Here is a 144,179-nt window from a genome sequence, read left to right as displayed (position 1 = left end):
GGTATGATGTTGAAACGACCTCCTAAATAGTGATAATAAAAAAGTAAGTGATACTTATACGAGCCACAAAATTTTGTTGAAAATTTGACTAATCTCATTTTCTTAAATGCTTGCCACATAGAAATTTGTTTGAAGTCATTAACAATTAAAATTGCAATTCATCGATTAGTTTCTCTAAGAGAGAGAGAGAGATAGAAAGAAAGAAAGAGTGAGAGAGTGAGTGTATGTAAAGAAAGCGACCAACGTGATTTCATCCTTCCTTCATTCCATCCTTCCATCGACACACACAGAGCACACTTCTGTGAAGAGACATAGGGACACGTTGAAGTGTTTTGTGATTGGCTGCTTTTCATCACGTGTCATCTCCTGTTGACTCTATACATACAACGCCGATATATACAGCTGCTCCTTGGCAAAATATTCTCATAATCATCATCACCATCATCCTCGTCGTCGTCATCATCGTCATCACCACCACCATTATTATCATTCTCATCATCATAATCATGATTCCCATTATTAGAAGTAGAAGTCTGTTGTGATCACAAGCATCTTTTTGATCTTGTTAATGAATGGATGCATGATGTCCATGCATCCATTCATTTATCCATTCATCCATCTATCCATCCATTTATCCATCTATCCATCCATCTATCCATCCATTTATCCATTCATCTATCTATCATCCATCCATCCATCCATCCATCCATCCATCCATCCATCCATCCATCCATCCATCCATTCATCCATCCATCCACCCATCCATCCATCCAGGCCATAAAAATTATTTCCACCTTTACAATGAAAATGAGATTGTTACGACATTACAAGAAGTCATCATGTTATCGTCGTCATGTTCTTCATCACACGCATAGCATACAATATCTTCGTTGCAGTCTTTAAACTAACCTTTATTACGACAATATAACTTCAGCGTCATATTTACAGGTTTTATAATACTACCATGTAATTATCATCATCATCGTCATCACCACCACCACCACCATCAACATCATTTTCACTCTCACGTGATTATCATCATCATCATCATTTTCACCATCATCAGTCTTTTCACTTCTTGCAGTCTCCAGTAAATGATGCATGCAACAACGTGGGTGGTCTCATAATGAAGTGTTTGCAATCTCAATAAGACACACTCCACCTCATCATCTCATCATCCACTCTCTCTCCTCTCTTTACTCATTTCATCATTTCATCACGGCATCATCACACTCACACACACACTCACAAACACAAACAAACAAACTAAAACACATGCACATTAGAACTTGAGTTATGCATTCACATACATTAAAACATGCATGTCGTACATGGTGTACAGTTGTACACACATGCATGTACGTACACAATGTGAACAGTACAAATACATGCACTCGAAACAAAACGCACTATTTGCTTCTCGAAATTAAATTAAAATTAATGATACTCACGCACATTTACACGAACACATTTTACACACGCACTTATCACACACAAAATTACACACAGAAATGTTAGCCGATTTCCACGTCACATAGCACATGCTTGGAGAAAGACATATACTCGTATGAGTTCCAGCGCATGTGCACTGCGCATATCACGTACGCACGCACGAACCACAACACACAACATCACAAGCACAGTTTTACAGACATTTACTGGCAGCAAATTGAACAAAATGAATGAAAAAGAGATGTGCAGGTTTGCCGACATGTGTAAGGAAATGTGAAATATTCGATTGCATTGTCATGCAACTTTCTTGAATAAATAGTGAACATCGGGACAAACAGACACAGACAAACACACACACACATGTACGCACACACACATACATGTATTATATATAAATGTTTCAAGTAAACACATAAACTAACAAAGCATTTCTTCTTATAACGAACGCACGCACACACACAGGCATACAGACAAGAAAACAAAATGGAGTCAAATTAAATTCCAGCAAAATAGCACGCATGGAGATGTTTAGCAGTTGACCTTTTAACCTTCCTGTCCACCAATCAGGGAAATGAAATTTGAAACTCCGAAGAACAACTGTTTGTTCTTTCGCCTGTTTATATCCGATGTTTATATTTGATATTTACCCACCACTGCGAACGTCTGATGTTCGTCCGATGTTCATGCCAGTTGTTCACACCGTGTCCATTTTTTTTATGTCTACGCAAGTCTAACGGCGACGGCTCTAACGAACGTTTATATCTGCAACACAATTACAAACAGTCGACTGATAATCTACATGCCTATGTTCTTAAAAGCGCTGCAAATAATTAAAGTACGAGTTTTTAGTTGAAATGTGGAAATATCCAGCATACACCGTAAATAATGTATCAAGTAACAAGATGGCGTTATGTTAGTAAGTCGTTCAAAGGAGGAATCGAATGTATCGATAATGAGACGTTGTAGCCAGCAAATGTTAATTTCAACTTCAAACAAGCGACCAATCGATCGGAAAATAAATTATAAAATGCCTAAAGCTTGTTGCTGCTCAGCCAACATTCAAACCACTGAAGATTTCATGGACCTCTCACTCACTCACTCTTTCATTCATTCATTTATTCACTTATTCACTCCTTTGTTCATTCATTCATTTATTTACTCATTCATTCGTTCACTTATTTCTTAAAACATGCACTGTACACATTCATTGCTTGTTTCGTTAATAACATTACTTGGAATTCCATAGTCAATAAATTTTATTCTATTAAAAACGGAACCAAAATAATGATACATTAAAAGACATTATGCGAATGTTATGAACAACATTTAAAACCAGCTAAAAAAATCCCCCAAAAAATCAAACATACGTACGCATTGAACGTGCAGTACTTTGCGTGGACAGCAAATAAACGCTGTAATTGAAAGCAATCTTAATATTATCTCCCTCCACTAAGTTAGGTACCCAGCAGATGAATGCCGCTTATAATTGTTCGTTAAATGTGGCTGGCTGTGTGTTGTGTGGTACATTAATATACATAGTAAATGGTCGTTAGGTAAAACACGCTGCTTTTGCAACAAAAAATACTAACGTTATAAATAAATAAACAATATATATATATATATTATTTAAATATATATATAAAATGGGCAATTTGACGAAGTGCATGTTTAACGTGATCAATGCAAAGTAACCGGGTTCGAAAACACGCCGAGCACAAAAGTTAAACGCCATTATAAACTTGATGCAAGATAATACGTTGGTTTATGCTTGAATAGAAATACGAGTGAACGTGGGGTTGAGAGATTGAGGAGGCGGCTTGGTCGTGTAGGAAGTGGCTGCTGATTGATTTGTAAAGGAGGCGAAGAAGATTGTCAAAAATTTGAGTGAATATGCATAATGATTCAAGTTCAATGTGACGATGCGACAACAATGTAGAAACAAGAGAACGAAACTTCAAAAGTGACATACAAATCTTTTGATTTTGGATATTGTTAAGTCTATTGCTCTATGTACAAGTTATATGTTAGAAAATATATGTAACGAATTATACGAAACAAAAAAAGACCGAAATAAAAAAAAATTATTTAAAAAAAAAAAAAAAACTAAATCTCATCAAACCGAGATAAAAATACATTTAATTACAATCACAATAATGATGATGACAAATTTTAAGAAGCGAATGAACGGGTGAATGAATGAATGAACGAGTAGACAATATTGATTAACAAATATCTCTCTCTCTCCCTTATATGATGATAAAAAATGATTAGTGACCAAATTAATAGAATATAATTGTGTACATACATACAGACATGAAAACCAACGCATAGTATAAACATTTTAAGATATGGAGACAAAATGAACACGAGTAACAACACATTATTTCAGTGACTTAAATAACCTAATGATATCAAATTTAAACATTGTTAAATAATAATTGATGAAATTTCACGTTAGCATAAATGACAAGATAAACAAAATTTTCGATTTTTGACGTGCATAATTTATATACTTACATACATACATACATACATACATTCCATTCAATTGATTCCTTTTATTTGTCATACATACATACATGCATGTATGTATATACATACATAATAAATGTATATACATGCATACATACATACATACATACATACATACATACATACATACATACATACATACATACATGCGAGCGCAATTTATTTTTTATTCCGACCACAAAGTTGGTGACGGGTTCGCGCAACTTTGCGGTTCTTGGCCCGACTGTTTGGAATGGTTTACCTCCATACTTACGTGACCCTAGCCTATCATATTTACAATTTCGAAGTCAACTTAAAACTTATTTATTTGCACAATGAATGTCCGTCTTATTTGTCTATGATTTAGTAGCGCTTTTGAGATTCAACAATAAAAAAGCGCTGTATATAAATTTCCGCAATAATAATAATAATAATAATAATACATACATACATACATGCATACATACATGCATACATACATATATGTTTATTCTTTCATTTTTATATTAATGAAAAGCTGCAATTTATTCACGTCATAATCATTTTTTGTCTTTTACTGTGCCTACAAACACCGAGATGCCTGCCTACATTGCAATGCAGTCAGCAAAATTTTTACAATCATTCAATGAAATCTCCAAATCTCTCGTTACGCGAAAGTTGCCTGCTCATAAGCAAGATACACCTACACACAAGCCTCCTACAGTCTGCGTCATCTTAAACTTTTTCGTTCCATCTGCACATTGCGCTATATAAAAACAAGTCCGAAAAAGGAGGACCAGTCAGTCAGTCAGTCAGTCACTAATTTCAACTCCTCACGTTCAGTCCCACCCGCCAGAAAACGCCAACAAATAAGATTCCTACTACCTAGCAATGTTCTAAATTTAATAGAGTAGATAAAAATAGTGTCAAAAATAGCACGAGGTGGCAAGAAACTGGTAACATGCCTAAGGACGATTGCCTGTGCGAATATTCTCAGTTGAAATCAATGTTGGCTGTGTGAATTCTTTTCACCGAAGACTCTGCATCCCGAGATGTTGACGTCTGCGCATGCCAACTTCAATGCCCACATACGAATACAAATCATCTCTTACAAATACATTTATATGATACAAACCCCAGACGGACAAGTGATTAAAGTAACAAGCATATAAAAGGATAAAAGACTGAAGAATGAATGCACAGTATAGTATGTGTGAATGTTAATAAACTGGACAACCCAGATGTTCGTATACATTGTTGGATTACTCTCGTTGTTGTAATATAACGGAGAATAAACCAGATAATAAAAAAAAAACATGAAAGCAAATATATTTTTCATTCTTGTAAAATGTGTTTGGCATGGTAGTTTCTTGGTGTACGATGAAGTAGTTTGACTTGAAACGACACTGTGATAGAAGCTAAATTAAAAAACTGGCATGTCTTGTAAATAACTGTTTTTGAGAAAACAAGAAATATACATATCTATGAAAAAAATGGTTATAATTGTATGGAAATGCACGGATGATCCAATAGGAATCAACAAAGGCATGCATGCATGCACGCGTACGTCACATGCATTAATATTAAACATGCATTAGTATCCAAGCATAACAGCATGCACACTAACAATATGTCAGTACGTTGTTGTATATATAACAATGATTATTATAACGTTGTAGGTCAAAGTGATGCAAACGTGTAAATGGATAAACCTGAAAAATGCTTTCTCAGCATAGTTTACATGCGATTATTAAAACGAATAATTCCTGGTGTGGCGATGAGCTTCTATAATAGCATATATCATCTGACGATAAATGTTGGTAATATATACAATAATTTAATTATTAATTGCTTAAAATCATTTTTTAATCATCTTAATCCGTCAGCAATGACAATTATGTCAGCGTTATATGGTGTCCAGTGAGAACCTTGTTGTTTGAGCAGGCTATGACGCAAATTAGGAAATAATGAGAAAGGACATTATGCACGAAGTTCTTCTAAGTAAATCTGGCATTCTAAACATCCAACAGAACTTTAACGTCAACAACACTGAATCAATAACAATTATTAAATTAAGGGAAAAAAATCAACATCTGTTTGGTTGTCAAATTCATTTTAAATTATAAAATAAACCCAATTTTAATTATAGTTGAATATATAATTAAAAATTTTAAATAAAATTTTTAAAAATGAAAAAAATCTAATCATATTTACAATTGAATGGGAATGTAGAGGGAGAGTGAATGAGTGGGAGGATGCTGACAGAAAAACGTGATGGAGTGTGTATTAACATGACGATGCGACTGGGATGGGCGCCAACACGATTCATCTGATGAAATTAAAAAAAAAATTTCGACCAGCCGCTAAAACTAAAAACAATATATACAACGGCGGCAACGAACAATGCATGAAAACATGATGATAGTGATTAATTAAATTATATTAAATTATACAAATATTATTATGACAAAGTATCGGTTTAAACGCAAATGTATAAAAACCATCAAAATAATATGTTAATAATAATTTAAAATGTTTATATAAAACACATTGAAAGACAGCAACCAATAACTAATAGCAAGTGATAAACTAATCCTTGTCATCATCATCATCATCATCATCTATTATTATCATAATCATCATCAACGCTTCATCACCAACTTCGTAACAAATTAATAATCAATGATCAATTTAATAAAAAAAATAGAAACAAATGATGATCAGTGAAATGACTGGATCGAAAGATTACAATGGAATAACGTTAGAACATTCAAATGGAATATTTATATTTAATTATAAAATCAAATTAATAAAAATGAATGAAAGAATTAACAAAAATAAATGAATAAATAAATAAACAACAACAAAAAATAAATAAAATATATAAACAATCGACCTAATGAAGCAAGCCACACTGCGCATAAGTGTTCGCTGCAACTCGCTACACGTATAACATCACATGCAACACTAGGTATAACGCGAGTGCGCGTGCGTGTGTGTACGTTAATGTGTGTACTTGTGTGTAAGTAACAATAATGTTTCCTTATAAATGGAATATATGAAAAGTAATAAACAAACAATGCAGTGAATGGTTCAAGATGTCTGTATAGAGTTTCGTTATCCCTATTATATTGGTATTTTTTATTTTATTACCCATTGCCGCTTGTGAGAAAGAAGGCAATATAACCTACTTAATTATAAAAACAATGATTGCAAGTTGAGTGCTGCTAACGCAATTAATTTCGACGTCTTCTTCGAGGTATCAGTTTTCTTGCGGAACATATCAAAATTGCTTCTGAAAATATCAAATTTTTGTGGAGGATATTACAATTGTTACAGAGGATATCATCGTTATTGTCGTTGCAGCTATTATAGGGTAGTTGGAATTTGTTCTGAATCGTTGTTAGATGTTGTAGTGATTTGCAGGACTTTTAATATCTTGTTGATCTGAAATTGAATGAATCTCGATGAAACGTCTGATGAAAATAAAAAGTTGCACGAGCACGATAAACATGAACAGAGCACTGAATGTTACAACAACCTGGGTCAGTAGGTGGTAGTGCATCGTCGACAGCTCCCTGATGACTGCCATGCTACTTCTGCAACAGAATAGAAACATTGAAAATACATCGTCATCGTTGTTATCACTCACCATTATTGGATGGAACTCATACAAAACCTAAATTAAGCAAGCACACTCTAAAATGCACAATGCAGATGACAAGACAATCGCCAAAATCCCCCCAAAAACTAACTCTCTTTGTTTACAGTTGTCATCAACGGCCAAGCCATCCGCCTCTCCCTCCTCCACGCCTTCGTCCCCACCGTCTCCGTTGAAGTTCCTACGTTGCTGGTAGAGCAGCTGATGATGTTGGTTGTTCTCGTCAACGATGTTGTGGAACATGGTCTCCAAGTTTGAGAGTTGACTGGATAACATGCAAGCTGATATCAAAAGGACGAAGGTTCTGTTGTGAGAAGTTGTTGACAATCATCGTTATAGTCGTCATCATTATCATTGCCCTATCTTCCACTTCATCATCATCATAATCACCACCAATGTTATGTTGAAAGTCTTCATCATTACACTGGTCATAAGAGAAAAAAGATCTAAGGTTTTTTAGCTAATTATAGTCAATTCGCAAATGCTGACTCCGAAAATCATATTTTTTATAACAAAATGTTGGAAAAATGTTTATTTGTTACTGTATTGTGCGAAATTTGGCATGATCACGTACTACTGCCTTTGGTTTTGTTATATATGTATAATTACAATTATTTGATAGGTAATATTATAATGTTTGTATTATTACAATAATGAAATATTGTCATAACTGTTGCTATATGAACATATTTTGATTTGTATTGATTTGAAAAAGGTCAACTTTTTATTAGGACAGCAATCAGGGTTCACTAAATTCCCATGTTTCTTATGCATGTGGAATAGTAAAGACACTGCAGAACATTATATAAAGAATGACTGGCCTGTGTGGGAGGAATTCGTGCCCTATAAAGCGACGAACATCCAGAAACCAGGAGTGCAACATGAGTATAAAATGGCAGTACTTACACTTATATATGGATCGGTTTCCGGAGAACCTCGGCTCGATGAGCCAACGAACAGGGAGAGGTTCCAGAAGGGCATGCCGGAAATTGAAATCTTAGGTATCAGGCAAGATGGAATTCAGTGATTATAGCAAATTAATGTTGGACTCTAGAGAGAGGTGTCCTTGATGTACATACTACTAGAGTTTTTGGGAAGTTTTCGCCATGAAAAGAACATGTGAAACCTTAAAACTTATGTTCTATTTTTATATATCTATATAAATTAATCAACATTTGTTACATGTAGTCAATATATCGTTTTGCAAAATAATTTTATTTTCGTAGAAATATTTTTTGATGGGAATTATTGTGAAAAATCAGCAGATAAACGTTGCAAAAATGCGTTGGTTTTACAAAAATCAAACAGTCTTTATTTGAAATCAAGTTTATGTAAAAATTGATCCAATCTAGAGAAACTATCATCATATTCGAACTTAGTGACGTCAAATTATCTATCCTAAATTAGTTGAGATAATCCAGACTTTTTTCCGGAAATTCATTTCATTTCCCTTCATTAGATGAATCCAATCATGGACAGATTTTAAATCTTTTCAACAGGATGAAGTTTAAAATATGCACAAGTTATAAAATTAACAACATCGCACAACATTTCAAAAACGCCTCTACATACATACACAACTATGCAAGCCGATACACCCACCAAGACACAAACAAACACAAGAAATTCACACACACAACACGTAAGTGTATGAATTAATAAAATAGAATAATGAAATAATAAAAGACATGAACTCACAAAATGCTGGCAATTACGAGGAAAAGACAGGTTCGTGGTAGGCTGCGGAATGAACGAAAAATTAATGTCAACAAATAAAAATGTTATTAATATATATTTCTATATATATGTATATAATATACGCCATGTTATTAATATGTTAACATATGTACTAGTAGTACATATATCCTAAATAAGTACAGTACTACTATTAATATATATATATATATATATATGTGCTTGTGTGTGTGTTATATGTTATATATCAAAAGTTTTTAATTTAAAACGTCATCAGCAACAACATATAAAATTAATAAAAATTTAAAATATGAATAATGTTATGAAATGTACATGATTCTGAAGAGTATGTCGTCATCTTCAAATTCGTCACCAACAATAACACCATCAGAATATTATAATTACCAACATGAACATCGTCATCATTATCACTCTCATTACCATCACAATCATCCTCACCACCATCATTATCATAATCATCATCTCCAACATCATAATTACCAACACGAACTTCATTATCATCACCATCATCACCACCACCACCACCATCATCATCATCATCACCACCTGGTAAGCTTCAAGAGTAACGTAAACATGTTGAATGGATGCTGCTGTTCGTTGATTGGTTTATCTGAAAATATTAAAAATCAAACATAAACATCGCTTTAAAACTTAATATAAACAACCATTACACTACTGTTGTTGTCATCGTCATTAACGCCACAGTCACCAAGATGGTCATTCAAAAAATGTTGAATAAATGAATACTTGACAATTCGATTTTTATGCTAATTTTTAAAATTGTGAAAAGTTTGTTGATTACAGAAACAGTAGAGATATAGTAAATGAAGATATCATGCTCATAAAAGAGGAATATAATACAAAACTAATCCTAGTAATCCTTACATCGTTCTCCCTTCCTATCCCTGCTCTTCCTTCTTAGATAGGCTGATTGACTTTTAATGTTGTTGTACGACTTGCTGCCGACAATGCTGTTGCTGCTGCTACTGTGAAGTCTGCTGTTGCTGCGCTTTACCAACATGTTGCAAGTTTCAACATTGTCGACCATATCCTCTTCTTCTCCCTCGACGGCGTTGACGTCAGCATTAGAGAAGGATTCTTCGTAGCTCGTCGAATCAGAGTGGTGGTGGTTGTTGCTGTTGTTGGCGGTGTTGTTGTTGTTGTTGTTGTTACTATCCAGAGACACCAATTCGTCGTTTGTTTCCGAATAAACCATTTCTTTTGGAGCAGAATCCAGATTTTTCAACTAAAATATATTAACAAGAAACTTAAAAATGATAAGTTTTTCAACATAAAAAACTTAAAAATGATAAGTTTTTCAACATAAAAAACGAATGACAATTTACTTTTATACAAAAAATTATGAGATGATATGCTAATTTTTTTTATCAATAAAGCTATTTTGCTAGCGTAAAAGACCTCTAAAAAAATCAACAATTGATCGACTGACCGACCAACTAACCAATAACCAACCGTAAAACCAACCGACCAACCAACCCTCATCAATCAATCATTCGATAATTCCCATTAACCTTAGACTTAAAAATGATAAGTTTTTCAACATAAAAAACTTAAAAATGATAAGTTTTTCAACATAAAAAACGAATGACAATTTACTTTTATACAAAAAATTATGAGATGATATGCTAATTTTTTTTATCAATAAAGCTATTTTGCTAGCGTAAAAGACCTCTAAAAAAATCAACAATTGATCGACTGACCGACCAACTAACCAATAACCAACCGTAAAACCAACCGACCAACCAACCCTCATCAATCAATCATTCGATAATTCCCATTAACCTTAACGGATTTCTGAATCCGACAGTGCCAAACTTTGTTTGCCGTTTTCCGAAATTTCAATCTATGCATGATCTGAGCTTCTTTAAACAACAATCCCTTACACATAAAAGATCATGTTGTTCTCTGTGCTCTCTTTGTTTCTCATTTTTTAGTTGCTGTTTCTATATCTTTCTTTGAAGCCTAAGTTTTTCATTCAGCGGTTGATTTTCTTCTCTTCTAATTTTATTTGAGCGTATCATTCTTGTATTTATTTTTCACTAACAAGAAGACCATAGATGGATTTAACTGGAAGAAATTTCCTAGAGCCATTCAAACCAGTTGACTGCCACAGTAACCACGTGTACAGCACAGAACTACTTGCTAGAGCAGGCAGTTAAAATACAAACTATGCTAAAGAGGACCTATCTCTACTTGTCACAAACTACGCTAGCAAATTATTTCAAATATGTTGGAAGTTTATGATTCAGTAACGAATGATTTATCGCATCAATGTATTTAATCACCACAGCGTTTCGCGATATACCACATTGCAAATGTTGGCAACAAATTGCTCCGTTTTTTACACCTATACTTTGTAGATTTAACGCTTTTTAGATTTAATATTGAAAATTTCCAATTTTGCCTATTTGTTATAAAAACATGATTTAAATAAATAAGAATTTCAAGGAATGATACCTTTTGAAAGTTGTGCCAAGTGTTCACCATGACTCGAAAAGTGTTGTCACGAGACAGCAACGATCCAAATAAATACTGCAAGAATGATGCGATCAAATAATGACTCGGATGATAACGATAAATTCGAAATTTTCAAATGTTTGCTAGGTTAAGCAGAAAATTTTCATTGTCAACATACAAACCACCTAATAATTCAATCAGATATCATACCTTATCGGTCTAAAAGTGAGTAACAATGAGCAAGCAGGTTGGCAGAAGGAAAAGTTCGAGGACGACAAAGTTTTAACATAGCATAAGAATTGGAGAAATTCTTATAAATATTTTAGATAAAAACATTTCCATATTAAAAAAAGTTGGTTTCAATAAAATAAGCACATTTTATTCAACCATAAAAAATACAGAAATACAGAAAATGAAGTGGAGTGATTGCAAGGAATTAACATATGACTTATACTCATCTAGCACTACAGTCCAAGAGAACCTCAATCAGCTCTATAATATGTATACAAAAAACATTTATTCGTAGATGATTGAAATCCGATCAATATTATCAAACATTTGTCAAAAATGTTTAAACAGATTTTATCAACATTAACAAATTTAACAAGAGCTTTAAAATCGATAAAATAAACAAAGTTTAATTAGATGAGTCTCACAATATATTAGAAACATGAACAGAAACATAATTAATTATTATGATTAGAGTGATTAAACGATGAATGTGTGAAGAAGAAACAGGTCGTACTTCTTTGTTGAGTGTCGTCACACCAACGGCATTTGGGATGAACTTTGCGGTCTTCTTCTTTGATACATCGAGTACCAAGGAAAGCGGTATTTTTATCTTTAATAAATATTCATTATTATTATTATTATTATTATTATTATTATCATCATAAATACTGTAATGATATGGTATTAAGTTTGTAATAGCGTAACACAAAATGTAAATAAATAAATGTATACATACATACATGAATGAAATGAATACTAAATGAAAAATACGTTTCATCAAAAAATTTAAGCAAAAAATTTCAACCTATTTGCATCGAAACGTTCGGACCAACAAATAAGCACACATCATTATTTATTAAAAAATTAATAAGAAAAATAGTTAATATAACGGGTGACCCTAATGAAGGTAATTATTTAAAACAAACACTTTCACTTTTATTACAAAAATTTAATTCCTTTTGCATTCTGGATGGAGCTGCTAGATACCTGACTGTGCGGGAACAGGGATATAGATAAAAGTTAAACTCTGTAACGATTGCATGCTTAACTATGGCTTGTTCATCAAAACGGGTTCACACATACATACATACATACATACAAACATACATACATACATACATACATACATACATACATACATACACACATACACACACACACACATACATACATACATACATACATACATACATACATACATACATACATACATACATACATACATACATACAAACATACACACATACATACATACGTTATACGTGGAGGCACAACACAGCATTGAAAGCACCAGTGAAACTCGTTTCCAATATTTGTGACAAGGTAAATTCAAGGCCACCGGGTAAACAATGAAAAATCCATTTCCTAAGAGGGGGTAAATTGGATCAAACCACGAGAAATGAAGTATGCAACGGAAGAAGTATTTTTGATAACGGCAGAAATTGGAAGGTCATGGCAGATATGGATGGCATGAGAAACTACCAATCGTTCATAAAGGATACAGGAGCGAGAACCGACGCGGTGGTGCAGTCGGTGTCGGCAGGCACTGTTGTTCTGGTCGAAGTGACTGTACCGTATGAGGCTAATATACATAGTAGCAAGCCACGCTATAAAAACAGCCAAGTATGAAGAGCTTGTTAGTGAGATAAAACAACGTGGGTTAAGGTGTTTGTTGTACGCAGTTGAGGTTGGTGCAAGAGGTGTTGTTGGTTGTTCAGTGTACAGCTTTTTGAAGGATGTGGGTTTGGCGGGTAGAAGACGATCGAATTGTTTGAAAAACCTAGGACTCACAGCCGAACAAGCGTCTTGCTGGAAATGGTTATGTAGGAAGAAAAATGAATGCGAGTTTAATTAGTTAACAGACGAGCTTGTTTGCGCGTAAAGCTTACGATTATTCAACAATGTGGTGGTGCATCCTCGATTTAACTCACATTGTGATATGTTGATATGTGAACTTTCTGGAATATAAAACATTTGTTAATGATGCTAAGATAAAGGAATCTGCGGATAAGGAGGGTTTTTTATACAGAGTAAGAGGTACGGTAGGAAAATGGAGAATAATAAAATTCCCCAAACGATTGGTGCAATAAATAGTTTTTGTGAATTAAATATGAATAAGATTGATTTAACAGGCAGTCATATAAAGAAAGATGTTAATATTATTTGGGTTTATTAAATATAAGATAAATTGTTTCAAAGTCTGATGTTGTTTACCAATTTATTCAAGAGGGATTGGACATTTTTGTTTTGGTTGAAACCTGGCACGGTTCATCAGATAATTTTTCAGTGAAGTTATCAATGCCACCAGGCTATAGATACGTAGATTACGTAGATACGTAGATTTCCTTAGAGTAGATGATCCATTCCACGGAGGACTAATTATATTTTTTAGAATGCAATTTAAATACAAAACTATTGATCTTCCTAAATTTACTACGTTTGAAACTGTTGCTGTTAATTTTATAATAAATGGAATAAATTTTATTTTGTTGGCTTTTTATAGGCCAGGTTCAGCAAATGCGAACTCATTGCTTTTTGAAGAACTTTTTTGTTTGCTGGAAAATATAACTGTTTTAAATTCAAATATCCTGTTAGCAGGTGATTTTAACGTTCATGTGGAAAGACCAGATGATCGTCATGCCATCAATTTGATAGAAATTTTCGAAGCGTTTAATTTGAAGAACTTTGTAAATGAGCCAACTCATAGTCTTGGTGGCATACTTAATTTAATAGTTTGTTCACAGGATTTCCTTGTCACAAACATTAGAATTTTTCCCACTGACATTCATTCTGACCACAGTTTGATACATGCCGGACTACCACTGATGCGCAGATGTCCTAAAAAGGCTCGTAAATTGGTTAGATCTTGGAGACGTATAAATGAAGATGATCTGTTTATGTATGTCAAAAACTCGTTGTTATCGAAACCTTGCCAAAGTAATGATATTGATATTGAATTTGATAATTTAAACGAAGAACTTAAAAGGCTTGCAGACAAAATTGCACCTCTTCATATCGTTGAATATAGATGTGATGTTACTGCTCCATGGTATGATGAAGAATGCAAAATAGCTAAAAGGTATTGTCGCAAAATGGAACGAAAATATAGGCGTTGTATGCTATCTGTGTATCGAAATGAATGGACTACTGCTCTAAAGAATAAATTCAAGATTTTTTCTCAAAAAAGAAAAGCTTATTGGAAAAATTTAGTTATGGTGAATCGCAGTGCTCCTAAAAATTTATGGGATATTATAAATAAACTTTTTTGTAAACAAAGCAATAATGATATGTCTTACGATAATGTTTCCATAGATTCTTCTCAGTTCATGAAGTTTTTTGATGATAAAATTGAAAAAATCAGGCAAACTACTAATGTTGGTAATAGGCCAGTTTTTGATCAAATCAAGCTAGATAATGATTGTTTGTTGTCTGATTTTTTGATACTAACAGAAACTGATGTGAAAAAAATTATACTTGGTCTGCCATCAAAAACTTGTATATCAGATGCTTTTCCAACACATATTTTCAAGAAATATGTGGACCTGTTTATTGTTTTTCTTACAAGTTTTGTGAACTTAAGCCTAACGAGTGGCATTTTTCCTCGACTTTGTAAGCATGCGGTTGTTCTACCAGTCTTGAAAAAACCGCATTTAGATAAAAATGATATGGCAAATTATAGACCAATTTCGAACATCTGTTTCATGTCTAAGATTATTGAACGGATTGTGGCTACAGAACTTCTAACCCACTTGAATAAACGTAAATTGATGCCTGTATATCAATCTGGGTACCGACGTCACCACTCAACAGAAACTGCTTTGATGTATGTATTATCGGAATTGTTTGCTGCAATTGACAAACAGCATGTTGCTCTGGTAACGTTTTTAGATATGAGTGCAGCATTCGACTGTGTTGACCACCAGATACTTTTAGACAGACTGGTTTATGATTTCGGAATTTCTGGTACTGTGTTTAGATGGCTACGATCATATCTGATGGGAAGAACTCAACAAGCTCTTTTTAATGGTGTATTGTCTGATGTGGGCACAATGTCTTCTGGGGTACCGCAAGGCTCGGTTCTGGGGCCGTTACTTTTTGTGCTATACACTGCAGAGCTTTTCGAAAATATTGATATTTTTGGTTTTAAGTACCATGCTTACGCAGATGATATTCAAATAGTAATTAGTGGTAATCCGGATACATTTCAGAGAGAGATAGACAAACTTGTTGAATGTCTGACCAGAGTCGATGAATGGATGTCAAACAACTGTCTCAAACTGAATCAACATAAATCGCAATTCCTTCCCATTGGCACTTGGCAACAAATGTCAAAACTCAGTATTGATTCAGTCATGATACAGAATGAGAGTATTACGTTTTGCAACAAGGCAGCAAATTTGGGTTGCATTCTTGATTCAGGTTTGATGATGAGTGATCATGTAAAGATGCTGACAAAATCGTGTTCCATACAGCTGCAGAGATTGAAAAAAATACGTAAATCACTGGATCAGTCGACAACACAGGCTTTAATACTTGCATTTGTGCATTCAAGACTGGATTACTGCAATGGTTTATTTTATGGATTGTCAAAAAAGTCTATTGCTTCACTTCAGTCTATTCAGAATAGAGCAGCCAAACTTGTTGTAGGTAGTTCAAAATATGATCATGTTACGCCAATTTTAAATGACCTCCATTGGCTTACAGTCAGGAAAAGAATTGTATATAAACAGTGTGTTCTAATGTACAAAGCTATTCACGGTTTGCTCCCAAAAAATTTAGTGAAAAAAATTAAAATTAAACCAGTAATGTCGAGTGGTATGAACCTGAGATCAGACAATGGCATTATATTGGTTGTTCCTGATACTCAGTTACAGAAAGCATCAAGAGACATTGCAGTTTCAGGACCGGTTGCATGGAACAGTCTTCCGAGATCGTTGAGAGCACTGGGGATGAAATTTGAAGCTTTTAAGAAGAATTTGAAAACTCATTTATTTTTGTTATAATTATTTCTGTTACATTTTTTAATGTTTGCATTGCCGACTCACTTATATTTCATTTGTTTTTTATTGATATTAGATAGCGCTTTTGAGAATTTTAACTTTTAATTGGCGCTTTATAAATTTTTCTTTAATAATAATAATAATAATAATACATACATACATACATACATACATACATACATACATACATATATTAGTGGGCTACCTAATCCACTATGAAAGATTCCAATTGTAAAGAACTTAAGTTAGAATTTTTAACAAATGAATCCTTGAAAGAAATAAGGGATTATTTATTCAAGTTGTCAACCAACGTTTGTTGAGTGATTGATTGTTTAAATGATTACTGAGTACATACGCATGACTAATACATACATTAGTCAGCTACCTAATCCACCGCGCATCACTGACGACAATGAATCAACCTCATTTAAAATAATCATGAACGTCGATATTGAAGATAAATTCTGTAACCCTGAGATCTGGCCAGAAGGTACGCTGATAACCAGATGGAAGTTTCCTAGCCAGCAAAAAAACACAAAATGGCAAAATAAACACTGACGGTATCAGCGGAATCCATCCTCAAAAAAATAGTACGAATTCGACCGTCATAAACAACACAGACGTTATCAGCAGCATCAGTCCTCAACGTGAAAGTATGCTTTTGGTTAGTGAGAATAGCACCGGCGCCACCGACAGTACCTACATGGTCAATGAATCTGTCGACATGACTACGAACGACTACGACGCGATTAATCAACGCAAATCTCACAATGAATAGTAATACCTCCTCAACATTCCAAAGCAACATGGTTGACCACACTTTCAACAACGCAATCTCTTCAACACAAGACTGTACTAAATTTAATACTAACATTGATCCCGATTTTAACTTTTTACTTTTTTAATTCGTTTCAACGCCTCTTTTCTTATTACTCTGTCGATAACTTAGTAATGGTAACTGTCGATAACCATTCTTGTGTTCCCAACCGTAATCACTTTTCAATATTACATATTAACTCTAGAAGTCTGTTTAATAAAGTTTCTGATTTATAATTGTTAAATAACTCTTTACATAATTTTTTTCTGTTATTGTCATTTCTGAGACTTGGCTGAATGAATTATTTATTAAATTATGATTTTGTTTTTAAAAACAGGTCGAACAGGTTGGGAGGTGGGTGTCGGGATATTCATATCTAGCTTCCTTGATTATCACATTATCACCCATTTTTGACAGACGTTAATGTTACTGTGGAATTTGTTATTTAATATATATATATATATATATATATATATATATATATATAGTGATATTACTATATTATTTTTGAACTTAACGTTTGATAATGCAAAAATTCAGTTGCTTAGTATTTATCATCCTCCAAACTTCTCACATGATTATTTAACACATAATCTTGATCTTATTTTATCTTCCATAAACTTGAATAACATTACTTACATAGTCGGAGACTTCAACATCGATCTTAATAAAATAAACTCTGATTCATCTGTTGAAACCTTCTATAATCTATTAACATCCTATAATTTTTTTCCACTTATATCTTCGTCAACCCGTGTTACATCCACAACCTTTTCACTCATAGATAATATTTTTACCAACAACTTAATTGCTCACTTTTCAGATATAATCCTTCACGATATATCAGACCAGTTCCCAATTTTCTCTGCTATCTCGAAACCATCTAAATCTGTTAAAACTTTCCAGGTGAAGCCATTTAGAAATATAAATTTTGATACAATCAGTTATATAATTATGTTTTAACACCATCTAAAAAAAAAACAAATTATATATCCGAAGTCTAAAAAACCATACACCCCAAAATATACTATCATATAAAAAATATCGCAATTATTTTACGATGGTTAAAAGAAAAGCTGAACGTGATTACTATATTAAAAAATTCAATACTCCCGGAGATATCAGCAACAAATGGATTTTCATTAAAGAAGCATTAAATAAAAGAGCTTCTGGATCTTCAATCTCAAAACTTAAAATTAACAATCAAGTAACAGACAACAAAGTAGATATATGTGATATCCTGAATAATCATTTTGTCAACTCAGCCAATGAAACTTCTAACTCAACAGTAACTAAAACTAATCCAACATCTTTTATGCCACCACTTAACATCAACACCATCTCCTTATAGTCTGTTAGTAGGCACGAATTGGTTTCAACCGTTAGTAAAATGAAAAGAAAGAAAAGTTACGCGGACGACGGCCTTAGTACGTTTCTTGTTAAAAATAATTAATAGTTTAATAGAACCATTACTACATATTTTTAATTTGTCACTAGAAACTGTTATATTTCCTGAACATTTCAAGACTTTAAAAATTATTCCTGTCTGTAAAAAAGGCAATAAAGAGGATGTAAATAATTACAGACCAATATCTCTCCTATCACCAATATCTTATTACTGTTATTGTTCATATTTAATGGCATTTATGCTCCCAAAGTGGTGCAATTGTTTGCCAAATTAAGAAAAAATTATTTTCTTTTTCTATGTGGAAAAATAGAAGTCCAGATAATATGAAAAATGTTTATTGCACTGAACGCGGGGAAAAAGAAATACTATGGGAAAAATATTTAAATCATATCGTAGTAGTTACAATCCTTCAGAAATTGTATTACATTGATAATATTATTGTTATTCTTAAAATTCTCTGAAAGCTCTTTATATATTAATTGTGTAATTGGGTTCTCGCAAGTTATAATATGTTGGATTGTTAATTTGTGTCCGCAATATTGACATAATGTTTGATCTGACTTATTTAATATATATCAATGTGTTAATTTTGTGTGGCCAATCATTAGTCTGTTTATTTTAGAGGATACCAATCGGGTGTTAAATATTCTGCATCTCTTTTGTTCGATCAATGGCTTTATTTGCCTAATTGTGTTATGCAATCATCCATTCATTTTGCCATAATGTGTATATAAACTTCTTGAAAAATTATGTTCAACAGGCTATTTTCTTTTTTTAATCTTCACAATACTATCAGTGATAATCAGTACGGTTTTCGCCCAAAGTTCTCTACTGAGCTGGCTGTTCTGGATTTATCTCAATATATCTTAAACCATTTAAATGACAAATGACTCTCGATAGGTATATCCCTTGATCTTTCCAAAGCTTTCGATACGATTGATCATAATATATTATTAAAAAAACTTAATCATTGCTGTGACAGAGAAACCGCTCTTGACTGGATCATTAGTTATTTTAATTCTCGTCATCAATATAATTATATTAAAAATTTTTGTTCTTTCAAAATTTTAATAACAAAGGGGGTACCTCAAGGTTTAGTTCTAGGACCTTTATTATTTCTTGTTTATATAAATGACATTGGCAACGTTTCTCCTACTACCAAATGCATACTGTACGCGGATGACACGAATCTAATTTTTACTCCGGAAAATATTTCCATTCCTCCGATGCAATAAATCTTGAGCTTACAAAATATTCTGACTGGTTCTTATCCAACAGATTAAAATTAAACGAGACAAAATCTCTGTATATGATATTTGGACCTAAAATTCTTACAAACATTACTCATGGCCTAAACCTCAAAATAAACAATATTCCAATAACAAGAAATTTTAGGAATCACAATTATCGAAAATCTTTCTTAGAATCTTCATATACTAAATATAACTGACAAAATAATTAAACTGTGTGGCCTTTTCTACTAAATTAAATATAAGCTAAACCAATCGTCCATGATCACATTATACTATGCTTTCATTTACACTTTTCTGACCTACTGCATTCTTTTATGGGAAAATAGGTCTAAATTTGTTTCCTTACAAATATCTAATTTAAATAATCTGTATTTATTTAAGAAAAAATTTAGTAATTTACTTTTCAAGTTGGATCCCGACACCACCTTCTAGGTTTCAGTTTTTGTGATGATCAAATTTGTATTTATGTTTGCCCAGAATAATTACTGCTTATGTTAAATAATTTAATTTTATGTAGCCTACCTATCTGCCTTCTTTTTCATGTACCTTGTGATTTTAGTTAAGGGTGGCCTATCCACAAGTTAAATTTCTAACTTATTTGGCTTTCTATTAAATAAATGAAATGAAAAAAATGAAATACATATATACATACATACATACATACATACATACATACATACATACATACATACATACATACATACACACATACATACACACATACAAACATACAGCTGAATGCCGACATGTGCTATTAACGACAAATCAAAGTGTTAATCCATTTGTTACTTGATGTTTGACGTTCAGTGTCACTCATCATGTTTTGGTTTTAACATACATACATACATACATACATACATACATACATACATACATACATACATACATACATACATACATACATACATACATGCATACATACATACTTAAATACATATATGCACAAATACATACATAAATAAATACATACATACAATGAAAAACTTGCAAAATACGCATTAATAGACAAATTAAAAATTTTGAATAAATCAAATTAATGGCGTTTTTAAAAGCAAATAAAATGTGCATTACTATTCTTATCATAATCACGCAAAGAGTGAGTGAATTATGAATGAATAATAAATAATCATGTGACAACAGTACAATGTGTAACAAAATGGCTCTCTAGGTTAGATATATATTCAAGTCATGATTCGTGAGTTTTCTCAAACAGTAAGAGTTTTGAGCAGTGACTTGGTTCAAAGAGAAGGAATCTAATGATCTCTTGATCACACAAACATGACTTTGGCAACCACTACCTCCAACAGAAAACTTCAAAAGCAATTACAACATAAACAAACGTCATGCTTGAAAAGATAAATAAAAAGTATTATTTCATTAACGTTTCAGAAACATTGAAAAAGTAAAATGAACATTAATGAATCTAATTAACATCCATTCTTAAACTGAAAATAAATACATTTAATAAAAAGTTATTGAACCATATAAACAAATTGGGTTATTAAATAACAACTCAGAACACGAGTAAATTTGGACAATATGGTGCAAAAAATTATAGTAAAAAACAGTTTGATTGAAATAACCGTACAGCACCTGTGCTATCTAGCTGCAAGTTGAATGCTATCTCAAGTGGGGACCAACAGTTGATTCAACACAGGTGGCAATATATAAGAAAACATTCAATGAAAACTAATCTAATACAATGGTCATTTTTGATTAAAAACAAAAAATACGTATATGTTTGCACAGCAAATAATTTATAATTTATTAAAAAAAATTATAATTTGTTTTTTGCTGCGTGAAGTGTGAGTTACAGATGTAATATAATCAAATTAAAACACCAACGTATAAGTACTTAGATTTAAACTATGTACCGACAATGGTGTGCTGGTTCACCACATATTTAAATTGCTTTCATTTCTATACACTAGTAACGATCAGTCACACAGTGTTAAAATTTTGAATATTTCATAATTTCATTATTGGTGAAATTTTGGGTAGCCAACGTATTTTAATTATAACCAAAACAAGACGCTAATGGGAAGCCTTAGACATCAATAACGTAGAAATTTTGAAGCAGTCGAGGTACTTTCATAAAAACTAATTTACATAGCAGCTGCCAATGAAACAAATATTTTTCACTCTGTAGTAATGCAAGCCTCTACTTTTGATTCAGTTTACAAATGTAACATGAATCACGCAAACAACAGAAGATGAAAGCAAAGATGGATGAGCGGACCTTTAATGATCGGTTGATTCCGGGACGAGTCTAGTGACATTGATAAACAGTACACAAACCAAAACAATTCAACAAATAAAAGAGCAACTTCAACAAAAGAAAAAGCGTACAGATAGTTTTATAAATGTTTATGTTTATAGATGTTTATAAATTTAACCCTTACGTTCCCGTAAACCCGACAACGTGCCCTATTTCAGAGCTAGCTAAAATCTTTGCCAGTATTTTATACTTCTTTTATTTACTGGATATGACGGTTATAAAAAACTCCAATTGAAACGACTTGCCAGGTTGAATCCGGACTTTCTATATAATATTTTTTGTATAAAATAAATGCATTAAAAATATTTGTAGTTTACAATACTCTATTTAAAAAGTAAACAAAAGTTTATATTTCGAATTCAACTGATAAATTTTACTTTGTCTAACTAATGCAATGTTATTTAAATAATATAATTCAGAATCTCTGTTTCTTTTCATTCATTCTGAATAAAAAAAGTTTCTTTTTATTCTTAGATTTATTTTCTTTAGATTCATTTCAATAATTGCTGAAATTGTTCAATCTTCAGTGAAATTAAAATGCATTAAAGCTCAATAACGTTGAGAAAACAAGGATTTCCATGTGACAGGAAGTTTGATTTGAATAACACTACAACATTTAATTTATTCATTTACAAGCAGGAAAAAATAAAAGAAAAATTAAAAAAAAACGTGATAATAGATAAAGATCATCATCATAGATAAAGATTGTGGCAGATCCCACAAAAGTGCCTCTTCCTGTAACAAGGAATGCATAGATACATGAAATGTTTGTTGACCTTGACAATCACAACACCGAGGTCTCCAACGGTAAAAGGACAAAGATAAAACTAAATTCTGATTTTAAAATTAGAGTATTGAGCATTATTTTTTCAAGTTGTGAAGCCTTATGAAATGATCTCATTGACAAGTTTGTACAAGAATGACTTCGTCGCATCAACGCATAAAACAAAAAGCCCAAAACACAGCAAATCAAAAAACTAAAAAATTCAGAGGAAAATTACGCAACCACAACTCTTGACAAAAACAACTTTTAAAAGAACAGCTGCTAATGCAATAGTTAGCACCAATGCTGCACTTTACAACCTTGAATATAAAAAAGTATAGAAACGATGATAAAGACAATTGGTATGCGACAGCTCAACAACACAGATTTTTGCGCTGGATTTCATTTGCGTTTTAAAGAAATTAAAATAGGCTGCAGTGCTTTCACTGTAGAAAAAGGGGATCAAACTAAAATGGTGCTTCTGCATATGGCTTGGCACAGCGCCATCACCAGTATCTTGAAGTAATCAATTACCCCGCAATGAAGAAAAGTGGGATGTATCGGTCTCTTGGTGCCCTTACAAAAGTTCTGAAATTATTAAAAACTGCTACTGGATACAAAAGCAACTACCAAAAATACATATATTGTGTTTTTAGTTGGTTGTGTTTCAATTTACTCTGTGTGGTTTTCATAATTTAAATTTGAAAGTTTTAATTATATTTGGACACGTCTAATAGAAAAATAAATGTTAATGGATACGTTGATATAAATTTTTTTCCTTAATTAATAGCAGTTATTTTTTGTTTTAATTTATAAAACTTTACTTAATTTAAATTTGTTGATTGATGAAGTAAAAAGTTGTTGTTGTAAGAGTTATAGGATTGTTTTAACACCTGTACTGTCTGTATTGTGAGTTGTATTAGTTCTGCTTTGATTTTAAGTTTTTACAGAATGCCAAACATTATAACAGACTTACAAACTGTTTACGTTGATTCTGTTGGTGATCCTGAGTGTAGCGGACAAAATGGTGTTGATGGATACCGTTTTGCGAATGCTGGTAGGAGTAAAAAGGTTAAAATTCGTCTTTTAAATATACGGTCCCTAGTGTCAAAGGTTGATGCGGTACATGATTTACTGTGTGATGGTCTCGATAAGTTTGTGCTTGTAGAAAAATGGCATGGATCAACAGATGATGTTTGCCTTAAACTGGCTAAACCTCAAAGTTTTAGTTATATTGATTAAATATGACTCAATGATCCCTACCATGGTGGATTGGTAGTGTTTTATAAAAACAACATCAAATGCGTTAGAATAAAGTTACCGTTTTTTAAAACATTTGAGACTCTCATGCCGCATTTCAATCTAATGTTCAACGATAGTTTTTCTTTTTATATACAGGCCAGGTTCCTTTTATTACAAGACGATTTTTTGAGAAGTTGATGATTTTATTTAAACAGATCACCATGGTACATTATAACATTGTCGTCGCAGGTGATTTCAATTATTACATTGAAAGAGGTTCAGGCACACTTGAACTGCTGGGAATTTTTGACGTTTTCTTGATGATGAATTGAGTTACTGGTCCAAGGCATAATGGAGGAGGAACATTGGATTTAATTTGTACAACATTCCAATAAATAACATTGTAATACAACAGTCGGGAATTTATTTTGACCACTGGTTGATCATTGGACAGTTGACGATGAGCATTCCTCATATCATCCGTAAAGGCTCTATCATTAGATCATGATCTAATAAGGTGGACAAAAAGTTTATGATTTCCTAAAGCTATTTCAAGTGATGACGTTCAAATAAATGCAGCTTTGTTTCATAATGAACTTCTTAAAATAGCTGACAGAGTTGCCCCCTTCCATTCTGTGCAATGGAGGCATGTCGGGTCAGCCCCGTGGTTCAATAATAAATGTGTTAACGCCAAACGTATCTTCGTAGACTGGAAAGGAGATACAGAAACAGTAGAAACGCAATAAATAGGAAAGCTTAGATTGAGGCAATGCATGAAAAAAATCGATTTTTAAAATACAGTGAAGAAAAAATATTGGAAAAATTTTGGAGTTATGTGGTAAATGTTCGAAAAAGTTATGACAAACTATAAACGGTCTACTGTGTTGAAATAATGAAGTGATTGATCCTAGTGTCAACCAAACTGTATATTCAAATGATTTTATGCACTTTTCCTTGGAAAAGACAAAAGTAATTGAAAGATCAGCTGTACATTTTAACTTTCCTCGGTTTCCTCTGTTTCGTGATTAAAATGTGGCTTTTCTAATTTCATTCCCGGTGGTGTCTGAGGATTTTGTTAAAAAAAGTTGTTATTTCGTCACCAACCAAAACATGTTCACTGGATCCTGTGCCGACCAAAATTTTTCATTTTTCACGTGTGATTTGAAATAGATTGTAAATATGTTTTGTTGTTTTTAAATACAGGCATTGTTTTTTCTAAATTATTTTTGAGATTGTATTTGTTAATTAAGATTTTTAAATAAATAATAAATTTAAATTATTCAAGTTATTCAATATAAAAAAATACCACTAATACTCTCGTATAACAAATAAACTATTTTTATTAATTTTTCTAAATAAAATGTAAATTTTCACTTAAAAGATGCTGAAATAAGTGAAATTCTGAAAGATTGGAAGTTCACAAAGTTTAAAGTTTTATTCATTTAAATTAACAGGATGACGTGACGGAATAGACGAGGTCATACAGAGCGAAAATATAAGCTCGTCATGTCATTTGGAAGCGCATAGTTATTTCCTTTTTAAATAGAAAACTGGTAAAATAATGTAATTAATTTTTAAAATATTACAAAGATTCCCAATAGATATTCCAAATATACTATCTTTCATTATATCCTATTGTCTCATCTTTAAATTTATGGGTTTATTTGAAGTTGTGTGATAAAATAGGATATCCTCAAGTGTCTTTGCTGATTATGATTGATTGGTGATAAAGATGAGTTGTTTGTTACTTATTTATTATTATTTGTAACAGGCTTCACTAGCTACTAAACAAACGTTATTATGAATATATTTTATTCTCATATATTTACAAAACACAAATTCAACTTCATATAAACATTATGCGTAAATTTAAACGTGTAAGAAAAGGACAAAATCATTGGACTATTTCGATTATGTTTAAAATGTTATAAATTATAAAAATTTAATTTTTTAAAGTTATTAGATTTTCAACAATTAAAAGGGTTAAAAATAACAATTTTGAAAAAAAACCAAAATGACAAACCAGTTTCTTTTTGCCAAAGAGTTTGGAATAGAAGCAAAACCACCGAGCAGTGATATACAAGTAACCCTGAAGTAATATGTCAGTCACCAGAGCACAATGGTATGCTGCATGATGCAAACGTATTAGTTACACTTCAAGCGTCCAAATAACAAAAAAAAATACACAAAAAATTTTATTAGCTAAGTTGACGTATCACAGATTTATACATAAAGGTGCCTATAACATGAAACAATTTTTACAATCAATTAAAACAATATTCCCAAAACAAAATTCAGAAACACGTCGAAGCTGTTGAGTGAATTAATTGAGAAATGATGTACCAAGAAAAACATCACTAACTTTTAATGATCATCTCATCTGAGCAAGCAACATCAGGAAAGTTTTTGTGGAAACGTTCCTTGTGGGAGCGACTGGATCGTGGAACATCACTGGACTGTAATGCTTGTGAGTTATTTTGAAACTTCTCCGAACTGGAATCACTTAAGGGTCATTTTAAAATTATTTAACATTTCACTAACGTTGACAGTAATAAAAAATAGAAATAGAAATTGAAATACCAACATGGATAACAAACAATATCATAGTAAGAAGGATTGCTTTTTCATTTAAAAGCCTTTCAAAATCAGCAGTTTTATTTGTAAATAAATTTGTATACTTGTATTGAAATACCAACATGGATAACAAACAATATCATAGTAAGAAGGATTGCTTTCTCATTTAAAAGCCTTTCAAAATCAGCAGTTTTATTTTTAAATAAATTTGTAACACACCATAATATTCTTAGTATAAAAATTCAAATGAATTTTTACGATGTGGTAAAAAAATAATTTGAAAAGCATAAAAATGTATGATTTCTTAAATAGTAGAAAACAATTTAATGAAAATGTTTTGTGAAAATAAATGGTGACATAATATCATTTTATATCATTTTAACATAATACAAGTTTATATAATATAATACAATTTTATAGCGGAGGGATGTTGCAGAAAAATTCAGAATGGCCCCTCTATGGTACTTAGACTTGGAACGCTCAATGTTAGATCACTAACTGGCCGCAGCATGGAAATCGCAGAAATGTCGAGCGTAGAAGGATTGACATCTGCTGCCTTCAAGAAACCCGATGGAAATCGAATGGTGTCTGTCATGTCAACTCAGACAAAGAAAAATGTAAACTATTCTGAAATGATCAAAAGACGGCCAAAAATGGTGTTGGAATTTTTGTTTACTGAACACATATTTTAGAAAGAGGTTGGAACATCTCATAACATACAAAAGTGGACCATCGGCCACGCAAATTGATTTCTTCGCTGTCAAGCAACAACACCGAAGGCTATTCAAAACTGTCAAAGTTATACCTGGCGAATCATGTGTCGCCCAACATAGACTCCTTGTGGCAGACCTGGTTGTCGAACTGTCAAAATATAAGTCTAAACAAATGCCTCGGAAAATCAAAACGTGGAAGCTGAAAAGCAATATTCATCGAGAAAAATTTCAACAGATTGTCGCCACACAGTTAGACCACCAATCGCAAGCCAGTACAGATTGGAGTACATACAAAACCGTTTTGATAAACGCTGCAACTACAAAACGTCAGCATGAACGGGACACTTGGTGGTGGAATGACAGTGTACAAAATGCAATAGCTGAAAAGAAAGCTGCATACAAGCAATGGCAAAAATCAAAGTCTGTTGATGACCATAAAATTTTCCGTGAGAAGAACAACTATGCAAGAGGTCAAGTTGCACTGGCTCCGACAGATCAGTGCAGAGAGTGGCTCACTAAAAGCAAAGGTGAACAAATGAAATCTCTGTATCGTATAGCAAAACAAGCAAAGCGTACGAAAAAAGACATAGTTGGTGCCTCATGTATCAAAAACGACAAAAATGAGATGGTTCTTGACGGAACAAGATGAGATCAAGCTACAGTGGAGAGAATACTTCAACCGTCTGTTAAATGAAACAAATCCCATCAATGTCAACTTTGACGCTCCACCCATCGAAGGTCCGATTCCAGACATCACTGTAGAGGAGCTTACAGAAGCTTTGAAAGCTATGAAGGATGGAAAGGCAGCAGGGTTTTCTGGACTCATAAATGACATTATCAAAGCATCTGGTACTGCAGGTATCCAAACGTTACTACAACTTTGCCGTGAAGTGTGTAGAAATTGCTCAATGCCGACTGAATGGAACTATAGCATGACAGTTCCGCTATACAAAGGCAAAGGTGATCCATTGAACTGTTCATCATATTGGGGTATACGTCTGTTAGAACACTCCCTGAAAATTGTCGAGAAAATCATTGAGAGAAGATTAACGTCGTGCATCACAATCGGAAATTATCAATTTGGTTTCCTAGCGGGGAAATCAACAATTGATGCAATTCACATCCTTCGGCAACTGCAAGAGAAGTACCTCGCAAAGCATTAACAACTATCACACATTTTTGTAGACCTTGAAAAAGCCTTTGATCGAGTTCCCCGTGAAGCAATCAGGTGGAGTCTACGTCGACAACTCATTCCAGAATATCTTGTTCGACTTGTGATGGAAATGTATACGAATACTAAGACTCTTGTCGGCACAACGGTTGGAAACACAGATGCATTTGACATCGGCGTTGGAGTTCACCAAGGCTCGATTCTCAGTCCTTTGTTATTTATAACTGTGATGGAAGAAATCACAAAACCGATACGCACTGGTGACATTTGGAATCTAATATATGCTGATGATATCGTTTCAACAGCCACGTCTGAGCAGAAAGCAGCACAGATGTTTGAAGATTGGAACACCAGACTCGCCGATCATGGATTCAAAGTCAACATCAGCAAAACCAAAGCAATGAACATTGGTGAACCCATCCAATCCACAGCTACTGGACGATGGCCCTGTTCAGTTTGTAAAGCTGGTGTAGGTAACCATTCAATCAAGTGTCAGCAGTGTAACCAGTGGTGTCACAAACGTTGTTCAAAAATAATTGGTACTTTATCTAAAGTGTCCAATTTTGTTTGTCCTGCTTGCATCAATCCTCAACAACAAATTCGAAATAGCACTGTTTTCGAAGCCATTAAGGTAGAGAAAGACACATCGTTTCAATATCTAGGAGATGTTCTGGATTGTACTGGAACAGCTGAAGCTGCCGTTCGAGCACGCATACGTGCAGCCTGGAATAAATGGCATCTCCTTGCCTCTTTATTGATGCGGCGTGACATCCCACTACCACTACGATCAAGACTTTATAAATCTGTGATACGTCCGGTGTTGTTATATGGTGCAGAAACATGGCCAATGACAACCAAACTGGAACAACAACTTCAACGAACCGACATGAAAATGCTCCGATGGATGCAACGAATTAGTCTGAAGGACCACATCAAATCTACCGAAATCCTGCGTCGTGCTGGTTTAGATGATATAAAGGACGAATGCCGGCAACACCGTCTGCGGTGGTTTGGTCATGTCAAACGAAGTGGAAACAGTGCCATAACTTCTCTTGCAGATATTGAAGTACCTGGCACACGTTCCAAAGAAGTCCTGGTCGCAAACAATCGAGCAAGACATGAAAGCTCTAAATTTAAATGAAATGGATAAAACTTCTAATTTGGCGCAAAAAGTTGATGGCAAAGAAAACAACGTCCTACCTCGGGGAACCGGGTCTCTGGACGCAAAACAAAGATTGATTGATTTTATAAAAAATTGAATAATGGACTCAAATCCTATATAGAAATCCTGTATTGACGAATAACAAAAAAAATGAAAAAAGAATAATAATTCCCATGTTGTGATCATCTTCATTAGCTACATATTTATCAAGTTGAAATGCGCTCTCAAAATTTAATTCCAATAACAAGACGCCATCTTCTTCCTTCCCAGATGATCGACGGCATCACATCATTTGAAGTAATTGCTGACTGCTGCTGTTGGATGAACAATTTCTCAGTTTGACTGACATATCAAGGGCCATGGCAACCACATCTATGGCAACCACACTTCATTATCTGTTATCTACCTTTCTGAAAGCTGGATAGAACCATAGCAACATCGATTGGTCCGGGACATCCAATAACGTCAGTAGCCATGCCTTCTGTCACATTGCTGACATAAAAGACTTTTTAACAAGAAAAATTTTTGCTTTGGTTAATTTTAAAGTTTCTTGTTGAATCATTGATAACTTTCGATGCCTTTCCATATGTTCTTAGTTACAGTTATAAAATTCATGATTAAACGTTTATGAAGCTAATAAAGTCGAATAAATTAATGTTCTTAACCTCATTATCAACATCATTACAATCACACTGCTGCTCCAGACTTGAATTAACTTCTCTTTGTTTGGAGCTTGAATTAACTGTTTGCACTCAATAACATTAATGAGACCGTTAATGGTTTTTTAAAATATTCATGATGGAGACAATGTAGGTAATGGAGGCCATCTAGTTCTAATTGAAATCTCTTCACTATATAATTTTATATACGACTTAATAAAAAATAATGTTAAGAAATTGTATTGAATTTTCCAGAAGATTAATTTTGTTACCTTTAACCTCTAAACGAATTTAAAATATGAACAACAAATCAAAAATATAATGAAAAAAGAGCAATGTTCATGAGACATCCCTGTTTAGTTTCTATATCATCTATGTTGTCTTGCCATCATGTCAATCGACGTTTATATAACTGATGAATCATTTTAAAAAATACTAGTAAAAAAATAAAACAACAAAACAAAACAACTTACTTGTTTGAATTTTTTAAAAAAGATTTGTTTTTAGGAGCTGATGTTGACGGAGAAGAGGAGGTTGGTGGTGGAGTGACAAGAGTAGAAGGAGGTGTGGATGGATTGGTCGGTAGAATTGTTGGTGGTGATGTTGATGCAGATGCCAGCATTATGCCCTCATCAGCGCTCTTCGAATTCAACGGAAGAACATCAAACAAGTTATCATCCATGACACATTTTTTAGAACTTTTTTTTTTGCAGTTCCTGTTGTTGTTGTTCTGTTTTCGTTTGATGTTGTTTCCGTCGAGTTCCTTTTTGAAACCATTCATGCACAGGCACAAGGAGAACATGTTAGAGATAATAATTAAAATATAAATAAATATGAATATCCATGAAGCTTTAATTTAATTTCACGCTAGCAGCTGATTTGCTTAAAACAAAAAAAATAATTACAAATATTTTCTAGTGACAGAATTTTTATTTATAATAAAAATAGTAACTAATAATTATCACATGTGTTTCACAAGAAAAATTTTTAAAACCAACGAAATTTGAGATCAATGCTTTATGTTTATGGCATCATTAAGCAACAGATTCACGTGCTTTACCTAATCATAATCATCCATCTATCTATCTGTATATTTATCTATCTATCTATCTGTATATCTATCTATCTATCTATCTATCTATTTATATATATATATATATATAGATAAATATATATATATATATATATTTATTTTGACTCACAAATACATAATCATAAATGAGATATATTGAATTCATGCATTAATAATTTTCACCAAATAAAGTATGATAAACAAGATCATGTATTTACGCATATATAAATAAATAAAAGAAATAACGTATTTACACACACACACACACACATATATATATATATATATATATATATATATGTCAGGATTTAAATATATACCACACGTATGTGTACCTGCTTGTGGGTCATATATGTGTCAAAATGTGTGTGTTATATAAGGTGAATGAAGGCTTGCTAATAAAACGTGTATATAGAGAATGATGTAAAAAAATGCATGCTTGTATATAAATTGCATTTGTCTTTCCTTAACTTTCTACTGCTCTTAATAACTCTGCTTCTAAGACATTGTTGGATGTTCAGCATATCAACACATACACTTGCACATTTTATTAATTTCCACGCACGATCCACTTCCTTTTATAATTTGTAATTTTTTTGTAAAATTAAGTATGCAATCCTACGCATTTAGGTAACCCTCTCAAGTGTTCTAATCCGATTTCAACAAATATTTCATTTAGCAAATAATGATAGGCTAAACAAGTAGTTCACAAACAAACTTTAAACATGTTTATGTCTCTACATGCAAGTAGAGACATAAAACAAAATTAAAATTGAAAATAAAACAACAGTAGGATAAAATAGTTTAAGATAAACAAAAAAAATTAATCTCAAATATTATAATAAATTCTGAATGACCTAGGCAAACAAAAGAGAGTGACACTACGCAAGTGAGTGAATGTCATTGAAGATAAAATTTTTTCTTCTTGATAAACACCAATCAAAATGTGGCAAACGAGAGCACAGAGTCGGGGTTAGAGGAAGGGTTTATAACTGCAAATGTTAATATGTTTGTAGTTCGTTTTTTCGATGTTTCTCACTAAATTTTTTTGGAGAAAGTTTAGTTTATTAAAATTCAAAATAAACTTATGAGTTGCAAGTTGCACTGATGATGATTCATTCGGGATCGAAATATGGCCGTATTTGTGCCTGGGGATTTGTGAAAATGTTTATTTTGTGAATTAAAAAAAACTTAAGCGTTCTCCAAAACTTCTAGTGAGAAAAATCAAAAAAACTAACTACAAACAGAATAACGCCAAACATTCGGTAGGATTTAGAAAATATTGTAAAAATTATGCTCTATTACCAACAATTGCAAATGTGTATATAGGTTTACAATACGTGATTGTAATTCCTATACTAACTCAAAGTAACAGGATGTCCATTTTGCCATATGAAATAATTTAAGTCCATATTTTGTGACAGAAAAAAGTACCCAACAAAATTATTGTAGACACGTAATTAAGTACCGGTTTTGGTTTTACAATTAATAACTACTTTGGAGGCATGTTCATGTTGGTCATGATTGTGTCTGCTGAATGTGCCCCTGTGTGAATACTTGGGCATATTGACAATTAGCTATTATAATAATTGAGAGTATGAATTTTTTTCACTAAATATCACCTTTGATCTTGCAAGAGAAGTTTATATGGTAGCTTTTATGCTTGATCTGAATGAAATTATATTAATATATATATATATATATATATATATATATATATATATATATATATATATATATACACACACACACACACAATATTCTATAAATTCTACTGAATGTTTGGCATTAATATGTAGTTTTTAGTTCGTTTTATCGATTTTTCTCACTAAAGTTTTATGGTTTATAATAAAATAAGTTTATTTTGAATTTTAATAAACTAAACGTTCACCGAAAAACTTTAGTGAGAAAAATCGAAAAAACGAACTACAAACATATTAACGCCAAACATTCGGTAGAATTTATAGAATATTGCAAAAATTATGGTCTATTATATATATATAATATATATATATATATATATATATATACAATTTTCATTAAATTCTATTGCTTTTGTATTAATTATCAGTTTATATTTCAATTTTTTATTTTTCTTATAGAAAAATCAATGTATAAATTAATAAATAATACAATAGAAAGTAGCGATAGAATTTAATGAAAGTGTATATATAATGGTCGTATACCTAATATAAATATATATATATATATATATATATGTGTGTGTGTGTGTGTGTGTGTATATCATTCCTCGTTTATAGTATATATATATATATATATATATATATATATATAAATGATGTAGTATGGAGACTACGACGGACGTGATACAATTACTTATTTCCTAAAATCTCAAATGCCAGAAAAACTTTAGACTGGGTGTAGTCTAAAATTATAAAGATGATAAACACACATAAACATCTACTTTTTTTATGTAATATAGAAATAATTTTAAAAAACATGCATACACACACACTCACACTGGCGCACGCACGCACATATACATTCCATATACCAGACTTTTTGTTACATGATTTTTTTTTTGAACGTTATATTTTATTTCTCTATTAACAATACTCTATACAATATACTCTCTCTATATATAGAGAGAGGGGGGCTCTCTCTATATATAGAGAGGGGGGGGGGGGAGAAAGAGAAATATATATATAGCTTTGATGGGTAGAGTTCTATGCATGTTATTATTATTATTATTCAAAACAGCACGGGCAGAACCCCTTGCCAAACAAAAATATAGAAATTCGAAAATATAAACCATAAATAAATAAATCAGGTAATGTACATAATAAACTTATCTTATATATATAAATAAGATATGTTGGCTCTTGATTAATAACATAAGAAGAAAAAAAGAGAGTGAAAGAGAGAAAAAGAAGCATTGAATTTGTAAAACCGATGTTTATTATGATAAGACAATGACAACACTCGTATGATCGAACATACACTGACACATCTACACACCCACACACACACACATATATATATATATATAAATATATATATGTATATATATATATATATATATATATATATACACTTCTATTGCCGGTTTAACGTGTTCAGGTAATGAAGGACAAACAGGATGAGTAAGTAGGCTAATTACATTTCAAATTAATGGAAGAAAACAAAGATGAACCACAATTTCTTAGAAATAATTTTTTTCTACGAATCATTAACAACAAATTAATAATGAAAATAATTAAAACCATAACAACAACATTGATAATAATAAAGAAAACATTTTATTACTAGAAACTTCAAATCAGGTGGGAAAATAAGAAAAAAAGAATATTTAAAAGAGTTTAAATAATTAGAAATAAAAATGCTAAAAAGGTAATGTAATGTGGTTGTGGATAAATAGGTATCAAATGTGTGCCGACACAGGTGTAAATGAATGAGAAGGTGAGTGCGGCAGGCAGCCATCATCAATTTTCGCTAATCAGTTTCTTGTGTTTACAATTTTACCTTTACTCTTAAATTAATTGGGTAAAAAATTTAAAATAATATTCGACAGTTTTTCGCGAGAAAAATATATTTTATTTAAAAAAAGAAGAAAACAGCCAATGAAGACTCAATTATTAGTGTCATCATGACCAGCTTCGTTACCAACGTTATTTGATTCGTTAGGTCTATAGAAAATTATGAAATGAAAGTAAAGTTTAGCATACTTAATAACGAAAATAAGCAAAAACGTTGGTGGTAGAAATGATAAGTGAAGCGTCAAATGAGAAACAAGTTGAGTTTAATATCAGTTTTTATGGCTTCAATAAAAAGGCGCCAAAACAACTACTGAATTTCTGGCATAAATTAGGTTTAACGGAGATCATAAGCTAGATATTTTATTATGGCAGTCAAGGAGACAATAAGTATCAGGCAGAATAGAATTTATTAGCATAGCTACATTGTTTTCGTACTAAACGTATTTACATTTACGTCTCTCTCTCTCTCTCTCTCTCTCTCTCTCTCTCTCTCTCTCTCTCTCTCTATATATATATATATATATATATATATATATATATATAAGTAAGTATATATTTTATTTTTTTATTTAAAAGAAAGTTAAAATAAGTTAACAATATAACTTGTGGATGACCATCTACGACATAAAGTACGCAAATAAAAAAAAAAAAAAAACAGAAAATATCAAGTCGGTACTTTGACGAAACGTACAATTTATTAAAACAAAATAAAGACAGTATGAAAATCAGGCTTAGAAAGTAGTATAGGGCTCTAAAGTGAAAAGCAAATTTGCGAATTTTTTCAAAATAAATACAGATTAGTCAAATTTGATACATCCATGGAGACAAATTTAAACCATATTGAAGTTCCTGTATATTTTAAACTGGATGAAATTAATTTGAGTCGCATTTGACACCATTCAAAACAGAACACTATATATATATATATATATGTATATATATGTGTATATATGTATATATATATATATATATGTATATATATATATATGTATATATATATATATGTATATATATAATTGTTGGTAATAGACCATAATTTTTACAATATTCTATAAATTCTACCGAATGTTTGGCGTTAATATGTTTGTAGTTCGTTTTTTCGATTTTTTTCACACTAAAGTTTTTTGGTGAACGTTTAGTTTATTAAAATTCAAAATAAACTTATTTTTCGAATTCATGCTGCAAATACGGCCATATTTCGATTCCGAATGAATCACTGATTCGGTAGAATTTATAGAATATATATATAAAGAAATCTTTTTTGAAAATTATTAACCATCATTATTCTAGCATTTATTTCCTAACATATTCTGTGTCTGTGTAGTTTAAACTGGAGAATTGCAACAAAATGAAATTTCCACTTTATCATCTCATCATGAATGATAAAAACTGCTATTAATATCAATGAGTTATCAGTTGTAGTAGTAGTCAGCCTTATCAACCTTCTACTGCGTTGTGAGTATAACGTGAAACTAGGACACGATAAATTTCCTACATATAATCATGTCATGTACTGATTACCAATTCAGGTATTAAAAGCCAAAGCTGATTGGTTAACAAACATCAGAACATATATTGATCCACCAATAAGAGCATTGCTTCACAATGAAATGATACTCTGCTTAACAACACAATTTCTGTTGAGACATTGCAAATAATGTAAAAATGATTATTATCAGGTTTTTAATCAATTTTACAAAAACCGAAATAGTGAATATCATTTTGCAAACTATCCCAACTTAATTTTATTCTTAATTAATATTATAAAAAAAAGTATGTTAACATGTCTCAATGATAATATAAAATATTTGTGTGCAAAATAAAAAATGCAACGAAGCAACTTTTAAATGCAAGATAAAATTTTAGCAGGCAACAACATAATGAAAGCTATTGTATTCATAATCCAAATGAAAATATGTAAAATATACATAATGTGCTATGTATATTTATATGTTCAGATAGAGAGAGAGAGAGAGAGAGAGAGAGAGAGAGAGAGAGAGAGAGAGAGAGAGAGAGAGAGATCAAAGTATTTGCATGGTAGATATTGCTTAGAAGCATACTAATGTATGTGAGTAAGATAAAAAGATAAAAGTGACAGATGAATGAAACATAATTCAGGGAGAGGCAGAAAATGTCACAACAGTTTTAAGAGAAAGTACAACATCAATAATAACAAAAATAATTGAATAATGAAACTGAAGTGTGGTTCAATAATCACGCAACCAAATAACTGAAATGCTATGTGACTAATGGTTAAAAATAATTGCATTGTTTATTAATAAACAATGTAATTATTCAATCATGTGACTTCTTAAAGTACCAAACAAAAATTCTTCAGCTTTAACATTTCTGCATTAACACAAACAAACTTGGGGATGACACTTGGACAAATAAAACTTTAAAAATTAAAACAGCATAAAAGAAATGCTTCTTTTTGGTTTAATATTTGAAGATTTATTTACCGTATTTTGTGCTGTTTTACATTGTAAATCAAATACTTACACCCAAAAAGATTATGTGTAAAGATGAAAGAAGTTTTGAGAAAACAATCCAAAATTTCAAAAAAGAAATAAAAATTTGCATAATGAGTATTAAGAAATTATTATAATTGATAAATTATTTACTGTATCATAAACATTTCAATTTTTAATTAGTATTTTCCTCACAAATATGGCACATACAAGCAAAATGAATATTGATGGATCTCTTTACAATATTTTACTCCTTTCATTCATAAGACATGCATATTTAGAGGCCTAAATAATTTTGCTAGCAGGTGTATCAAATTGAAATTTGTCTGTAAGTATCAATCAGCTTTCTAGCTGCAGGTGTTAGATATAAAGCTTAGTGCTTGTATTGCTTGTATTTGTGATACCCTACATTTTCAAAAGTAATGGCAACATTTTCATGAAATGGCAGTTAAACCATTATTACATCTTTATGTTTTGTTTGATAAAAAAATATTGAGTTCAAAGATTTTTTCACAAAAGTGCCATGCCAAATAATTTCTTTTAGAGAAACAGTCTAAGAAATATCTAACCTTGCTTTAAAGCATGCAACAAAATGTTAAGCAATGCTTTTGTAGATTGCCCAAAGGAGGGAAATGGTTCAAAGCATCTGAAAAATCTTTAATGAGATTAAAACTACATTTTGTTGAATGCCCATTTTACATTTTATTTATAGCAACTAAAGACTACATACAACATTTGATTTAATTAATACAAAAACATAACAATCTATTTTGCATTGAAGGAACTAGTGAATAAAACTGGTATACATGTGTAAATTATATTTCATATAATTATCTATGTTTAGGTATTCTTTGAATTTCTATTCTGTGCTTGTAAATTATGTTTCATTACTTTGGTATTATCATATATATAAATGCAAATAGCACGGGGTTATATTTTATTATTGTTGGTTTTGTAAACGATCCTGGAATTTAATTTTTCTACTTAGATTAATAAATCAGGTTATTCGAAAGCAAACTTATACATGTAACTGGCTTGTCAACTTTTTAAATTGAGTTTGTGCATCTCCATATGCTCCATAAGTTTTACTATGCTTCTAAAGCCCAATAACATTTTAGCTCATAATTCATAGCCTAGATTGGTGCTTTATTAACAAACTAGCTCCTATGACATCAGAATATTTCTTAAAGTTTGTTTATTGCAGGCCTTTCTTCATAATAATCTCAATAAATATAGCATTAATTACACTGTACAACAATTTTAAGCTTTTGAAAAAATACAAAGATCAAATATGATTATCTTTATTAAATCAAATGTGCTGATTATGAATCTTATTAATCAGACACCATTGGAATTGGTTGTAAGTAGCATTATAAATATTGATAATTGAAAGAAACAGTGATTTTTGTATCAGATTTTGTTGTTTAAATTTTAATTAAAAGTAAACTTACTTCAATTTAATAAAAGGATATTGATGTTTAGACTTTAAAAAATCTTTCTTATTTAAATTTAGTCAAAGTTTTCATAAAAAAAAATTAAAACCTTGTTCTTGAAAAACAAATTAATACAGAGAACATTTTGCACATACAAGAAATATAACATATTGGTTCATTTATTAAAAATTCATCTTATTAATATAATATATTAGTCTTATCATAGTATAAGTCTTATACATTCAATTCACAGAATCATTTTTTGTCTCATATTAAAGAAAAGATTATTAAATTGAAATAGTTCAACTAGCTAGATAATAAGTTGGCATAGTTAGTGTAAACTTTAAAATAGTAAATTATAGGAAATCAGTCACACTTTTTTATACTTTATTTTATAGTTTTTTTTACTATACTTTATTATAGATTACTAACTTTGGTAAAGAAAGATATTTAATATAAACAAATAAATAATAAATAAATAAAATTAATAAATAGATAAGCTAGAATAAATTGCAAATGTCAAACCAAAAACTTGTTTTTGTGGTCGTATAGGTACTGGTACTTGTGATTGATTGGTTTTTTATTGGAAGCAGATTTTTAAATCTTTTAAAATTTAAATGTAATGTGTAATCGTAATGCGTAATCAATCAAATATTTTTTAATTAAATGTAAAACTAATAATTGACAGAAGTGTAAATTACTTAAATAATGAAGGGCGTACCTCACGTGAACGAACTAGCCATCATGCTAAGTTAAATCAATGAGCTCAGCACCTTCCGAGTTTTTATAACGCATTTTATTATTAAATAAAAGATGCAATTGTTAATTATTTTACATTGAAGCAAATCAACATAACGGCACTGGAGCAGGGTAGATGTTGCTGAAGAACAATGATAACTAAATGATAAACAAACGAAAATTTATTTAATAAATTTAAATTTCTTTGATTAGATAAAGAACATAATACAAGATATATAAAAATTTGTTACAACTCAACGTCCAGAAATTTTAAAATTTGTTCCTGTGTTAACAAATAATTTTGAATATCAATTTGCATCATCTGTCAAAGTAGTTTGTAAAGCAAGTGGCACATCTGATATTATGGACGATAAACACCAACAAAATTTTCTGTCAAAATATTACTCCTCTTCACCTTGACAACCAATTCCAGTCAGACAAAGCTAACTGAATCATATATTTAAAAATTAAAATAATAAATACCCAAAGGTACAAAACTGTTTTTACTTTCAAATCTCGCATTATTACTCTATTTAGAACATGCAACCGCAACAACATTATTTCGTCTTTCCACTCCGTCAGACTTGACTGACTTGACCAGTTAATATTCGTTTAATAATATCCTTTTGGCTTACCTTTATCTTTTAATCTATATCAGTCTGTCAAAACATCAACCCTCCTCGTCAACATACTCAGAAAATTCGTTATGTTTAATCGAGTTGTATTGTTAGCTAGTTTGTAATAAATCGCTTTCTCTTGCGAAATGAACTAGCAATTACGTCGCAATTGTTGAGAAGTTTTAATGTTAATGAAATGAACCAAAATTATAAATTAACATGACAATTGGTTATCTTTTATTCATCTTTTATTCTTTTCGATCAAATCACACAGATTAATATGAATTCTTTCAACCTCTTCTAGCTAACGAACTAAAATAACCCACTCACCCTAACTAACTTATATCTGCAGACTATAATTTTCCTCCTTTAATGCCTTAGAGTTGCTAAAGCATGGTGCTGCCAAACATTGTTATTCCCCAATATAGATCAAGTAACACCAACAATGGAAATTTTTTTTATTATTTCATCCTGTAGACCAAAAAATAAAAAGTAAAATGAAAGTATAAAAATAAATGAAATAATTCAATTTAGATTAAAATAATATAGTGTTTAAAACAAAATATTTGAATAACTAGTCATCAATGCTCCTGAGTAATCATGAGATAGTGTAGCGTGGAAAGTTGGTATAGATATGCATTCTTTTTTTCGCAGTGTGTTAACATGACAATTAGTTAAGCTATTACGTAAATTGTCGATTCTTCTCATTTTGAAGATAAGAGTTGTAGAAAAAAACCTATAAAACAAGCGATACTTCGAAACGATAAAACTTTTAAAATCATTGACAAAGTAGTTTTTTTAAATTACGTTATATTTATTGACTTTATAGAAATTGTATTATTTGTTTCATGGCGGATCGTTAGTAATTTCATTTTGTATTTGTAATTGTAACTGAGAATGGTGATGTCTGGTTTTATCTATTTGAGCAGATTTAACACTAGTCGTATCGCATTGTTTTTATAACTTTTTAGGCTATGCCTATGTTGTTTTTCCATTAGAAAAACCATTTTGTTGTGATGATACCAATATCAAGTACTTAAAATTAATTAACTTGGTTCAGAACAAAGCTCTGTTACTTGTTAATAAGCATGCACTTTGTCAACATTTCATTTATAGTTAGCAGTTAAATTATATATTTTTTTTGTAAAATGAAATTGAACAAAGGATAATTTTTCTGTCAACCTGGATCATCGTGTAATCGGCAGTGTCTCAACGAAAATGATTGAATTAAGTTTGGCTCTGTTCTGAAGTTTCTTTAAGATTTTTAGTGATTATTTAATTTAACGTTTTCAGGAATGAGAATGTCAACTTTCTCAGAACATTACACAAATGTTACTTTAAGGATTTTATTTTTAGGTTAGAATAGATAACAGTTTTTTTTCAAAATTTGTGTATGGCGTTTCAACAATTTTTTATTGAGGCTGCAAGGTTTATACAATAACCAGTAACGTGATAACTTTAGTCACAGCTACTTATGGACTAACATAACCAGTCCGTTATAGCCTTTGTTAGTAGGTGATGCAGAGTATTTTTTTATCCAGGTTGAGGTTAGTAGGGCGTCATGAATTAAAATGTTATTTGTGAATAAACTAAGTGTCTTGTTTTCTAAAGCTTTCGTTGAACAAGTATCAATCAAGTTGTCAACTGTTTGTATCCAAACAAGAGTATTATCAAAGCGGTAAAAACAAATGTTTGTCGATTAAATTTTTAGTAAATCATGATTGTCAAAAACTAAACTTGATTTTGATTATGCCCAGTAATACATGCACAACTCACCGGAAGAACAATTACTAAGACGGTCAGTGTTTAAATCTATAGATAATATCATTTTAAAGCTTTTTATTTTACTGTTTATTTTGCCCTAACGTATTCTTTGTATTATAAATTCTACTGGAGCAAAAACAGCGTTTACATTACGCATCTTTTATAAATGCTGCAAAGAGCCTTAAAGTATAAAAATTTACAGCAGTAAAACACCAAATTGTGATGCAAACGCTTCTACTCTTAACCGATTGTTTTACTTTTTACTTTTTTACAATTCCTGTCAAACACTTTTATGTTAAATGTGCTTTTGCTTTTTTCAGCCCTTTTGTCTGTAACTCTCTTATTTGTTCATTAATTATTTTTCCATCACTTACAAATTCAGGGAGGAGGGCTCTTGAACGTTTTGGAAATGGTGCCTTAAAGATAAATTGATTGATTTTTGAAATCAAGAAGCATAGATAAATTCCGTAATTCAATACATTGTACAACTCTTTTTTTTACATTGCCCTTAATGTAGCATAGCCATTAATGATTGCGAATGTTTAATTTATCGACACAACTATTTTATTTTTATCAGTTAAATTTTGAATATTTTTATTAATAGTTTACATGCATTAAACTATGAAACTATTAAATCTGGACAAATTGTTTGTTGTAGAACGTTTGAACACTTTAACTTCAAAATTAACAACACTCTGGCGTTTTATTATAATTTAACTTTGGATACTCATCAATCCGTTAATTTTTTTTATATATCTGTAGATTAAACACTCACTCATCTCAAACACTCGTACGTGAGTGATGTGATCTTTTTGGTTTATGTTAATGGAATCACTTATAAAAATTTGTAGGTATGTAATAATATATTCACATGCATACATTACATGTTCATTTGTATATGTTTGTGTGCGTAAATTAGAATAAATGTAAATAAACTAAGCGCACATTCTAAGTGGCGAATAATGAGTGCTAGTAACCGCTCACGCAATTTAACTGACAGCCGTGCTATGCTAAATATATCGTTGGGCATAGTTATCAACATACAACAGAACAGGCATCGCACAGGTGGGCTGCTCTTAATTTCCCACCGTCATTCTCAACCGAACGAACGCTCAAGCAAATGTTTAGATTTAAAAAAGATAAAATAAATGATCTAAAAACACTTAAAAGACGGATATATGAATTCAGAATGGTGTAGCAGAACAGATGAAGATGACGACGATGATGAAAGCAATACATACGATAGCGACGAGGACGATTGTAAGCGGTTTATAGATGAGATGCTCCATCGTGAACAAAATATAACACCAATACCTGCTCCTCGATATTTATCACAGCAGAAACAAGAACAAATTTCTCAGAATGAAAATGAGCAGCAGAACCAGCAAAAAAGTGTGCAACCTCAACAACGCAAGTTACAACAAACAGACTCTTCTAAACTCTGGCGCCGTAAAAATTTTGCAGATTCAAATAACTTTTCCATCTCGGAAGTCGTTGATGTTCCAGATGACGGCATTTTAATAAAAACAGTTAGTGCAGGTTTGAACAGCAAACCTCAACCGTTTAATGAAACATCGGAATATTTGTCAATTGACAGTTTGTCACAATTATTCTACCCAAGTACGTATCTGACAAGTTTGTTTGGACAGGATATTGTGTGTGGCTACGTTTGTGTATGGTAAATGCTGTGCTGGATGAGCTCCTTAGTGAACTCGAGCCTTCTTATTATTAATTTGGTTTTCTTGATTAATTTTGAGGAGCAAATAATAAATTGTTATTGTTAAATATGTGACTGAGTTTAGTTACTTATAATGCTGAACGAATTTTGAAACTCGCTTATTTTTGTGCACACAGCAGAAGAAATAGTTGGAACAGTTGTTTCTCTTGGGATCAACGTTAAATCTTTGAAAAATGGCGATAAGGTTTTGTTGATGGCAACAATGGGATGTAAAAATTGCGAGTTTTGTTCTGCTTTTGAAAATGTCCACATGTGTGAAAAACAAACTTTTTCTTTCATTAGTTTGGACGACCTGAACAACTACAAATGCGATTCTGTCGTTGTTGGTGAACTGTACTTGGTGTACGATTGGCAATGTGCAGTGAAACTTCCTAGCAAGGTTTTATAAATTATTAACACAACAATTCATATTAACATATAATTTTCATTCAATTTTTCTCTACAGATTCCAGATGAAATTGGTTGCTTGTTAGGTGGAAGGGTTCTGCAATTGTACGAGATCATTAAACGGTCGCAGCAATTCTTAGAAGAGTCAATAAGACGCAAAGGTTTCGCAAATTTCTTGTGGCTGTTGTTCGAAGACTCGGAAACTTCTTCACTTTCCTCAGCAGTTGCGTCATCGTCGCCGTCATCGTTAACAGCATCAACAATGCAAATAATGCACATATGGTGTATGTTTTTGATTAAACAAGTTTTCTGCAATGACAACATCAAATTCACGTGTGCCAGCAACTTGGTTTCTGTTATAAAAATGGCCGGTCAATGTGGTTTCGATGACGTCATAGAATTGGACTGTAAGATGTCCGATGATGAGGTCGTTCGAAGGATAACAATGGACGGATGCAACAAGATGGACATGGCGATCGTGGTGGATGGTCCCGATCATGTGATCGCCAACAACATCAGCACCCACGACGCAGCGTTGATGTGTCAGTCGGATGCGTCAAAACGGTCAGTATGTAAAAACTCATTCATCTCGCTGCAAATCGCCATGAAATGTTTGTCTCATGCCGGTCTGTTGGTTCTGACGAAAGACTCGACTCTTACTCACCTTTCAAATGAACTGGTTAAAATATTTTTTAATCATTTTATTACAGCATCATTCAGTTGTTTACGCTTTCATTTATTTTTTTACCGTTGAATGAGTAGTTAAAATCTATTTTGATTTTTGACAAAACATAAACCTTTATAAAGGTCAAATATATTCAATGAAAATTTATTCATTATGTGATGCGCAAATGTCTCTCTATTATGAAACTTTAATTTATGTGTGCAGTATTAAACATTTCATCTAACGTATAATTAGAACATTTTTAACGTTTTTAACATCATGAAAAAACATTCTTTCAAAACATCCAAAAAGGTTCAGTTGAACGTCAACGAACTCATCAACAGATCTTTGACTTTGAAGTTTGTAGGCCAGCAGAGTTGCAGTAGGGCCAGTTTGTCAGAAATGCTGGACATCCTATGTGTACAAGGATTGTGGTCGCACATCTTGTCAGCAGTTAACCTTATCAAATATTATGACGTCATGCATAATAAATATTTAACTTTGAAATCATTCAGTGATCGAACCAAAAAATTAGTAATTCAGTTTGAAGAATAGTTGCTTGCTAAGAAGTGTATCATAATGTAAATAATGTTCAATATTGGCTTATAAATTTTATTTTTAACTATAACTATAAAGATAGTACATTACCATTATTCTATTGAGTGTTGATATATATAATATTAATATTAATTACTTTTAAAATCAAATTCAACTATAATGATATATTTTAGTCGGTGCCTTTCAAAGTAAAGTAAAGCGAAGGTAAGATTTCTCAAGGAGAGGTCATCTCAAGGAGACATCTTGAGTTTAAAAACTTATGGAAAAATTTTAAATCACGTAATTATCGTAAAATAACACAGTAAAAAAGAAAAAATGTACGACAAATAGTAGGTATAACTAATTATCATTACTGTGATAAAGACATGCATGCAAGTCTACTATTACGCAATAAAGCATTTTTTAGCCAGAATATTAGTTCTAAGTCTCAAGAAGAATAGTAGAAAAACATGATGAATTAACTATGAAGATGGTTGTTTCAGGTAGAGCTTCTCATATGTTTATTATTAATTTAGATATTTTAAGCCAATTTTATTTGGTTGAAATCATCGAAAAACAAAATTACGAAGTACTTACTTAGTATCGTTGTCAGTGCTATTATAGATCATTGATATTTACCTGTAAGTGTAAAAACTTCTTCTTATAGTACTTTTACTTTTAAGTCTTCCATTTATAAGCTTTTTATGTCTGGTCATTTGATTGTTCGATGAGCAGCACGATATTGTCCATTATTCGCTTCATCATTTGTTTAATATATTTTATTTGTATTTGACCAGTGATGACGTAAGTACTCAAAAAATGTACTTAAGTATAAGTACTAAGTACTCAGTAATAAAAGTACTTAGGTATAAGTACTAAGTGCCAAAACAAATTGCACACTTGATACTTATAAGTACTAAGTATGAGTACTAAGTGCATAAGTACCTAAGTACATACCATGGTTAATTTGAAATATTTATAAATTTATTAAACTCAGAAATCACTCATTATTTACAGTAATTTATTTACATCAATAAAAGAGTTTGTTCCTTTTGAGTAAAAGTAAAGTTTCAAATGATTCATCACTTAAACGATTTCTTTTAGGAGTGAGAATCATTCCAGCCTGGCTAAATATACGTTCCACAGGTGCTGATGATGGCACAGTGGTATTGTACTTCAAAAACACTTGTGCGACAGCAGGATACCTAAGGAACAATAAAATAGTTGTTAACCGAAATAGCAAATTATTAATTTGTTATTAATACTTGAGAATAAAAATGTATTAGAAAATCAAGCATATACATATTATACATATATAATATATTACAGAAAAATATTGATTACCTTTTGAGTTGTTCCATATCATATGAAGGATCACTAAGATATTGCAGTCCTTCAACTTTTTCATTCGATCGTGATTCGGAACTTGGTTCGTGGAATCCATAAAAATCTGCACTAGTACAACCTCTAGTATTTCTGTCTTCATAAACTGTTGAAGAATTGCTCATTCTGACCACTTCTGCTAGAAACAAGTCTTCAACTTGCTCACGAACTGATGATTCTATCCACCTGATTTTAAAAAACGGATGGCTGATCGAAGCCACAACAAATGCTCTCATCTTGCTGTTGCTTGAAATATCTTTAAAGTTAATTATATCGCCAAAGCGTTTATCCATGCCACATTGAAGAGCAGAAACAAGAGCTGAAGTGTACGATGGAGTAAAAGATTGCAGTCTTCGCTGTATAACAAATATAGTTGGTAAGACAGCACCAAAATAAGACTCCATTGAAACCTCACCTTGGAGCTTGTCCAATGCTAGTGAAATTGGTCTCATCAGTTCCAACCACTCATTAAGAAAACTCAAATCTATATTGCTGAACTTCGGCAGCTGCAAACGTTCCATCACAACATTTACTTTATTGCGAAGACTATATATAATGCTATAACAGTCAAATTCAGAATTCCAGCGTGTCCCATTCGGTTTGGGTATTGTTCTGCCTAAGATTTCATGCACAATTTCAGCAGCTTTTGAACTCTGGTGTGATACGGTGCTGAGAGAGACACACTTACTGGATACTGATCTATATATTCTTTTGTAGTTTGAATCATTATTCAAAGCTTTACTTGCATCAGTTGTAGCAAGCAAGTTTAGAGTGTGTGAAAAGATACATGAGAAGGAAGATAAATTCCGGAGCTGTCATCTATATTACTTTCCAAAAACTTATCACCAATCTCAACTGGAGTCATTTCTGTATCATCATCATCATCAACATCTATTTGCGAATAATCAGAAATACCTGCCTCTGCAAATTCCTTGAATGCTTTCACGAAATTGCTACCATTGTCTGTCACGACATTTACTATTTTCAATGAATCCAGATCAAACTCGCTGTGAATGTTCACCAACATGGCTGCAATTTTGTCATATGAATGAATTCCACGGAACCTACGGAAGGCAAGTGTAACGCCATTGCGCTTAAAATCATCTGGATTTATCCAATGGCAAGTTACTCCAATATAACTTCGAGCATGTTGCGTCCAAATGTCAGCAGTCGTGCAAACAAATTGAAAATTTTTTAGAGTCTCTTTAATAGTCTTCTTCATATCAGTAATCTTTGTGGCCAGAATACCTTTTAATGTCTCGGTACACATAACTCGGGGTTTTGAGTTCAGACCCTGTATCAAAGTTTTAAACCCCTCTCCTTCCACAATTGAAATTGGTTGCAAGTCGTTGATAACAAAATTAATTATTAAATCCTCAACCTTTTTATTTGATATTGATGATACATTTAATAAGTCAAGTTGCTGTTGTTTTTTATATGGAGTTGAAACTGTGGTAGTTTCTTCATCTGCACCTCGCTTTCTACCCGTCTTTAATTTATTTTCTTCCTCGTGCATCTTTTGTAGATAATTTTCACCATGTGTCTTCTGTATATAAAAATGAAAAATGCAATAAATAGAAATTTAATAGAGAGTTAATTCGAGATTTATTAACAAAATAATATTAATTAATATGTATTCAAAAAAAATAGAAATATAATATACATAAAATTTATATTTTTGTTATTATTTATTTATAAGCTACAGGGGCGTTTAGGTTCAATTAATATATCTGATAAGTACTTAGGAAATAATTTAGATTGAGACTTATACATGAACGTGCAAATTTTAAAAATTATTCTATATTTTATAGGTAGCCAGTGCAAGAGAACAAGATATGGAGATATATAAGACAAGAAAGGGGCACGAGCAACTAGACGAGCAGCAGAGTTAAAAGCTTTACTTAAAGGATAGAGTATAGAGTCAGGAAGACCATAGTAAAGCGAGTTACAATAATCAATCCTAGATAAGACTTACGAAGTAACAAGAAGGAGAAGAGTAGGATCATCAAGAAAAGGCAAAAGTTTTTTTATTCTACGTAGATGAAAGTAAGAGCTTCTAGCAACACTATTAATCTGAGAAGAGAGAGACATAGTAGAATCAAAGATAAAACCTAGACTACGAAACTTATGAGAGACATCAAGAGTTTTAGAATCAGGTAAGATAATAGGAGGAATAGTAATTGAGTGTTTAGATTTATTAAAACAAATTAATTCAAACTTAGAAGGATTAAGTTTAAGACACATAGAATCAGACCAAGCGATGATCGAAGAAAGACATAGAGATAAATTATGAAGAACACTATTGAGATTAGATGGGGGAAAAGAAGTATAAATATAAGAATCATCAGCATATAGTTGACTAGAGAAAGAAAAGTTATTAATAATACGAGGTAGTTCAGAAGTATAGAGTATAAATAGAAGAGGGCCAAGGATAGAACCCTGAGGTACCCCGAAAGTAAGAGTAGAGGAGTTAGAAGTAGAATTATTGAGAACAACAGAAGAAAAACGATTACAGAGATAAGAAGAAAACCAAGATAGACAAGAATCAGTAATATTAAAAGAAAGATGCAGCAGTTATCTAAACATCCCGCTATCCATGACTAAACAAGAACAAATGTTGATAAGAGAGATAAACAAGAATGTCAATGTGAAAATGTGTGTGTGTGTTTTCATCACAGTTTTCAATGTTTAAATGTTGACATTATCTTATTTTGCTTAAAATTTTTCTGGTACTTACAGGAAAAATTTATTACTTATAAGTACAAGTACTGAAAATTGTACTTAAGTATAAGTATTTAAGTACAGGTTTTCATATGCACTTAAGTATAAGTATCTAATTACTACATTTGTACTTAAGTACGTGCTTAAGTACAAATGTACTTAAGTACTCGTCGTCACTGTATTTGACTTAATTTAGTTTTTCTGCCCCATCATTTTTTTATATTTTATTTGTACTTGTCTCAATTGAGTTTTTCTGCTCTTCCTTGTTTATTTTGATCTGTGTTTCTGTTATTTAAATTGTTCCATTCATTGTATGTCTTTCTGAGCATTTTTTGTTGTTTTAAGTTTGCATTTCGTTACATAATTTCTATTTGTCTTATTTTATGTTTCATTGTGCACTTTTTAGTTTAGGTGGTCTGCACATACTATTTGTATCTTGTTCTCCTGTGCTTTTGGCCAAATAAATTATTTTCAAATTCAAATATTCCACACCGACCTGCGCAGGACTGGCAATCAACGTAACTATGACTACAGACCACGCCGACACCACCTGTTAATTGTTTGTTAGTAGAGCAAAAATATATAGAATATTCGCTTACAATTGAAAAGTTGAACAATTTTTCTCTTCTCAAATTTGTGGCTTAAAATTTCTGCTTTTGAATTCGTACTTTCAAATAATAAAAATAAAATGTCCAACGTGGAGCTAGATTTCAATTCAAATGACGAAAAGCAAGAGAACTTGCAGGAACTTACTCGTCATGTTAATATGTTTAAGTTGCTATATTTTCTCTGTTTAATCAACAATTGAAATTAAAAAATAAAACAACGAATAGGATAAAAGTCAAAGGATTATTAAGTGCACCTTTATATGTTCAGTAATTTGAATTTTATTTTGAATTATGTATTTTTTACATTAATCAATCAATTGAACAGGTACAAACACTTCTGCAGCAAATGCAAGATAAATTCAAATCAACCTCTGAAAGGATTGTTTCCAGAAATATCCTTTATCGAGTTTTTTTTATAAATATTTATTGCATATTATGGTAACAAGTCATGTATACAGAGTAATTTTTAGTTAACATCAGTGATTAGAGTGTCAGAGTCGGAGATTTTGGCTGGAGTCGGATTTTTTTGAGGGGCCGAGTCAGAGTCGGATGATTCTGTCATAGTTTTAATGTTAATCATATAGCCTACGTATAACTGAACACAATTTATTATGAGAACAAAGGCATATACACATACAGAAGAAGATCTAGTTTATTTTTATTTTGAAGTTTTATTTATTATTTAACGAGTGTTTCATATTAAATCTAATTTTCCTGAACGTTCGTGTCTTTACTTGAAGATATTGGAGAGAAGATAAACGATTTGGAAAGGAACGTAGCAGACATGATGACTCAAGCTGGCGTTGATGATGATGTCTGATATCAAACTTTCCTAACAGAAATTCCAATTTATTTCGGGGCAGATGCGTGTGCTTCTTTGAATAAGCTAACTGCATATTATGTTTATTATTTATTTAATATTTTGTTTAACTTAAAAGCTTTATTGTTACTTGTGTTTGTGGGTTAAGCGGTTAAAAAAGTTTTCGTCCAATATTTTTTTGTATTTTGTCTATGTATAAAAATATTTATTCTTCTGTTTATTTATAATAAGCGATAATTAAGTTTCATGTATTTTCTTTTCATCGATAGACCTATATAATACAGATAAAATAGTGTATGATAGTGGTGTTGTGCTTTTCTACGTTAATTTTAAAAAATGTCTTCTAAAAAAATTGTTCAAGAGGGCGATACCGTCATTCTTAAAAAGGATTCAGATTCTAAAGTTATAAAAATCATTAGCAACAAGTTGGTGATTCTGACTGTACAACACTGGTGATTGTGATTGACTGATTGTGATTGAAAAATAATTTATTTCAACAACATTTAAACGAGTCTCTCAAATCAAAAATTGATGTCAGAAATACTGAAGTCCAACCAAAACGAAATAGGACTGTAAAGTTTACAGTCCTATTTCCTATGAATTACAGTGTAAAAACGAGGATTGATTGATTGATTTTATTTATTATTTTATTTTATAATTTGTAAATACTTAAAATAGTTAATTAAATACTTCACAATGTTTGGCAAAACTGATCTTTTTAAAATTATGTTTTCCAAGACCTGTAAACTTATGGAAAGAAAAATTTAAATTGAATTCTTTGGTTGGAGCTGTGATTGGCAGTTGTTTTAAAGTTGATCTGGGATGTTTGGTGGAGTTGTCTGCAGACGAAATTAATTCACATTTCAACAAAAGTAATTTAAAAATATCTTTTACAAATTATTTTGATATCTTGAACCTGTTAGCCTTTCACCATCATACAAACTGATTTTTGATTTCAACAATTTTTTCAAAAATGACTGTGAAAAGTTGTGAAAATTGTTAAGATGATAAGAATGATGATGAAGTTTGTGGTGATGATGACGGAAGAGCGTGTGGAAAAGATGATGTCATCGCCAACGACAACAGAAACCTAATTGATGATAAAACCAACCAGAAACTAACCAAAGAAGAAATTCAAGAGATGAGGAAAACTGGGATAGGAGGGGAGGTAATGACATGATGATGATGGTGTGATGAGGATGGTGTTAATGATAACTCCTGGTTGAATAGTTTGTAACTTTTTACCAAGGCCATAGTCGACAACCTGATCGTAAACAGTTCCACCTTTTCGAAGAAAACTGACTTCTCAAAACAGAAATATGTAAACAAGAAAAGCAAAAAGTAATTTTCACATACATGATGTTATTATTATTATGGTGAAGTTGTTTTGCATTATACTTTTTGTGACTTGTAACTTGATTCAACAGTGTTGTTTCCTATATAAGAAGTTAAAAATGTATCAATAGAATTGGTTTTTAGAAGTCAGAAATTACTTAAGGGAAGTGTAGACATTTTCCATTGTCAACTCACGTTTTTAAATTTATTAAATGTTTTATGATGAATTTTTTGTCTGAAGTTGATCATGTAGACTGAACATGAAAAAATGCATTGGAAATAAGATCAATAAAAAGAAGTAAAATATGGCTTGAGATAAAAAATAGAAATTGTGTATATAAAAATATGAATACATTCAAATCAGAATAGAATAGAAATATCTACTTCTCAAATCTTTTTAAATAATGCTTCAGGCAATAAGAATGTTTGAATCAACATACCACACCATGAATTAACATTGCAGACATGTTACTGTGTTCACCTTGTTGGAGTGCAACACACGAAACTTGTTGGAGATGTATCATAGCAAGGGCCCCACCAAGATCTGGTTTGTATCACTTTTGCCACACTCACTGCTGTCAACATCATTATTTTATTTGTTGTTGAAAAGTTATCATCATCTCCGTCATCATCAGCATCATTATCGTCATCACCATCAGTTTAACTTCAAGTTTTTTTTGGTTTTTTTCTACATAAAAAGTTTAAACTGATCACAGAAGAAAATGCTTTGAAAATTTGTAAATAGCAAATATTTTATTATTTTTTTATTATCTTCACTGTTATGATCAACCCTAACCTCACCTGCATCTACCAAGGTAATCACTCGACGTCATCACTACACAGCAGCACCAATTTCACCTACACCAACTTCACCACACCACAACATTACACTGTCACCAACATCACGAATAATAATAATACAGCAATCTTCGAATGGACTCTCTGGCTCAGATATTATGCCATGCAAACATTCATCATGGTGGCCGTTACTTGGTGGTGGATGGTTGTCTCGGCCTGGTTCTCGGCTCCATCATTGAAAGACTGAATGGTTTTACATATTTATCATTCATTGTGGACTAATTTGATAACTTTTTTTATAAAACTAAGACAAAGGCTTATAGCCTTTTGTTATTATTATTAATATCATTATTATTATCGCCACAATAAAATACTTGCCATCATCTTAAACAACATCAAATCATGCATCGCGCCTGGAGCAATCATTTTTGCGGATATCGAAGAAGAATCGATCCGCCCTGTGTCGCAACTGTTTACCTCGCCCAGACCAGACATAGCAATCTTGTGCAAAAAAACGTTTGGAATACTGGAACTAGCAGTCTGTCATGAAACCAATTACACCAAATCAAGAAACTACAAAGTGGATGAGTACAAGAACAACCTCAAGAATAACCTATCGAACGATTTTAAGCATTGCAATATTTTAATCAACACTTTTGAAATTTCGCCAATAGGACTTTATAATTCTTTCAATTTATCTCAAACTAAAATAAACTGGCGTGACGATTTTAGATCTAGCTTAATCAATTCTGCGATAGCATCTACTTACGCAATATATTGTGACAGAAATAAAATTGTTTTATCACCCTTGTACACATTCATAATGACGAGCATTGATGTTAAATTATCCATTATTTTAATCTTTTAACTATTATAATAATTGATCATTTTATATTTAATTGTAATTTCTTTTTTTTTACTTATATTTTGGCTTATGAAGAAATAAAAGAGTTCTCATTATTATTATTATTGTTGTTTTTATTATTATTAATGTTTTGTTAACTGTTTGAAGGTAGTGGCCTTGTAATGAATTTGTACACTGGATCAGCTCCAAGCAGGTGAATTACATGTAACTTGTCTGCTGCTTCTTCATTTATAAAAAAATTTATCTTTTCATCTGCAATGGGGGTAATGGTGCTAATAATAAGTCTACCGTTACTTATCTTAGTGTGAGGATAATTTGTTGGGCACGATAATATTGCTCATACTTGGAGTTAATTTATGCATGTAGGTGTGCGTTGGATTGGCAATTTGGCATATGTTATTCGATCGAATGAGACAACATCTTGCTTATTTTATTATTACTTTTAATGCAGACCAGCCATACACCTGAGTTACCAGTTTGTTGAAGAACAGTTAAAAGTACTGCACGACTTTCCTCTCATCAATGTTGCCATGTTGAAGCCACATGTCAACGAACGTCTTGGTAGCGATGGTCTCTATCAAAACAACAACGTAACGAGCAACAACAACAACCTAACAAACAACAACGACAAAGAAAGCGTTTGTGATGAAAGAGTTAATGTTGATAAAAATTCTTTAATTAATTCTATTTCTGAAACGAATGAAGAAGAAGCAGGTGATGACGACGATGACATTGACGACAATATTGCTAACGACGATGATGACGATGTCGTCAGAGAGGGTAAACACAAGATGTCTAAACCCAGATTAGATGTTTGTACGCTCGCAGATACGTTCTCATTTTGTTCTGTTGTGTGCCGTAAATTACATTTTATATATCTTATTAGAACGACGTATCGATTTTCATCCGGTTGTAACGTTACACTCTTCATTGACATAGCAATGCAGCGTACAAACAGCAGATATGTTTGCTGCTATCTTAAGGCTGTTATGTTTCACACACATTTTTTTAAAGTTGTTCAATATAATATGTAGCATATTTCTTTTTGTGTCTGATTTAATTGTTTTTTGTGAAATTCATTGGAGTGTTGTTTTGAGTGGCCTGGTAGAAACTTGTTGTTGAACGATTTTTTCAGAGGGAAGAGCGAGACAGAAGAAGGAAGGAGAGGCGGGAAAAGATTGGGAGAGTGAAGTTGATCATTGAGGAGAATTCATTTGATGGGTCAGTTCTTGTGTTTGTGGGGTCGTTACTTTTTCTTTTTTTCTGTTTTTTAAATGTGTTTAAAGTTTCAACTCTAATTAGATCAATTACCTGACATGATATTTCTTGCAGACTAAGATGATATAGATGGTAAAAATTATTTAACTTGGTACAAATACCTTAACTGTATTGATTCAGCGTTTGTTTTAGCTTTGAATACTTTTGTGTACTTTCTTGGTCAGTTTTAGATATGCAGCATGCACTCCTACTCTCTTTATTCTCACTTAATCATTTTTAGGGTTTAGATTGTTTCAGGCAGCTATGTGTTTGGCTAGTTACTGTCACATTACTAATGTACGTATATGACGATAAGGTTAATACGTTGATTGTTTTGATTGTCCACTGTTCGTTATTACTGTTGCAGTCTGATAATAGCGACAAGAATGCACACGACGCCACTGCTCAGGCATCTCTTACGTCACCTCAGCAGCTCCAGACCGTTTGTCGTCTTCTCCCCCTACAAAGAGGTGGGTAACATTTCCAAATGTTAACTATCGTCATAATTTTTTTTATTCTGCAAATCAAACTCAGTCAATCGCACAATCGCAATTGAAAGTAACAACTTGCAAGGTATGAAACGATGCAATTAAGTATTTAATCTTATCATCTTTTTTGTCACCATGGTGATTGTCTTCTTAACTATCATCAAGATACATATCGTCTCAATTATTATCATATCTATCATTTTTGTTATCATTATCGTGATACCGTCGAGATAACCATTTTTGTTCTGGTGTCTGCTATGTAGCCATCATCTCATTCATCATGTTAATCATTATCGTCCCGATTGTCACCAGGTGTTGATGGACAGTTACATGTTTCTGAAAGACAGCAATCAAGTTGTGCTGCTTAAGATGTTTGAAACATGGCTCAGGAACTATCAGGTTTTATAAAAACGAGTTTGTTTATAAACATTTTACTGGTTTAGGATTGTTCTCATGTTCATCATTCATCGTTCTCACGTTCATTATTCATCGTTTTCACGTTCATCATTCATCGTTCTCACTTTTATCATTCATCGTTCTCACGTCCAACAATCATTTCCAGATCCTGCCGGAAAGGAGCCATCCACATGTAAACATGAGTGGGTCGGGTGGATATCTGCTTACCGGCTTTACTGTACACGACTGATTTGCTGTTTTTTTTAACAATTTTATTTCATAAAAAAATGAAATTAGATGCATCCTTAGCAATGAATGCTGTATTCTAGGTGGCCTCAAATTTAAATTGAGCCAATTAAGAAAATAACTAAAATAAAATGAAGTTTGTTATTTAATATGTAATTTAGTTAATCGATTTGCTGACTGATTGATTTGTTCATTAACCTGTCAGTACGAGTTAGAGTGGATGTTACTTTCATGATTTTTAAAAAACGTTAAACTCTATCGAACTATAACGCCGATGTTTTGTTAGAGTTTGGTATAAAATAACAACAATTCTTTTAATTTGTTTTGATTTGCCGTTAAAACATTTTTTTATTGAAAATATTTGTAACACGTTCCATTCGATCCTCTGCTTGCGTAATAAATCAACTTGTAGGATTGAAAGTGAACGAAACGGTTTATTGACCGAAGTTGTAGAGTACTTGTGCTTTGAAGGAGCTTAAATTTGGTCGTCGGTGACCGGGACAGAAATATGGGACGAGAGAATTTCAATTCAGTTAGCCTATGTGGGAAATGGTTTTGAGTGTTGGGGAAGCTTAATGCGTAAAAACGATGATCATTAACTTTGTCTTGTTCCTTTCCATTTCAATGTAGAGTAAATTTTGTTAAAGCAAACGGTGTTAGTGGACAAACTGCCTTTTGTTCAGCAAAAGATTGGCGAGTTAGCTTATCCGTTAAAAAGGACATGTTTAGTTTCGCTGTTAATGCGCTTCCATGATTATTTAGTTGAAACTCTAAGACTCATCATGTGCGTATCTGTGTATAATAGGAAGGCTCATTCTCGTCCAATTGTTCACTGAGGATGCCGCTTTTTGCCGCATTTATTGCTAGGCTGATTTTACTTTTTTTTTAATAAAATGGATTAAAAAAAGTTCATTTGCGACAAAGTATGCAAGGAACGGTCTGTAAGTAACCCTTCGTTTGACGGAGCTGTAGCTGTGTCGTAAAGAAAAGGAAAGTTATGACAATTATGAAAGTTACCTATATCATAAATGGATTTTTCCGACGACGAAAGTTAAAGTAACGTGAGCAGGTTAGCAGTCCTGTGATATCTACTTTTAACATGAGTGGTTTGTAACTTGCACATCAAAAATAACATTTGCTTCTACTTTTGAATTCGCCGAGCACATTTTATTTTTAATATTTTCAGTTTAGATTTTTTGAAAATAAAATAATTTATGCAGTTTTTAATGTTTTAAACATGGATATATATATATATATATATATATATATATATATATATATATATATATATATATTGTTATAACCGTGCTACCGAACGCACTAGAACATTCTAGAATATGCTAGAATTGGACCATCTAGATTCTAGAAGAATCTAGAAACGACGCTTGCGAAGAGTATATAAGCGCACGTCGCAAGAAGATTAGTGATTAGTGAAATTCGTGATTAGTGAAATTCGTGATTTTGCAAATTCGTGACTTTGTGATTTTGTGAATAGCGATTCGGTGAATTATTAAAAGCGATATTTGATTTGTTTTGTTGACGTTGCCATAGCGATAGATTTTGAACAATTTAAAAGTTAATTGTTGTGTTAATTTGAATTTGCTAGAAATAAACGATTAGTTGATTTCTTCTGTAAATAAAGTTTAATAACTAATAACTGTTTGGAGTATTTTATTCAATCGAAGATTTGAACCCGTCGCATCGTAAATCGGTTACGACAGCGAGTATTATAACAATATATATATTTATTATTATTTTTTATTATTAATAGAAAACTTAATATAGCGTTCGTTATAGCAGTTTTCACAAACGCTATCAAATTATAACTAATATTAATAACAAAATAGCAACAATGAAAAGAGATGAACTATAATGAAAAAAGGTATGTCTTTAATTGTCTTTTAAATTTAGCAATTTTCATTCCAGGCATTTTGAGGGCTGACGGCAAGCCGTTCCATACGACAGGTTCTGACACAGCAAAATCACGCGATCCAATCTTTAGCTGTCTATGAGGAACCACAAGAATGTTCGAATCGTCAGACCTCAGACGCACACCAAATGCGATCGACGTTTTTAATTTCAGTTTATTTGATAAATATTTTGGAGCCAGACCATTTAGTGATTTGAAAACTGTGACAGAGATTTTAAAAACAATTTTTTTATTTATGGGCAACCAATGCAAATCACTCAGGATCGGTGTGGCGTGATCATACCATCGACATCCAGCCACAATCCAGGCAGTACGGTTTTGTATCGATTGCAGAATACATTATATACATGGTTTTAAACCTTTTATTTTTTGTTGATAGCTAAATAAGCTGTATAGCGCTCTAGAATATAATCTTTTGTCGCATGACTAGGCTCAATTTCAAAAATTTAAATCGAGATATCGTTATTATAATGCTATTTTTATATGCGATTTGTGACGATGTCTTGCGTGCCCTCCTCGTTTTATTCAAGACAAAATTTCAATATCGTATTGCACTGTTTCAAAATAATAGACGCATATGCTTAGTTTTGCGCCAATTTTATGTTGCGGTGATTTCTTTTTCATAAAAACAAAATTGTAAAGATAAATGGCGCGATTAAGGTTTGATCTTTTGTGAATCTCAAATCTACAAAAATTTAGAAATGATGATATGAACATCTAAGTGGCGCATCTAAGTGGCGGATTTAGACCACTTTATCGGGGGGCCTCAAAATATTTCTAACACCTTTTTTTTGCTTATTACGTCATTTTTCTCCAAAGGCACTTTTTTGGTTAAAACAATGAGTTTTACTGACTTTTAATACAAAAACTGCTCTCAATGGGGGACACTGACCTCCCCGGCCCCCTCTAGACCTGCCACTGTCTGTGCGCATTATCTTCTCAAAGTGTCTCAAACTTGGGTTTGTGTACATATAGTGATATAGTACATAGACTAACACGAAACAGCACTTTACATATTTTTTTATTTAGTTAAAGTTTAAAGAAGTTATAAAACTCAACGAATGAAGTTATCGATTTAAACTGGATGTTTAAATGCGAACAAATTGCACTTGTTTATAACTTTTGGTGTTGTTCATGGATGAATCATTTTCAATTTCAAATAAACTCATTGTATGTTAAATTAAATTAAATAATATGACAAAAATCATTGTACAAACAATTTTGATAAACTGTTTTAAAAAAAATTTCAATGATAAACAAATGGTGATTGTGGCTGTTACTATCCATGACACTTGTTTGAAGCGTCTAAATTACATTCAGGCATTTGTTCTTTCATAATTCACAACATAAGCGAATTTATTGTCAATAATGGCATTCTAGATTCTTTACACAATATCTTTGAACCATGGCTTGTAGTTTTCTGCTTCTTTCTTTTTATACTTTATTTTCACAAACATCATTTGTTAAAAATTTCAAAATGTGAATAACTGAACAGTAAATAAAAATTAACAAACCATATTTGTGAATTGATCCGTGCAAGCCATTCTGATCCGCTCACAAGTTAATGGGGAATCGAGCCTGAACCAGTTATCAGACAGACCAGCGTCTTTGCGGGCCGATGTTATTGCCTGACGAATGGCTCCGACAACACTAATTGCCAGCAACAATGGAGGCTCTCCAATTGCCTAGAGTTGTTTAAACTGAGCTTAATAATCATCATCAAAGAGATGTTCGTTCATCAAATAACTCAATTTACTTTTGATGAATACACAGCTTTGAGATTTTTTGAATTTTTAAGCAACGTAACGTTGAAGATGCGTGGGGTGTCGCATACAGAAGGTATTTTATAAACCCCTGGTCCGTTCATTAACAACCTTCCATCACATGAATACTTCAAATCTTCCATTGTGTACAAACCAAATCCTTGCATGTAAGCACCTTCAATCTGGCCTACATCAATAGCGGGATTCAAACTTTTACCCACATCCATCACAATGTCCGTCCTTAGAAGCTGCAATGTTTCATTTAAATTGTCATTGCAGAGTTTTGAAACTGTTAGTTGTTTACCTGAAGAGCTCCAGTTAAGCAGTCAATTTGTACGACCGAACAAGCCACGCCAAGAGTGAAATAGTGATACATGAGACCCTTGTTCTTTTCCACGTCGAACTCAGAAAATGCTTTCCTTTTAAATAGAAATAATTATCATTTCAAATGAATTTATGTTCTATTTAAACAATAGACTGTTCTTTACTGCCAACTGAATAATAATAAAAAATTGAACTTGTAATATCCTGTGGCCATTAGTTGAACACGATCCATGTAAGCTCTTTCAATCCACGCCTTCCAGCCGCTCTCAGGTTTTGATTTGATGTAAGGCTGCAACCTTCTGATTATTTTCTCACATGCCAACTGAACGTCGATCAATTTAAAAAATTAATTTTATTTAATAAATTAAATTGCTTTCATTGATTCAAGAATTGCTTTCTTTCACAGCGAAAAAAGTTTTACTGGCACTGAATAATAAACTAACCACAATGGCCATGCCGAAAAGATCTGAACTCGAACTAGCGGCGGTGGGACTGGCATTAGGGATGATGTGAGAGTTTGTCTCGTGAATGTGGATCATGGAGGTGCTGATCTGCAGAACTTCTGCAGCCACCTGATAATTAATCATTGTATAACTAAACTATCTTAGCTATCTTACTAATCTTCCTGCGATAATCGTGAACATTTTACTTATTTATTTGTATTAACTGTAAATACACTTTTAAAAAGCGGAGCCATAATTGTAATTATTTATTGTACATTAGACAATAAATTTGTTTTCGACCTACTTGAATCATTTTTGTGTGCAGACCCTGACCCATTTCAGTTCCTCCGTGAGATAATAGAACCGATCCATCCTTGAAGACATTGACAAGTGCTCCAGCCTGCGTTTAATGATTGAAACATTTTTACTCAGGCAGTTTAAAACTAACTTTCAGAATTAATTCAACTATGTCGTTGTTACGTTTCAGTGCAAGAATAAAATCAATATTATTTAAATTTATATTATGTAATTAAATCATAGTTTAATAACTGAAAACTGACCTGGTGTAGCCAAGCTAATGAATAACCTACACCGTACTTAATGCCATTCAAACTGAGGCCCCTTTTCATCCATCTGTGACTCCTTTCAAGTTTATTAACAAATATTCGAAAATATATCGTCAAGTAATTTTTTAAAACTTGAACTAGAGTTTTAAACGGGATGAAAACATTTTAATTGAATCACACAAAAATAAATTAGACAATTAAATAGACAATTAATGCATTTAAGCAAGATGATTGCTTTATTAATTATTTTTAGATAATTTAATTAAAAAGTTATTATAATAAAAATAATAATGAACCGGTTAAATTCTTCAATTTCTTCCAGTTGTTTCTCAAAGTCCGAACGTTCTTTGGTTTGTTGCCAGCAATTTTTAAGAGTAACATCACAATCCATGATTTGATTGTACATTGTTTGATCTCCGGCGTTGTACATATTCAATTCTCTAATCTGTGTGGTTGAATTGCTGAACATGCTAATCAAATCGTTAAAATAGGTGCCTGAGGTTTAAAACTTAGCCACGAAATCTAAAAAAAAAATTGGCTATCACAGTTTACAAAATCAACGAGAACAACACTGACATCCATAATTAAACAGAACGCCGACGTCAGTTGCGTGCAACGTCAGCAACTGTTACAAACTATAATAATTGATTACTTGAAACGTTATTTTAACAATTGCGTACCTATAAAATGAAGTGTTGGTAACATAAAAACATACATGCCATTTAAAACCAAAAATCAATAAGCAAAAATCAAACAAGTTCATCAATGTGTAATGAAAAAAATTCAAATATAAAAACAAACGTCAAATCAATTAAATATTCAGATGTAAGAAATATTTAAAACCAAAACATCAAACTGTTAGTTAATTATTCTAATAATTAACTTTATAACTACCGATACAGTGGATAGTTTCAAATGCGAGGCGACATGGTCGAGAATGGTCTCGCATACGAAAGTGGCTTGTGGGGTTCCAAACCCTCTGAAGGCCGTGTTGGATGGCAGATTGGTCTTGCACAAGAACCTCTTGATGAGGATGTGCTTGAAATGGTACATGTTATCCAGCTGAAAAGTTGCTTTCTCTATGACCTGGTTGTCAGTGTTCATCTTGTTATATAAGTTTATAAAAGTTAAATATTGTTATATTTCAGACTGAGTGCCATGATTTTTCAGATTCATTATTTAAAACAAAGTTTCTTAAACAAAAATTTATTGAAAAAATAAAAACTTTCATATTTTCCAGTTATTATCAACATTACGTTGATAAGCAACATAGGAAATAACATCAGCAAAATAAAAATACATCAAGCGACTTCATTGAGGCCAACTGCATCCCTCATAAACAACTTACCGCTTCTGAGCAATCTGAGAAACAACCGCAATTGGCAAACATTTCAACCACTAATGCCTCTATGTGACCCTCTTTGGTGAAGCCAACCTTACATAAGTATCGTTATAAATTTATTCAAAAAGTAGTTGGAAGATCAATTAGAAATTATTATGCGTACTTTATACTTGGCGTAGTATGGGTGTCTTCCTCCTGTCATCAGCATGTCGTCATCACGATCCAGCGTACATCTAACGGGACGCTTGAATCTGAATGTTGTAGGTGGTAAACATGAACACGCCATGAACCGTCAACACAGAATGAAAACATCAACAAAGAACAGAACACAACAAAACAATAACAGATCAGTTCGTCGACAACATCGTCATAACGGGGAAGAAGACAGCAGCGTCATAAGAGAAACATTGAATAATGTCATTCAACACATCCAATTATAAGCCATGTCACGTGATGCAACGTCATCAAACAACCTTACGATCTTATTATTGTGTACCACTGTACGCACCGTCGTACCGACAACGACTCTAATTAATTTGAACAACAACAACAATGGGAAGCACTGAATACTGATATCAAACATCGGTAGGTACAACGAACTTGTGAGCGGCAACAACGGCAGGCAGAGCTGGGATCTGCGGTTTGTTCTCCTTACCACCGAATCCTCCACCTTGGAAATAATGCGTTTTCAAAAGTTAGGACTTGTTTTATTTTTGTGATGTTTGTCGATACTCATTATCATTCTGGTTATAGTCATTCTCTCTCATTCTCTCTCTCTCTATCTTTCTGTCCCTCTCTCGGACACACACACTCAAACACACACACACACACACACTCAAACACACACACACACACACACACACACAAATTAAAGCTTCTTTCGTGAAATCAATCATTAAAATTAATAGCAAATTAATTTCGCTGTTTGAATTAAATGCATCGAACTTCTATATAATGTAACATGTAATTGGCAATTTTTTAATTTTTGTCTACCTACAATATGCACGCACACACATACACACACGTGTGTGTATATGTATGTAAAGTAAATATGTTTATACACACATTATTGGTTTTGTGTTAATTTTATTATTATTGATTTTTTAACTTCGCATCATATGACAGAAGAATCACTCGTCATCATACCATCACAGCAGCACATACCCACTCTTCCCACTCTGACCAAAATTTTACTCGTGGAGACTCCCATTACGCTTGCTGCACCTCTCTGTGTAAATATGTTTGTGTGTCACGTGATGTTGTGCTGATGTTCTAATGTGTCACGTTATTGTAATCGTTATAATATAATGATGATGTTATTGTAATTGTAGTAGTTGCTAATGTAAAACTTTGATAAACGAATGAGTAAATGAATACAATACATAATAGACATCGTTGCAGGGGGCACGAATATCTGATACGAACGTCGACGATATCAACCCTTTGCATACATTTTTGAACAGGTACAACGTTCTCCGTTATAACACAATCTCAAAAAATTTACTCAAACAAATAATATTTCTAATACTACTCTTTCATCGAATAAATTTAGACCGAAAATGTACCAATGAACTTTGTGACTTGCAAACAACAAATGAGCAACTTTTAAAAATTGCTGATCTGATATGATGCAAGTTGACGTCAACATTAACCAGGCAACTGCGTCTTTCACGTGCACAGTAACCTGATTTCATTGCTCTGGTATTTTTTATTGCAAGGAATGTTTAATTTGTGCTTTGAAAAAATTGTAATGTCTACAAGCCATTTATAATAATAATAATGTCATTTTATACAACGCTATGGCAAGTGACTGAGGCGCATTACCACTATTACAACAAACACCCATCACACAGTTTTGCATGTGGTAGGCGGGGTTCTTTTGGCATTCGAACCCGGACACTGCATCAACAATGCCAGGCACCTTAACCATTACACCATCGCGCCGCCCAACATTTAAAACTAAGTTTCTATATCTATGTTGTCAATGTTGTTATATATCATAAAAATTAAAGAAAAATAGTTAAATACGAAGGTCTCAAAGCAGATAGGTGCTTGCAGTAAGTTTTCAACTTTTTAACTCTGGAATTTTTTTGATTCTTAAAAAAGTTATTTTGATTTTTAAGTTGAGCATAACATGTCTCATTTATTTGTTCAAATGTTATAATGCACTGTGTTTGTGTCTGCTCCATTGATTTACACAAAGAAATTTAACTTTATTTTTAAAATTGTTCTAAATTTTTACATGCTGCTCTCGCTTCCAATAACGATATGCGGCCCACAGAATTTATAATTAGTAATTTATAACGAATTTTCACTATTTATCGAGTGATCTCTTTAACAACACTAAGAAATTGAATAATAAATAGCTAATGATTTTTAAAATTTTGTTTTTGTCCTAAAATAATTTTAAGTAAAAATTTTGTAATTTAGGATACTATTTGAAAATGAAACTTTACTTTTTCGCAATATTTAGAATTTTCTAATTGTTATAATATCATCTTTGGGGGAAAGAAAAAAAGAGAAGATTTGATTCAGTTGTTTAAAATCATGCATAATTTGGACAAAGTTGATTTAAATAATCGTTTTAGCATAGTCAAAACCAAAACGCGAGGTCACAGATTGAAATATTTTAAAGAGTTAACAAGACCTAGAGGCAGAGAGAATTACGTATTCAATAGAGTCGCAAATACTTGGAACTCATTACCGAATGAATTTTTGAGGCACAATCAATGAACAAATTTAAAGCAGGCATTGATTGTTTGATGAAAAACAATCAATCAACGAATCAGCTGTGCTAGCATGCCTGACAGCATGCTCTCTGGATAACCTCCAGAACAGCATTACTACTACTACTACTACTACTACTACTACTACTACTACTACTACTACTACTACTACTACTATACTACTACTACTACTACTACTACTACTACTACTACTACTACTACTACTACTTCTACTACTACTACTACTACTACTACTACTACTACTACTACTACTACTACTACTACTACTACTACTACTTCTACTACTACTACTACTACTACTACTACTACTACTACTACTACTACTACTACTACTACTACTACTACTACTAACTGCCAAATAAAATATCAGCTGAGTCATTATAATTGAAATCAACTTTGGGACCATCATCAAGCAAACATCATAACCATCCATCCAATCTCCAACCTGAACATCATCGCAATGCTGAGTGGAGCTCCAAATTTCAGCTCCCCCATCTTCATGTGGAACAACGACGCACCCATTCGTCTCCATGTAGAAATGTTCCTGCCCACCCATACTGACTTCATCCTCCAACACAAACTCGCAAGCCTCCATCACAGTCAGTGGGTCCCCATTTTTTAATGGCGGTAAAGGTTTTATCAGAGAATTGTTAGCCATGGCTTCCTGTAGATAAATGTTAGTGTCAACAGTTTTTACTTGTAATAAACATAAGGACGGTTTTTCTTAAGTGTTGCAATTAATTTACTAAAAAATAATTTTAAAAAATTGTCTACCTTAATTGACAAAATGGGTGTAAGTTCTTCGTACTCAACTTTCACCTTTTGAACAGCTTTTCTGCTCTGACTCTTCGTCTGCGCGAGTACCCCAAGTATTGGTTGATACTGAGCGACAACCTGCATTGATGATAACCATGAGTGCCATACATTCTCTATATAATGATAATGTAACAGTTTATAATTATGTTAATCGTTGGCCCTTTCATTTTTTCTTTGGTTAACTATTTCGTTGCGAAAAAATGCGAAAGGAAAAGAAGAATAATAATATATGTTTAATATTTTGGCTTGCATAAAGCCTGCACATTTAATATTTTTGTTTACATCTCAATCATAAAAAAGTGAATTTATTATGTTCTTTAAAACTAACAGTCTTAGAACAAAAGACTTCTTCATCTTTGATCAGCTTGCCGTACCAGTTAGACCCAGGAACGTCATCAGGACCAACAACTCCCACCACTCCATCACACTTCAAAGCTTCCGAGTAGTCAACGTTTAAAATGTTTGCGTGAGCTTTTGAACTCAAAACAAAGGACAAGAACAGTTCATCTGAATTGTGGTTTGTAGTTTTTAAAATAATTTGTTTGCTTTTTTTATAAAAAAAAATTATAAAAATAAATATTTGTAATAGAATAAAGTTGTCTGATTTATAAATGTTTTAAAGTGAAAAACCGAATGATAACACTAGTATAAGTCAATTTTGCTGACAGTAATTTAGCATGTGATCTTTATGTTACTTTGGTGTGCTGATTCCAAATATCATATCCATTTTCATCAGTGACATCTACTTTTGGCACAAAATGAAAAAAACTAATCGGTATTTATTGAAATAATATATATGTATATTATATATGTTTCAATATATTTATGACTTTCCATAGTTTCAGACAATCATAGTCAAACTAACTTGACTAACTTGCACGTGTATGCTTTTCGCTTTTTGTCGACTAACGTGTCTTCTAATATTTCAATTAACGTTTCTTTAATAAACAATTATATTAAAAACAAACAAAGAAGTTTTTTATTTTAAACAGGTTATGAGCTCAGAACGCTTAATAAATTGTTTAGAGAAAAAGTTATTTTGAAAAAAAAGAAAGAGATTCGTGACTAAAAGAACTTTTCCAACTATCGTTGAAGCAAGAACATCAATCTTTAAAAATTTTAAAGAAAATTAAAATGGACTCAAAGCTTCAAATGAAACAGTTAAGTTGCGCAGCCGATTGGCCCATTTGGAAACGTCGTGTTCGAGATTTCATGGACTACCATGAGGGTGCACTTGATGTGATTGATGGGAAGTTGTCGAAACCAGAATTACTAAAAAATCAAACAGAGCAACAGACAAAAGATTTTAAAAATAAATCAGATCTGTTTAGAAAGGCAAACAGTTATGCCAAATCAGTAATTACGAATGCAGTCACAGAAGATACATACCAAAAGATAATGGACAAGAACACAGCGTTTGAAGTTTGGGAGGAATTAAAAAGAAATTAAAATTAAAAAGAAATTTTGAAGCGTCAACTAGGGACCAACTGTTCCAAATTTGTAACAATTTTTTCGATTTCAATTGGATAGCGGATGTAGATGTATCCGGCCAAATTGCAAGATTTGAAGACTTTATGGAACGAATTAAACAGTGGGCTTCAGGCATCGGGAGAAAATAAACTACCAGAGCTGCTATCAGTTTGCAAAGCGATGCAGATTCTCCCAAATAGTTTCCAAAACTTCAAATCAAGTTGGCTAATGCTAGGTGAAGAAAAGCAGTCGATAGATGATTTAATCACTCATCTCTGTGCTTTCGAAAGAGAGATAAAGACTTTCAACACAATCGGTAAATCATCAAGGCAGAACGCCTTAGTTGTAAATGTTGAAAAGCCAAGTTTCAACAAATCAAGAGATTTCACTAAAAGGACAAAACCAGTTGGTAACTGCAACTATTGCCATAAACCTGGACACTGGGTTAAGCAATGTAGAAAGTGGGTCAGTGATGGAAGACCTTCTAAAAATTCCAAAAATGTTTCAGCGACACCAAGAAAAGCATATGATGAAACATCAAATGTAGTTTTGTGCACGTCAGCCAGTAATCAAACACTGAGAGACAAACAACAACACACGTTTAGACGACTTTTTCCCCGAGATCGGGGGTTGCCGTTTGGCCACCTATGATGAAACCATTGTCACTTCTGTCATCATAAGTAATTTATTTGGCTAATTTTTACGCGGGACGCCCCTCCTTACGCAACCATAGTTATAAGCGGTGGGCCTAGCCTTTGATGATCCAACATCACTCACAAGGCAGTGAGGGTCAGTTTAATGTCATAACCAGGACAACTGAGATACAACACTAAGTGGTATATTGACAATGGAGCAACAAAGCACCTAACGAACAATCCAGATAATTTTGCTACTTTTGAGAAGTTTGTCGCACCACGTTCTGTTCAAGCTGCAGGAAAAGAAGTTCTTGCTGCTGTGGGTAGAGGCGAAATAAATATGCTGTCAACAGTAAATAACAAACAACAGTATATAAAACTCTCAGATGTCTGGTATGTTCCAAATATAGGTAGAAACCTGTTTTCCATATTAGCCGCACAAGATAAAAATTCAAAAAACAGCAAGTTTGAATCTTATGCAACCAAATGTCAACTCAGTATAAAGAACTGAGAAAGAATGTTATAGAAAAGGAGTTAAACATTAAAGTTCATCTTGAAAAGGATTTGTGTGAACCATGTCTCTATGGTAAAGCACATCGGTTAAAATTTGGCAAGAGAAATGCAACCAATAAACCAGGTGAACTACTATCAGCAGATGTTGGTGGTCCTTTCAGTACAAAATCATTTAATAGTAAATGATATTTTGTTGTTTTCAAAGATCATTACAGCAAAATGAGGTTCATTTCTTTTCTTAGACACAAAAATGAAGTAAAACAGGCACTACAAAATATTTTGTCTCAAGCAGCGACTCAAGGTCATAAAGTAAAAGAATTTTTGAGTGACAATGGGGGTGAGTTTGACAACGAAGAAGTTCGAAACATCCTGCGCAGCCATGGAATCACGCAAAGACTAACAGCACCATATACACCTCAACAAAATGGTGGTAGTGAACGTGAAAACAGAACAATAGTAGAAATGGCACGCACATTGAAGTACTCAAATCCAGATTTTGAATTTCCAGTCGCTATGTGGGCTGAGTTATGTTCAACTGCAGTATATTTACTTAATCGAACAGGCAAGTCGTCGATTGAAGATAAAAGCCCATTTGAAATTTGGACAGGTAAAAAGCCGAGAATTAACCATTTGAGAATAATTGGCTCTACATGTTTTGTTCACATACCTGATCAAAAACGTCAAAAAATGGATAAGAAAGCCATAAAAGGTTACCTTGTTGATTACGATGGTGACGAACGCTATCGTATATGGCTCAAAAATCAATATAAAATGATATTCTCAAGAGATGTAGTTTTCCAAGAAAAACCTATGAAATGTACAACATCATTTGAACATCAAACTCAAAAAGATTTTACAACAGATCCTCAAATCAATTGCAAATCAGAAAATGACTCGAGTAGTAGAAATGATGATTCAAAAGAAGAAATTACAGATGGCACTGAGAAGATTATAGATAATTCAGTTAAAGTTCAACTCAGAAATAGGTCAAGCTTGCAGAAACCTAATAAGTTAGATGATTATGTGATGCAGGCTGAGACATATTTATTAGATGTACATGAACCAGATACATACGAAGAAGCCATTCAAAGCAGGGAAAGTAAATATTGGAATGATGCCATGAATAATGAAATTAATTCATTAAACAAAAATAGAACTTGGGAACTTTGTGAGCTACCCAGAGGAGCTAAAGTTATTCCATGTAAATGGGTTTACAAAATAAAAACCTTGCCAGACGGAAGTGTAGATAGATACAAGGCAAGACTTGTGGCAAAAGGATTTAGATTACAATCAGACGTTTAGTCCAGTAGTAAAGTTGACTACAGTTCGCTCTGTACTAGGTATTGCAGCAAGTGAAAAACTGCATCTTCAATTTGATGTATCAACTGCATTCCTGTATGGTGAACTTGATGAAGTGATCCACATCAGACAACCAGAAGGATATAATGATGGCTCAAATAAAGTTTGTCGATTGCTCAAAAGTCTGTATGGTCTAAAGCAAGCACCTCGTTGTTGGAATCAATGCTTCGGCAAGTTTCTTTTTGAATGTGGCTTTAAGTCGAGTGAAGCGGATCCATGTCTGTATGTTAAAAAACAGAATGAAAACATTATGATGTTAGCGTTGTATGTTGATGATGGACTGGTAGCTGCTAGCAACACAGAAGATTTAGATCTATTCATTGGAAAATTGAAGCTGAAATTTCAGGTTACTGTTAAACCTGCAACATATTTTCTAGGTCTTCAAATAGAAACTCTATTGGATGGAAGCATAAAAATTTGTCAATCTGGTTATGCAAGGAAAATTCTTAAACTTTTCAGATTTGAAGAATGTAAACCAGTTCACACCCCAATGCTTAAAGAAAATGATAATAATCAATCAGACATAGCAGGTTCAGAATACCCTTTTCGACAACTAGTTGGAGCATTAATGTACCTGATGTTAGGTACAAGGCCAGACATTGCGTACAGCATTAGCTATTTATCACGCTCCCTCGAGAACCCAACACCAGAAGATATAATAAAAGCAAAACGAGTGCTTAGATACTTAGCTTGAACAATCGATCAGAGCATTGTGTACAGATCAGACAGTACAAAAGGAGTTTTACAATGTTTCAGTGATTCAGATTTTGGAGGCTGTAGAAAGACTGGACGTTCGACCACAGGTATTGCAGTGATATATGCAGGAGGCATAATATCATGGATTAGTCAACGACAGGCCATAGTTGCAACATCTACAACAGAGGCTGAGATCATCGCTGCGACAGAGGCTGTCAAAGAAATAATTTGGCTTCAAAGATTATTCAAATCTTTACAGGTTGATTTGAAAGATGTGCCAATCTTGCAAGTTGACAACAGTGCTGCAGCCAAATTAGCTCAGAACCCACAATTTCATCGGCGAACAAAACACATTAACTTGAAGAACTTTTTTATTAGAGAAAAAATTCAAGATGGAACGGTTGATATCACACAAATTTCAACAAGTGATCAAGTCGCTGATGTGATGACAAAGCCACTGGACAGAGTCAGACTGAAACTCCTGTGTGGACATATGGGACTAATGTCATAAAATGGTTTGAAACAAGAGAAAGTATTGAAATAATATATATGTATATTATATATGTTTCAATATATTTATGACTTTCCATAGTTTCAGACAATCATAGTCAAGCTAACTTGACTAACTTGCACGTGTATGCTTTTCGCTTTTTGTCGACTAACGTGTCTTCTAATATTTCAATTAACGTTTCTTTAATAAACAATTATATTAAAAACAAAGAAGTTTTTTATTTTAAACAGTATTAACATTTTAACGTTAAAACAAACTGCTTTGGTTATGCCATGAAAAATTAAAATACATGCAGAGAACAAATGCTCAGTATGTAATAAGCATAAATATTATATGAATCCGTAGTAAGCATTTTACAAAAAATAAGATACAACGAACATTTCTGGACGTTGTGTGGAGACCTAAAAGTCTCATACCTGCTCCTGGGACATTAAAGCGAATGCACAGTTTCCTTGTTTTATGTGCTTATGGGACAGCCGAGATAAAGTTGAGCAATATAAAATAAGTGTGGCCTATTAGAGAAATATATAATTTATTTAAAATTTGTGGAAAAAAAACAGAATGAACCGCTTGTCAGTCTTTAAAAAAGTTTTGCTCCCGCCCCTGCATATAAATTTGAGACTCATGCCAAAGCTTTGGACCAAGATGGACAGTGTTTCAAACATTTGTATACTTAGTTTTCTGCTCTATTTTGTGAAAATTTGGAAGTTGGTCTACAAATCAAGTTCATGATCAAAGTCAAAAAGTTTATTAAAACCATAAAAAACAGAAAAAACGCTTGGTCTGCTATGTGTGATGTCATTTGAAACTTCAAAAGAAATTTCAAAGCAGCTAATTTCTTTTAGTGAAGAATTTATTGATAACTTTTCAATACTTGGAGCAAACATGAGTGTAAAATTGCGATTTTTTCATAGCTATTACTTCCCATCAAACCTCGAAAGGATAAGGAGCCACCAAGATAGCAAAACAATGGAGCGCGTGATAGCAGATTGGTGTGTACACTGTACAGTTTGACTAGGCTAATAAAAAATATTTAAAAAAAATCAAAACTGAGAAAATTTTTTCCTATAAATTGAATTTAATTTTTTTCAGTGAACAAATTTGTTTTATAGAAAAAATTAATGAATGAAACTATACTGAAATTTTATTTTTTATGTTTTTACATAGTATTTAATTTTGTTTCTTAATTATTTTTGTACGTTTTTCCCTGTGTCTATGGTGTGGTCATGCAAGTTCATGTTAAGCTTCTGGCCTCCTGGCTGTGCCCGTATAAATTGAACAAATAAATAAATTTATTATGAAAAATTTCTCATTGTACATTTGCTTGAAAGCTCAATAAAAGAATTGTCATTTGTGCAAATATTTGACGTATTACATAATTTCTGATTTTAAATTTGAACTCAGCATCACTCAAATAAAGATAATCAGCAAAAATACTCAAGTCAGCAGATAATATTTTTCATATGTAGACCAGTGAACTATTTGAATGTCACTGAAAAGCTTAGTAGGGTTTTTTAGACTAACTTAAAATAAAATGTTTATTCATGAAGTAATAATATGTTCACATTTGTTATTTAATATTATTTATTCTTGCGATACTGTGTTTATGAAGTTTTACGCAAAGCGATCACGTTCAATGTAAATGGTTGCTTGACCAACCTTTGTAATGAGGCAAGTCATCAACATATGCCGCTTCCCCTGTTGCGTGTTTAAACGCAGACTCGTGTAGAATAGGCTTGCCTACCACGCTCAACTCGTCTTTAAACTTCGGTGCCATGTTGATGTCTTCATGCGAAGTAAGTGACGGTGGTAGAATGGGTTTGTCGAATTCGTTGTTGTATTCTGTTTTGTCATCAAAGTTGACGAAAGTTTCCAGTGTGTAAGGGCGGCGTGTTTTTCTTTCATTTTCATCGTCGTCGTCATCGTACACTTGAACGCAGTGTCGTTGGTGGTGAAGGTTTTCGTTCAGCAAGTGGCTAGCACTTTTGTCTTCTTTCGTTAACAGTGGAGTCTTATAAACTGTTGGCTGAAAACATCAGATTAAGATAAAATTAATCCAAAGCAAGTAAGATGATTATTGGTCAAAATGACTCACGTGATCCTTCTGCAACTGTAAACAAACATCGACATAGAATTTGAAGAAAAACGAAAGGGTGAGTGAAGATCTGTAGGCTTCCATTCCACCTGGAACTCCCAAGTTCAAGGATGTCTCTTCAGATAGAGATGAGATAGCCATATTCAATAAATCATCGTTCCATTCTCTGCCGTTTTTTAAAAAATGTTAATATTATTAGTTAATAGAAAATACTAAAAAGTTATTAAAGCAAAATGAACGAGTTGAAATAAATCGACTGACTTTCCTTTCAAGAGGTTCATGGTGTTGTTGGCCACGACAACTGTGGTGCTCATGCCTCCATAAGCTATTATGACGTCATCAACAACAAAGCAAACCTTCTTGTCATCATTGTCAGTGACACAGTTCTTAATTTGGCTTTTGAATTTGACGTACATGGAAGCGTTGACGATCGAAATGTCATCATCCCTCCTCCTGGACATCTTGAAACTGCTGTAATATTCCATCTGTTTGATTTTGTTGTTTGTTGTTGTAGTTGTAAAGGTTGTTGGTGGTGCTGCTGTTGTCTATGTTGTTGTTATTGTTGTCGATGTTGTTGATGTTAAACAAATAAGTTACAATAGTAATCACCAAAAAACTGACTTTGTGTGCGTGTATGTGTGCTTGTGTTTGAATTTTTATCGATGATAATGTCAGCTGCAACATAATAATGATCATTAGGTGAAATACAAACCTGATTTGAATAGGGCAGACTGACTTTGAGAAGAATCTCGTCCGGTTGCATGGATAGTTTTCTGTAGCCTGTAAAAAACTTTCCATCGAGAACTCTTCGCCTCGTTCCGTCCGTTGATGCGATGACCATCTCGGACCTGGCACTTACCAATATCGGCACCAAATCAGATATTGGACTGGCTGTCATCAGGTTTCCGCCGATCGACTGTTTAAGAAAAGGTATTCTGCAAACAATTGCTATGCCAGTAACAGAGCAGGTGAATGGGTGGATGATTAACAAATGGATAAATTAATGAATAAAAGATGGATGAATGAATGAATGGATGGATGGATGGATGAATGAATGAATGGATGGATGATAGATGGATGGATGGATGGATGGATGGATGGATGGATGGATGGATGGATGGATGGATGGATGGATGGATGGATGGATGGATGGATGGATGGATGGATGGATGGATGGATGGATGGATGGATGGATGGATGGATGGATGGATGGATGGATTACAATGACTTACAGCAACGTTTTTGATTTGTGGACCGGCAAACAATTTTAGCATTTTCATCATCTCGACAAACAGTCTCGTTCTCTCTCCTTAGGTTGTTTACAACGTTTATTTATGATAGAGTAAATTTGTGATGACATTTGTGGTGTTGTGTACATTTTTCATGCATCAATTTGATAGAGTTGTATCGGTCTTCAATGTGAGTTATTTATAGAATCTTTTTTTCATGGTCATCTTTTGAATATAATTTTTAATGTTTCTGACATTTTTATTAATGCTACCTGTGTTAACTTTCATTATATACTTATAATAGTACCTACTGTTACTTCTATCGTTATCATTATTATAATCGTAGTCATCCTTCTAATAATTATTTCTATAATAATTAACCACCTAACCAAAATTAATTGTTAACATACAATACCTGGCAGTGAATTAATTTTTTCATCAAGAAGTTTCTCCAAAGTGTCCAGAGTAACTGAAGCACCGATCCAGATTTTTCGGTTGTCATCATTTTCCTCACCAGTGGCCGCATGATCTGTCTCGTTGTTTCCATGTAGGTTGTTGGTTTCGTGGAAGGATTGTTCGTCTTGAATGCAGTTGAGCTCACTGATGTGCGTGCATGAGATGATCACTGGATACTCCATGTTTTTGTAACGAGTCTCAATGCCTTTTTTGAAACAGGAATTAGGGTACGAAATAGTATTATTGACATTCGCAGACTTCATTCGAAAAATTCATTTCGATTATATTTAAAAACGTGAATTTTCATAATTCCTGTGCATGCCACAGACCTATCTCCGTGTTCCCAATGACAAGTTTTGCTTCGGGATGTTTGGCCTTGAGCTGAAGAAGGTCAGACAGTTTTGTGGGTCGGTACCAAGAGACGTGCTTCGATTTGAAACACAGGAATTGAGAATCCAAGACTGAAGTTTCTTGCTGAAGTTTTTAAAAATAATTTGAAGTATCCTTTTAAATATGGTGGATTTGTGTGTCGGTGGAATGTAACTATCAATATGAATCACATCATACTTTTAAAAGCAATTAATCACTTGTAAAAATGAAGACTTTTTCAATTTTTGATCGCTACAGTTTTTCAACTGCAGTATTTTATTTTGTAGTATTTAAGTTAAAAGATATTGAATCAAATTGAAACTGGCTTTAAATTTTTATTTTATATCGTCCTATTACAATTACGTTTTCAACGCTAATGGCGACAGTGGAAAAACACAACACCACGATTAAATTGTATCTCCATGATTAATTAATTTCTGGACGGATTTCTGAGTTATTATTATTATTTATATTAATAATAATAATAATATGTTATTCACTCTATTAACATTTCTCAGAGTTATCGAGGTTTGTGACAGCAGGGTGTGAGTCTTTTAATATTTTAATCTTAATTTGTTTTAGTTTCGAAGTATCGTTCCAACGAAACTATCGGGAATCGCTTGGAATGTGTTATGTATAAAAATTTCGTTTGGAATGGATTATGGATTCGGACTTCAACATACAAACAACCAACCAACCATTAGCAAGTCTAATCCTTTAACATCAATCTTCCACGTCTTCCCACCATCCTTGATTGCATTTGATTCCTCCTCAACTCTTTCTTCATTCCTGCTGCGGCGCTTTACTTTATCTTCACTTCCGTTGCTGAGTTCATCACATTTGTCATCATTTTCATCATTACTTCCACTCAGTTCATTGCTGGCATCCTTCTTCTTGTTGTTGCTACCAGAGCAGCTGCTACTGCTGTTGCTGCTTCCATCATCCTCTTTTCCATGGTAACCTTCATCGCCTTCAACCTGACGTTCTTCATGCTAGGGTTGGTATTTGATAATTAACATTTATTCACTTATATTCGATAAAACCTTTAAGAACAATATTTTCTGATGATTAATAAATTGATATTCTTATTTTGATATTGATATTTTCTTAATAATTTATATTTGAAAACTGATGCAAAATAATTTTTTTAATTAATAAATTTTTCATATTTTTTTTTTGCTACTGCTTTCACATTTTAATGATCAACTGAACCGTTGGTTCGTTCTAAAGAAAGTTCATTGTAAATTAAAATTAATAATTTGATTGGACTGCTGAAAGAACTGCAACAAGAAGGGTGAAAAAGAAAGAAGGAAGGAAGGGAGGGAAGAAGAGAGGGAGGAAAAAAGGAAGGTGGTACTGACGTCGGTGGCGAATGTTGACGTGAAGCCCTGGACTATCGGTCTGTAGCCTGTGCATCGGCATAAGTTGCCTGCAATGAATGAATGAATTAATTAATGAATTAACTAATTTTATTAATTAGTGACTGAGTAAGTGAATAAATGATTTAATAAATTAATAAATAAATCAAACAAATATAAACGAAAAAATAAATTGACAAATTATAAATTTTTTAGTAGAATTATACAATCGTCGATGAGTTTTAAACGAGTTACATTGCAATATTATTTAAACGCTTATTGGATCCGCACCGATAAACTGACCGCAGTAACTTATTTAACAGTTTTTGTCATCATTTTCATCAACTAAACTTCGGCAAGTTTGATAAGCGGGAATTAGGACTTGACAACTCATTTTAAAGCAATTCAGTTACAACATCAATAAATGTCAAACAGCCGAACTAACCTTGAAAGGATTCTTCAATGTCACGGACACGTGGGCGGGGGTTGTTGCAAAGGAGGGTGTACATGGACATTATGAAGCCTGGAGTGCAGTAGCCACACTGTGAGCCGTGACTCGTGGCCATCACTTTCTGCATTGGTTGATGAGTGTGGTGGAATGAGATGCTGTCATCAGCAGCATGTGCTTGCGTACCATACCATAATTAATTGATGTTTAGTAATGAAGTGGTGTTAACTATATTGATGTTAACATGTTAAAGTGGTGTTAACTCTAATGACTTTAATGACATTAATATTACTAATGTCAAAAATTTCATAATTTTTTGTAGGACGTTTTATCATAAAAGATTTAACCAATAACACCAACATTGAACATCAGAAACGTCATTAACAACGATAGCATCATTAACATTAACAACAACATTAACATTGAAAACATCAACTTCAACAACAACATTAACAAAAAAACATCAACATTGACGACAAAACCCAGGATGTTAACAACAGCAAACATGAGCGAACATCCGCCCACCTGAACAGGATGCAGTTGTGTCCTGACGGAGCCAACACCTTCCACTGTCGTTATGACCGCAGCGTGCATGGAACACAAGGGAGCCAGGCATGAATTCACTGTCATGTGCCTAATTTATTACGTGCGCTTTGTACTGTCCTTTTACGAGTTGTTGTTTGGTTGTTGTTGTTGTAATGCGGTTGTTGTAATGTGGTTGTTGTAATGTGGTTGTTGTTGTGGTTGTTGTTTTGTGGTTGTTGTTGTGTTGTTGTGTGGTTGTTGTGTAGTTGTTGTGTAGTTGTTGTTGTTTGCATTGTTTGCTTTTATTTTATGTTATGTGTTGTTGTTTGCTCTGTTGGTTTGTTATATAAGTTTAAGCATATTAGAGTATGTAAACTTGTTTTAAATGATGAAAAAATTAAAATATATATATAGGGAGATATTTGTTGAATTATGCTATGCAGTAGTGATAGAGATTATGCATGTTTCTCTAATTTTATTTTTAATTTGTATATCACTATACTATTGATGTAACAGTAAATTTAACGAAAAATAATTTCGCAAAATTTAACGCAATAAAAAAGTTATATATTTTTTTCTTTAATGGAATATATTTTATATTTACTAATAATGGTAACTGAAAATTTTAAAAATGAAACAAATGATTGTAATGTCTGTCGTATTAAACTCTAGTGGTTAAGCCGAAATGTAATGCGATTCTGAGTTGTACAATATGTACAATGTACATGAACTACATTTATTTCAAAAAACACCGATAAATGATCAGATACAGAATCCACACACTAATGTAGTCTGTTTTTGTCTCAGATTGTTTGTTTGTTTGTGTTTGCGTGTGTGTGCATGTGTGTTTGTATGTGTGCGTGTGTGTTTGTATGTGTGTGTGTGTGCTGGTGTGTATGTAGTAGTGTGGTGTGTGTGTTAGTGAACGCTAGCATTACATTTTTAATTTTATATGCCATTGACATTTGAATGACAAAAGTTAAATGAATTCATTTTTAAAAAGTTCAAAAGTTAATTGTTCGAGACAGTTTAGCTGCTTATTATGGGCGATTTTTTATATATTCTGATCGAAATAAAAAAATATATGATTTTTAAACAGTACAAGTTTTTCAGTTTAAAAAAAATTCTAATTTCAGGAAAGCAAATGTCGTTAGAATTTTCAAGATCTCGAATAAGAGCAAAGTGATACGTGTGTTTATTTCAAAAAAAAAAGTGTTAAAGTACTTTGACCAAAAACAAAGTAATGCTCGTCTCAAGTTGCTATTCGAAAGTACTATATAATGCAAATTAAGTTTAAACAACCAGCGACCAAAGGTTTAATATTTTTGTTTACGAAATTGACTCTTAACATTTTTTTTACAGTTTCCCATCCTTCTTATCATCAACTCATCACTACATCTCAACACATCACTACATCAACACATCAACACAAATCATTGCAATACGAAAACATACCAAACAGCAAACAACAAAGCAACATTTCAATCACACCTCCACGCAATATTTCAAATATCTTTGAAATACTATACAACAAAACAAATTTATGATATAATAATCTCATAATGTCAGAATGGACATGGTACAGTTTGACGGCAGATCAAGGACAGGAACTTTACAATGTTTTTTGATTCTCTGTAAAATTTGTGTGCTCCTAATTTCATTAATTTATTTCTGAAAAGTTGTTTGCACTGAAGTAAAGTGGGGAAGTTTATGAAATAAAGCATATGACTTCGGCCAAGGCAATTTGAATTTTTTTGGATTTGAACGAGATAACGTCCATTAATTATACTTACATGAGGTCACCGATCTTTAATCTCTCCCGCTAAAGACAGTTATAACAAACTTATTCCGTAGGGGAATGTATGTCAATTTTAAACACATGAAATGAACATGGGAACAAACGTTGGAAAAACTTTGCAAGCAGGCAGGATCATCTTGAAGGAGGCAAGTGGTCCCACATGAAATCCATCATGTAAGCAAGTGTTCGACAACAGGTAATTTTTGTTATCAATGAGAAAATTTTAAGCGGGAATTGTATTTTGGAATAAAAAACGTAGCATAAAATTAAGCTTACAATTACCAGTTATGAATAATTTATTTGTGTCTGGTGAAGGTATGGGTCAAAGAGTGAAATAGTTCTTATCATCTACGTAAACCATTTTTTAGGAGTTTCTACAAAGAAGCAAGCACTCACTTTGGCACGTCGTTGACAATTTTTGTGACGAGGACGGTACAGGCTCCACACCCTCCTTCCCCGCATCCATACTTCGTCCCTTTCAGGTTTACTGCAATTAATCAGCAAGCGATAATAAATTTCAGCCATAATATTTTGTCGGTATCTTAGATAAGTAAATAAATTAATATCTAGATTTTTTATATTCATTTAATTTGATTGCACCTAGAATTGATATAGAGCAAGGTATTAGCATGGTTGGCACGTTAGCTCAGTCGATAGAGAATCTGTCACGCGCTATTGTTGTGCAATGACCTGGTTCGAATACCGTCTGTCCAAAACTCAAAGACTATCACACGGCATGTGTGCGCACAAAATATGCGTGTGCGTCGTGCGGAGGCTTTGGTGGCTAAAAATTTTAATCACACTTATGAGGGGACATGTGAGAGGGCCTGTGTGTGCAAAACAGAAATAAAAAACAATCAATTGCAACCGGCTACAAAGAATTAATTCAGTAACAACAAAAATCAGTTATATGGGTTTCTTCATCTCAAATATTGCAAACCATCTGACATAAACTACATAATATCTCCAAGCATTACTAATTTATTTATTTATGCAAATGAACTTACAGTGGTCCCTTAGATATGTCAACAGCGTAAGTTCTGGGTCAGGCCTCGTCACGGTGACCTTCTGACCGTTCACGTAAAACACCAGGGTATCTTCCATTACGTTATATTTTATTATAATTGTTTGACCAGTGGTGCGAAAATTAAAAGAAATATTTCAAATTTATATCCTGCTTATTTTAAACAAGTTTCTTTATACCTGCTTTTAAATAAACGATATGTATATATATATGTATATATATATATATATGTATATATAAATATGTATATATATATATATTTATATATATATATTCATGTGTGTGCATGCGTGCACACCCATATATATATATATATATAATATATATATATACATATATTTATATATGAATACATATATCCATCCATTATAATATTACCGTTGAAAAGATGAACTTTATGTAATTTCATAGGAACTTTGTACTTTTTGAAAGAAATGATGTCAAATTCGTTTCAAGCCTACTAGAAAACAGACGGATTTGTTTGTATCGCGTACACACAGAACATGCAGTTGACGAATTAAAAATAAGTTTGACCTGTTAATTGCGTAACATCAACATGACATGTGCTGTACGTGTTGTGCCTACACATGTGACACGACGCACATCGCATCTCTCAAAATTATTACATCGTTCATTAGCGGTTGACTTTCTTTCGCGGTATTAAACTAACTCAATCAATCTAAATTGATACACGTATTAAGTAATGGTAAGAGATAGTCTTTTGCGGTAGACCAAAGAAATCAACCAATATTAAAAACTGAACGGATTAGATACGATAATAATAATATAACGTGAAACAGCTACAAAAGAAAACACACTTGAACGTTAAAGAAAATGAAAATATGTAATGAAATTTCTAAAGAATTTTTTAAATGATATAAAATTAGAACTGTTTATAACATTCAAGGATAATGTTTCATCCCATATTTCGGGACTATTACGAAAATAAAAAATACTTGATTGAATCAATTCTGACCTAACTGCGAATATTATGTATAGAAATCGTTGTTTTCACGGTGCAAGCTATAAATATTTTATTTACAAATATAACGTTTAGAGCAGCAGTTCTCAACCTGTGGTCTGCGCGGACATTTTGCCTGGTGGTCTGCGAGCAAAGTGTGAAATGCAAATATTTTCAATAACAATTTTAATACACCTATATTCATGTGTGGTAACTGTAGTTCTCTAAGTCTAATAGTTATACTAAGAACTATGTTATACTAACTATGTGTAGCTGTCGCTTCATTATAGGAAATAATAATTATATTTATATAAATTTCTAGTGTGCCAGTAGTAAAATTTTCAGTAGTTGCCCGCAGCTGAGACACACATTTTTTAAGGGGTCCTTGAATCTCAAAAGGTTGAGAACTGCTGATTTAGAGAGAAAGGTGGCAATAAATTGTGTAAAAATTTAAATATGAAGAGTTAACTAAAAAAATATTTGGCTGTTTGATGGTTAAAAATACATTCGATGAGTGATTTAAATGACACCTGAAATGTGGATTGTACGGTATTTTTTATAAACCATTTTGCATATTAAAACCGCATTAATAATGCATGAAAAACTATCGCCATACCCTAGATTATGTTACAATATGTTAAGTGTGGGAATATGAGACTGTCTTCCTTATAGCTGTAGTACGCAGGCTAATTATTATCAATAGATTATATCAAAATTCATCCAATGCCATTTTAAACGTGTTGAGAGACGGAAAGCTAACCACACCACTCGGAAGATTATTCTATACATCCACCACTTTTTCTGTGACACAAAACTTCCTGATGTCATAGCGAGATCTGTGACCGACAAGTTTGTAGTTATTGCATCTAGTTTTGCTGAACTGGCTCAGCTCGAGATCAGGTGAAACCTCCGCATCATACATGCCGTGCAATATTTTGTATACTTCTACCATATCTCCTCCTTATCTACGATATTTTAATGTTGGCTGTTAATTTTAAAAACTTTCGAAACTTCATTAGCTTCCTTTTTAAGATAAATTTCAACCTAATTTTGAAAATCTTATTTTATTTTGATTATTTTAATAGTTTTTTGTAAAAATAATTTTATACGCCATTGCAACAGTCTGAAATTAAAAGGCGATTGTCGCGTGAAATTGTTAAAACATTGTGCAAAAAATCAAAAATTACATGTAAATTAGTTGACGGTGGTAAGGAAAGTCTCAAAAAAATATTTGTGCGCAATAAAAATTTTGATTGAATCAAAAAAAAGTTTCAATGAAGGTGTTTACATATCATAAATGTTGAAAATTAATTGTTATGACACTTGAAAATTTTCCCCAGTGCACTAGAATGGCAACTGAAAATTAAATTTCGCAATAAACAAGTACTTGAACCCGAGAGGGGCAAGTGATCCTAATATAATTTTTATGGGTAATATTGAAGAAGTATTTATGAGCAGTGCGGTGTGATAAAAAAATAATTTGTATTTCATTTTCAAAACGTTGGAAATTTTATCCTTAACAGATTGAACTAATATCTGACAGTGTGCAGCGTTGGAGTGAGAATGGAAATGATGAAAATTGGCTCAAGCGAATTTACTTTAGAAGTTTACTCAATGATCTGTGATTGAAGACGCGTCAGGTTCCAGACGAGTAGGCACCTTAGCATTGGGTTGTCGTTATAAGATATGCTTTCCCTCACGTGCTTTCATATTCACGTACGTTGAATCTAACCAGGTCTGAACTTTGCGAATAACGATGATGTGTTTCGATAATATTCCAATAAATTAATATGTTATTAAGTAGAAGACTATCGAATAAATTTTTATTAAAAACTGTAAGATATTTTTAGACAGAAATAATTCAAAGTTATCTAAACACCTGAACTGCACGGAAAATAAACAATGGACCATAAAATCGAAATGTGAAATTTAAATATGGCGTAAATGTGTCATTCATTGTTGAATTAATTCTTTGTTATGCAACTTAAATGTTCGAATAGCTAGCTACCAACGAAGAAAGTGTAGTGATGTTTGTGAATGTGGTCTTATTATGATGTTGCGATAAATAATTGAGTTTTTGATTCGAAATAAAACTTTGGACCATTGGTGATATGAATATTAACGTTGATTTGTTTGACGATGGGTTGACATCGACGATTTCATTGGATTGATGTGGTGTTGTCGGTGTTGTAGGGTGGACGTTGTTCATGTTTGTTGGCTGATGCTAACGCTGTTGTTATATGCATATGATGATGATGGATTGTTGCTTAGACTGACAGGCACCAACGATTCCTTGCTATCACAATTTCTTTACTATATCTTCCGGATTGTAACAGATGTTTACGTGGGTTTTTTAAAACCAATGCCAGAGAGAAAACATTTAAGATGATTAATTATTACTATTGAGTTGATTTTTAATGTTGGAAATCATATTTGGACACAAAAACAGCTTCATTTGTTCCTCCGAATCTCTTCAAATAAGTCTGGATGAAAGAAATTTATATTTGTTTAAACATTAAAAATGTAGTTTGCCTAAAATATATCGATTATGGGTATTTTGAATAAATTCAACTAGAAACTTCAAAACTTAACAACTGTCACATTTGCTTATTTAACAGCAGATAAAAACATAAGGCAACAAAAGAAAGCACATTATAACACATAACAACACACAACAACACAATGGAACACCACAGTAGAACACATTGTGAAAACATGAGATGCACAACCCACCACTGGTTTTGTTACTCTTGTTGGAGGACTGATGATAAGGTTCCTGGAACTATCATCGAAGAAGTATCCATCATCATATCTCGTGTTGTAAGAAGGGTAGTTGGGTGGACTCTTCTGGGATTCAATAGTGGCCGGCTGGCTAACTTGGTTGTAGTTGCTGTACAGGAAGTTTTGTGTGTTGTGAGGTGTGTGGCGTGCGTCATTAACACTGGGAGTATGCTGTTTTCTTCGGAACATTTGCTTGTAGTAGTTGAAATTGTCGGTTGAATGTTTAGCAATTTGATATTGTTTGATGGATTGGATGGATTGTTTGAGGGATTGTTGAGAGTGATGATGATCGGTGTATGGATATAGTTCCTCGTCATCATCATATCCAACATGCAATGATGGTGTGTGCGTGTATAAGCTGTACGAATCGGCAGCACCAATATTTGAGTTGACGTCACTGCTGGTGGCAATGTTGATGAAGCGATCACCGGTGGTATGAAGAGTGTCGTGATGAGCACCAACTGCTGGCGGGTAGGCAGGTGCAGACACTTCAGGAAGACTGGGCTGGATGACTGCATGACGAAAATACGGCGAAAACTTTCTTAAAGGATGCAAGGAATCAGTTATAAGGGGAGGAGGCGGACGAAGTTTGGGAGATGACACGGATGGGTAGTAAGGTGATTGGTGGTGAGGAAAATAATTAGTTGAATGGTGTCTACGTGCGGTTAATTTTAATAAGTTGAAATCAGCATCATCGCTATCTTCGTCAACTGCAGATCCAATAATTTTGTGAGAACGAGATGGCGACAGTTGTGGAGGTGTATATAACTGCTGCTGTGAAAGAGATTGGCGAGATTGAAATAAAGGGGGCCAGGATGGGGACAGTTCTTCAGCCCTGGAAGCCTGTGTGCAACATGGGTTAAGTTAATGCGGTGAATTGTTTATAATTTCTGATGCGAGGTAAAATCATTGCTGTTTGTTTAAGAAAAAATTTTATAAACTCTTAAATAAACATCATTTTAACATTGGTTTGTAAAGATTTGATTATAAAATTTCAAAAAGTTAAAAAATAATGAAAAAAAAATTTTTAACAATTTCTCTTTGATAATTGCAGAAAAAGTTTACTAACGGATAATGATCTTGCATCAGTTTTGGGGCTGCAAATTTTGCTGATACGACCTCTGTTGTCCAGTGCTCTTGTGATCAAATTCAGAGACTCCACGTTGCTTTTTGGATGAGGAGGAGGTGAACAGCTGTAATACTCCAAAAAATGAATGGGACTGGGCTTGTGGAAAAAAAACTTTCCGGGATAAACAAAATTTGAGATGTGTTGATGTGGTTTGTATTTGTTGGTATTCGAATAACAAGTGTCCTCCTGATAGTTGTAAAATGTCTTTGGTGGTTGGATCAAATATCTATCGAAAGCTCTCTTGGGAGTGTAACTTTGATTCTCGGTCGCTGGATGAAATTTATTTGAAGATGTGTAAGATGTGGTGTGAAATATTGGCGATGAAGATAATTCGAGATCGTAAAATCTTGGCTGGTGGCATGATAGGGATCTTTTGAAACTTGACTGAAACGATTTGCTGGGTAGAACAGGTCTTGGTTCTACAGAAAACGATCGAGTATATTTGTTTCTTTGAGACATGTGCGGTAAATCAAATTTGTTTATTTGTTCCAAGTAGTTGTTATAGTTGTGAGTATGCACATTACCGCAATGAAGTTTGTTGCTGTCAGAATACCTGATCTCATTTATGTAAGGCCCACTAGCGATATTGTTCTTTCCAGAATATGCAACAAATTTGTTTGTACAACCAGCATTGTATCCTCCTCCTCTTCCCCACCTGCAAACTTCACCGTCGTAATTTATTAAACTCTTCAAATCTCCTAAATCCTTGTGGGCATCGTTCAACTTGGACCTCACCAACTCTTCGATCATCTCTCAGCTTTTTAAATAACAAATTTAACACCTGGCGAATGAAATGCTATTTCGGCATTGGTTGATTTGTGTGAATGTTCAAATCTAAAACGTAACAAATATAAATTTTAAAAATTATTCAAGTTTTATTGTTAAAATAAATGTCATAAATAAAAATATTTTTCCAGCAATATATTCATCAAAGCAATCGTTAAAAAAAACTTTTAGAATATTTGAATTTTTTTTTGAAGATTTCAAAGCACAAAATGTTTACATTACATATAAGATATTATTACTTACATTAACAATAAAAACAAATAAACTGGTGATAATAATAGGTTAACGTTGCACACCAAAAACTTACCGCACAAAGCTTCACTCACAATCATATTCTATCATCCATGCATATTATCTCAGTTAAGCACGCTTCGGCATTCACAAAAAGCAAAACATGTGCAAGTATATAGATTCAATCATCTCAATATAAACTATGCATACATATATCGTATACACACACATACATACGTAGCAAAGAATTATATTAATGTTTATAGGTGGAAAAGTATTTTAAAAGTCGTTGCTCGTATCATTGCTGCATAACTCGGCAACATATGAGCGAGGTGAAAAATGCTGATCGAGTTGTGGTTAATGTTGTTTACTGTGTTTCTGTTGTCCTTCATGCTGTTGTTGTTTTGTTGTTGTTTTTGATGTTCTGTTTTTGTTTTTATGTTTCTTTAGTTGTTTCTCTTGTTTATTTTGTTGTTTATTATCTTCTTTAAGTTATTGCTCGCATTGATATTTTTATGTAGGCAAATTAATATTTACCTTAATAATTTTGTCGATTTCGGTGGATCGCGTTACGTACCTATTTGTAGAATGTTACTTGCTATTTATGTAAATTCTTGACATTTGTTAAAAATACAAAATTATTTCAAATGTTTATCGTGAGGTTTGTGGTTTTTCTCATGCTACGATAATAATTAAATATTTATATCTTCATGTTATTGATGCCTATTGAATTATTCAGAAATTGTAAAAATAATTACAGAGCAAAGTTTATAAATTTACGAAGAGAACACACAAATATTTCTAAATATTTAATGTCTTTATGATAAAAACACTCTTAAAGAAATTCGTGCGGCAAGAGCCATCAGTCATCTTTTGGAGCAGCCTGTATAATTAGTAGGAGATTTTCAAAACGCAGAATATGTGCGGTGCAGTTAGGTGAGCATAGGAACAAAAATTTTTAGAAAATTCATAAGATCTCTAGAGAATAGATAAAACAAAACAAAACTTTTGAAATGTAAACTCTAGCAAGTCGGGAACTACCAGTGTGTCGGAGTTGGATGAAAAATATTCGACTCCGCTCCGGTCCCTCAAAAAATCCGATTCCAACTCCGGCAAAAATATCTGACTCCGAAACTCTGGGAACTACAATAGAAAAATCTGGAACGAAGAACTTAAATGTAAAACTTGAGCTAAGATTTGAAATGAATTAATTTGTTAAAAATTAACTTTACATCAGCAATCTTTTTACACAAATTATTCGGATGGACGCATATTTACGACTTAAAAAACCACGTGGTTTATGCGTAAATAACATCAATCTGGTTAAAATATAAATGAAATATACTAAGATGCTCTTTTATCAAGATAACTTTATTGAGTTATTAGGCTCAAAAACAAAAAACAAGCCTGTCCTAACGTAATGTTGACCATTTTGACTTTTTGTACAAATTCGGTAAACAAATTTTACTAAAATTGTTTGTTATTTAAATGAAATTAATTCTCAGTTGATTTTGTTGCTGATGATGTTGCTGTTGTTGTTGTTGCCTCTGTAAAATTTTGTACAAAAATTGTGCAACAGCAAGAGCGTTTATCATCAACCAGTTGTCGAATATTTGTGACGGTTACAACAATACAATCCAGTCCCAAAAATAATGAATCCAATGAAAGGGAATAACGGAGAGGCTACTTAAAATAATGACAACATAACAACAATGCGTGAGTTGTTGTCAGGCTAGTTTTTTGTTGAGGTAGTACCTATGTTTCAATTTTGTTGCTGCTTTTAATTTTATTTTGCATTCTGCTAAGTGTGGAGGTGTTGATTCGTTTTTTTCTATTTGTCATTGCGTGATTTGAAGTAATTAATTAGAATATGTTGTTGTTGAATGCCCTTTAAATGTTCTCTCTGAAAATTTGTTGATGTTCGAATGACATGACACATGACAATTAAGCAGGCAGATTTTACTGCAGCACAACCAGACTTCGAATAATCAACGTTCACATAAGAACCAACAATCCAAACACAAACTTTAAAGTTTTAATAATAAAAACGAAGAAGTTGCATAAAAATCATTAATGATGAAAATCTTAAAAACTACGATGGAACTTTACTTACAAAAATCAAAATTTGAGATTTTAACAACAAAATCGGTAACAAAAATAAAAATATCAACAAAAATAACATCAACAAAAACAACATCAAAAAAAACATCAACAAAAACAATATCAACAAAAACAATAACAATAAAAACAACAACAACAAAAAACAACATCAACAAAAACAACAAAACCAAACTGCCAGCAAATGCCGTGAACTACACAAAACTAACATTATCTTTTCACAATAACTTGTTGAGCGCTACATAAAGCACGGCAAATAATTGTACTTAACCGATCAAGAAGTCTCTTAATAAACCATGCAAATACACATCAACACGTACACAGAGCCACAAAAGCATGCACACACATTAGCACAAAAATAAACGAGCAGAGGTAAACACGCAACTACACACACACACACACACACACACACACACACACACACACACACACACACACACACACACACACACACATATATATATATATATATATATATATATATATATATATACACATGCACACATACATGCATATGTGCAATTACACACATACCAACATTATACCATTATAATAAATCTTTAATAATATATACAGGCAGACGTCATCATGATTGAAACTCAGGTTACAAGTATAGTTTCGGAGAATAAATGATTGTGTCCAGTCAGGGGCGGACTAAAGCCTAGGCTGACTAGGCAATTGCCTAGGGCCCGTAATTTTTGGGGGCCCGAAAATTCGATTTTAACTTTTTTTTAATTTTTATAATTATATTTTTATGTTTTTTTTGGTTTTAATAGAAATGCTAAACATTAACATTGAACAAATCTCAAATTCTAAATTTAACAAGAAAGCGCAATGAAACCATTTTGAAAAATCGGCAAAAATGAATATCGAATATTCTTAAAATTGCTTTGCAAAATATTTTTTGGATTCATTTTCTGGAATTCCTACAAAAAAATGTGAGTTTTTATAAAAGTATTAAATTATTCACTTTTCAGTTTTTATAATTAAATGCTCATTGGTTCTTTGTTGCTGGAAGAAATAATGAACATTGAACTAATCTCGTGTTATAAATTTGAAAAAAGCCCGTTTTCTGCCATTTTGAAAAATCGTCAAAGTTGAATATCGGTCATTTATAAAATTGCTTTGTCAATAGATTTTGATTTGTTTAGTTTTTAGTTTTGGATTGATAGTTAATAATTTCTGGAATTCGTTAATTTAAATTGTAAGTTTTGTGGAAATATTACATTACATTATTCAATTGATACTGATATCTGAAGATTACTCACAAGAAGGGCTTTATAAATCAGTAATACTACAAATTGTGATTTTATTATAATTGAGTAAAAATAATGTTAATTGAGTTTTTTATTTTTAGTACGTGGTCTTTAATTTATAATGAGTTCCTATAAGCATTTAAGTGGAAGTGAAAAAAGAAAACGAAAAGCAGATCGAGATAAAGTTGCAGAACAAATGAAAGGATCGTTAAACAAATTTTTAATTGTGGAGGACGAAAAATCACAACAATCATCATCATTTTTACAAATTTTACCTGCTCAAACTCCAGAAGCATCACACGAATGTGAATCTATTCAGCAGAAATATCAGCGGGAAAAACTGAGTAATTCCGATTGTGAAGATGAAGCAAAAGAAGATATATATATTAAATCATCTGAAAGTAATGATGAAACTGAGAGTTTTGTAAACGACATTGGTTTATGGCCAGAATACCTAACAGACGCCATGCTAGAGTATTATGTCAAATCCACCAAAATCGATAAATGGATCTCTAGAATCATCTTCCATTCGATGCAACGAAGGGTCAAAACAATTCACAAGAAAATTAACTATTGCTTCTTTCTTCAGAACAATTAATAGTGAAGAAAAAGTTAAAAGAGATTGGCTGGCTTATACTCAAACCAACAACTTATTGTACTGTTACGTCTGTAAATTATTTTCCAAGCAAACAACACTAATGGCAAAAGGAACGAATGATTTGAAAAATATCCATAAAAAATTGTCAGAGCATGAAAACTCCAGCGACCACATTAACTCAATTTTAATTTATATTAAAAGATCTAAAATTACTGGGTGTATTGATACTGAATTGGAAAAACAAATTATGAATGAAAAAAAATACTGGAGGGAGGTACTTAAACGTGTGGTAGCAACAATCAAATTTATTTCTTCATACTCTTTAGCATTTCGTGGTAAAAATGAAGTTCTTTTTAGTGAAAATAATGGTAATTATATAGGTGCTTTAGAATATTTATCCGAGTTTGATCCATTTTTGCGTGAACACATGAAAAGATATGCAAATTGCGGCACCGGAACTATAAGTTATTTGTCATCTACCATATGTGATGAATTTATTTTGATTATATCGAAAGATTTGCAACTCACGATACTGAACGAAATAAAGGAAGCTAAATTTTATTCTCTAATTATTGATTCAACCCCTGATGTATCTCATGTAGATCAGCTTACAGTTATTATTCGGTACGTTCTTCCAAGTGGTATAAAAAAAAGATTTTTGGAATTTCTACCTATATTTTCTCATACTTGTGATAACTTGGAAAAAGTTATTTTAGAATTTTTAAATAGCATTGATTTAGACATCACTAATTGTCGAGAACAAAGTTATGATAACGCATTTAATATGTCAGGTAAATATAAGGGACTCCAATCCAGAATAAAACAACATATTTTTTCTGATCATTTCATACCATGCTCAAATCATTCATTAAATTTAATTTTGTAAGAGCAAGCACTTGAATATTAAACCTGTTTGTGACACCAGATGGTCAGTTCGTTCCGATGCTGTGAAAGCCTTGAAGGAAAATTATGACGAAATTAAACATTGCTTACGCCATTTTTCCTCAAACAATGATGAGAAACCATTAACAAGATCAGAAGCTGCCGATTTATACAAAAAACTTGATACATTTAAGTATGTACTGTTACTTACTATATGGGAAAATTTTTTAGAAAGAATAGATGCTTCAAACAAGACTCTTCAGCAAAAAGACGACTCCTTAAATACAGCAGTTCTAATTTATGATTCGCTAATAGATTTCATACAAACTGTTAGAGACGATTTTGATCATTTAGAAAAAGAAGCAGAAAAAGTTAAAGATATTGCATATATTAATGATAAAAAGCGACAGAAAATACGAAAACTATTTCATGATGAAACTCCAGAACTTGAAATAAGACTCAGTGGCAAAGAACATTTTAAAGTGAATATTTTTTTTGTTGTATGCGATTCTTTAATTAGCAACATTAAGAAAAGATGTGAAGCATACAAAACTATTAATAATAAATTTAAAACAATTTTTATGACAGTGATATCAATGACTCTTCATTACAGGAATTAAAATGTTATGAACAAGATTTAAACCTAGAAGAACTGAAAAACGAAGTAGTTCAATTTAAGACTTTTATAAGTAAAGAAAATATTATTTCGCCTTCGCCAGTATCCATGTGGTCATTTATTCAGGAATTTTAGTAAAATTTGTTTACCGAATTATTTATTCATTTATCCAACATTTCCTAATTTAAATGTAATTCTGAGAATTTATTTAACCCTTCCGGTAAGCAATGCAAGTGGTGAAAGATCATTTTCAGTAATGGGTAGAATAAAGAATTTTTTAAGATCCACGTTGGGCCAACAAAAATTAAATAGCTTATCATTACTTTATATAGAAAAAGAGTCGTTGAATAATTCTATTAACTATGACAAACTAATTGACGAGTTTGCAGAACTGAAAGTGAGAAAAAAGGCAATTATATAGATATATCAGTCTTGGTGTATTTATATTACTGTTTTAATAAATTACGTTTATGTTTGCTTTTTTTTAATAAATGATGTTTTTTTAATTTGTGTACATTTTTTTAAAATTTTGGTAACTGATTTACATACCATATTCATTAAAACCAAACTATCGAACGTAAAGTATAAGAACGTATTGTCATTACTGAAAAATAGGCCCGGAATTCCAATGTTGCCTAGGGCCCGCTTTAGGCTTAGTTTGCCACTGTGTCCAGTTTGGTTTTTTTTTATTTTTTTAGACTGTGTTTCTGAAATCAGATCAAACAATCTGTTTTAAACGTTCTTGTTGAAAAGATTTCGACAATTTAATATTTCGTCTACGAAAGAGACCTCAGCTTTGATGATGGGGAATAATGGTCAACATGATGGTCAGTCAGATCATTGGAAGATTCTTTTTTTACTTTCAATTTCAAAGTAAATGGCGCCGGTTCAACTTCTTTTGCAGATGCTAATTTTTAAAAAAATGAAAATGCAGAAAATAAAAATGCCAACATAAGCACACACGCATAAATGCATTCCACCTACATACATACATTCAATGGCGAACGAACTCATATATGCGGGACTGTACATTCATTTAATTATTTAAATACAATTATGTAACCAAAAGCAGGCACACATGAACACACACATAAACACACACACCAACTCGTTTTCAAACTGAGACACACGCACGCACATACTCACACAAACACACATGCACACGCATACGTGCAAGCAGTTAGTCGATATATCATGGAGGAAATTTAGCGAGTCAGCATATAATGATCACCTGGCGATTGAAAAAGAAATCATGAATCTTATTTAATGACCATCAAAGTATTGTCACACACACTCACATACGTACGTGTATTGCACATTCATACGCACACATTCGCACGCACACATTCTCACGCACACAGTCACACGCACACAGTCATCCGTACGCATTCAAAGTCGTAGGATTGGCTGCTCAGTTGTTAGTAGTTCTTTCTAGTTGCTGGTTCTACGTTCATTGCACATAACACTGGCGCTATTTCTTCCAGTGTTCTTCAGGAGTTATCGCTAATTATATTATTTTGGATTTGTTTTTTGATGAAGTGTTGATTTATACATTTTTACAGATCACAAATTTAGGAATAATAAATATGTAATAACTAGACTGATTACTTATATATTAAACTGCTGTCACATTCATCAGCTATCCACACGCAACGACAACTTGCAGAACTGGATGTTAATGAAGCTGTTTGTATTAGTTGCATTGTGCTAGGATAAAGGTTGCAAGTTATTAGTGTTGATGTTCTTCTGGTTAATGTTCATGTAGTTGATGTTATGTTTGTGTTTTATATCGATGATGCTAACACGCTTGTTTATAATGTTGTCAATGGCTGGCTGTTGATTTCTAAGTGGCTGGTTACGATTTTGCTGCTGATGTGCTTGCTATTTCTTGAAAATTATATTCATTTTGAAAAGAACAAACAGCGCATAGCAGCTAACAACAAAAAGAAAATGGTGCAGACAGTTAGTAAAGATGCAGATGACAACATCATTGTAGATTGTGCAACGGTGAAGATGATGACGTCATCATCAACGGTGATAATGATGAAGATTATGATGTCAGTACGAATGAGATGATGATGTATGTATGGCATTGTAATTGTTCCACTACATAGCTTTAAGCCATGTCAATTGTATTGTCGTTGTCGTCGTCATCATCGAAATCAACAATTCTTATTTGATATTGTTGCTGCTGATGTTGCTGTTGTTGTTGTTTGTTGTTGCTGCTGTTGTTGTTGCCTCTGCAAAATTTTGTAGAAAAATGATACAACAGCAAGAGCGCTAATCATCAACCATGTGTCGTTGTTCTTTTTGTTACTGTCGTAGTGTAGTTGTTGTAGTTGTTATACATAGATGTTGTTTAGAGGTTGAAATATTGAGTTGTTCACGTTAAAAAGTTGACAAGCTAAACATCGGTCTTAATGTTGTTGCATCATGTCGTTTGACTGTTGCCGTGTTTTGCTGGTTTGCATCGAATAAACTTTGCACTGATTTATTATAAATAAATAAATAATTAACAAACAGCTGGTTACCGAAAACTTGGAACTTTAGTTAAATCTATTGTTGAGATTGTTGAGATTGGATTCGCGATTTGGAATTGCAGGCCTCACAGCAAATTGTTTCTTGAAAGGAGTGCATAATTTACTGTTTAGGGCCATTAAATAATTATGTCACGTTTTTTATGCCATTTTTAACTCCTCCCCCTCCCTGTCACACCCTGTCACGCTCAGCTGACCCCCACAATAATTGTGTCACACCTGACCACCCTTCATTCTACGACCTATAATCTATTATTAATACATTATAGATGACATCATGACCTAAGTACTAAGTTTTAAATCAGAATAAAATGTCTCGCAGCGATCCAGTTCATGTTCATGGCTAATTCTACAGTTCTGTTCACACTGTTGCCAGATGTTGCTCCGTTGTAGCCAATGAAATGTGTGTACCATTGCCAGCATTGTCTACGTTCAATTAGGTACACAAAGCAATTATGTGTTTTATTTTCTGTTGCTTAATATTAAAATTGAACAGTAAACGTCAGAAACTTGAAAATTGCGATAGAATAAATATGTCTACAATATTAAAACATTGGTGAGGATATTCACCATTAGTGATGGTCCACGCACATCACCTAACATTGATGGGTCTCTCAACCAATGTCAATAGAGCCTGACATTGATGATGCAGGTAAATTTTACATTACAATAACTTCTAGAAGGGGGGCATGTCTACCAGAGGCTGATATGGTTTATCATGGGACCAAATTTTAATTTGAATATGAAGCCTTTCCAGGATAAATACAATCAGATGCCATTAGACAGTTAGACCCATGAAAAGTCTATGCAAGATAGCAACAAAATATACTATAAACACTGAGTGATGTGTATAGCCGCACAAAAATACCAGGAAAACTTACCGACAACATCCAGAAATTCTTCATCAATCCATTCAGCAACTTCGATGCACTAGTCGTAGGCTATTATTGCCATCAACTCTCTTTCTATGTTCTCTCTATCCTTGCTACTAACCTAACTGGTCTTGTAAGCTGTACAGTTTGTTCTATGCCACATGTTCGAGTGAGTCTTCAAGCTGGCCAGTGATGCATGATACAAACAAAACTTCTTGCAGATTAAAAATGCATCTTTACACCTATAACTTAGCTTTGACCAAAATAACCGTAATGTTTTAATACATCCTCATTCGAAGTATGAGAGGTTCAACTAATTTTCATAATTCTTCTTAAAACCATATCTCAGCAGCGTTAATCTTTTTTTCCATTTTTTTAGAAATTGACCAGAATTCAGGACTCAAGTTAGCACAGAAAAAATGTAACACCCTAAACAGTTTTAATGTTGTTGATATTCTGATTTTACTGTTGGTGAGGATGTTTTTCATTTTAGAATATGCCTCTTTCGCCATAGCTATCCTTCTTTTGATATCCACATCATATTTACAACCTGAGGTAATCAGACTTCCGAGATAATTTAAGCTGTTGACTTGTTTCACTTCTTTACCATTGATGATTATGAAGCAGATAGGGGTGGTTTTGCTTTTACTGATAACCATGCACTTAATTTTGTTGATGTTAATTTGCGAGCCTTTTCTTACACTTTCATAAACCAGTTTAGAAACAATTGCTTGCAATTTTTCCATTGAATCTGTTATAAAAGCTGTATCATCAGCATATCTTGCATTGTTTATATTCACGCCTACAATGGATATTCTATAGGTAGATCTTCTATCTTTCTCACGATGATCTCACTATAGAGCTTGTACAGGTCTGGAGAGAATACACAGCCTTGCCTACCATCTTTCTTTATTTCGACAAAACTAGTTATCTTGTTACCAACTTTTATCGCTGCTCTTTGGTCCTAATAGAAGTTTTTGATAACTCTCGTGTCTTTTCCATCAATGTCCAAATTTTCTAATATTTCCATAAGCTGACTTCGCTTTTTGCTCTCATCTTCAAAATTCTTATGAAAAGTTTTGTAAGATGACTCATCAAGCTGATTGTTCGATGTAGTTCACCTTCTGTTGCATTAGGTTTTTTAGGCAATGCAATAAATATTGAGCTGGATAGATTTTCAGGAATTTCGCCGCTGTTATAAATTTCATTCAAATTCATCAAGGCATTTAATTTTTTTAACAACTATCTCATCTGGACCTGGCGCTTTATTTGATTTCATTTTGGAAAGAGCGACATGAACTTCAGATCTAAGTATCTTTGGTCCTTCTACGTCTTTTTTAATAGGAAGCTTTTCACCACGGATATCATCAAATAGACCTGTAATGTATTTAGTCCATCTTTCAATTACTTTTTCTTTCTCTAAGATTACTTCACCGGATTTAGCTTTTATGCATCCAGAAACAGTACAAGCGCTTTTTCCAGTGATTTCTTTGATGTTTTATACATTGCATTTGTATTACTGTTTTTGATCTCTTCAACGATTTCGCAATTGTCAATTAACTATTTTTCCTTTGCCTCTAAGCACATTTTTTTATTGTTTTGTCCAGCTTTTTGTAACTTTCAGGATTGCAACCTTTCACTTTTCTTCGTTCATCCATCAGAGATACGATATCATCTGTTATCTATTTATGACTTCTTTTTTGCTCTTTTACAGGTATAACTTCCCTTGCTGATTCTATGAGGGCATCTCTAAATATTTAATTTTTAGATTTATTTACGTCTTCCTTCAATAACTGAACAAAATTTCAAACTTTTAAATGACTTTAATGAAAATATTTCTAAAAATAATTTTGTCCTAGAAGAAAAAAAGTTGTTTAAAATATGCGCCAAGTTGTACAATTTATGTTTTAAACTATCAATATATTAAATAGTTTTTATTTATGTGTTTATAGTTGGCTAAACACCTATATGAAAATGTATATATTTCTACATCATATTTTGCTCTCTCTCTCTCTCTCTCTCTATATATATATATATATATATATATATATATACATATATTGAAAATCACAGCATGTTCCGCGTAGTTAACTTTCTGTTTAATTTTTCAATTTTTTTAACGATAGATCGTAAATCATTGTCAAGTTTCGTGAATTCAAAACCAAAATTTTTATTTATTTTAAGCATGATAGAATATTTAAACATGATAGAACAATAAATGCTTTTTTCGGCTTTTTTGTTCTATCATGCTTAATTGTTTTATCATGCTCAAAAAGATGTGATTTTCATCAATAATTTCATTTCTGACATTCTTAATCCAATATATATATATATAAATAAATAATATATATATATGTGTGTGTTGTATATATATGCATGTATGTATATGTATATAAATATATATAAGTGGCATAAATATGGTTGTATATTTTACTTGTGTGCATTGTTCTGGCACAGGACTTTTTCATGCTACCGTGGTAGAGTATCAGGACCGTGATAATACAATCAAACAAAACTGTAAACATTTTAAATAGAATTAATCTCACCGTTAGTTTTTAGACTAAGTTTCTTATCAGTCTGCGTCTGGGGACATCGTTATTATTATAATGATGACGTTGATGTAATTTTGCTGTTTATTTCGCTTTTAGCGTTGTCAAATAATTATATTACTGAAAAGTTGTTACAGCAATCTTTCATGGTACTTCATTGGATGACATTAATGAAGATGATGGCAGATCTGAAGATGATGCTTGTTCTGCTCATTGTAACTTTTCAAGACATTTTGATAAGTAAGACTGCATGATTTCCTTACTTTTTTGTTTTATTTTATTTCTTTCATTCATGCCGCTATTGATAATGTTAATATAAAAACTGATTGGATTAGTTGTTATGACTTAATCATTTTTAATTTTCATTACACAATCTGATTATCAATTATTTTACTTTCGTCTATAAATAAATAAATGAATGACATTTGTATATTGTGAAACAGACTGCACAATTCGATATCTCATTTCCAATTTGACGTTATTTTAACATTTAATTGTGTTCTCATTTTCATCATTCGTTTCAAAAAGTTAACCTTCTTCAAACCATTCACCTAGGCACATTGTACTTGTTTGCATACCTCACTTTTGATTTTACTTAAAACTCTTAAGGCCGTTTGAACAGGCGCAATCAATCCACACTCGTTTGATAGGCTGCTGGCTGTTTGGCCACGTTTTTGTTGAAATAATCCAACTCGCGCAAATTCCAGAGTAAAACTCGAATACTAAGTAGATTCGCAATGAAACTGACAGAAACTTTTGTAAGTGACATTTTCCTAAACGTGTTAGCGTACAAGTTTAAATTCGTCGACTTAATTTCATAGATTTATCGTGTCCTTTAGTCTGCCTAACTTGATATTAATGAATGCGTTAGTACTGAATAACCTTTGCTGCATCTTTCTGATTTGATTGCGAAAAATTAAAATTTTTTTAAAAATAACTGTGCATTACAAAATCTTATGAACAATTTTACTTGAGACAATTTTACTGGCATTCGTTCGAAAGGCAGAGCGGATGTTGTACAGGCACCTCAATTTTTGACTGATGAAGTTTACAATGCGCTGGTTGCTGGAGTTGGAAGTATTAAGTGAGGAATTCTAGAAGAACACTGCAATGAAGTATAGTTGGCAATTTCAAATTTAATCTTGTGTTTCCAACACAATTTTTCATTGAAAACTTGTTTTTTTAACTTTTCAATAATTGATTCTAATCACTTGTTTTTCCTTCTTGCGTATTTTTTTTGCCACACGGATTACTTTTTTAAAACTTCATTCAGCCTCATAGCTAGTTCTTTTTTGATCAATTAAAGAAAGGATATTTAGCTTAATTTGTTTCAATATTAAATAGCAACTAATGAACCAACTGACTCTAACAACGCATGCTCAATTTTTATTTAATAGCGTAAAAGTAAACGCCTCTGAGAACGTGCTCTAAACAATGAAAAAGTTTCAATTAAGGTTAATTTATAATTCTAAATATGTTTCTGTTTCTAACTGTTTTTGTTTGTTTTTTTATTTGCATTTATTAAATTTTTTGAAGAATAATTCAATAGTGCAGGACGACAGGCAGTTACAAACAAAAAAAGTTTGCCGCTGAAATACGATCCTTCGTTAATTGACCCCGCCTCAAATCTGTCAATCATCATTTCTCTAGAACACGCAACTGTAAGGTGAACAGGTGAACAGTAGCCGGCAGCTTTGACACTTGAGATAAACCAATATTTCCACCCCGCCATTGATGGCCCCACCATGGCTGGATGGACCCACTTTGACGGTCCTACCATTGATGAATGGACCCACTTTTATGGGCCCCCCATTGATGGATGGAGTCACTTTGATGGGCTCCCCATTGTTGGATGGAGTCACTTTGATAGTCCCACTATTGACACATAAATCCACTTTGATGAACCCACCATGGATGGATGGATCCATTTTGATGGTCCCACCATAGCTACACCGTGATGAAAATACAACTCAGTATCCCGTCAAACAGTAGCACAAAATAATATACTTCAGTGTGAAGAGCGCCAGACAGAAATGCAAAATTATTTTCCATCTTGAAACATCAGCCATGGCTACAATGTGATGTGATACATGAGACGCAAACTTTTTAGTAATTTTATTTGCAAATGTTTGTGTGTGAGCGCGCGCCTGTGTGCGTGCATAAGTTGGTAGGCGCTTGTGTAGATGTGTTTTTCCAGGACATTAATGTGCTTGCTTAAATAATTGTTTTAGATACAATCTTTCTTTCATGATTTGTTTCTTAACACGTATGAGTTGTAGAATATATGCTAAAATACAAAGGCTCATACAGACAGTAAATATAAACTGCTTCTTCATGGCGTAGGTTGTAGGTATTTGAATGTTGATACGTTTGTGCCGGTATACGCATGCATTTAGAATATTTTATATGTTAGAATGTTGTGTAGTTATGTGATGTTATACAATGGACTGCCTTTCCTACATTAATGATGAAGGTTGATGTGTGCACGTAAGTTGCATTACAGTGAGTAGAGTAGAGTAGAGTAAGAATGTCGTATGTTTGCACATTGTGAAGTGGATAGTATTAGTGAACTTTTTTGACGAAGTATCAGTCAATTAAAAGTGGATATAAAGGACGATTGATGCTCTGACGTCATCGTCGTATGATTATCGTGTGCGTCCGCGTGCATGATCGTTCGTCCGTTTGTCTGTTCGTCTGTCTCCCTCCTTGCCTGTCTGTTTTTTTGTTTGTCTGCATATTTGTCTGTTTGCAGTAGTTAAAAATTGAATGGATGTGCATATACTTGTACTACATATAGATGTAGGCTATATTTGAGAGCACAATGATAACGAGAATTGTATTCAACAGGCGTTCAGACGACAAGTCAACGATGTAAAATTTCTTAAAAAGTGAAATTAATAAGCCTATAATATTATTACATAAGAATAAGGACATAAAATAAGCCAATAAAAAATTTTATATTAACAAATGAACGAACTGAATTAGCCTAAAAAACATTTGTTGTATTATATAAATAAATAATGACAAACATACGGTCAAACATGAATACACGCATACAAACAAACGTTCAACATTTCAACATACGCTATGCAAACTTACAAACATACAAATGTTCAAACATGCAAGCATACAAACATGCAAACATACAAAAACGCAAACATACAAACATGCAAACACTAGTTGTGACGTCATTAAAAGAGATCTTCAATGGTACTGTCATAATGCTAAGAAGCTTTAAGGATAATGAAGATGACGATGATGATGATGATGAAGATGATGATGATGGTGACGATGTCTTTACGACGGCGATGATAACAATGATGACTGTATCTCTGATTCGATATGACCAAAATGACGATGATGATGTGATGATGATGACGATGATGGTGATAATAATGAAGATGAGGATGGCAAAATTGTCATGATAATCTAATGTTGTTGTTTATGTTCTTGATGATAAGGTTGACGGGAGGAAGAATAATTATCATAATTGTAAGGAATCATGTTCATACTGGTGAGGATGTTGAGGATTATATGAGCAGCGCTAATAAAAGTTATATTTCTTATTAGTTCCTGACTAAATTGGTATAATGTTGAAAGTATTTGTAGGAAAAAATAACAAAAATTATAACCACAGTTACGGTACATTAATTAATTAATTAATTAATCAATCAATTAATTATTTAATTATTACTAATTAACTAATATAATTTTTAAAATTTATTAATTAATTATTAAAATCGATTACTTTAATATTAAACAAAATTTTTCAATGTATGTCAAAGGCTTAATAGTTTATTGAATTTTTTCATTTAAAACTCATTACCCGTAGCATGTTAATTTACACTTGACTAAAACTGCAGCCAACACCACGATGATATTTTCAGATGTTCCTCACGCGTCCGGTCAATGCACTTTCCCGGAATTTTTGTGGAAGCAATCGAGTCGGGAACATCTGAGCCACATCATCAACTCGAACTTCAAAAATCTCAACCACAACAACTTTTCAAAAACCTGGATCACCGAGGAAGTTCATACATCGAAATCAAGAAAGTTCAAAAGTCGTAAGTTGATCGCGGCCACAAGATCCACTCTGGTCATCAGTGTCCAGGATCAGGGCTTCTGCAAAACTGGAGGCACGTGTGAGATGGAGGAGAGGGTCATCACAACGATGAAGTGCTACAAAGATGTCGGCAACCAAACGTTCAAGGTCATGAGGTCTGACGAGGGGTTCGTTTCGTAGCTGGTCATCTTCTTTCTTGTTCATTCTATTGTGGTAAAGTTGAAATGGACAGAATTAGGTATTTAATGAATGTGTTTTGAAAATTGTACTGAAAACAGTTGATGTTTAAAAATTGAAAACATGGACGAAATGTTTAAACTGGTTGGAGAATATTATTAAAATGTTTTTAAAAATTGATTCCTACTCTGAGACCAGTTGATTATCAGTGCCATTACTTTTCAAGGAGCAGACTGATCCAATACATAAAATCATTTCACAATGAATTCATTGGTGGCGCGGTAGTCTGGAATTTTTGTTTATTTTTCTCTTTAAAATGCCACTCAGTCAAACGCAGAGCTGCTGCTTACATGCTTCTCTTCACTTGTAATTAAACTCTCGTGCCACAAAGGAGGTTGTACATCCACGACGCACGAAGCACGTGCACATAATGTATGTCTTTGAGTTTCGGGCGGACAGTATTCAAACCATGCCATTGCGTAACCGCAGCGCGAGACATGGCACTTCTAACGACTGAGCTAACTCGGTGACCTTGTAAATTTTGGAAATTTGAAAACAAACAACGACCTTTATTTCTTGCAAACGACGTCTCCTCCATTTGACATTTCAAATAACTAAACAACTTTTGAGGTGGGGAGGAACTGAATAAAAATGCAAACTCATGTAGACATTTAATAACAAACTTGTACATTTCTTACCTCCATTTATTAGGCATCACAATAAATTGTTGCGTTATATTGTTGCTTAAAACTGCTGCATTAAACTGCTGCACTAAATCGTTACATTAAATTGTTGCATAACGCTGTTGCTATTAGTTGTTGATATAAATTGTTGCACTATTAAACAGGGACAAGAACTATGTTTGTTACAAGTTTGTTAACAAGTCTGCCAATGTTGTCTTACTGTGGATTTGTGAGTTGCACTTATTTAAAATATTTTTATTACGTTGACCTACCAAATCACTGTTAAGCGTTACAATAAAAAGTCTTCAAACACGTTTGTTGTAAGTTATAGATGTAAAATTTAACAGCTTCCATCTACTTCTAACTAATTAATTTTCAACATTATTTATCAATCTCTACTTAGCCGGTATAATTTTCTCTACTTGATTTAGTTGCGTCAACAATGTGACAGACCACGTTTTATTATTTTGGCAACACTGCCTTTCTCCATTTCTTCGTACAGCCTTTCAAGTTTAAAAGTCTTTCTATTTACTTCAAACGTTCAGTAACATTAACTTGGGGTGGTTCTGTTGGAAAATACTGTTAGTAATTATCAGCGGAATGATTGAAATGCTCTTTCCAGCAATCCAGTATAAAGCGATGGTGAAATGTAATAGTCCGTGAAAAAGTGCATGTGTAATTTTTGTAATTTACTGTCCAACACTAAAAAGTACAATAAGTACAATGTACTTTCCCGACGAAAATTTTCAAACTGTTTTCTGGTGCTAACGAGAAGTTTGATTGATGACTGCCAGGAAGTCTTGTCATTTATTCAAGTTTTTGACGAGGTCCCAATTTATAAAAATCACAAATAAGTTTCGTCACACAAATGACGGACAACAAACTCATCGTCCTCTATCATTCGTATCTTTTTTCATTTGAAAAACTATTATTTCTGGATTTCTGGTAATTTAATGAGTGTTGTAGATGGAAAGAATTAAATTCATTCGAAGACAAATAAGCAAACCCAACATGTGCTAGGGCCAGTTGGAATCGCGTGAAACTAATAATGTTTAATGGAATTTGTGTGGTAATTTCTAAACATGAACACGTTGCAAGTAATGTATATTTTGTAAATTTGTTTTTTTAAACATTGTTTAGTCGGCTATCATCACACTCCAAATCTTTGTAATCTAAAAATTTTAAAAACATTTCAAAATTATTACTGGATCTTATACGCACCCATGTATTAAATAAATCACACAATTCAAGTGAATTTATCCATTCACATTCAGTCATGCACGCACTGAATTACGCACATCCAATCACATCCAACTACTCACATCCAATCACGCAATTCATCATTCCCAAAAATCTAATCACTTTAAACCAATTCCTCATTCAGTTCCACTCATCCAATCATACACACACATCCAACCATTCACATCCAATTACACACAGATTCAATCACACACACACACACACACACACACATTCAATCACAACACATACGCGTTCAATCATTCACATCTAATTACACACACACGCCACACACACGCACACACACAGAGATATTCAATCACAGAAATTCAATCACACACAAACGCACGCACGCACGCTCGCGTATTTAAACTGGCATTGGTATACTAGCGTTATCAGGGCAACACAACACTGCGAATTAACCTCCTGTGTGTTTTCACGCATCACTGCCCCGCAGCCAAGCCATGTGATAGCGACATCGCCATACTCTGCGACAGTCTCGACAAGAGGCAGGAGTGGCCGTGGATTGGTTAGTTTCCATTTTATCATTACATCAGGTTTCTTATATTTCAGAATTTTATTATATAAATTAAGTTTTTCCATTTCAAAATTCTTAAATCAGATTATTTATATTAGAGAATTTTATCACTAAATAAAATTTTTAGTATTCTGTGATATTGAATAGCGTCGTAAAGTTTTGTCTTGTATAAACATTGTATTGTTTCCGTAGTTTGGTGAAAAGATAAACTTTATAATTTGACATTAACGAGTTTAATTAAAATTCTAATTTTTGTTTTAATTTTGTTTGATCATCAGCCATCATCAATATGAACCACCACAAAATGGTAGCAGAGAATCACCTACATGAGCTGTGTTAGATACAAACAAGAATCACAAACCACTAGCGGCAAATAATTTAATTGATTGAAAAAATTAAATTCAACAGCAGAATCTCAAGCATTTTGTATGATTAAACAACTAAAATAACCGCCCCAAATAATTTATTCCATTTTTTATTATCGAGTTTTAGCGGTAAAAATTTTGAAATGAAAAATGTACATTTGATGTTGCTTACCACGATTACGTTCGTCAATGAAGCGACATATTAAACCGCCAACAGTCGCAGATTCAGTTAAGAAAATTATTATATAAAATTCAACACTACTTGAATAGACTTGTTTCAGAAACGCTGGTCCATGCCCTGATAACATTCCAACTAGATTACTGTAGCAGCTTGTTTTTTAAGATGCCTGACAAATCAGTTGGAGCGATTCAGTCAATTCAGAATCGGGCTGCAAAATTAGTAATGAAGAGTTTGAAATTTGACCATGTGATCCGCTTTTGAATGAACTTCTCTGGTTAAAAACCGATAAAAGAATAATCTATAAAATTGGTGTACTAGTCAAGTGTTTCGTTCATTGCATCGTTTGGCAACTGAGTATTAATCAAACAAGATGATTCGCAAAACAGTTTTTTAAAGAACATTTTTAAATTCTAGTATAGCATGAACCTGCCAGTCGAACCAACCTGAGACTAATTTACAGGTTGGGATGCGCGATGTTGCTATTGCTGGTCCTTGTGTTTGCAACGGCCTTCCGACGATGCTGAAAAGTCCAGATCTTTCTCTTTTTTTGTTTAAACATGAATTGAAGACTTTTCTGTTTTCATCAAATTGGCAATTTTGTGTTTAATTGAGGATTGATGACTTTTTTTCATTTTCAGTCAAACTGACAATGATTTATCTTGTTTTTAACTTAATCAGTTTCAGTTTAATTTTTATTTTAAGAGTGCTTCTGAGATCATTTTTTTATTGGCACTACATAAATAAATTCTTAATGATAATAATAATAATGTTCATTATAATGATGATGATAAGCGATGGTGTGGTGTTGATGATGATGATTACGATTTTGATCATTATTATTATTATTATCTTTTTTATTTATTGTTATTATTATTATGAAGAATAGTGATAATGATGATGCCGATGATAGTGTAATTGATGAAAATGAAGACGACGACGATGATGATGATGAGGAGGAGGAGGATGATGCCGATGTCGATATGGACGATGATGATGATGATGACGATTAGAAAACAATCAAACGTTCATTTCGTTCTGTTCAATGAACACTAATGAATAACGTAACAGTGCCATACAATCTGCTCTTCTCAGTCCGTGCAGATATTTGTCTTTCTATCTGTCTGTTTGTCTGTCTGTTTGACTGTCTGTATCTCTCTGTCTGTCTATCGCTTTGTATTTGTGTCTTTGTCGGTATTTGTCTGCATCTGTCTGTTTGTTTGTATCTGTCTCCATTTGTCCGTTTGAGTGTATATTTTGTTATTTCGTTTTTTGCATTTTACTTTTGAAATCTGCTTTTATATCCTGCTCTCGTGCTAAAGTTCGGAAGACGGAATGCAATCATCAGCCTGCTTGCGTGTTTATATTTGCACTATTTAAAATATTGATTGTTTTTTATTATTTAAATTTTAAATTAATTAATATTGCAATTAAAGAGCCAAACTTTTGTGCATGTTTTGAAGTTTTCCACACAAAAGTATATCAACCATAAATTCTACCATCGTTGTAATTAAATTAAATTAATTGAAAGAATAAATTGGAAGAGAAGATCTCTTCAGCTATTTACAGTAATTTCACATCCAGTATAATGCTCAACGAACAACATTTTTTGAATTCTAAAGGCTCAAGTTTTATTAATTTTTTAAAATTTATTAAAAATATAATTTATTCCGTAGAGTTGCTTATACTGCGATTCTTGATGCAGTGTCCGGGTTCGAATGTAAAGAGATCCCAAACCAAAAGTCCCATGCAAAAGTTGATTCACTTGCATTTACACAATGTGTGTTTGTCGTAATAATTTTGGAGGAATATCTAAGAGAGAATAATAATAATAATAATAACGTTTATTTTTTACATGTTTACTTTTTATTCATTAATTTTAATACAATTTCATTGTCTATTTGCACTGTTCACAAGCCTTTGCAGCCATTAAGTGGAGTGCATCGTGGGGGAGGAATATTTAATGGAACATTTTAAAGGTATATCTGAACGGCACGAATTGAATTCAATGCGAAAGATTCTTAAACAAACAGAAAAGAAGTGAGTCAGCACAATGCAAACAAACCATTTAAATAGGCCTAATAAAACAGCATCATAAGGTCTAAGATGACAATATTTCAACAATGACCCTCCATAATCATCACTACCATCATCATCATCATAACCATCATCCTCATCATCGTCGTCTCAACTATTACCATCATCACCTCCATCACAAACGCTGTCTTCCTTCTCACCCGACTTAACCTACAAACTTATAAATGATATTTTCGCCAATAAAACCAACAAACCTGAAACTGCCTGCAATGTGAGTGCGCGTGCAACAAACGTTCACTTACCAATGCTAGTCTCTGCACGTGTATTTGCACGTGTGTTTGCATTTGTGCGTGCACTTGTGCAAACATTTTAAAATGTTTATCACATGCTATTCTCTCTCTTTCTCACACACACACACATGAAACATTCGAGTAACAATCATTTTTTCTTGGCTTTTTTCTCTCTTTTTTGTCTTTGTTTAAACATCTACCTGGCTGGTCATTCAAACATCTGCCATTATATTCATACTTACGCTTTTTGTCGTCAGTAAGTTATCACCCAAATAGAAATTCATACTCATCTGTTTTCTTATTCTGAAATTTACTCACGTAACCATCTACCTATACACTGACCTGTCCACGCATTTTAAGCAATAAAATATCATTTGAATGTTTTTACAATTGCAATTAGTTTTGTTAACATTAATCTTTGCGGCATACCAGTCAATATTTCTACTTATTTGCTTAACATTTCTAACAAACTTTCATCCAGTTTAGTTTTTCTTTCATTGCAGAAATTTTTTTTGACCGTTGCCTGAAGTGATCAACTCTGATCAACTCTCTGATCAACTCGCTGATCAACTCTCTGATCAACTCTCTAATCAACTCTCTAATCAACTCTCTGATCAACTCTCTGAACAACTTTCTGATCAACTCTCTTATCAACTCTCGTCAACTTTAGAAAAAATTTTTTCATTTCAAATATCATTTTAAAAATTTAAAGAGAGTCCTTAAAAGATTTACCAAAACTACATTATTTTGTACAACCTCTTTGCTACGATAGACTCAAATATTTTACATAACCACGCAAGAATAGATCCTCAAACTCAAATGATTTGTCATGATGTCGAAATGGCAATTGAAAGCTACAAAAGAAAAAAGTTATAAAACCAGTATAGTAGTCACATTTGGAACTTCTTGCCATCCAACAATACAATGTTCATTGTTTTGTGTCGCAGATTTGTAGGGAACAGTTATTGAGTTGTCTTTAAATTTGCTAATGGTGCCTCGATTTCGCTGAAGATATGATGTTGTAAACGGATTTTGAAAACTTAACATTTGATGGGGATATCTGTATCAACAAATCGGCTGGCTGTGTTACAAATTTTCGTTGAAGCAACTGAAAGCATTTTACCTCAAAATGAGATGTCGTAAACGTAGAACACGCAAGATGTCAAGTCCACGATATTACTGGTCTCATTCGACTTAGCTGAGAGACCTTAGGAACTAAATTCATCAAGAACTCTTTCATTAAATTTATATTTATGCATGTACGTTTTTTTGTTACTTTTAGCTAAAGTTCAAATAGGTACCCTTTTTCATATGTTTTATTGATTTTGTTAGTTAAACAGCGTTTTTTTTGATAATATTTAATTGTTGAAAACTTATTTTCTTCCTTTCTTCACAATTTGATTTTTCATTTCATTAAATTTGGTGAATCAATCAATTTATTCCACTAAAGCAGCTAAACGTTTTTATTTATGCGTACACAAATGAACATGATATAATTTACTAAAAGATTTGTTGAATAATTCCTGCCCAATTGCTGAATTTCTTTTAGTTTTCTCTTCATATTCATCCGACTATTCATCCACACTACTTTCTCTTAATATGAGCATCCATTTAAAAATTTGCATTTTCTCAATGCACACCTTAAATATGTATTTTCCAGTTCTTGAATGACAATGCATTCATACTCCAAGATGTCCGTGGCATTTTCTACATTAATTTGCATGTTTTTACTGTCTAATTATAGACATTAGATCGAAAAAATAAAATAATGGTGATGTCATTCATACTATGAATTATCACTTAATACTTCCGCTCTTTATACCCAAGGATTTCTTTTGTATCCATATTATTTAACATTATAATCTTAACGATTTTATCACATTATTGTCACCATATTCGTTGGGTAACTTTTTTTTATTATCATCATTTCAGCATTTGTTAACATGTTCAATTCAGTCTTACACGCCTCTGTCAATATTCTGATTATCTTCATATCAATATTTATAACAATTCTCTTTCAAAATTAATTTTCTAAACGTTACTTTTATGTTAATTATGATAATATATTTAATAAATTATTATTACTATTATTATTATTATTATTATTATTATTATTATTATTATTATTATTATTATTATTATTATTATTATTATTATTGGAAAATGCCAAAAACAATTATTTTGATTTCGTAAAAGTTTTTATGATTTTTTTACAATGTCGATTTTTATAGCGTTAATAATTTTCAATTATTATAAAATTTTTCCATGTATTTATGACAATTTTTCATTTTAATATAATTTTATATTTCAGCCCTGCTTTTCAACGTCTCCGGCAAATTAAAAAATAAAAATGTTGGATGTTAAAAGCCGGTACCATTAAGAAAAAAACACCATTTTCAACATCAACGACGCTGAAATCATTAGGATCACTCACATTACAAACTAACACCACAAGCATAAAATTTCACTTTAAAAAAATCATAATTATCAGCATTAAAATATTGTTAAAATTATGAAAATCAGCTACAAATTATAATTATTTTCAATCACCAACAAAAATCAACCAACCTGCCAACATTAAAAGCATTACAACTCGATTGATGAACAGCTCAAGACCTACGTGACCTGGTCACCTGTCCAATTGTTGGTGGGTTCGAAGTCAGAACTGAAAAGCCCTACATCACCCTCAAAAAATCGGTTTGTTGTTTGTTTGTTACTTCATTCTAATGTTGGTTTAATGACTTTATTAATTTAGTAGCTAAGATGTTTTTGGTTAATTTGACCAAATAATTTTCACTCACCGAACTTTGAAAATAAGTAGGCTACGATAATAAGTACTCTTAACTTTATTACTGAAACAAACTTTTCGGAAAAAATAAAAATTGTACAAAAACCGCTCAAAAAGCAAAAATAAACTAAGTTCAAACAAAAATAAAAATGGTAAAAGAGAAAAATCTATGATCAAAAATGTCAAAAATGTTCAAGCTTACTTCGGTATAATTTCTGAAAATATATTGAATTGAAATTTACGCAGTGGTGGTATGAACAGTGTTGCTATCAAAAGTCAATGAAACTCAGTTTTTAGACAAGAATATTTATCACTTTTAGATTTTAGACATGAGTAGTTATTATGTTTGTTTCTTCAGTTGTTTGTCTAATTTTTTTATCTGTTGGGCTCTTATTTGTCCGTTTTCCAGTCTGGTTTCTTGTCTGTCTGTTATCTTTCTGTTTTTCTGTATCCAAGTCTGTCTGTTTGTTTTTGTTACAAGTCTGTTCTTTTTGTTGCTGCTTGTTTGTACACCTGTTTGCCCGTTTGGCTTCTTGTTTGTTTACTATTTGTTTGTCCGTCTGATTACTTTTCTGTCTGTTTGTTACATTTTTGTTTGTCTGGCTCTTTGTTCCTCCGTCGATTTTTTATTTTGTTTGTCTGTTTCATTCTTCGTGTATGCAATCTTTCTGTTTAACTGTGCGTTTTCTAGTTGGCTTGTTGATGAGGTTGTTTATTTGACGTGTTTGTTGGTGGTGTTTGCTGTTTATTAGAAGAGCTGGCGCTGTTTTTAGGGTTCTAACGTATCGAGAGCGTTTTGATAATGTTGTCATTATCACCGTAATTTTTTCATTATACTTATTATTAGTTTATCGTTATTATATGCGTCTTTATCAATACTCATCTGTTATAGAATTGACATCATGTGTACGTATGTTGTGTATCTCTTGTATTTTTGCTGTTGTTGTTGGGCTGTTGGTGTCATTATTTTTAAAAAATGTTGCTCTTTACATCATACGCCATTAAATCATTTGTCACTGCGGTCATAATTGCATCATCATCATCAGCACTATCTTACTCCTCATCGTTACATTCCCACCATCATCGTCATTATCATCATTACATCCCCATTGTCGGGCCTATTATCATTGCTCATTTTATCTTGGTCATCATTGTCTATTCATTTTTAAGCCTCACATAACAATATTTCTACAGTATATTATTGTTAATTTGAAGACAGTTTTTGAATGCAATCTGTTTAGCAACGTACAAGTTCGGCTGCTTTGAAATTTAATTAAATGTTATTTTGGCTCCTGTGAGCAATAGTTTGTTTCTAAAATATTTTTATCTGAGATTCGAACAATACCAGCATAAAACGTAGCCGGTCACATGCTTGTATTTTTGCATGAAAAAAAAACTGTTAGGCATTGTACATTTTGTTGTCTCAAGTTTTGATTATAACGACCAATTGTGTAATGTTTACCTTATAACGGTTCCAAAATATTAATAATTAAAGAAATGATAATTTTATGGCAACGATATAAGAATCATGACAACAACAACAACGATGACAACATCAACATCAACAACAGCAGCAACAACAACAACAGCAACAACAACAGTGGGAACACTTCTTTTGTTCAATCAAATATCAAAAAGCATACAATGAAAGAAATAACAGCGTCAATTGTCAACAATAAAATCAATCATATAGAGTTAATGAAATGTTAAAATTGATGAAGTAAAACATTTTAAGAACAATTAAATAATAATATGTAATTCTTAATGATATCGATTAATAAAACTCTTTACTCGTTGTTAAGGACAGGTACAAAGAGTTCAAAAAAGCACAAATCAACTCAAATGCCGCTCCTTCCTTTAAACTGTGTGTAAAAGAATCTGACCTGTTCATGAAATGTTGAAAGAATACAAAATAAATTTATCAAAAAGACCTGTTGGTGATATTTCAAGTGATTTTATAATTATTTTACGCTCTTTGAAGCTCTCATTGAGGTGTCTTTGTAACTTTTGATCCTGGAAGTCTTTGAATCGGCCAAAAATAGCAATTATAATCATAGTAATAATGAAATTTGGTTATTTTACAACTCGCTTACGTTTTAAAATATCTGTTGAGCAGCAGAGAACATCTGTTTGGCAGAGGGCCCACGTGCGTGTGCACGTCACTTAGGGGAACATTTTCTTTATCGTTGATGCTGTTCGTTTTAAGATTGTTTGCACGCTTGTAAGCATGTGCGAAAGTTTGCAGATAAAAAATGACGAACAAGGAAATGTATTGATGAGATGCGATGCGGGGATTTGATTTGAGTCGCTGCTGCCATTCTTAGACGGCAAAGAAGTACGTCTGCTTATAACTACGTAATGATCCAATGATTTGTCGTCTGGCTGTTAGGACAAAACGACGACGACCCTGATGATGATAGCGATGATTATGATGATGATGCTAACGATGATGACGATGGCGATGATGGGTTGGAGGCTGATGGGGCTGTTGATGATGATGATGATGATGATGATGATGATACTATTGATGATGATGATACTATTGATGATGATGATGATGATGATGATGCTATTGATGGCGATGATGATGATGCTATTGATGACGATGGTGATGATAATAACAGTGACAGTTAAGGCAATGTTGAAAATATGATTATATTGATGAGGACGATGATGCTATTAAGACAGTAATGACGATGATGGCAATGATAAGGAAGATGAAAATGACTGAGTAACAAAACGACAACACATTGTCAGGCAGTTGAAAGCGCGTGCAGAGTAGCGAGGTTGGAGTCTGAATGCATGCAGGGCGAGGGAATGACCTTCAACTTCCTGGAATCCCCGCACTGCAACCTTTTCGATGTCGAAGGAACAAGTTTCTGAAGATTATTATTCCAATTTTTATTAAAAACAAATTTCAAGCTATTTTAACATTATCAACGCGATGGATGACGCAAATGACATTACAGTTTTGATGAAAGTCGTTGCAGCTGTTTGTTGTTGGCTGTAACGTTAATGACTGTTCGTTCAGCCTGTTTTCAATTATATTGAATCATTTGATTCAAGAAAATAAAAAGCAATGTTATGAATGAATGAATGAACGAACGAACGAACGAACGAACGAATGAAAGAATGAATGAATGAATGAGTGAGTGAGTGAGTGAGTGAGTGAGTGAATGAATGAATGAATGAATGAATAAATAAATTAATTAATCAATTAATTAATTAATAAATTAATTAAAATCAATTATTATTAAACTTGAACGACCGAGCAGCAAATAAGTTGAGTTGTGTTGGATGGTGGCGGGAGGATTCATACACCTTCATTCTGGCTACTGACAATGGTATCAACGTACAATACGCTATGGTCCGCTTATTTCTTTATTATTAATTTAATTAATCAATTCAATTATTTATTTATGCGTTTGTTTATTTATGTATTCAAATATTTATTAATTCAATTATTAGATTTATTTAGTAAGTTTAGTCGAGTCTTTGATCAATTTACTAATAAAGTTGTTCTGTGGCTTCAATTGCTGTTTTTGTTGTTAATATCAACGTTGGTGTAATTTTGTTAACGTTTTGATGCTGCTGCCACACTGATTCACTGATTTATCTTATTCAACTGAGGAATGTTAAACACAAATCAAGTTGCTAATGTACTCTGGTAGCATCATTGTTAATGTTACATTCACAGCTTACAACGTTAACTAACAAACACCACTAATTAAAAAACTGTGACCTTAACTGATAGAATGATGAACGTTCATTGAATACTTTAATTCAATGAATCAATGAATTGAATACTTTACTGAATATTGTAAGCAGTAAAAACAATTGCAGCGTTACGAGGCGATGAAATCTTCAAATATCGACGAGACCTTACTCCTTCTCTACTTCAGTCCAATCTGTCCAACTATCAAAAAGGTTTCTGCTCGGTATTTGTGCTGTCCGGGTTGCATTGTGTGTCTGTGGTGTTCCATGTTTTGTAATGTGGCGTTGTTGGACATCCGTTGTTATATGATATTTGTCGAAGTCAATTTTATAAATTTATTGTAAATCAGGTTAGGCATTCTATCGTAATTGATTTTAATTTTGGGATAGTTTTATTGACGATGCCATGCTAAAGAACTCAACATTGCCACCGACAGATTAACATACTTGAAACATTTTGCATAATTTCTTCAGGGCAGTCCTCCGAGCCAGGTCATGCACACTCTTCTCAAACTCAACAGACCTGGTAGGTTAACTTTCCTTTTTTGCATTTATATTTCATTTTAATATTGCGTTTTAAGATTTCATTTTAAATAATAATTTTATGCTTTAAAAATATTCCTTTATTTTATTTCATGTTAATGTAATTTATTTTATGTGAATTTATTTCAACTGACATTGTTGTACAGGTGAGACCATGAATGAAAGATTTATTTCAAAAACAAGCTGTTGAGCAGGAATATCATTGAGGCTGCTGATCATTCAGAAACAATTTTTCTTTTGTTATAGAGCTTTAACATGCACAGAAAAGCTTCTTACATTCAGTAGCAGCCACCCACCAACATTTGCGAGCACAGTATGGCGCATGAATGAGAGTCTTCGAGTTTTGGACAGGCAGTATTCGAGCCAGTTCATCGCGAAAATATGGCACTTCCATCGACTTGGCTAATTCAGACGAATAAAATAATCTCTATCAATAAATAGAAAATTAGATATGGGAACGAGTGATATTTGAACTGAAACATTTTTTTACCGTTAATTATTATTTTACCATTAGTGCAGAATTTCACTACTTCCAGTTTGAAACATAGTCATTTATATTTTTTGTTATTTAGCAAAACCCATAAAATTTCAGCAATACAAACATGTTTGACATCTCAGCAGGGATGTGCCAGGAGGAATGTAAGGAGGGAGGTGTCCTCTGCAAAAACACCAAACGATTCAACCACGGAAAGTCCGCGTGTGGTTGGTTGACATTTCGGTGAAATTTAATGTTGCAACTAATCGAATTTTGTATGGATAATTTTTAATTGACATATTGAAAAGTGACGTGTCAAAAATGACCTGTGTCAATCAGGATGGCTGTGACTGTGCTTATTTTGTTCAGAGTCTTTAAGCAGATTTCTGAACGAAAAATACATCCCGATTTTTATAGCGATTATAAAATGCTAATGTTACGTATAAGTTACGTTAAGTTATGCCGTGTGTTTTTTGTTCTATTTTATGTACATGTTTAAGTCTGTTTTTGAGCTAAGTTATCAATGTGTTAGTTGAAAAATGTGAAGTTGTTGAAAACATGTTCATTTGAAACCTTTTACAATAAACGATAAAAATTGTGTACCATCATTCATAATGACACTAAAAAATATTTGTGATCGACTGATGGGATACCTCCAACTGACCAGCTGGCTCTCAATCAGGTCGTAGTGAGTGCACGGTGGATGAAAGTTATCACGAGAACTACCTCTCCTTCACTCAGACGAACGTCAAGTCGCTAACGATAGGCAAGGATGGGGTCATCGAGGAGGGCCTACAGAAGTTTGCTTCGAACGTTTTTTTTAATTCAATGGCCAGAAGTGACTTGGTCGTTAAATGAAATGCATCCGATCATTCATTATGCATATAAATAGAAGTATATTCATGGATGAAGTTTATGTACGTCAACAAAAGATTGTTATTTGCAAATAATTACAAAATTTAACCTTTTTAGATATTTTTGCAAAGAAAAGTTCGGGAACATGTACAAAGTCGAGTCGACTGCCGATAATGGGTGGTGAGTCTCTTCTCTCTTGCTAGGTTCAATAGATCGTCGGTTCAAAAATTCTAGTTTTTGATCTATATTTTGTTATTATTATTATATGTATTTGTATTATATTATTATGGTAGTAGTATTAGTGTTGTTGTTGTTATATAGCCATCAATATAAATATATCTCAGCAATGTTCATAAATGATAATATTTAATAATATATTATATTAGAATAAGATGATTAGCTAAAGCACAAAAATGCGTTGACAAGCATGTATCAAAAGTCATAACAACAGAGTCTTTTACATATATATGCCTGCCTATATATAAATATACGACATTTATTTGAAAACAAACAAACATCTGACATTTGTTTATTAATGAAATCTTGCGCTAGTCTGCTCTCTCCCTGCAAATTCAGATGTGCCGAATTTCAGCCAATCAAAATGTCTGAGGTCGAACTTTTTTAGCATTTTATTGCTGAAAGTTTTAACGATTTAAACAAATCTTAGTTACAATACAATACGATACAGCATTTTGTTGGACCCAAAAAGTTGAAGATACCGGTTGGCTGTAAGTAGTTTCCGAGTGACTCCATGAGCCCAGCCATTTTTTAAAGAATTTTTCGTATATATATCAAATAATAATAATAGTTACAAACATTTTACATAAAATATCTTGATTACATAAATTATCATCATGTTAAATGTTACTATAACATAATGTAGCACAGACATATCGTTTATTCTCTGGCAACAGCCGTACGCAAGCAACCGCTGAAAGTAAGTAGTTTTCAGTGGCGACAGACGTAAGTTATTAATACGCTAGCCTCGCACCACGTCCGTGTGGTTAGTAAGTTTCTGCCAACTGTAAGCATTGTCATTCAAGCTGTTTAGTGTAATTGATGTAACAAATGTAATGTAATATTTCCCTTTATACTGATGCACACAGCTTTCCTCGGTTCCTGTGCATGCATGTGCAGAACTCAACCAACTCATTATCAGTTCAATTCCGTAAGTTGATTGTTGCTGAGTTGGTGTCAGTGAGTGGTGTGTTTGGAAATTTATCTTCTAAGAGAGCGTCTGCGTATGTGCATGCTGCCGTGTGCTACGTCCATTGTTCTATCTTTTTCAACATAATTCAAAACCTTTGTTTTTGTCTTTATGTGTTAGAAATAATTAAAAATAAATTTTTATTCATTTATAAAATAACATTTGAAAATAGTCTGTTGAAATATTTAATGCAAAGTATGGTATTTTTATAACCGCTGGGATGGTGAAATTATGCTATGTAATTAATTATTGTTATCTTGTTACATTTATTATCTTTGCTATTTCTCATCGATTGTAAACTTTTCTTGAATCTTTTCATACCATAGAGGATTGTAAAATTCACTGTAGTAGCGAGTCACTAGTCGAGGTTAACAGCGAGGTTTGAAGCGAAGTCGTAAATGTGTTTTATGTAGTTACTTAGATTAGTTTAGTGTTTCTATTACTGTTGTCATTTGAATAAACGTTTAACAACTAAGTATGCGTTTGAAGCAGTTGTGTTCATCTATCGGAAATCTTGAACCTACGGAATAACGATAACTTGACGATCGTTGGAAGCTACAACACTGGTGTTGGAAATATAGAGATCATTGAAGTTATAACATTAGTGTTGGTAGTTACGAGCGCTAAAGATTACAACATTGTGAATACATAACTAATTTTAAAGATTACTACGGAGATTCAAGTATAATAATAATAATAATAATTTTATTGATTTTCTTCAATTAAAATATTAATCTTTACTCAGAAGGTATTGTGAAAAAATTACCAATTGAGAAAATTAGAAATTCACTGAAAGTTAAAAAGTTTCCTTTATAAAACTCAACAAAATAGCTTGAGAGAAAAGACCAGGCCAGAGCGCGGCAACAATGCAAAATTGGTGACGTCATCTGAGGAAGTTTCCCGTTTAATGAAGAGCTTCGGTTTGAACAATGCGATCAATTCAAACACTATATCACAGGTCCTCATATAATATGACGCTACTTTTAATCACGGACAATGCAATGCCGTTAGAGTACCCACATCACGGACAGAGCCCTGCGGTGCAACTGCTAACAAAATAACTACCCTCGTTTTTAAAATTAAAATAAACACTGATCCGAAAAAGTTTACCTGTTTTCACATTTATATATATATGTGTGTGTGTTTGTGTGTGTGTGTGTGTGTGTGTGTGTGCGCGCGCATACACGGCGGTAAGACATCAACCTGTTCATAATGAATTCCTGTCAGTGGCGGTAAATAATGGTAGGGACGACATTACAGTTGGAAACTGCAAGATGCAACAGAGTTACCATCAGCACCAACATGATAAACAACTTCCTTACTATTCGCACGTCAACCAGTTATCAAAGCACTGGAGTAACATCGAAGGAGGATCCACGTTAACTTACATTCGTTAGTTAATAATATAGCAACCCCACAAATTGTATGCTCTGAAATTTTATAGATAAATGTTTAACTATTAACATTTTGAATTTGTTTCTAATGTTATTATAATTACAACTCAATGAAAATAAAGGCTTTATCGCATATATCAGCATGTTACATGACAGCCGAAATCACGATTTTTTATTGTTGACAACACAGCGACGACCAAATGTAAGCAATTTCAATGTGGCTTGGGGGGACTGGTGCACGTGAGGCTGGCTGTCAGCGAGAATCTGTTCTGTGAAGGCACTCTTTCGGACTGGAACCCCTTCCTCTGCATGCTAGTCTCAAAATTGTCTTTCATCTCACAGAACTGCACACATCCCTTTTTAGTTAACGTTCTTCACAAAGGTTAGAGCAAGCAATTTTAAATAGTATTAATAACGTTTGTGCCGTTAATTTCAAGAGCAGAAAGATTGCTTTAAATTGGCTTTAGTGCAGAGATGTTTTAAAGTATTTTTTTCAATACCATGGTCTCAAGTTCAAATACTCAAAATTAAATTTTTTAAGTACAAGTACCTAGACCTTAAGTACTATAGTTCATGAACAAGTACTTTTATCTCAACCGCAAAAAACGGGGAACACTAACAACCAAGAAAATCCAAAACCTGTATTTCAAATCAACAACAAATTTAATCAGAGATATATAGTTATTAGGGCTGTACTGGATTTGACTTTTTCAAATCTGACTATAGCTGGATTTACAAATACAAATTCGGCCAAAACATTAGTCAAAGTTGCTTTTTATATTAAAACTTGTGACTACAGCTTCATTAACTTGTCTAAACTAGTCTGAAACCCAAAATAAAACCTAGTTATATTACTTTTCTATCAACAACTTAATAAATTAAATAACATTTAATACAATTTAAATTAATACCTCTTAGTCGTTGGTTTTTCCATATGCTAAATTGACAAATATTACTAACCCAATTCCGAAATATGAATATTTGAAGAAATTATCTGCGAGGCCTCGACTGAAATTGCCGAATACAAAGTTATGTACACGAAGGAGGTTATGGCTGATGCAAGTGTCCATGATTCATGCATGGTTAGTTAGTTGATAAATTGGCTTGTTCAATCACTAGTTGATCAGTTGAATTACTGGTTGAATAGTGGTTGGTTGATTAGACGTATATTATGTATATTATATACTTATTTCAAACTGTCTGAATATCACTTTTCCAAAATAATTTTTCAAACTTTTGAATCAATCTCTTTTCTACATGACTAAACTAAATAACTATCAAGCATTCATTATTAAGGTTTGTTTAACAACGTTTTGACCACCAATTTGCCACCGTCGGATTGTTATAGTTTTTGTTATAGTTAATGCTATAGTTACATAATTTGTAGGATGTGTGACAAAGGATTTTTAATAAAAGAGTAAAAAAACCAGATAAAAAAGTCAAGAGGTGAAAGAATTTACGGGTTAAGTGTTGTGTGATTAACAAGTTGGAGAGCTGAATGTTGTTTAGAGTTGTTTGTTGATTGAAGGTTCTAAGTGTGCAAGTGCAATGGCTCAACTACTTCTACATGCTTCAACTATTAATGCCGCCTGTGTAGATTCTTTTTTGGTAATTTTCCTACTATGGATTTGTCCCATGAGGTTTGATAGTCCGCCATTTTTAAAAAGAGTTGTGGTTATCCCACCAACGTAACTTTAAAAATCAGTTTTCAACTTGTATTATTAATTTATAACTGACATACGACCTATGTAGAAAACTGGCGACTTGGTTGTTATTTTAGATGAATAAACTGGGTTTTTTTATTTGTGCAGTGTATAAAAAATTGTACATGATGGTAAAGAGTTGTGCTGGAGATGTTATTGTATATATATATAAATATATATATATATGTATTTATATATATGTATATATATATATATTAGGGATGCACCGGATTTAGGTTTTTCAAATCCGGCCGGGGCCGGACTTGGCCGGATTTAAAATTCAAAAACCGGTCGGGGCCAGATTTTAGTTGCTATTTTACATACGTTAGAAAAAATACTCACATTTACGGTTATCTACATGTTGAACACCAAAAAATAACACAAAGCATAAAGTATTGATTGTTTTTTATTGAAAAAATTCCAGTGTACAAAAAAAGTTTATTATTTCACATGTAAATAGTTAAATAAGAGAAGCATTGTATTTTAAGAATATCAGCTTCTCAGCGTTGTCAGGGAGCAGTCTTGTGCGATGCTCAGTGATGATGTCTCCAGCCGTGCTAAACAATCTTTCGGATGGTACACTTGTTGGTGGAGGTGCTAGGTAAACTTGTGCAACCTTTGATATGGTTGGATACTTTCTAGTGTTAAACTTCCACCATGTAGCTGGTCTTCCTGTCGCTGTAACAATGGTTCTCCCAAGAAAGTTGAGAGTTCATCACTGATGCTATCTTGAAATGATCTGTTGTTAGAAATACTCGTTACTTCATTTTCCAACATATCTTCGAAACAGTCCCACAATTTTGAAGATGATTCATCAACACGTCTTTTTTTGTTGGCTTTTGGGATTGCACATCCTCTGATCTGATGTAGACTCTAATTCTTTGTTATTTTGAGGTAACAATTTAGTGGCAGGTACAAGCTGTATCGTTTAAGAAGCGGGTCTTAAACCTTGGATCAAGCATTGTAGCTACACTGTAAACTCGGTCATTTATAATGTTTTGGAACCTGGTGTTGATAGCATTCAGCAGTGTGGCCTTCATTGTTTTAATGCCAGCATCCCGACTTTCTTTTTCCAAAACTAATACCAAAAGATACACCATTGGAATAACCAAAGATATAGATGCTAATGATGAGCTAACTTCTCTGGTAACCTCCTCGAATGGTTCCAAAACCGCAGCAACAGTTTCAGCAACAGACCATTGATTTGGTGACAAATTAGTAACAGATTCATTTTCAGCACAGTACAATGTTATTGCTCGACGTTGCTCTAACAGTCGCTGCACCATGAAGAATGTTGAATTCCACCTTGTGGGGATGTCCTGAATTAACTGGTGTTTTGGCAGATTTAAATCCGCTTGCAAATTGTGCAAACGATCCGTGGCTGATGACGAGTGTTTGAAATGGCCTACTAATTTATGTCCAACTTTCAGGAGATCACTAACACCACGTTGACTTAATATACCATCGTTGATACAGAGTTGAACCGTGTGGGCAAAACAAGGTGCACTTTTAATGTTTCCATCTCGGAAACATTTGGTAATATTTGCCGCATTGTCTCGCAAAACTAAATGACATTTGTTTCGTGGAATGTTCCAATTTTTGAGTGACCTATCAAACGCTGACAGTAGATTTGCTGCTGTGTGTTAACCTGAATATTTTACACACTGCAAAACATAACTTTGGCGTTCGAACGTAGGAGTTAAACAATGGGCTGTCAATCCCAAATATGACTCCATTGTTATGTCTGCTGTCCATGTATCTGTTGTAAACGCAAGGCTCAATGCTCCAGCTACCTTCTCCTTCAGTGATGAAGATGCGTTTTCAAAAAGATCAGGAATTACACGTTCGGTGAAATACTTTCGAGAAGGCATGCTGTACCTTCTCTCCAAGGTTTTCACCAAATTGATAAATCCTGATTTTTCGACGACCTGGTAAGGCTCCATATCTATCGCTATCATTTTAGCAATCGCCACATGGATACGCTTAGCATTGTCATTGTTTATATCCCAAGGTTTTTGTTTGTCAAATGCTTCTCTAATCTTTGGCTGGGTGGGCTGGATTGATTCATTTCCTAGCAAACTCGCATCACTGTCATTTGAGGTGGCATCTTCGCATTCTACGGCTACTGCAATCGAAGACTTTAAACTGTTCATATTATCATACTGAAGTGGATGCTTTGACCTTAGATGAGTAATCAAAGAAGACGTTGAGAAACTTTTGGGGTTATCAGGCTTACCCCGCGACAATACTGCATTGCATTCCTTAGAAACTGCCTTCGATTTATCGTTTGTTTTAACGTCAAAAAACGCCCATACTCCGAATTTCTTTTCAGCCATTTTTATAAAATTCACCAATAATAAAAAATGCTTAATAAATATATTGTTCTTAAATTATGCGCTTTATAGCTGCATCATCGTCATATACTATTATATATAAGTGCACAATTTCTTGTAAACAAAGATCAGCTTATAATTTATACATAACCCATGTTATAGCACAAAGAAAATTGTCCAGCTCAGCTCACAATTAGTGATGCTGTTATTATGTGCCATGCATGCACGTGCACAAGTTCTTTTACACAAAGATCAACTTATAATGTATGCATAACCCATGTTAAAGCACAAAGAAAATTGTCCAGCTCAGCTCACAATTAGTGATGTTGTTATTATGTGTCATGTATGCTTAGCTTTTAACTTATTGACATAAAATTAATCGAATTCAATAAAATTTTTTTTTTTCAATTTATAAAATTTTTAAATGTTGATAGACGCTTAAATCCGGCCCTAAATCCGGCCACCGAATCCGGCCAGGGCCGGATTTGGCCGGATTTGAAAAAAAGGCCGGATTTTGGCCGGGGCCGAACTTCGGTGCATTCCATATATATATAATATATATATATATATATATATATATATATATATATATATATATATATATATATATACAGTATTGTATTAATTTTACCGAATTCGGTAGACTTCATACAATACTTACGAAATATGGTCTCTTCCCAACACACACACACACACACACACACACATATATATATATATATATATATATATATATATAATGTATGTATGTGAAAGTTAGTAGAGCTTGGAGGCGGTGAGCACAATGAGCCAGAGAGAAGACAAGCAGCATCCTCGAAGCATTGGAAGCGTGCCGTTTCATCATCGCGGCATGACTGCGCACAATTACTCGATGGAAAGATCAATGCTCCCTTCATATTCAACAAGTTCAACACCCACTTCCACATAATGTCAAGTAGGAATAAATTTTAACAATTTGTGAATAGAATGCGATTAAAATTTTGGTGGAGTGATGAAACGTTGAACTGGCATATAATCAACACAATTCATTCTGCACAAAACATTTCGTTAATAACATACGTTTTAAAAAATAAACAGACACCAGTGAACCAACATGCATACGCATGACGAAGATGACGGTGAAGAATGACAGCAGATCGACAGTGGACATCAAGTACTACGTGACAGGCAACAAGAACCAAGCGGACGCCAGCAACCAAGCTTATCCGCAAGGACAAGCACTACACCAGCAGAATGATCATCTATTATATGCATTCTCCCAATCCTCCCCACATTCCCGGCAACTTTCACGCTCCTTATTCTACATCGGCTTATTTTTCATCATGCTCAAATGAATATAAGTAGATAGGTTAACAGACAAAAAACATTTTTTGTAAATTCTACCTTTGGAGTGTAAAATAAATTATTATATGTGATGTTAAATTAGATATTTGGTGTTTAGATTCATACCAGTATAATAAATTTCAAATTATGGAGCAGATGTTTTTTATGGAATAAATATACAAAAACATTTAAAGACTTCATATATGTCAGAAATGCAATTATTGATGAAAAATCACAGCATGTTCGGCGTTAATGTATTTGATATGTGAAAGTTAGTAGAGCTTGGAGGCGGTGAGCATGATGAGCCAGAGAGAAGACAAGCAGCATTGCCTCGAAACATTGGAAGCGTGCTGTTTCATCATGGCGACGTGACTGCTCGCTCACAATTACTCGATAGAAAGATCATGGAATAAAAATGTCTATCGTATGTCAGCCCAACGTTTCACCACTTCCTATTTAAATAGAAAATTAACTAGCGCCAAACATGCTGTGATTTTCATCAATATATATATATATATATATATTTATGCAATATTTAATAAAATCTACCAAATTTTTTTAGCTTTTGAAAGTTTACGGTTGAGTTTTTCAATAATTCTAACAATAATTTTATAATTATTATCTAATTTATAAAATTAATAAAAAAATCGTTGGTGTTCATGATGTAGCTTATAGGTCCGATTTTACTCATCATCAGAGCTTGCTTAGGTATATTTCAAGGTTTTACAATTCTCTGTGTCTGCAAGGTGCTTTTATTCTGTTTTGTCCTGTTATCCTGTATTACAGAAATCATATCTTAATGGCACATAAAATAATAAAATAGACAAAGTCGTCCTCAAACAAATCATAAAGGTTAAACAAAAAGTCAATTACACTCTTCCAAATTTCAGAGGATTCAACAACACGCCACAACCATCGTTTATGAATACGTGCTAAGCGACGCATCATACACGAAGCATGTGATAGCGGGATCTTGTCATATTTGAACTCGGTTACTGCGAAACAGCACCTTGCTACCTTAACCATTAGGTTAACCCCACCAATCAATGATGCTAATAAAATAAAACTCAGGATAGACTATAACAATCGTAAGGCATCACAATTGGTCTTAAAGAACAACTGCACTCCTAAGGACGATTCTACTTTTAAGCATAATCATGTAATGAATTAATTTAAATACCCTATTGACGACAGTGAGCGTCAACAACATTGGTATATTGGTGGTACGACAACTTCACTATCAAGACGTCTTACAATGCATACACAAAGAGGAACCATCAAATCTCACTTACAATCAACACATGCAACTCCAATAACCAGCCCAATTCTTGACAACACAAAATAATTTGTCAAAACACCAACACAATACATCTAAAAATTGCAGAAGCTGTCCTAATAGATATCAATAAACCCCAAATAAACATCCAACAAGGAATGATAACATCATTACCAACTCGACGCCTTAATACTAATTTCAATAACAATGAAGAACAAAAAAATGACAATAAAGATGAAGAATACGACACAAACTATGTAACTCACTTTGCTAAAGAACTAACTTTGCTTTGTTTAAAAAAACTATATAAACCAAACCTGCACTGAAGATAATTTGTGAAAAATTCTATCTGCATGATGAATTTGGATAACAACCGTTTTATTAAATTATCATGATGAACTTGGATAATATTTTTTTTCAATAAATTGATCAATTTCCAGAAAATTCTATCAAGGAAAATTGAAAAAAAAATATTAAATTGATTAATGCCCAACAATTCGGCAAAATTCATATATTATATATATATATATCATTGATTACCATCAATAATTGCATTTCGGACCGTCTTAATCCAATATATACAATATAACCAAAACCACAATTCATCATATTTGAATGCAACTGTCGCGTTTAACACCTGAAATATATTGGAATAAAATTTATGTACAAAATTTGTGTATACAAATTCATGTACTCACATTATATGTATCAGTGGTCCTTATACTTTGGTACATTAAAATGAAAAAACGTATAAATTATATACAGAACGCAACAAATGTACATACTGCATAGTGGTTATTACGGAGGAAGTCAAAAAATATTGGAAAATCCTATCGTCAAGTAGTTAATTAAAAAGTAAACTTGAATAACATGTCCTACACGGAAATGTTTTTAAAATTATCTTAAAAATAAGAACATACATGCATCAAATTTAATCATGAAAATAGAATAAAAAGGTTCATTGGCAAAACAACATAGGTACCTTGAAAAGAAATTATATACAGAGTAAATCTTGGTTACACAAACACACACACAAATTATATGTATGCGAGTGTGTATGTGTGCATACGCATGACAATGTAAGGTATTATGACATAACGGTATAGTAGTCTCACAACACTAATTAATCCTCATATGCGGACTTTCAAAACTTAATTTATCACAGTAGTAAATTGATGCGAGCCTCAGTGGAAACTTCATCAACGGTTAGTTTCCATGCGTTGGCAACAAAATCGTTTGATTTTTTCATGTGCAATCAGCGCTATTTTTGGTGCTCTTTTGTTGAGCTAATGGATTCATAACTCTCTCTCTCTACCCCACTCTCTCTCAATATCAACAAAATCTTTCTCCGCCATTTGCATTCACTGACAATATTCTTAGTGACTAAAAAATAATTTCATTTGTTTGCTACATAAAAACTCACATAAAAATTTTTAAAAAGATCGACGAAGAGACGCAATAAAAATATGAAACAGACAAATCAAAACTGAAAAAAAAAACAAAAAAAAACAATTCGGTCTTGGGAATCAGTCAGTGTGTTAAAATTAAAACATTAAAATTAGCATTTATATTAATATTTTGCTAACAAAAATAAATTTTTCATCATTATCCCCTTGAATCGTTTGCTGAGTGATATCTAACGCTCACTCAGTTTGGGGATACCTCAGTGGTTACATTTTAGACTAATTTCCTTCATTGTAGATAGTTTCATTATCAATTAATTATTTTACCTTTTCGAATTCCTCTAAAATTGTCGTGATAACGCCTATGTTTAATGTTAAAATACCTAACGCCCGTGTTATCGTTCCTATAGTTCACATCGTTGTCATCTTCCGTTCCTCTGTCTTCATTGTTGCTTTCACACTCAACTCTTGAAAAATGGCTGACGAGCATGTTTAGCACACTTTTATTGGCTACTTCCTCCATCCGGTTTTTCAACTCAGTTTCACGCTCGTGGTCATCGCCTTCATTCGGCAATGTAAACGCAATTTCGTCATTCATTTCGTCTTCCACCACACTATAGTTACTATCACTGGAATTCAAATTTTTTTTGGAGCTTTTGGCTTTTAAGCGTTGGTAAACGGATTTTGTCGTCCGTTCAATTAAAAGATCTTCTAAAGAACCTTTTGGGCATTCTTTTGGCACCCCGGTGAAGCAGGGTGCAGGTGTGACAACCCAGCACTCTTCTAATGAAGGAATGTTAGCGATTTCTGGTTGAGATGAGGCATTGCTGAGCACTTTACCTTTCCTTCCAAAAGGTGTGTCATCCAAGAGGTTCAAAAATGGTCCTCTATAAGGCTCAAAGTCGGAATGTTGGTCCTGTTGGTCATCGGAGCAGCTGTCGTTCTGTTTAACTTTTGATGATAAATTTTCATTTGACCTACTCAGTTGAGTTTTTCTGAAACTTTTTGAAGTAGATAACGTCCTAGAGAAATGATCATTTAAAGCAATCAAAGATTTTCTTCTTTCATCATCTTCTTCTTCATCCTCATCAACGTGAACTTTAATTTTTGATTTCTTCCTTTTTGTGTTACCTGAGGGGTTAACTTTGTTTGTCTGTACTTTGCAATCTTTTTCATCCCTGGCATTCTCATCATCAGCATCATAGATTTGAAGGTCTGTATCTAGATTAATTTGATGTAAGGCATCTCTTTTTTTGTTTTTAGTAACCCTTGACTCTGAAAGAAAAAAATTAAAAAATTAAAATTATTTTTTAGTTAATTGGTCATGAAAAATATCCACCTCCAGATTTTTAATTAAAATATATATCGACCATGTCTATTCCTACTTAAGTCATCTGCCAGGTATGATGTGCTTGTTATTCTATCTTGCACCACTAACCTCACCAAAGTATCTCCATCTACAATAAGATAATCAATCCCTCACTGCTACAGTGATTCCGTCACATCTTCAAAGACTGCCTACCTGCCTGTCTATCCAACATTATAAACACTGTATACAATTTTTGACTGGAAAACGCCTCAAATTCATCATCGCATATTGAAAAGCTCTGAGTGTTTTTAATTGAAAACTGCATTACATGCATCATCAGACTTTATGTTGTGATTATCATCAGTCAGGTTTACGATGTTAAGTTTTCGTTAAAACTTCTAAAAAATTTTAATGCATTTTGAAACTTAAAATGAGAAAACTTCATAAAACCTTCCTTTTAGCTTGGAATCACCAACAACATTGAAAATACAGAGATATTTACTAAACATTGAACAAAAATGACATACTTTTGTATTGAAACACAGTAGCAGTATTTCACATTAAAAACAAATGTAAACTTAACAATGACAAGTAACAGGAAAATATAACCTGGCTTTTTAACCAAAACCCATTCATCATTTTCCACAAGATCATCACTGCTATTTCCACTTTTCCTGGCTTTCTCGTGCTCATGGCTTTTCCATTTTGGCTTTGGTGTGCTACTCCACTGGTGGTAGTAGTCCATCCAGCTTTTCCACATTTTCTTTTTTCAAATAACAGAACTAAAGAAACAAAATATATAGAATACAGACTAGCAATAGATTTATTTTATATTTTATACAGAAAAAAAAAAATTAACAAAACTTATTTATAATTTTTTTCAGTATGGAAATGGAAACCTTTATTAAAAATCTCAGAACAGTCTGCTGCTAAAAATTTACTTATTTATTCAACTAAAAGTTAATAAATGCAAACTTTCTTTGTTCCTCACTTCACATTTTAACAAAGAAAAAGTTGTTCATTGTTTTTAAAAAGAGTTTATTGCAGCAATCAACCTATAAGATTGAAAGAAAACAAACGAAAATAATTTAATAAAAAATTAAAATTTTACTTTTGCGAGTTTGACGTAGAGACGTTCACGCCAAAATTTAAAATTTCTAGCCAAATTGATCAATTTTGTGGCAGAAATGAAATAGTAAACAAAACAACACAACAAAATCAGCTGTTGAGAAAATTTAGTAAGTAAGCACAAAGCCTCTTTTTATGTTCATTATAACACAGATGACAGACTCAGAACCCCTTACACGCCCTTTTATACTTAAAATTGAACCCTCGGGCTACAAAAACTGTGCCATCTATCTACATAACTTATGTAAAAACTTGACATTTGAGTAATTTAACAAAACTGAAGCAAATAATTGCCAGTTATTTAGTTTGTAAATGTCAAAATTATTTTTTATGCCTTTGTTTAAGATGTTTAATTTCATCGTCTTTATTATTTTATCAAGGTCAATTTAATTTAATTATATCAAGTTAATAAATTTTATTTAGTTATATAGACGTGATGGCCTAGGGGTTAAGACTGCCTAGTATATTTTGTTGTTGCCCTATGTCAGAGACCTGCTGATTGGTTCAACCGAGGCTGTGCCAACTTGCAACCTCCACAGAATTTTTCCAAAGGTCTGTTGTTAAGTAAGGTTGCTACGGCCGGATCGAAGCTGTGCAAGTGTTCGCCTAACAGATCATGGTAGTGTTTGTTCAGACTGATTTACTGAAGGTATGGAAAGAAACCATCCATCGATTAAAACTTGCTCGATTGATAGGATTGAATGGGTCTGTTACCGTACGTAATTTTTTGAACGATATTTTTATGAAAGAATTATTGTCTGAAGGTATTGCTCGTTGTATTGTCTTTTAATATTTTGAATACAATTGAGCTATTTCGTAGTGCTTGCAGTGGCTGGGTTCGAATATAACAAAAAAAAACCTTTGGGTTTCAGAACGCATAGACAGATGCATACCAGCGCAAATCATTTCCAATCTATACCTTACTGTTGGTGCCTTTATATTAATAGTCCAGCTGCTCAAACTCACAGTTCTTGAGGACCCAACACATGAAATCATTTATGCTTAGTTTAGAAAACTAGTAAGCCTTCAAGATCAATCCCGTTTATGAGACTTCAGCCTGTATGCTGTTGGAGATAACAATTTTACAACAGAACAAACATGTTGCCTTTGTTATTGAATTTTTGAAATAAAAAACATCGTATGAACCATAAAAAGAGCACGTGCAAATGGAAACACAAACCCACAAAACAAAGTTTTAAATTAGTTTTTGTTTATTTCTTTTAAATATAAAAAATAATTCATTTAATCTATTCAAAGCTTGAAAACTCAAGTAAATTAAAACGTTTTGGCTAGATCATAGTGTAACACCAGGGTCTCAAGCTTATTATCTGCTGTGGTAAAGAAACAAAATTGGGAAAAGTGCTACATATCGTGTATGGACAGTCGAAATATATCATGGCAAATAAAATAGCTGTTGTTGCATGGTTTGATGAAAAACGTTTGACTGAAACCATGGGGATGGTCATTATCTGCCTGTTAAATGCATAAAGAAAATATGTTGAATTTATGTTAAACGTCATGTCCTAAATAAAATAAAATTGTATAATTTATACCTTGAGTCGACCAGTGACTAAAACAATAATTCCACTATCAGATGTAGGCTGGCAATCCACCTTTGTAACAACATGTTGTATTGATCCAAATCGCAACTTCTCCTTTAAATATTACATTGAATGAGTAAATTTCAATGTTAACAAAGTATCCTTTTAATTATTTAAAGATTCAAAGGCAAACATATCTTCAGGAATAAAGATAACTTAAGTTGAACATATGACCAACTAATTATTAAGTGAATCGGTTCAAGGAATATGCATGTCTATCGAGGCATAGTGGCCTCGATATTTTTTAACCCTATTTTATATCTCCCGGGCTCAACCAATTGTTCAAATGGACGAGTGTCTGAGACTGGAAGATACAAAAATACATAGATAACACTGAGATCACTATTCCTTTTTAGTGTCTACACTTGTGTAGACACTAAAAGTGAAGTCGCATACTTTAAATGTCACCTGAGTGGAACCCTAGAATTACATAGTAATTGTTTTTGCATGTCTTGTAAATTTAAATTAATTTTACATATTGTTGGCAAACTTCTACAACTTTGTTTTCTTTACAAAAACGCTTTGATGATACCAATGGGTCCACTTACAATTATTATTTTCATTTGTGTATCCTGTTGTTTACAACCAACAATGCTTAAATGGTCAGTCTTCATATTTGTTGATTCCAAACATCTTCTGGACTTTCCCAATTGTCAGGCAATCATCATAGCTGATTCTCAACATGGTTTCAGCCTTTGCTATTGTCTATGTTGGGTTCCATGTTTTGACCCACTATGTTAAAATTGGCATTACAAATGAATTCTGTATTCTTGAGATTTAATTTTTAAAAGGTTTCAATCCATGTCTTTTGAATATATTTTCTCTTTATCTCTGGCACATCCATCCACATTTCCTTTAAAGATCCTGGTTCTCTTTGTGGTCACTTTTTACTTTGTTATCTCAACGACTTAATTCCTGTTTTGATGAACGTTTCAATTTTCAGCCCACTAACTCAAAGCAAACCTTGTTCAACAAATTTTGAAAGTAAAAGTTATATTTTCTTTACATTGACAAAAAACTTACCCAACATAAAATTAATAAATTAAAGTACACAAATTTATACGTGGTGACATTTAATACATTATGAATTTTCATAACTTTTTCTAAATAGTGGATAAAAATGTACTTTTACTATTTTAATATTACCCCTCCACTAGGATATAACACAAGACATAATATACATTTAATATACCATCCTAACTTACGAGCAATAATTCTTTTCACGGCAGATTCACACTAAAATTTTACAAAACCACTATGCTACAAATTATTCTGATGTTTTCTTCAACTTATCTTAAATATGTGAAAGTTAAAATAATTAAAAAAAGAAGTTAATTTAATGTAAATTGAAGATAATTAATAGAAAATTAAAGAGATTTTGATGTTAATTATGTAAATCGTGTGGAGTGCTTCTTTGGCATACATCAGATTTCGCAAGCAGATCTCTAAACTCAACAATCCCATAACATATTAATAATGAAAAAATCCCATTTCAACTTGAGGTCACCTACTAGCAGCAAATATCAAGGAAAATCAATCAAGATTATGTACCTACATTAATTGAAAATGATGGATGTAATGCTGTATATAGAATATAACGTTCCAAAAATTGTTCTTCTTAATATTTAAACATTCCAGACACAATAAACATTCTAAAAATAAATCTTGACAAATTGAAAAAAAAATTTCACCTGGATAATAATAAAAAAAATGTTACCGTCAGAATTTCTTTTATAGCTGCTTGTCCTTGAGCCTTGTGCTCTTCAAATGTGAACATAGCATCAGGCTTGGGTGTGACAATATTAATCAATTAAATATTTAATTAATTATTTAATTAATTATTCCTTTTTTACCATCCTCAAAACAAACTCTATTTAATTCTACTTGATTATTAAATTGTTTATAATTTCTTTATTCTTTATAATAGTTTATATTCATTATAATTTGTTCAGATATTTATAAATGCATATATGAGTTAACCAAACCGTAACTTCAAAAAATGACAAGTTAAAAAATTATAGATATAATAAATTTATACAATTATTATTGTTGATATTAATACCTCTTATTTACAATGATTACTTTACATACATTCATTATATAATCTAGCAGTCAATTCTAGACCTCTTCCAGATCAACCTAGAAAAAGTTATGACCATAATTTTTTGTTTTGAAATTTGACACAACTTTTTCAGAAGTACATTTTTACCTTGAAACATTAGCTATTATTTTTTGTTCAGCTATTAAAAAGCCTTTACATACTACAAACTCGTGTATATGATGAAAAATTAAAAATATTAAAATGGAATTTTCATTACAATTATACGGCAAAACTTTTTAGGTTAGAGTCAAGAAAGATGTAACAAGCAGAATACTTTTTCTAACTAGGCAAGGAAGATATAAGAAGCAGAATAATTTTTATAAATCTCATATAAATTATATGTGATTTATAAAAACATCAGAGAGTATTTTTTTAAGAGTCTACTAACTACGAAACCGAGCAAGATCAGAGAAACCATGAGCATGAAGTACTCATTCAGATTTAATAAGACAAGTGTTAGCGGATAAAGGAAAAGTAAACATGCTAAAAAAAACTTTCTAATTTAAATTTAATATAAAAGTAAATAAATCTTGTTTGTATGAAATCACTAATCAGATAACTGAGATGAGAGGAACTAAAAACCCACTTTTAATTAAAAATTAATCTCATTGAAAAACAAAACAATGCATTTAAGAAGACTTATAGTAAAAATATGTATTGATGAACTAACAGAATATAAAGCAATGAGTTGATCTCTGTGGTGCTCAAAAGTCGTGTAATACGTTTTAACGAACTCTTCTCCAAGTAACTCCCAGGCCGGCTTAGTGGGATTCATCTTTTCTTTGGAGAAGACTCACCTAAACTTCAGTAATTAAATAAATTAGAAACCATTAAACTCAATATTTAAAAATTTATCGGATTACGAACTACCATTACACAATCCTCTTCAAGAAATACTCCGGAAATTTCAAAATAAGAAACTAACCTCCACGCTCGGAACAGCGAATTAAAAACACGAAGTATGGCGGATATCAAAAACAAATAATATATAAATCAATAGATTTAAAACATTATTTATTTTAATACTATTTATAATTTTCTAAAACTATTTATTTGAAACATTTAAAATTCCGCAAGCGTTGAATAGAAGAAAAATATAATTCATTTCTATCTCGATCGTTGACTTTCAACATCAACTGTCCTTGAACCTTCACAAAGTTTCATTCATCCTGTGAAACTTTGACCAGTGGTGCCTGTTTTCTCGTCTGCTGATCGTTTCTAAATGCCTGAATTAAAAATTTTGGAGGTTTCTATGAAGCCATTTCCTGGAATGAAACCGGGAACAAGTGGTCTAAGGAAAGCAACGAAAACTTTTATGGAAGAACACTACACTGAGGCATTTGTCCAATGCATATTGAGGGCAGGTCTGGGGGACAGGTTGCAAGGGTCCACGCTGGTTGTCGGTGGCGATGGACGATATTATAATAATGAGGCTTTGCAGAAAATCATACAAATATCTGCTGCAAACAAGGTTTTCTTTTTTAAATGCTGTTTTTTAAACTCAAATTTTAATATTAGTAAAATTTAATATCAAATTATTGAATATTATTTAGATATATATTATATACAATTATTAATTTTATTATTATTGCTTTTATTTATTTAATGTTCAAAGTTTAATCATTGACTACTAAAGTGAAGGCATTGAGATTGAAGCCTTCTATTTTATATATCAGTGAGTTTGATGTATTCGTATTGATTTTTGTTTTAGGATTTAATTAAAAAATTAAACTGTTTTCTTAAATCTTGAAGGTTAATATATAATAATTTTATTTACAGTAATATTTAATTTTGTAACCACAGGTTGCCAAGTTATACATTGGTAGAAATGGAATTATGTCAACACCAGCTGTCTCATGTTATATTCGAAAGAAGAAAGCAAGTGGTGGAATAATTTTGACAGCATCTCACAATCCTGGGGGACTTGATCATGATTTTGGTATCAAGTTCAACACCTGCAATGGAGGTTACTCGATAATAAATTATATCACACAAGATGTAGATATGGTACATGCTTAAATAATGAAATTCTAAATTTTAAAAAATTTATAGGACCAGCTCTTGAAAATCTTACAGACAAAATGTTTGAACTGTCAAAATCAATTACCAGTTATCTCATTTGTCCTGAAATTAAAGTTGATGTATCAAAGTTGTGTTGTGTTAAGTTAGCTGTGGAATCTTCACACAGTTTTGAAGTGGAAGTCGTTGGTTCGGTTGATGCTTACTTGGAGCTTATGAAAGAAATATTTGATTTCCAAGCCATCAAACAACTTATAAGTTCTGGATTTCAAGTAACTGCTGATGCTCTTCATGGAGGTAAAAACTAGACTCTGTGTTCATTTTACAGACTACTAGACTGTTTTAATTTAACAAATTAATTTTTTTAAATGCTTTGTTTTTACTGGATTTTCTGCATTTTTAGTTATGGGTCCATATGTGGTGAAGGTGTTATGCAATGAGTTAGGTGTCCCAGAAGCAAATGCCAGTCATTGCAATCCTCTTCCTGATTTTGGTGGCGGACATCCTGATCCCAACTTGACCTATGCACATAATCTTGTTGAAGTCATGCAAAAAGGAGTTTTTGATTTTGGAGTTGCATTCGATGGAGATGGGGTTTGTTTCTGCTCTTGTTTATTAGTGTTGTTTTGAATTATCTAGCTTCTGAGAATTTTTCCAATGTTGATGTTTGTTGTCTTTTTAAGTGTCTCATAAAATAAAAATTGGTATACAAAATTTAAAAAATTGTTCTATTTGTAAATTCTGATTAGGACCGCAACATGATACTGGGTAAAAATGGTTTTTTTGTGAATCCCAGTGACTCACTGGCTGTCATAGCAGCTAATGTCCAGTGCATACCATACTTTCAGAAACATCCTCCACAAGGTTTTGCAAGGAGCATGCCCACCAGCTCCGCTCTCGATAGGTTAGTTCTCCTCAAACTATTCTAGGCAGAATTATTAAAATAATTTTTTTTGTCTTTTACACAAAAAGAATTTTTATGATTTTTCAATCTATCACTTTTAGAGGTATTTTAATATTAAAACTTTCTTTAAATGTTTTTTTAGAATAAATTGATTTTTGTAGAGTTGCAGAAAAGACCGGCCATAAATTTTTTGTGACACCAACAGGCTGGAAATTTTTTGGGAATCTTATGGATGCTCATGTCATGTCCCTATGTGGTGAAGAAAGTTTTGGCACTGGCTCCGATCATATTAGGTTAGTTCATCAGCACTTAACATTTTTCATTATTATTATTATTATTGTTATTGTTATTATTTGTTTACTCCTTCCTAACTTGTATTCACTTTGAATGTTCCGGTAATTTTTTATTTGAAAATTTGAATTTGCATCATTTAGTTGGACATTTTTTCATTTTGTATCACTGCTTTTCATTTTTTTCATTTCTCTATGTAGTTAATCAACTTTGATGACATTTGGATGGTTGCTGCTCTATCATATATCATGTTAATTGATTATCATACCATCATCACCAGAATTAATTTATTTCCATCATAACTGCCACTCATTGCCATCATGATTGTTGATATTGTGATTGACTGTTAATGCATTGTTTTCATTATCCCTGTTTGAAATTTCAATAATTCCAAATGTTTTATAAAGTTGATTATGGTTGTAAACAATTAATTATATTTGTAAGTAAATGTATGTTCAACATGATATAACAATGACAGAGAAAAGGATGGCATGTGGGCGTGCCTGGCTTGGTTGTCAATCTTGGCACACAAGAAGACATCTGTTGAAAATGTAGTCCTTCAACATTGGAAGGCATTTGGAAGGAACTTCTATACAAGGTAATTAAAACTTGACAGATCTTACACTGATTTGTGTGGTTTACATAAAATGAAGGTTTTTGATACCTTGATGCTTTTCCATTTTGATGCTGACCTTGCTGAGAAAGTCAGCAAGTTTCCAGCTGATCATCTGTCGTTGTTTGAGGATGCCGCAAAAGAAGTGGATTTAGTGCATTCTGTTGCAGTAATCACCGGCATTCTTCTTTGACAACTTGTTCCTGTTCATGTTGCATACGTTCATCTTTTCAACCATCACCACTAGGGCTGTCTCTGTAGCCTCTCCTACTTTCTCATAACATCCTTTAGCCAGTAATGTAATGGTTGGGAGCTTTTCGTGATTCTAAATGATTAAAAAAATTGACTGAACTTTTAATAGCATTCATATATTGGATTGTATAATTAATTATAATTTTTTGTCTGTTGTTAGTGATGTTTGTTAAAATTAATGATGAAACAAATAGAACTTATTGAATACCTTTACTCGAGTGCACAAAGTATTTGGTACTAATGAATCTGTTTTAAAAAGTATTCAATTACCAGTTAGGACACTTTGTTTTAAAGCATAATCAATTACTTATTCAAGTACTTAGATTCTTAATAGTTTTGAACGAAAATTCAAAACTTGCATGCTTTTTAACGCTTAATTTGTTTAAAAATTACGTGAAAAGTTAAAAAAGTGTTGCCTAGTTTTTTTTACAAACAAATGGAATAGAAAAGAACCGAAAATATAATCGATTTATTTCATTCGATTACTCTTGAAAAGTAACTGAAGTATTCTCTTACCAAACAGTAATTTTACACCACTAGTTTTAATATAGTTGATGGAAGTGACTTTATTGTTGCTCTAACTTTGAAATGTGTTTATTTTTATAGATATGATTATGAGAATTGTGAGTCAGCTAAAGGTGACCAGCTGATGTCTGAGCTGGAAAAGCTGATAACAGCTGACAACTTTAAAGGCAAAACCTTCACTGCGTCAGGAAAGTCATACAAAGTTAAAATTGGAGAAAACTTTTCCTACACTGATCCTGTTGACAAAAGTGTTTCAAAGAATCAAGTATGTTTGAATTGCAAAACAATTTCAATTGAATTATTTAAATTTAATCAAATTTTTCTAGTTAACATTGAAATTTGTGATTATTTTAGGGTCTGATAATAACTTTTGAAGATAATTCTCGAATCATCTTTCGGTTGAGTGGTACTGGTGTGTCAGGAGCCACCATTCGAATGTACATCGATAGCTATGAAGCAGATCAAAACAACATACTTGCTGATCCACAGGTAAACAAAGTATTCAACTCATTTCTTACGTTACTTCTCTATAATTGTTTGTTACTATTTTTTACCTCTTTCTGTTTTTGTTATGAAATAAAATTTTTTATAAAATTCACTTTTACATATCTTGACAAATTTGTAATTTTTATGTAATTTTTTGAAGAGTTAGTTTTTTATCTTGGATCACTAATCGTTTTTAACTTATGTATTGTAATACATGAAGTTTTCAAAGTATTTTTTAAAGAACATTTTTAGTTAGGTTATCAGGGAGTAAATTTACGAAAAATTCTGACTAGGTCCAGCTGAAACCATTGGTTGAGATAGCATTGGAGTTGTCACGTTTAAAAGAGATAACTGGCAGAACAAAACCTGATGTCATCACATAATATAATTAGCTCAATTAATTTAATTTTTGATCATTTTTGTTGAATTTCAAAGTTAATTTTTTTCATTGTTGGTAAAATGGTTAGTTAATTCATTTTTAACCTAATCAATTCAATCTGATTTGTTGCTTTTTCCATTGGAACCTGAACTGCATTTTTTTAAACTTTAATTTACCGTTTTTTGTGCCATTCTGAATGATCTTAAATTTGTCTGAATTTGATTATTTAAACTTTTAACATGTATCCAATTTTACTTAATAAAAAAACACACAATTCCCTTCTCCATGCACGCGTTTGTTATGTGTAAGTTATGTCTTGTCTTTGCTACATTTAGTACAACCGAGAGGGAGAGCAATGCCTAAGGCTCCCATTTACTTTCTGCCAAAAAAAGGACAATTTTCACAAAAAATCTAAATTCAGTTTATTGACAAACGTTTACTAAAATCAACGAGCATATTTATTGCTCGATAGATTTTATTTAATTAGGTCATCGTTTTTGAACAAATAATTGTACATTTCAGAGCATGTTAACAAATAGTTAAACTTGACCCGTACTAAACTTTCAACGATTTCTATTTTTAGACAATTTCTTTCATCACTCCATTGACTTTTTGCTTTTGCACAATTTTCGCGTTTTCTACATTTTTATTACCAGTAGAAAACTGTTCACGATATACGTACTTTCGTTTTGGCATCGTTTTTTGATAAAATTTAAATAATTAAGTAGTAATGGTCATAGATATATATTATATATATATAATATATCCATAGTAACAGTGGCCGTTCTTGTGTATAACGACGCGAAGAACTGAACGCGCTCCACGCGCTCAAACATTCACTTTTATTTTTATAGAGCGCCATTTATGTTATTCCCGATTATGTAGTTTGAAATTTTCAGGCTAAGTAGCGAAAAAAAACAAAAATAGGACATATTTTAAAAAAGGACGCCAATGCAAATAAAAAGGACTGTCCTCTTAAATAAAAGTACATATAGGAGCCTTAGGAATACCTAGGGGCCCGGCGAGTTTTAGGGGCCCTTGGCTAGGCTTACCAATCAACTTTTGAAAATATTATTACCAGCAATAAAAAATATATTTAATGTTTATTGTCAAAAAACATTTTCTTGCATTGGTTGTTTACAACAACAGACCGGCCAGGATATTTCAGATGTGATCAAATAGGAAAAACAAAAAAAAATGAGAAAAACAATTTCTTTGGATGATTGACGAGATCAAAAATGGCAGAAAAATTAAAAGGAGCACAGGCAATCATCGTACATTCATATCCTCCATTGAAAATGTCAAATCGTAGCGCGCATTGTAAAAATTTGTGCGGTATGCGTGCTGCAGAATGTTGTAATGATGTTATATCTTTTTTTTCGGAATATTTCAAAAAATGTATAATTTCTTTGCGTTACAGACATGGATATAAATAAATAAATATATATATATATCCATGGTTACAGACCTCAACGATTGGAAATTCTACAGAGATTGACGATGTTCACTGCATAATCTTTCTCAAACTATTAATAGATGCTCGGTACTTGTGGAAGTGAAAAGCCTATGGCAAAGCGTGCCAATTGTCAAACATGCAATTATTAAATGTAAAGAACTAAATTTGTCATCAGGAAATAAGACTGAATTACAAGGAATTGAGCATTATGAAAGCATTAAAGTGAGTTTTAATGGCTACAATTTGGCCCAAAATCTTAGTTGCTATAAAGGATCGAAACAAAGTTATTCAAGCCAGACAAGTCATATTAGATATAGAAGAAGAAAACATTGACAGTTTGCATTGAAGAGCTAAAGAACCTACTTGATAAATGGGATGTGTTGCTAGCGGAAGCCAAAATAACGGCAGCAACAATGTAGTCTGACTTGCCATGTGAAACAGACCTTCCAGAAAAACGCCCAACATGACGAAAACATTATTATGAATCGGTCTAACTTACCTATATAAAGTATAAATACTAGGTACAAATTATATATGCATATGATCTGTACATTTTTTAATTATCATAATCTAAAATCAAAATATTTTAGAGGTTAATGTTCCGCCGTTCTGGGGAACCATGAGAGAGCCATGAGAGAATTTTAGAGCCCGAAATTACCGTCGGCGGGCCTGGCTGGCTACTTTGCACAATAAGTTTCCTCGGAGATTATTATAGATTTAACTTTTAAATGATTTTTTATATAGACTCTCTCTCTCTCTCTCTAGTTTGTTAATTTTTCAAGCATCATCTTTTTATTATACTTTAACTTCACACAAAAATGATACATATAAATTCTCAAGTTATGATTAAATAGAACAAAAAAAGCGAAAGTCAGTCGATAAAGCGCAGCCTTTCCAAACTGGTGAACAACGCATGCATTTGCAGCACAAGTGAGAAACACTAACTACACGATCTACTTAAAGTTAAACGGATCCTCGCTATTCAAATGCATAAAGTATGCTGTGGACACAAACTTAGTTACACCTCAAAAAATTTACTGGATGATAATAAGTGGGTAAAAAACGAATTAAATAAATTTGAAGAATGGTTTGCTAACAATAAACTCATTATAAACTCCTCAAAATCAACACTCTATTTTCGGTCCATGTCTTAGATATAAGAAATAAAATCCATTGTTTTTTAGGTTTCGTAAATAAAATAAAACACTGTTTAATTGTCTAATAGTTTTACTTTCCGCATTTAATTTATTGTAACTTAGTTAGGGGTAATAGCATGGATATATATAATATGGATATATTATATCCATGGGTAATAGTCCTGAATATCTAAATAATTTTTTGCTTATTTGCCAGAAGCGCATTTTAAGAATACTTTATAATTTAAAACCAACTGACCATGCCAAACATCTGTTCATTGAATCAGCCTACTGACAATTAATATTCAATCAATTTTTGCATAATTTATTGCGTTCATATTTTTCACATTTCTTAAATTTTTCGCATATTTTAAAATTTTTAGATACAAGACAAAGTCATACATTTTATATATTTTTTTCAAGATTAAGTGTATTTAAAAGCATGCATATCTCATACTGCTCCAATGCTATGGGACAGTGTTATTCCCTCTAGTATAAAAAAATATTAATAATTTTTTTATATTCAAAAAGCCTTTAAAAATTTGCTGTCAATTTTAAACCTCTTTGAATCGTTGTAATCGTAGTTGACTAATCAACCAACCTGGCATATCTACTTAATCAAATTTTATGCTTCTCAGTTATTTTGTCATTTCGATTATTTTATTATTCAATTTATTATTTTGGACAAAGAATATTCTAACAAGCAAAGAATAGTTATGTTTCTTAGTTATTTTATTTAATTCTTTTTACTCAATTTATTATTTTAGTCGAAGAATATTATGACAAGTGGACAAATAATTCCGATCTTAGTTAAGGGGGGCCTATCCACGAGAATCTTATTTTTTTGGCTTTCCCATTGAAATAAATAAAAATAATAAATTAGAGACTATGTCATGTCATGTTATGTTATGTTATGTTATGTTATGTTATGTTATGTTATGTTATGTCATGTCATGTCATGTCATGTTATATTATGTTAATGTTATGCATGTTCACTTTTTTTTGGGTTGCTACATTGAATTAACTCCGTGTACCATTGTTTTTAATTGTTATAACTTCATGTGCATTATAGAAAAATTATTTATTTTTATGTAACGTAATTAAACGCCTGACGGAAAAAAGTTGTCATTAAAATCAAATAATAAACACCTTTAGTCATTGCCTATTTAATGTTTTTAGTGTAAAAGTTGCGATCAGATTTGATACGAACGAGTACTTGCGGATCTTTTTATTATTTTAAGAATAAAATTCGCATTATTCTCTGCATTAACACCCGTTTATATTGCTTAATTAAATTTTTAAATTTTCATTTCACGGATATCTATGATTTTTTAATTAGCATTAAAGACATTTTAGTCATATCTCTATGTCTCTTGCATTTGCATATTAAATATTTTATAAAAAAATCATCTCTAGAATCTGGATGTACTGGAGGACGGGGCTATTTTTATTTATAATTGAATAATTAAATTGATTTAATTATTTATTTATGGATATTTTCTGGCTTCAATAATTCATTGTCACTCGGAGGTTCTGTTGAGAACAATATTAGCATGATGGGGGAAGAGGTAATGATTGAAAGATTGAAAAATCTTGAGAGGATTTTGTTGAACAAATCAACAAAACTTCAAGTTGATGGACTTCTGGTTGGTGTATTCTCAAATAAATCCATTTATGATGATGATGATGATGATGATGATGGTGTTGATGTTTCAATTCAATCATTTTCATAAATTTTTTTTTCATAACTTCTGATGAATGTGAATGATGACCAAATTCATTTTTTAATAATGGTCTATCTTTTGATTTTGAACCTGACTCTTCTAATATTATGTTACAAAATAAAATTAAATAATTTTTGATGGTATTATTAGATAAAAAAATATAACTATTAAATTCTAAATTATTAAAAAAATGAAATACAGAAAATTGGTTAATTAAAAAATTAAATGTTCAGTTAGTTACAAAAAGTTATTTATTTTCAATAATTTTAACAAAAAGGGTAAAACTGTTTACATAACCGGGATTTTATTAGTACTTTAATTAGTACATTTTTCTTTTAACTTTATTTTTATGATATTTAATACTCACAAATCTAAGTTAAGTAGCTAAACTTTTTCCTCTGTGCTTCCATATTTAGGTATATATATATATATATATATATATATATATATATATATATATATATATATATTGGTATTAAAATTATGCTACCAAATTTTTATGTGTAACTATCATCTGAAATAAAATTTAATGAAGGTGTTGGATTCACTGGGCAGCAGGTAAATACCATTAATGTAAATTGTTGTTAAACCATTTGACAAAAAGAACATATCTCATTTTAAGTTGTTCATTCTTTATATTGTGTAACTCATCATTCCATTTTATGAATGACTTGAAGAGATATTCAGAACATTTTACTTTTGTAGACTTTATTATTTCAAATTTTGAGAATTATCATCAAAAGAAATGTGATACACAGAAGGTAGGAAGCAAATTATTACAAAATGATGGTTTTGACAGCTAGGTCATAGATTGGAGCATACATTTTTGTCATGTAATAATTTAATAATTTGTTAGTTTGAACGGTGTGAAACCAGTGAGCTTGCAACAAAGTGAATAGTTTAAATTAGATTGGATAGATTGCCAGAGTATCACAAACCATCTTATTTTGTAAAAATTAGTTTTAAATGGTGTATTGGAATGATTGGTGGTTAACAGTGATAATAAGAATTTAAGTGGATTCAGTGTTAGAGGTG

General features: G+C 32.4%; 16 protein-coding genes across 16 annotated transcripts in view; 9 read left to right on the top strand and 7 right to left on the bottom strand.

The window, feature by feature from the left end:
* Positions 1–7,345: 7,345 nt before the first annotated feature.
* HELRODRAFT_170052 (hypothetical protein) lies at positions 7,346–8,584 on the bottom strand (the record flags this gene model as incomplete). The annotated part of the gene is made up of 3 exons (XM_009015876.1): positions 7,346–7,541; positions 7,698–7,907; positions 8,463–8,584. The coding sequence occupies 3 exons, from the start codon at positions 8,582–8,584 to the stop codon at positions 7,346–7,348; spliced, it is 528 nt and encodes a 175-aa protein (XP_009014124.1).
* Positions 8,585–27,160: 18,576 nt separating this feature from the next.
* On the bottom strand, positions 27,161–31,870 carry HELRODRAFT_170050 (hypothetical protein; the record flags this gene model as incomplete). Its single annotated transcript, XM_009015875.1, has 5 exons — positions 27,161–27,291; positions 27,863–27,919; positions 30,816–30,914; positions 31,348–31,349; positions 31,542–31,870. 5 exons carry the CDS (start codon positions 31,868–31,870, stop codon positions 27,161–27,163), a joined length of 618 nt encoding a protein of 205 aa, XP_009014123.1.
* Positions 31,871–43,622: 11,752 nt separating this feature from the next.
* On the top strand, positions 43,623–46,004 carry HELRODRAFT_170049 (hypothetical protein; the record flags this gene model as incomplete). Its single annotated transcript, XM_009015874.1, has 5 exons — positions 43,623–43,725; positions 43,831–44,280; positions 44,515–44,777; positions 44,844–45,464; positions 45,762–46,004. The coding sequence occupies 5 exons, from the start codon at positions 43,623–43,625 to the stop codon at positions 46,002–46,004; spliced, it is 1,680 nt and encodes a 559-aa protein (XP_009014122.1).
* Positions 46,005–51,854: 5,850 nt separating this feature from the next.
* HELRODRAFT_170048 (hypothetical protein) lies at positions 51,855–56,907 on the top strand (the record flags this gene model as incomplete). The annotated part of the gene is made up of 11 exons (XM_009015873.1): positions 51,855–51,943; positions 52,566–52,686; positions 52,768–52,859; positions 53,317–53,400; positions 53,777–53,901; positions 54,664–54,709; positions 54,968–55,328; positions 55,652–55,737; positions 56,141–56,243; positions 56,574–56,660; positions 56,824–56,907. 11 exons carry the CDS (start codon positions 51,855–51,857, stop codon positions 56,905–56,907), a joined length of 1,278 nt encoding a protein of 425 aa, XP_009014121.1.
* Positions 56,908–59,942: 3,035 nt separating this feature from the next.
* Positions 59,943–81,412, bottom strand: HELRODRAFT_110470 (hypothetical protein). The gene is made up of 32 exons (XM_009015872.1): positions 81,304–81,412; positions 80,693–80,783; positions 78,499–78,607; positions 77,971–78,097; positions 77,525–77,596; positions 76,974–77,128; positions 76,128–76,272; positions 75,944–76,003; positions 75,758–75,871; positions 75,346–75,422; positions 74,826–75,029; positions 74,375–74,598; positions 74,110–74,279; positions 73,678–73,860; positions 67,163–67,341; positions 66,793–66,912; positions 66,464–66,682; positions 64,436–64,499; positions 63,872–63,941; positions 63,435–63,522; positions 63,278–63,364; positions 62,824–63,015; positions 62,226–62,374; positions 61,924–62,005; positions 61,668–61,763; positions 61,364–61,492; positions 61,115–61,242; positions 60,901–61,015; positions 60,590–60,844; positions 60,348–60,518; positions 60,140–60,272; positions 59,943–60,090 (listed from the first exon to the last, which is right to left on the bottom strand). The coding sequence occupies exons 1-31, from the start codon at positions 81,398–81,400 to the stop codon at positions 60,219–60,221; spliced, it is 4,026 nt and encodes a 1,341-aa protein (XP_009014120.1). The 5' UTR covers positions 81,401–81,412; the 3' UTR covers positions 59,943–60,090; positions 60,140–60,218.
* A 2,679-nt stretch (positions 81,413–84,091) lies between these two features.
* Positions 84,092–86,941, bottom strand: HELRODRAFT_190969 (hypothetical protein; the record flags this gene model as incomplete). The annotated part of the gene is made up of 4 exons (XM_009015871.1): positions 84,092–84,554; positions 84,577–84,764; positions 85,015–85,905; positions 86,132–86,941. 3 exons carry the CDS (start codon positions 86,939–86,941, stop codon positions 84,696–84,698), a joined length of 1,770 nt encoding a protein of 589 aa, XP_009014119.1. The 3' UTR covers positions 84,092–84,554; positions 84,577–84,695.
* Positions 86,942–90,703: 3,762 nt separating this feature from the next.
* HELRODRAFT_170044 (hypothetical protein) lies at positions 90,704–91,180 on the top strand (the record flags this gene model as incomplete). The annotated part of the gene is made up of 1 exon (XM_009015870.1): positions 90,704–91,180. The coding sequence occupies one exon, from the start codon at positions 90,704–90,706 to the stop codon at positions 91,178–91,180; it is 477 nt and encodes a 158-aa protein (XP_009014118.1).
* Positions 91,181–102,510: 11,330 nt separating this feature from the next.
* HELRODRAFT_170043 (hypothetical protein) lies at positions 102,511–102,879 on the top strand (the record flags this gene model as incomplete). The annotated part of the gene is made up of 1 exon (XM_009015869.1): positions 102,511–102,879. The coding sequence occupies one exon, from the start codon at positions 102,511–102,513 to the stop codon at positions 102,877–102,879; it is 369 nt and encodes a 122-aa protein (XP_009014117.1).
* Positions 102,880–113,221: 10,342 nt separating this feature from the next.
* HELRODRAFT_170042 (hypothetical protein) lies at positions 113,222–115,657 on the top strand (the record flags this gene model as incomplete). The annotated part of the gene is made up of 6 exons (XM_009015868.1): positions 113,222–113,263; positions 113,752–113,869; positions 114,270–114,361; positions 114,838–114,921; positions 115,183–115,234; positions 115,446–115,657. 6 exons carry the CDS (start codon positions 113,222–113,224, stop codon positions 115,655–115,657), a joined length of 600 nt encoding a protein of 199 aa, XP_009014116.1.
* Positions 115,658–115,853: 196 nt separating this feature from the next.
* On the top strand, positions 115,854–119,185 carry HELRODRAFT_170041 (hypothetical protein; the record flags this gene model as incomplete). The annotated part of the gene is made up of 5 exons (XM_009015867.1): positions 115,854–115,953; positions 116,394–116,526; positions 116,699–116,761; positions 117,688–117,785; positions 119,016–119,185. 5 exons carry the CDS (start codon positions 115,854–115,856, stop codon positions 119,183–119,185), a joined length of 564 nt encoding a protein of 187 aa, XP_009014115.1.
* Positions 119,186–121,345: 2,160 nt separating this feature from the next.
* On the bottom strand, positions 121,346–123,221 carry HELRODRAFT_170040 (hypothetical protein; the record flags this gene model as incomplete). Its single annotated transcript, XM_009015866.1, has 2 exons — positions 121,346–121,557; positions 123,122–123,221. The coding sequence occupies 2 exons, from the start codon at positions 123,219–123,221 to the stop codon at positions 121,346–121,348; spliced, it is 312 nt and encodes a 103-aa protein (XP_009014114.1).
* Positions 123,222–123,439: 218 nt separating this feature from the next.
* Positions 123,440–124,552, top strand: HELRODRAFT_170039 (hypothetical protein; the record flags this gene model as incomplete). The annotated part of the gene is made up of 4 exons (XM_009015865.1): positions 123,440–123,453; positions 123,653–123,752; positions 123,975–124,152; positions 124,296–124,552. 4 exons carry the CDS (start codon positions 123,440–123,442, stop codon positions 124,550–124,552), a joined length of 549 nt encoding a protein of 182 aa, XP_009014113.1.
* Positions 124,553–126,422: 1,870 nt separating this feature from the next.
* HELRODRAFT_170038 (hypothetical protein) lies at positions 126,423–129,289 on the bottom strand (the record flags this gene model as incomplete). The annotated part of the gene is made up of 3 exons (XM_009015864.1): positions 126,423–126,454; positions 127,548–128,495; positions 129,139–129,289. The coding sequence occupies 3 exons, from the start codon at positions 129,287–129,289 to the stop codon at positions 126,423–126,425; spliced, it is 1,131 nt and encodes a 376-aa protein (XP_009014112.1).
* A 1,730-nt stretch (positions 129,290–131,019) lies between these two features.
* On the bottom strand, positions 131,020–134,134 carry HELRODRAFT_75913 (hypothetical protein; the record flags this gene model as incomplete). Its single annotated transcript, XM_009015863.1, has 4 exons — positions 131,020–131,130; positions 131,211–131,309; positions 132,976–133,044; positions 134,030–134,134. 4 exons carry the CDS (start codon positions 134,132–134,134, stop codon positions 131,020–131,022), a joined length of 384 nt encoding a protein of 127 aa, XP_009014111.1.
* A 419-nt stretch (positions 134,135–134,553) lies between these two features.
* On the top strand, positions 134,554–139,096 carry HELRODRAFT_186861 (hypothetical protein). The gene is made up of 10 exons (XM_009015862.1): positions 134,554–134,830; positions 135,163–135,325; positions 135,412–135,675; positions 135,782–135,972; positions 136,128–136,282; positions 136,444–136,575; positions 137,052–137,171; positions 138,045–138,228; positions 138,318–138,452; positions 138,743–139,096. Exons 1-10 carry the CDS (start codon positions 134,582–134,584, stop codon positions 138,830–138,832), a joined length of 1,683 nt encoding a protein of 560 aa, XP_009014110.1. The 5' UTR covers positions 134,554–134,581; the 3' UTR covers positions 138,833–139,096.
* A 3,516-nt stretch (positions 139,097–142,612) lies between these two features.
* Positions 142,613–144,179, top strand: part of HELRODRAFT_190966 (hypothetical protein) — a gene marked incomplete at its 3' end in the record, with an annotated part of 9,036 nt that continues 7,469 nt past the window's right edge. Inside the window, exon 1 of the mRNA XM_009015861.1 lies at positions 142,613–143,066. Within this exon, the coding sequence (XP_009014109.1) occupies positions 142,974–143,066 (93 nt within the window). The 5' untranslated portion in view covers positions 142,613–142,973. The remainder of the gene's footprint in view (positions 143,067–144,179) is intronic.

This window comes from Helobdella robusta, assembly GCF_000326865.2.
Source record: "Helobdella robusta unplaced genomic scaffold HELROscaffold_17, whole genome shotgun sequence".
NCBI lineage: Eukaryota > Metazoa > Annelida > Clitellata > Rhynchobdellida > Glossiphoniidae > Helobdella > Helobdella robusta.
The sequence above is the reverse complement of the archived record's forward strand: the minus strand, read 5'-3'. Positions and strand labels throughout refer to the sequence as shown.

What these genes read in the sequence shown, in the direction of transcription:
- HELRODRAFT_186861 (XM_009015862.1), top strand. Translation starts at nt 134,582, where the DNA reads ATGCCTGAATTAAAAATTTTGGAGGTTTCTATGAAGCCATTTCCTGGA. An exon ending in TTGCATTCGATGGAGATGGG is followed by an intron (nt 135,973 to 136,127) that starts GTTTGTTTCTGC and finishes AATTCTGATTAG; the next exon opens with GACCGCAACATGATACTGGG. An exon ending in ACTGGCTCCGATCATATTAG is followed by an intron (nt 136,576 to 137,051) that starts GTTAGTTCATCA and finishes TAACAATGACAG; the next exon opens with AGAAAAGGATGGCATGTGGG.
- HELRODRAFT_110470 (XM_009015872.1), bottom strand. Translation starts at nt 81,400, where the DNA reads ATGGAAGATACCCTGGTGTTTTACGTGAACGGTCAGAAGGTCACCGTG. An exon ending in AAAAATTAATTCACTGCCAG is followed by an intron (nt 75,423 to 75,757) that starts GTATTGTATGTT and finishes AAACAACCTAAG; the next exon opens with GAGAGAGAACGAGACTGTTT. An exon ending in CATACTACGCCAAGTATAAA is followed by an intron (nt 63,365 to 63,434) that starts GTACGCATAATA and finishes TACTTATGTAAG; the next exon opens with GTTGGCTTCACCAAAGAGGG.